We start from the raw sequence: 129,932 nt of genomic DNA, 5'->3' as shown, positions 1-129,932 counted from the left end.
GCGGAGACCCCATGGAGGCACCCTCCCAAGGCGCCTGCCCAGAGCCCTCAGACTGCCCCCCCACCCGTTGTCTCCCCCCACCCCTCCTTTCGCCACTTTCCTGGGGTTCTGGCTGCTGAATCTGCAGAACCCAAGGACACTCCATGAGAGCCCCCCAGGAAGTTCCCGAGGCCGGGAAGTGCAGTGAAAAGGCCCGCTTTGGGGCTGACCTGTGAGCTGTCCCGCAGGAGGCCCCATTGAGTGCTCTGGCTGTGCACTGCCCCCCCCCCCCCCCCCAATCTCATCTCCAGCAGCTTCCACTTCCTTCAAGTCGGGGCTTAGCTCCCGCACTGCCATCCTCAGGCCTTTCATAAACATGCCTCATTAATAACAAATACAGAAAAAGCCTGAGGAGCCTCAGTTCAAGTGCCTTCGAGTTAGTTTCCACATTAAAACGCTTCCCCAGTTACTTCTGATCCATGCCCCCACACCCAGGATTTTGGTGTATTTGTTATAAATGGGGTTAATGACTTCCTGGCATGTCAGTGGCACCTTGGCCTGTGGGTTTCTGGGAGGCAGGGGCTGTGGAGGGTAGGGCTTCAACACATAACTCTGGGGTGTGGCGCTCAACAAGCATTCAGTGCTCATCGAAACCCAGGGTCACATTGCCTTCCGGGAGTTAGAAGGAGGCTTCTTATGGGCAGTCTGCTCTCCGCACTCTTAACCTGCAGAGGAGGAAGCTGAGAATCCCAGGTTCAGTGACTTGTCGGTGGGGATGTATCCATGCCCACGGGTTATGTATAAACCTTATCTCTTGGGAGGCCTGATCTTCAAAGGCCTCCAACTGTCTTCAACTGAGAGTAATGATAAACTGGTATTTTTGGAACACTTGCTACATAAAACAATGCTTTTGGCTCCTATCAGTAATTGTAATTCAAGTTCAGGCAACAAGGATCAGGAAAAGGGGGTTGATGCTCTGAAAATTAATAAAGGAAACCTCAATTAAAGTTGGAATTGCAGCGCTTGTAGGGGGAGCTCTCATGCTCTACCACTCATCCTCAATTACCCCAAATAGGAAAAGACAAACCTTGCCTCTCCAATAGGAAGATGTTTTCTATTTGACTACCCTACCAGGAGGAAGATTTTCTCTTGGCCTGGCAACAGCCCAGCCAATGAGAGACTGTCACAACTCAGCCAATGAAAAGCTGAACTCCCAGTTTCCTCCAATGGACTCTGCTTGTAACAGGCCCTCCCAACTCCCACTTCCCTCTTTAAAAAGAATGATCCCCTTCTTTGTTCTCCAGACTTGCCTATGGTTTTGCCAGTAGACCTAATATTCGGAAGTGCAATTCTTTGCCGGTAAAATAACTATTTTTCTAGGTCAACAATGCCATACCTCCACTGATCCTGGCCATCAAGGCTGACAGCTAAGGTGTGCTTGATCAGCAGAGGCTTCGGCTGGAAAAAGAGGTTTCCTGAGAGAATTAAAAACGCTAAACGCATTTTCATAGCTTGTTCTTGATCTCATCATGCAGAGCAGAAGTCAGGCTACCTGATGAGGAATGCAGACCAAAACCCCTCGGTCACACTGCCTTATAACACTCATGCCAACAAACCTGGCTTATCGTGTTCCTTTATAAAGCGAAACAGTGCCAAGTGGAGTGGGAAATAGTTAAACACACCTCTTTTTAGAGACGACAAGAAAAATGGAAACACCTGCTTCATAAAAATGTCTGCCTTCTTTCTAAAGAGAGAAACAAGAAGTTATCACTGACTCAGGTTCGTCTGTTTATCCAGCATCTTAACGAAGCAGGGGAATGAGTGAACAAACATTTACTTCGGACCTGTTACTTCGATGGCTTCACTGTATAATCACAGTCGAGAGAGAAGGGAATTTACACCCATTTTACAGATGAGGCAGCGGAGGATCTGAGGGGGGCGGTGAGTCCCACAGCTGGTAGGACTCAGGATGAGGGCAGCACCTGGGCCCTCTTCTTTGTGCTCTTCTAGGGGCATTGGCAACGCTGTATTATTTATACTGACCTGGGCGCGTTCTGTCCCACCCCCGAGCCTGTGCGTCACTGGTGAGCAAGAACTCTCTACGACTTGTCTATCCAGCAACTAAATGATACTGGGCCCATAGCAGATTGTCAATGCGTGTTGAATGAATGAACGAAGAAACAAACTCGATGGAAAGCAACAGAAGAGAGGGAAGACATCATTTGATTGGAATTTACAAATTCTAGGTTCTAATCCGAGCTGTGCCATTTTCCTAGCTAGTCCACTAATTCTTCTGGCCCTTAGCTTTCTCACCTGTAACATCACAGGATGGCGATGGTTGTTATTAACCTCCACCGTTCCCATAGAGATGCAATAAAAGCTCCCCTGCAGTCGCTGAGGTGTTGGAAGCCAATAATGACCTATGTCATGTGGAATGGGGCTCCTGGAAGGGGAGAAGGAGAGAACCCCAGGTAGCTATTCTTTGCATCAGGGCAGAGACAGAACCCCGTGCACCCCGCGCCCCCCCCCCCACCCCACACACACACACAACACCACACACACAGAGGGCCCTCAGATGCCCAGGTCCTGACAGAGCAGAGCCACAGAAGGTAACTGGTGTCTCTTCCGGCTACTCCACACACACCCGTCGGCCAGTGTGAGCAAAAATGTGTGCTGTGCAACTATAGGCAACGTAACAGGTCCCCCAATACGAAGCCTCTTCCTCTGGCCGTGGTTTTCACGTTTTCAGACGATGCTGGGGGCGGCCGCTGGCTCTCAGCTGGAGGCACATTCGAATCCCAGTTTGCGTCGGAGAGTACAGAATCAAGGCCTCACCCCAAGATGCCAATGTCATGGTTTAGGAGGGACCTCTTTTAAGAAGAACTCCAGGTAACTCTCATGTACAGACAATTAGATGCTACTGAGTTAGGATGTAGGGTTTTCAACCTGGGCACATGGTAGGAGGCTTAGCATTGTTCCTGCTCTCTGTCCCCTACATGGCCAACGACAGCTCCCCTGGCTTATTTTGTTCCTTTATAAAGCGAACAACAATGTGACACCAAAAACTGTGTCTCTGGGAGGCACAGCTGCTCCCTGCTGAGAACCACTGGATCTGATCATAAAGGATGGGAGGCCATGATGACATTTGATGGGTAGTCACGGGACCTGCAGCACCTGGGGGCTTGTTAGAACTGCAGGCCCGCACCCCCTTCCCCACCCCAAGTGGGTGCTCGTGTTCACAGGATGCCTGTCATTCACGGGCACGCTGGAGAGCGCTGCCCAGCCGCCGGTGTTTGCTTTCCCTGGAAACACTTACCAACTGAGTTAGGTGATTAAATAGCCCTTTACCATCTGCTCCAAGACTGTATGAGATCAGAGCCACCAGGTGTCAAGGCGGGAGGCACCTGGAAGTCAACTGTGCCTCCCAGGCCTGGACCCCGGGGCGGTCTGGTCCCTTGCAGGAGAGCTCATGAGGGCAGGTGGCAGGGAGGGCAGGTGAGAGGTACCTGGGGTGGGGACACCCGAATGAGGGGCCTGAATGACTGTCCTAACCAGGAAGCTGGGCGAGGGAGTCGCTGCTATCACAGGCACAAGCTGTTCCTCCTGCCCTCGTGGACACCTTGAAATGACAGTCCTGCTGAGCCAGAGCTTCCTGGTGTCTGAGCAAGGGCCTGCCCCCCGATGGGGCAAAGGCGAGCAGGAAGCCTGGGCGGGACGGAACTGGCTTGGCCGTGCCACCAGGGCAGCGCATGTGGGCACACCCTCTGCAGGGTTGGTAGGGAATGGAGAGCAGCCCTGCCATCTGGCATCCCACTCTGTCTCCTGGGAGAACCAGGTCTGGGGTTGCCTCTGACCTTGTCGGGACATCTGTGCAGGTGAGGGCTGGCTGGACCAGATGTCAAGGTCAACTCTAAAGGGGAGGGGAGGCCGCAGAAGGGCAGTCTGTGTGTGTGTGTGTGTGTATGTGGTGGGAGACTATTATGGAAATGGGCCATGGTGATGGGAGGGAGCCCTGTGATATTTATCAAAACTAGCACCCCCCTCTCCATCATCCTCTCCGTATCCCTGCCTGTTGCCCCTCCTCCCTCGCACCGAGCCGCGCCTGGCATTAATTTAGACATCTTGTTCACTGTTATCTGGAGTGTAGCCCTGTCTTGATAGACTAGGTTCCATGAGGGCAGGGTCTCTGACTAGTTCACAGCGGGATCCCAGGGCCTCGGCAGGCCCTGGCTCACGGCCAGCACTCTCTAAATATTTGTCCAATGCCTGGATAAACGAATGAGCAAATAGCTAAGCTCCAGGGTGTTTTATTTGAAGGGTGTGCTCTTGAGAGGGAGAGCCCTCCAGGTCCCTTTAAAATATTTTATTTTACTGATTTCAGAGAGGAAGGGAGAGGGAGAGAGAGAGAAACGTCAATGATGAGAATCATTGATCGGCTGCCTCCTGCATGCCTCACACTGGGGATCGAGCCTGCAACCCGGGCATGTGCCCTGATCTCCTGGTTCATAGGTGAAGGCTCAACCACTGAGCTACGCACGTTGAGTTAGTTTTAAAGGGCGTGAGAAACAAAGGCCTTATTGATCAAGGAAGCGAGGCTGACCATCAGGAGCCATGAAGAAACCACCAGGCCACGCTATGTATAACCCAGGCCCACGGTCTTCTTCCTCCTGGAGGGTTAGGTAAGTTTAAGGTGCTGGTCATGCTAGGCACATGGACGGTGGGTGGGAGGGGAGCCTGGCAGGGGCAGGGAGGCCTGGTGATCCCTGGGGAGGGTACAGCAGCTCTCCACGAATGAAACCAACGTGCGCTTGCCAAGTGCACGGCCCAGAAGCGGATCTCAACACACACCCCTAGCATTTTCCTGTCCGGAGTGTGAACATGTTTTAAAGAGACTGTAAAAAGCTTAGACAAATATAGACAAGCAGCCATTCATTCTGATCCAGAAAAGAGTTACCGTCCACCGTCTGTATCCAGGGGCACCACATCTGCCAATTCAACTAACTGCCGATAAAAAAATCCCAAAACCATTCCAGGAAGCTGATCGCTAAGCAATACAGTGGACCAACTTTTAACGTAACATTCACATTGCATTAGGTTTGTAAGTAACCTAGAGGAGATTTACAGCATAGGGAGGGTATTAGTCCATCCTATATAATAAAAGCCTAATATGCTAAGTGTCCGGTTGTCCGTTCAACCAATCAAAGTATAATCCTATATAACAACAGGGTAATATGCAAATTGACCCTAATGGCGGAACGACCGGTCGCTATGACACGCACTGACCAAAAGGGGGCAGACACTCAACACAGGAGCTGCCCCCTGGTGGTCAGTGCACCCCCACAGGGGGAGCTCCGCTCAGCCACAAGCCGAGCGCATGAACTTTCGTGTACCAGGCCTCAAGTTTTATATAAGGGACGTCCCTGGACTTTGGTATCTGAGGCAGATGCTGGGACTAAGGCCCTGTGGATGCCGGAGGATGACTGCAGTGTCATTCTCCCCGAGCCAGACACAGTGCGGGATTCTGCTGGAGCTGAGGGGACCACACCTACTGCCTGCTTCCTAGCTGGTGACACCGTCAGGCTGGGATTCAGGCTGAGCTAATCAACATCATCAGGGGGGATGCTGAGTTTTCATCCATCTCAGAAGGACCTGGAGGGTTGCCATGGGGAGGGGAGGCTGGGCTGGGGCCTGAAGGGTGAGAGGCAGTAACCAGGTAGGGCGTTTACTGAAGGTGGGGTGCGGGAGAGGGTGTAACCTAGACCTTGTTACTTAATGGGGGGCCATGGCCCAGCATCATCACTGGGGGCTTGTCAGAAAGGCCCTGCCCCAGACCTACAGAATCCGAATGCACATCCTGTGGTGATTAATTTGTGTGTTAAAGCAGAAGAAGCCCAACCTAGGGGAGAGAGAGAGAGAGAGAGAGAGAGAGAGGGAGAGAGACATTGCAATTGCTCTAGGTCCATCCCCCTTTCTCCTGAGTGAAGTCAGCAAGGCTGGAATGTAGGTTTCCTGACACGGGGTCAGTGTTTTATCTCTTTCCCTCTGCTGCAGAGACCTCCACGTTTCAAGCGGTTGAAATGCAACCCATAAACAGGATATTGACTCAGAGACTCTCAGCAGAGAACAGGGCTCTCCTTTCAGTGTTTGGCTTCTGGGTCGTGGCTGGGGATTTGTACTTGAATGTTTCCTGCTCACACACGCAGAGTTCAGCTCCCAATTAAAACACTAATGCTCTTGCCCTGGCCAGCGTGGCTCCGTTGGTTGGGTGTAGCCCCAGGCACCAAAAGGTTGCTGGTTAGATCCCGGGTCAGGGTGCATGATGGGGTTTCCGGGCTCAATCCCCAGTAGGGGGAGTGCAGGAGGCAGCAGATGCATGTTTCACTCTCACATCGATGTTTCTCTCTCTAAAATATCAATAGAAATATTAAAACAAAACAAACATTAATGCTCTTAAGGCAGAGCAAACGTGAAACCCCAAGTGAAAAGGCGAAAGGAAATGAAGCACAGCCCATACAACACACGATGCATAGGAAAAGGAAACCTCACCAGCAAGCAGGTGCCTCTGAAACGAGCAAGCTCTTCACAAACCACATTCCTATCGGCCAGGTGACCCGTCTCGCCCCCTGCTGTGCGGGGTGTGAACTTGGACATCACCACAGGACAAGAATCCAAGCTCACTGAGCTCGCAGACCCTGTGTTCCCTAGGACCCAGGGATGCTCTCTGCTCCAGCCATCTAAGGAAGTTGCCAGGAAGGTCCAAGGAAAAAGCGAAAGTACAGAGATAACATCTGAGTGTTTCCTCACCTTATCACTATTCCACGGATCCAAACACCACCTGGCTGCTGGGATGGCTGCGGGGGATGGGGCTCGGCTCTCCGGCACCTCGGAGCTAGGAGCTAGGACAAGCTGTCCTCCCTTCAGCCCTTCAGCAGCGCTCCGAACTGGCTGGGGGTTGGAACTGGCTGGTGGGAACTGGTGCTGGAGGAATCTGCTGCCTCCCCGCTTCACACACTCAGGCCACATCCACGGAGCAGGGCAGACCCAGCCAGCCCAGAGCAGCCGGTACCGCCGGCATGAGTGTGGTAGATTGGAGATTGTTGTGCACCAGTTAGTACATGATTTGCCGGCGGGTCCTGACTCCAGGGACGGCTGGAATGCAGGATCCTGAGACTGAGAGGCAGGCGTGTCCCGGGAGAGGTGGATTTGGGCCACACTGGCTGGCCCTGGGCCTGGATTGGGATTTCTCTCTGCAGGGAGCCATGGAAGGGTGCAGCTTGCGGGGAGGGGGGCACCGCTCCCAGAGAAGGTGGGTTCCAGGTGGGAGAGGCAAAGGGCAAGAAAACCAACGGAGAGTCCAGGAGGCGCACCTGTAGAGCTACCCTGGTGAGGGGGGAGCCGAGCCCTCCAGGAAGTGGAACCGAAAGGATTAAGGAGCAGGTCAGTGTGGGGAGGGGAGGGGAGGGTTAGGGTGACTCAGGTTCCTGCCCGGCCGTGGGTGGGTGGGGTGCCACCCATCGTGACAGAGAATGAGAACCTAACAGGAGGCGGGCTGAGGAACAGAAAGAAAATAATGGGCAGCGTTTTAAAATTCACTTTTTACAGGATTTCCTGGTTATAAAAATATAATAGACGGGTGGGGTAAAGGTAGGCTTATAGTTGGTATGGAAAATAATACTTAATAAATAATGATACAAGAATAAACCCTGTGTTTTGTGTACTTAAAACTGTAAGCTTATTTTTGCCTGACCCTGTATTTAGGAAATACAGAACTTTTAAAGGAATATTTAAACTCACCTGTAATTCTGTTAGAGAGAGCGGCTTCGGCTTCTTGGTGCTTTGCTCTCCGGCTTCAGTCTCTCTTTCCGTACGTGTGGGCCTGTGTATGTTTGTGCGGGCATATATATGTGTATGTGTGTGAGAGTGCATGTGTGTGTGTGCATGTATGTATGCGTGTGATGTATGTATGTGTGGGCCTGTGTATGTTTGTGTGGGCATGTATATGTGTATGTGTGTGAGAGTGCATGTGTGTGTGTGCATGTATGTATGTGTGGGCCTGTGTATGTTTGTGTGGGCATGTATATGTGTATGTGTGTGAGAGTGCATGTGTGTGTGCATGTATGTATGTGTGGGCCTGTGTATGTGTGTGGGCATGTATATGTGTATGTGTGTGAGAGTGCATGTGTGTGTGGGCGTGTGTATGTGTGTGGGCATCTATGTATAGAGGTGTGTGTGTGTATAGAGGCATGTGTGTATGTAGGCATGTGTGTGGATATGTGTACATGTGGGTAGGTGTATGTGTATATGTGAGTATGGGTATGTGTATGTGTGTAGGTGTGTATATGTGGGTGTGCATTTAAAATTGTTGATCTCACTGCAAAGAGTTTGTTAATTTTCCTCTTGAAATAATATAATATAATCATTCCCTGATCTTTCAATTATTAAACCATATTTTACACGGCTGTCGAGGACTCTGCCCTGTGGGTGCCTGGATGATGATCACTCTGCTTCCTTCCTGTGGGACAGTTAGATCCTTTCTTCCCACCTTGAACAGCATGGCAATGAATATGTTCAATAACCCTTTATGTTTCAATAAAAAGGTTTTAAAATATTCAAATAACCTGAGACATTTCTGTAGTAAAAAACCCCCCAAACAATGAACCCTTAAACTGATGTTGAAATACACGGGATAAAAATCAAAGGCCGAACTTCCGGTATGAACACGGAGCGCAGCAACTTCCTCCTTCTTCTCTTGGAAATCACAGAAGAGAAACAAGGAAAACAAAACAAAACAAAACAAATGAATCTCAAGCCGTGAAGCCTGTACTTTTAGTGAAACTAGGAGGGAGAGGTAAGGTGTAGGCTGCCCGACTGCAGAAACTGCCAGCAGCGGCTGAGAGGAGGGCAGAGACCAAGGCCAGCAAGGGGCCTAGGGGCCTCCGGCGCCCATCTCAGGAGGCACCAGAACACACTGTTTCCTGAGCAGGGGCTCCTCCTGCAGTCCGCCCGGCTCCCTCTCCCAGCAAGCGGGAGGGGAGGAGGGTGAGAGGGCCCGGAGAGAGGGCTGTGAAATGATGCACACACATGTTCCCAATTCCCAGAACACAGTCCTCGCGCTCGGCAGCAGAGAACAGGAAGTATTACTGTGAAACCTGGGAGGTCGGGTGGAGCCTACTCCTTGCTCCATCGGAAACTGCCTGCAAATAGCTGGCCCACAATTCCACAGGGAGGGAGACAGGGACTGGAAAAAGGATCTCAAGCAGGATTGCAGAGTAAATGCTCTTTAAAAAATGCGGGAAAGAGTAGCAAAACTTACCATTGAATGAAGGCATCGGAGAAAGGTCCTCAGAGAGCAAAAGAAAAACATGCATTTCATCACAACTTTAAAACACACACATCAAATGGAACTGCCCTTTGACCCAGGGATCCCACTTCTAGGCATATTTCCCAAGAAGCCAGAAACACCGATCAGAAAGAACACACGCGCCCCTTTGTTCATAGCAGCGCAACTTAGAATAGCCAAGATCTGAAACGGCCCAAGTGCCCATCAATAGAAAATGGATAAAGAAGTTGTGGTACATTTACACCGTGGAACACTATGCACCTGTAAAAAAGAAGGATCTCTTACCCTTTGAGGCAGCATGGAGGGACCTGGAGAGCATTATGCTAAGTGAAATAAGCCAGTCAGAGAGAGAGACAAGTACCACATGATCTCACTCATATGTGGAACCTAATGAACAAAATAAACTGATGGACAAAAACAGATCCAGAGACACTGAAGCATGGAACAGAGGGAAGGGGGAGGGGGAGGGACGAGATCAACCAAAGAACTTCCATGCATATATACATAGCCCATGGACACAGACAACAGTGGGGTGAAGGCCTGGGGAGGGGCTGCGAATGGAGAGAGGCGTCAATGGGGGAACAAGGGGGACATCTATCATACTTTCAACAATAAAGATAAATTAAAAAGAAAAAACCCAAAACATATTGGATCCATTTTTCAACAGAGGCCCATAATGAAGAAACACAAAAATTGGGGGAAGATAGCAAAGTAACAGGAGATGAAATTCAAGCTGACCAAACTCCAGAAAGACAGAATTAAAAAAAAAAAAAAAAAAAAAAGACAAAGTCACGAGAAGCCCTAGAGAGCATAGATACTTGTGAAAACATAGTGAGGAATACAGTAGACAGAAGTGAGGCAAGTGAAAAAAATGTATGAAAATAAAGAAATGTGCTTGAAATACTATAAAATGATAGACATAGGAGACAAGCAAAGCAGGTCTAACATATGTATAATTCAAGTCCACATAAAAAGAGGGAGGGGCTATAGCAACAGATGAGAAGATATATTGAACTTTCCTGTGCCAGGAAACTGGATCCCAAATGGTTAGCATGAGCCCTCTCTCCTAGGCTTTAAAGATAAGAAAAGCATATTTTGGGGCAGCTAGAAAAAAAAAAAGTCAAGTCACTTAAAATAAGAGGAGCAGCGTAGAGCTGATCCCAGTGTTCCCCAAAGCCATGTTTAAATCAGAAGGTAGCGATGCCATACCTACAAGATGCTAAAGAAAGGAAACCCAGACAAGGCTTTTCTATCCAGCCAAAGTTTTCCTTCTATAGAAAGGATGCAGGTAGTTTTTTTTTTTGGTTTTGTTTTTTTTCCTTTTGTTAATCCTCACTCAAGGATATTTTCCCATTGATTTTTAGAGAGAGTGGAAAGAGAGAGAAAGACAGAGAGACACATCGATGTGAGAGAACCCTCCTCCATGCACCCCTACCAGGGCCGTGGCCAGGGAAGAACCTGCAACCAAGGTGCGTGCCCTCGACTGGAATCGAACCCGGGACCCTTTGGTCTGCAGGTCACGGACACTTTATCCACTGAACTGAACTGGCTAGGGCGTGGCTGCAGGTTGTTTTAACAAACAAGGACTCAGAAACTGTCGTAAGTCCTTTTTGAGGAGACTCCTAGAAGAAAACTCTATCCAATCCAGAGGCAACTGGGGAAACTGGCAAAAATATAATGCTGAACACCGAGGAGTAAAGAAATAGTTTTAGTAGCAATGTATACCTGATGGGGCTGTTCCGAGGAGAAATGTCATCGTATACCTAATATGCATAGCTAAAGTTTGCTGTTTAATAAATGGTTAGCTTCCATCCTTATACATTTGTTACACCTAATTCCTCCAGTATCTTCCCCTGTAGCATTTTGACTGTAGCATACACCATTCTTAATTTTAAAAAGTAATTTTCCTTTCAATTTCCAATGTTAACCCTTATAAAGACAGTAGCGTAACGGTTGAGATCATGGAGCTGGTGATCAGACAAGCTGGTTTATGAACCTGGACTTTGCCTCCCACGGGGAGAGCCTGGAGACTTCATGGCACCTCTGTGACTCAGTTTCCTTCCCTGTGGGACAGCCGGGTAGACAGGCCAGGGCTGGAAATGTGTGCTGTGGATTACCTCCAAGGTTTACTAGACATCTAGCCAGCATGTTTTGCAGATTTGTATTTAAAAGGATGGAGGACTGGACAGCTTTCACGAGCTGCTGGGATGGAGTTTAACGATATGCACACACTTGGTAAAAGCTGCCTTGAAAAGCCACACAGAATGGGGGGGGAAAAGGAAATAGCACAAACTTCCCGCCAAAGTTTCACAACAGCACCACCTCGTGGTAAACACACAAAATCACACCTGCAATGCCACCCGCAACTTAATGGATGGCAAAATATAACAATCCGGCACCAAAAAAAAAAAAAAAAAAAAAAAAAAGGCGAAAACTCACATCAAATCATCTCCTTCATTATTAGAAAGCAGATTTCCTATTCGGTTTCTCCAGTAACTATTGCTTCACCTCCTAATGGTTTGAAATGTCTTTTTTTTTTTTTTTTTCTTGTCTGGGTATCGTCCAACAAAGTGTCCAGTCATTGAAAGAAACCTATTTCTCAAGGATTGGTTAGATCACAGCTTATGGACGGTGTCCATTTCCATTAATCAATTATTTCTCACTCGCCCAACTCTGTGCCTAGTCCTCCAGAGTGACCCACTCAGAGGGATCCTTCCGCTCTGGCAGGTGAGGGCCAGCACCTGGGGGAGAGAGGGTGCAGACCGAGGTGTGCTTTTGGAGGGGGAGGGAGCGGGTTTCTTGTCTAGAATTTGGAGAACACCATGTCCTTGCAGAGGGTGGTGGGAGGGGGGCACAGGTGTCCCCGTGCGGCCACATTCAGTCTCAGCATCGCGCTGACGACCCCGTCCCATCCTTAGGACACTGAATGTGCTTCCTCTCCAGTCCCGGGATGGTTCTCACACTCCTTCGTACTTTATTTTCCTCCCATTTTCAGAATACTCTACCAGGGATCCTCAAACTTTTCAAACAGGGGGCCAGTTCACTGTCCCTCAGACCGTTGGAGGGCCGGACTATAATTTAAAAAAAAACTATGAACAAATTCCTATGCACACTGCACATATCTTATTTTGAAGTAAAAAAACAAAACGGCAAAAACACCCGCATGTGGCCCGCGGGCCGTAGTTTGAGGACGCCTGCCACCTTAACGATCGAGCTTGGACCCTCCCTCCATTCAGTTTTATCTCCGCTCCTTTCTGGGAACCTACATCCAGTCGTGGAGGTTCGGGGACCATGACGCATCACCGACTGTCCCTTCAGAACCAAGACTTGAACTGGGCATTGAAAAAAAATTCCAAGCCCATCGTGTTGGAAGTATTATTTATTCAAACAAACCAGAGTCTTCTATCTCCTTTTCAATGGTTTACCCTTAAGTTGGTGGAACATACAAGTACAAAAAAATACGACCATTTTAGAAAACGCGCTTTGAAGCGCACAACTTGGACAGTGTCTGCAGAGCATCCTCCGAGACGGGGCGGACACCTCCTGACCCCAGCTCTCGGTCCTCTGCGACTTTAACTCAGCGCCGTGTACTGGAAGTGGAGGGAAATTCCAAAAGGGAGATACAAAATACTCTTAAGCATTTTAAAAAGTACAAGGTACACTTAAGAATTGAGTATGAAAGGCTGTTAGTCTGAGGTCTACACACTACAGCTTGCAAAGCGCAATTCCTGGCGGCTGCTTCAGGGCACAGGTTTGCAGCCTTCCTAAGGAAACATGCGTGTCTGCTTTGAGAGGCAGAGCACAGGGATTTTACACTTTAAGCATATTTAACTGTGCAAGTAACAGAAATGGGAGGACAGACACCATTTTAGATGACAAGGATTCAGCTTTCATTACATGACAAATCTGATTTCTTCTCTCTCTCCTCACAGGTACTAACGGCTACCCTGAGCGCGTCCGACCCCCACTGATGACAACATTGCACCTGCAATGAGGAAAGAGAGAAAAATGCCAAGCTGATAACACCAGCCACAAAGAACACAACATTCTATAAGAAACTGGAGTTGAGGGAGTTTATTTCGGGTGGTTTTCATTATAGAGACCCTTCATGGACTTGGATCCCTTTTTCTTTATCTCAAAAAGAGAAACATCGAATGTTTTCTGAACTTTCACTCAGAGGCGCTCACTTCAAAACTGCCAGGCTCCTGTGAAATTTCGCTCCGACAGATACGACGAAGGGAGCTGACACCTTAGTTCTCTTAGCGATCCCAGCCACCGGGGGCACATCCAGCCACAGAGAAACACAGCCTGTGCCTGGGGAGACCCCTGCCTTCTCAGACCCCCTCATCCGTGCCTCCATCACGAGTCAAAATAGAAACATTCCAATAGGAATGAAGAGCAGTCTGTGGGAAAACACGAATGGTAAGGAGGCTAGGTGTCAAGGTACTGGAGGGTTCAAGGCCCCCTTCCGTGATACCATGAAGATGACAGCTGGGCTCAACGGACTCGGAATCTATTTCACAGATCTGTCATTTGTAACTACACAATCACACGACCATAGTGGCAAAATACCCTCCTCGGACTGACCTGGGTGGGGTACCCAGGTGGAACCTACAAATTTAGCCTTCGCCCAGTTGGTCTTATACAAATAATTTTCCACCTGCAAAGAGAAACGCCCACACGTCATCACTGCTTCGTAGGCACCGCAAACTCCATCCAGCCGGTATCGAGGGGCCAGGCCGCCCCGGGGCCTTAAGAGACCAGGTGTCCAGAGTCACTCTCTCCTGGGCTGGGTCTGAGTTTATCAGGAACCTTTCTGTGCCTCTTGGCCCAGCCCGAGCTGACCGGCACTCATTAAGAGCAACGTTGCTGTGAAATCACACAGTACGACGTCGTTTAGAAACACTGGCCATCTGCATGTTAACACCGGATTATAAGGAACCCCGAGGAAGTTCAGGGGTAGGGGAGAAAACACTGTATTGATTGGTTGCAGCAGTATCCTCACCCATACAGGGCTGGGCAAAAGTAGGTTTATAATGGTGAGTCTGCAAAGCACAGAGTTTAGTCTTGTATTATTACTTACTAACTAGAGGTCCGGTGCATGAAAATCGTGCACTCGGGGGGTGGGAGGGGAAGGAGGTCCCTCAGCCTGGCCTGTGCCCTCTCACAGTCCAGGAGCCCACAGGGGACGTCCAACTGATGGCTTAGGCCCGCTCCCCACTGTCAGTCGGACATTCTTAGCACTGCCGTGGGAGAGGCTCCCGCCACCGCCGCTGCGCTCGCCAGCCGTGAGCCCAGCTCAGGGCTTCTGGCTGAGCAGCACTCCCCCTGTGGGAGTGCACTGACCACCAAGGGGCAGCTCCGGTGTTGAGCGTCTGCCCCCCTGGTGGTCAGTGCGCGTCCTAGCGACCGGTCATTCCACTGTTCGGTTGATTTGCATATTAGCCTTTTATTATATAGTATTGTTGTATTATTTTCCATATGAACTGTAAACCTACTTTTGCCCCCCCCCCCCCTGTATTTAGTTCCAGTAGCTAAGGGAACTAGAGGTTTGGCAGACACTCTGATGTCACCAGCAGGCCTGGCTCTGCTCTCACTTCCACACTCCACGGACGTGGCTGACGGCCATGGCAGGCTGTCTCTACCTGCCCAAGGCCAGAAGCATGTCGGCGCTCACCAGAGTCACCTGGGGATGCTCATCACCTGACCTGGGCCATGCACAGGGCAAGAGCCCACTTTTCTCACTGCCCAGGCTGACACGGGGCACGGGACCCCAGCTGGAATATTCCTGATGTTTGGGGTTGGCGGCTGTATAAAATAATTTGCATCTCCAATTGATTCAGCAACTTTAAGGGTAAGAGACATCTGTGGGTTCCTGGAATTAAAGCTACTTTTTTAAAAGAGCCAATTCCGCTTATTTTGTTCCATGCTTCTGATTATTTTTAAATTTTCCTTCCCGCTCCCAGCATGTCTTCTCCCCCTTTGCTGTTTAATTGGTAAACAGTCATGAGTTTGAATGTGACATTCTCACGACCCAGCAGAAACGTGCACAGTAAGGTCTGTTGCGTGCAGTTCTCTTGGCACTAAACCTCTAGTATCTTTCTTGGCAAAACTGTAATTTTACATTTTATGGTGTTTAGTGTGTTTTTTTTTCCTAAAAAAACAATAAAGATTCTCTTCCTGGCAAGTCTTCATTCTGAACAATTCTGTCATCAATTGTGATAAGTCTGTGCAAGCGAAAACACACTTCTATCCCAGGCGATGGTCTGGTTTCCCTTAATGAGTCTATGAAACTGGATTATTGTTGTTGATGAAGCCGGCTGTGGGGCGGCGATTTATTCCCAGTGACATCAAGTGGCACCAGGCCAGAACTGAGAAGAGAACCAGGCTTGGCAGCTCCCCGACGTGGGGGCCCGGACAGGGGAAATTAACACATTTTCATTCTCCCAGGGATCCTATTAAATAATGAAACACTCCCTCCTCACCTCCTAAATGAGATCATGTAATCACAACTGCTTTGCAAAATCTATGACCCGAAGCTCCACGCAGTGAGGGATGCATCGCTGGGAGGTCCTTTCATAATTTTGATCCACAGTTAACCCCACACTGATCTCCAACCGGAACCTCTGCATTTCCCGGTGAATCAGGTAAAATCCTTCCTGATGTTGGGGAGCGGACTATGTTCAGGAAGCCTGTGCTGTCACACACAGGGGCCTTTCACGCTGCGCACGTGTTTCAGGTTCAGAAGGAATACAGAACAGCATGAGAAATGCCGGGTGACCCCGAGCTCTCACTTGGGGTGCTTTCCAATTCCCCAGGAAAGAAGGGGCCTGTTCCATTTCCTAAACAGCTTTGGTTGCTGAAGACAGGATTTCATTTCAGGCTTCCAAATACTTCATCAGGATTATAAGGATTGTTCCCATAGAACAGTGGTTCTCAATCTTTCTAATGCCGCGACCCTTTAATGCAGTTCCTCATGTTGTGGTGACCCCCAACCATAAAATAATTTTCTTTGCTACTTCATAACTGTAATTTTTCTACGGTTATGAATCGTAATGTAAATATCTGTGTTTTCCGATGGTCTTAGGCCAGTGGTCGGCAAACTGCGGCTCGCGAGCCACATGTGGCTCTTTGGCCCCTTGAGTGTGGCTCTTCCACAAAATACCACAGGCCTGGGCGAGTCTATTTTGAAGAAGTGGCGTTAGAAGAAGTTTTTTAAAAAATTGGGCTCTCAAAAGAAATTTCAATCGTTGTACTGTTATATTTGGCTCTGTTGACTAATGAGTTTGCCGACCACTGTCTTAGGCGATCCTGCTAGCGACCCACAGGTTGAGAACTGCTGCTGTAGAGCCTAAGACCATCGGAAAACACAGATATTTACATTACGATTCATTAACAGTAGCAAAATTACAGTTATGAAGTAGCAACGAAAATAATTTTATGGTTGGGGGTCACCACAACATGAGGAACGGTATTAAAGGGTCGCGGCATTGGAAAGGTTGAGAACCCCTGCCGTAGAAGCGTCCATTGCCCATCAGAGAGCTGACAAGGGTTTGACAACAGCCTGATGCTAAGCTGCAGCTTTCAGGAAAGAACCACCTCCCAGCACTTCTCACGGTGTGTCACCGGCTCAGAATGACACCCTCAAACGGTTGCTACTTCCTCTCCTGCTCAAAACAAGCTCCTTGAAGGTTTCCTGAGCCAAGTCTCAATTTACGTAACTGGAGGAGGTGGGAGCCGCTAACGGGGTTTTGACTCAGGGTCCAATTTTCAGCAGCAAGCTATGCCAAGAAAATGTCCCGCATCCATGGGTCTGTTTCATTCTTGGTGCTAAATTAGGCTTTTGTAATTTAAGTATTCCCATTAAAATGTCACATCCAATGACACAGGAGATGAAAAGGTAGAGAAACTTGAGACGAAATACAGAGAATTATAGCACACTTCCTCCAAACACCCCAGCATGAAATCGAATTGGCTCTTATCATGTACGTGTCTGCTAATGGGCTGCAATAGAAACATTCTGAGCTCAGACACCTGACCAGGGAAATGGCACGGAGGACACCTGCCCCGAAGACGTAGGAAGCAAAACTAACCAGGTCACACCTGCAACTCTCTTATTTCAGGGGGTCAGGCTTTTCGAAGCAAGGGGGAGGTGCCATCGAGGGGTGCTGCCTTCCCTTCTAGGCAAAGTGGCCTACAAAACAGCTGCCAGTGAGAAGGCCAATAAGGGAAGGAGAGGATTAGGCCTCCGGAGATTTCTAACTCTGAGATAGATCTTCCATATACTAACGAGCTGAGACCAGACGTGATGGCGAGAATCTGATAAGTTTCATCCCACCACCCCATCCCGAGAGGGCTCAATCCTGCCGTGCTTGAACTGTAGCTAGAATAACACAGAAAGGTCATGTTTTTCTGCACAAGCACCTGCGAGAGCTGGTCTGTGAGGTCACCAGGACACGTAGTGCGCGGCCTCCCATCCCTTTGGCACTGGCATTTATTTCTAAATAGGGAGGCGACCTGGGGACCCAGTGAGCGGAGCAGGTGGCCGACAGCCCACAGGTAGCCTACGTGGGACACAAACCACACTCCAGCCAGAGGAGGTCCTCCACCGTTAGCCCTTCCAGTGGGATTTTATTACACATCCAACTCACCGCAATGGCAACGCAGAGTGAACATTGAACTTGGCACACAGACAAGGGAGAAGGGACGCTGGCTTGGAGCCCTTCTCCCAGGTACATCAGATCATATAAGGCTGATTATATCGAGTTACAGGTTTTTGCTTTTCTTTGGCAAAGGCCTCAAATGATAGCAAGAGGGGATTTCCCCAGATAAAGATACCCCTGCACCCCAACGGGGCGCCAAAGACGGAACGCGCCCCAGGGAAGAGGCATGTGGGTCACCCGCTCAACCGGTTGGTTTAAGCGGATGCAGGCGGGTGTGCTTGAGTCCAAGGGGTTCTGCACATGGAGACGCGTGGTTTCAAAGCACAGGAATAGCTACAAGGTCCCTCCAAGTCCTTGGCATGTCTTGCGTCCTCCTTCCCCCGAGAGCCGGTCAGAAGTGCAGGCATTTAGCCGCTTCCTGCTTCTCTCAAGGGTCACCATCAACCTACCTTCGTAGAAGATTTGGGAAAAGGAACCACTAAGCCAGTGACATAGACTTTGTTTCTGTCACTGAAACGCCGCTTACTGGCTTTAAGATGAGCATAGGAGACAAAGCCCAGCGTGGTGGCGGGAGCTCCCGATGCGTGTGCGGTTCGGAGCCAGCCTCCTGCACCCCCACCTGGGCTAGGACCCCGGGCAGAGTCACGGTGGAGGTAGCGTTTGTCTTTTACCTCCACGCCAACAATACTATGGAGGCATTGAGTACAAAAAGCAGGCTTCCTCCTCACTCCATCGCGATGGGCAAAGGCCTTCCATCTGCAGAGAGGGTGGTGAGGACCCCTGGGTGCCGATCTCCATTCAGGGCCCAGAAAGGCCCAGAAAACTGCTGCTGTCTCCGACTCAGAAGGGCAGACGGTTCTATCATCAGGCCCCAGGCTGCCATCGTATCGGGAGCCTTCTTGGACCCCTCGGGCCCTGGTGGACGCCCGGTGCAGAACTCCCTTAAGTGCAATGGATGAAAAGCTTCTGGGAGCTGAGGAAAGAGAGAGACTATATGCACTCCCTTCTGCAGAGATGGGAGCGGAGCGAGGCGCGCTAGCCACGGCTTGCTTTTATTTCGAGGCACATCAAGACGGTGTGGTATGCCAGTCACATAGAGTCTGAAGCCCAGTTCACTCTGTTTTGGTTTAGAATGAGGTGGTTTTTTATTATCATTTTCCTCGGAAGAAGGACGCGAAGAAATCAAAAGAATCAAAATACAGTGAATCTGGAAGGCATCTGGGAGCAGAAGAGAGATTTAAGAGGAATGGACATGGGGAGCACCCTGGCCTGGCGCCCCCTGCCTGCTGCACCTGGGACTTAATTCTCTTAGTAGCTGCGTTCAAGGCTGCTGGAGTTCAGGCTTTGCTCTTCATTTCCAGCGATGCCGGACCAGGGAGGACTCATCGTTGACAGCCTCGGGGTCCCGGGGCGCGTGCCGACACCGGTACGGGAGGAGCAGCAGGATGATTAAGGTAAGAAGGATGATTCCACACACACTCATGAGCGTGTAGGAGACGATCCACAAAATGGGCTCGTTCAAAGGCAGGGTGGGGACACAGTTGCTGGCTATGTCGTCTGTTGAGAAAGGCCCAGAAATTTCAGACACCGGGGTACCTGCAATTTCTGAGGAGACAGAAGGGGGAAATGCACAGCTATGAGATGAGCAGTCCATAGCTAACACACGACAAAAGAGATACCCCCCCCACGCTTTATCAAGCCACAGCCTCATGGCACCAGGTCCAACGGCTCAGGCTCTGGGCGAGCCCTGGGGGAGTCTCGGTGGCAGTTCGGCGGGTCCATCCCTCGGGACTGAAATGACAGCGTGTTTCAAGGCTCATGTGGGCACACAGGGAGGCACCAGGCACTCCCCGGAGGGCAGGTGAGAGCATCGGTCCGTGCCTGGCAGGCCGAGCTGGGTAGGTTGGTTGGGAGAAAGGAAGAGAGCAGCAGTATCCACAGCCAAAAGCTCAGCTGAACCCGCCTGCATTCTGGGGACCTCCCCGGTGGAGTCACCTGGGCCCACGCTCTGGAGGGTCCTAATTCTACAATGTGACAGCTTTACTTTCAGTTTCCAGAGGAATCTCTACACTGTTTTTTCATAATGGCTGCACCATAGGACGCAGCAATCCCACTTCTGAGTAGCTCTCCAAAGAAAAGAAAAACACTAATGCGAGAAGACATATGCACCCGTGTTCATTCGGCATTCCTTATGACAGCCAAGGCATGGAAGACACCTGGGTGTCCACAAATGAATTGACCAAGACGTGGTACATATGCACAATGGAATATTACTCAGCCATAAAAAACAAACAGACGAAAAAACATAATCTTGCCATTCATGACAACATGGGTGGGCCCAAAGAGTATTATGCTAAGTGACATCAGTCAGACAGAGAAAGACAAATACTGTATGGTTTCACTTACATGTGGAATCTAAAAAAAACCCAGAAAATGAAACAAAACAAAAACCAAGCCAAACCCAAAAGCCTCCAAACAGACTGAAAAAAAAACACCAGAGATCAAAATGGTGCTTGCCAGAGGGGATGAGGGCAGAGGGATGGGTGAAAAGGTGAAGGGGGATATAGTTAGTGAATATTGTGATGTTTGCATAGTGACAGGATCGCTAGACTTAATGTGCTGATCGTATTTTAAGGTATGTAGATGTCAAATCACTGTGTTGTACACCTAAAGCTAATATAATATTGTATGTCAACTATACTTAAAGAACAAAGTACTTAAAAGAGTATATTCAACAACCACAAAACCTCTACAATGGGTAGTGTCCTTGCACCAGCCTGACCCACACTCTTCATGGAGTCCATGACCACCTGGGTCGGACTGGCCCAGGTGCTCCTTCTCCACCCCACGCTGGTCCTATGTTACATGTACAGTGTACAGAACACCCAGAATCGAGAGTGGTAAATGAGTGCACCATCGAATTCATGACGAGTGGCGAACAAAGAGAAAGCCAGCTAAAACCGATCCCGCGGCTTCTGCTGGCCGACACTTAGACGAGGCTCTCACCCGGGAGGCAGTTGCAAATGTCTTTTCACCGCAGGTCATCTGTCTTTTAAAACATGTATTTGCTTTATAAATAGAGATGCTTTAACACATGCAATTATGAGGGTGGAACATACTCAGTGCAAAAACCCTAATCCAGGGAGGCATAAAGAACTTAAAATGACCTGAAATCACTTCTGTTTCCAGACAAAACGGAGTAGGAGGGACCAGATGTACCCTCCCACCTGAAATAACTCAGAAACTGGACAAAGTATATGGAAAGAAAATTCTGGAGATCTTGGAAGTTGGGTGAGGAGCGACCGTAAGTCCTGAGAGGCGGGCAACAGATGAAGCGAGGACAGTCGTTCAGCGTACTGATGACGCGGGAACGTTTCCGGGTGGCGGCGCAGGGAACAGAGACACGGGCAGAAGCCAGCAGAGCACCCCGCGCTGGGGAGACAGGTGGACGAACCTGGCAGAGTTTGTAGGGAGAGTCAAGGACAGAGGGCAGCTGTGCAGAAGGAAATTCCATACTCCCCAGGGGCCCCCTGGAGCCTTCATCTGGGGGCTGACCAAAAAAAAGGAGTGACATCCTGTGCAAGAACCACTGGAGAGGAATGGAAGCAGTAGTGCTTGGGGCTCACATAGGGCTGAGAATAGTGCCTATTGCCAACTGTTTCCTGTTCACTCTCTTTCCCAGAGAGAAAGAGAAAGAACAAACCCAGCTCACAGGGTGTCCCCGAGAGCACGAAGAGTCTTTTGTCTGTCACAGGAAAAATTAACCATAGATTAAACACTGCTCTCATCCCATCTCATGATGCTCAAAGGCAAGGCACGACAGGATCAACTCTTTTTAAGTAACTTAACCGATCAAGAACAAATCTCAGGCCCTAACCATTTTGGCTCAGTGGATAGAGCATCGGCCTGCGAACTGAAAGGTCCCAGGTTCGATTCTGGTCAAGGGCACTTGCCCGAAGTTGTGGGCTCAATCCCCAGTGGGGGGCTTGCAGGAGGCAGCTGATCAATGATTCTCTCTCATCATTGATGTTTCTATCTTTCTCTCCCTCTCCCTTCTTCTCTGAAATCAATAAAAATATATTTAAAAAAAGAACAAATCTCAGGAATATTTGTCAAGATACAAAAGTATTGAGCACTGTTTTGGGTTCCTGAGCCCAATTCCAATGTGCGGAGGGAGTGGTTCCAAAACCAGCAAACAATTCTTGCACCCTCGCTGGGTGCTCAAGGATTCAACTCAATACTGACACTAGCTATTTTTAGAAAAGACCTAAATCAAACTTCTAGAGATAAAAACTGCAATATGCAAGATGAAAAATACACCGCACAGTATTAATAGCAGATTATACACTGTAGAAAACAAGACTAGCGAACTTGAAAATATAATAGAAGTAATCCAAAATGAAATATTAAGGAGCAAAACATATAGAGAAGCTCAGTAACATGTGGGACTACTTAGAGGGGCTGATATCCATGCAATTAGACTACCCAAATGAAAGAAGGGGGTGAGGAGAAAAAATATTTGAAGATCTAACATAATTTTTCTAAATTTGATGGAAACTATAAACCACAGATCCAAGTGGCTCAAAGAATCCAAAGCACAAGAAACATGAAGTAGACTACACCAGTGAATCCCTGAAAACCAGTGATAAAGAGAAAATCTTAAAAGCAGAGAGAGAAAAACGAAATATTTTATACAAAGAGACAAAAAGGATTAAAGAAGATTTCATGTCAGAAATAATGCAAGCTATAAGACATGGGGTGGAGGTGGTGGTGGTGGTGGTGGTGGGGGGACGCACTGCCAACCTAAATTTTATACCAAGCAAAAATATCTTTCAAAAGTAAAGATAAAGACATTTTCAGACACACATAAGCCGAAAGAATTCATCACAAGAAGATGCGCACACACATATACACTGGAATATTATCCAGCCTTAAAAAAAAAAGGAAACCTTGTCATTTATGACAACATGAATGGACCTAGATGATACTATGCTAAGAGAAATAAGCCAGACACAGAAAGGCAAATGCTGGGAGATCTCACTTATATGTGGAATCTAAAATAGTCGAACTAAGCAGCCAAGAGTAGACTGGTGGCTGCCAGGGGCTGGAGGGAGGGGGGAATGGGGAGATGTGGGCCAAAGGGTATATAGTTTCAGGTATGTAAGATGAATAAGACCTAGAGATGTAATGTACAATGTGGTGATTGTAGTTAACAATATTATATTGTATACTTGAAATTTGCTAAGAGGGTAGATCTTCAATATTCTACCAACACCACCGCCAAAAAAGAAAGAAAATGGTAACTGTGTGAGGGGATGAATATGTTCGTTAGTTTGATTGTGGTGATCATTCTACAATGCATGTGTATACCAAAACATTGAGTTGTACCTCTTAAATATATATAACTTTTATTTTTCACTTATACCTCAATAAAGCTGAAAAAAAATCATCACAGCCGACCTGCCCTATAAAATACACTAAAGGAAGCTCTTCAAGCAGAAGATCAATGATATCAGGCGGAAACCTAGACCTACACAAGGAAACGATGAACACCAGAAATGAGAACTATGGAGGCCATGCGAACACCTGCATGCTTAACTGCAAACAGGTAAGAAGGTAACTGATTTAAAGCAAGAACAACGACAATATACTGGGTGGGTTAACATACGCATAAGTGAACTGTAGGACAGTGACAGCACAGGGGGCAGCGGGGAGAAGTGGAGGTATACAGTTGTGGGTTCTTCTACTGTATGAAGTGGCAGACTTCGATAAAGGTGTACACTATAAACCCTAAGGCGACCACTAAAGTAACACAACAAAGAGTAACAGCTAATTAACTAGCTGAGGAGATAAAAAAGGAACAGAAATAATCCAAAAGAAGGCAGGATATGAGGAAAACAGGTGGAAAAAGAACAGGTGAGACAGATAACACAAATAACAACATGGTTGACTTAAACACAACCACACCGATCATCACATTCAATACAGTCTACACCGGGGGCTGGCACACTTTCTCTGCAAGGACCACATAGAAAACACGGTAAGCTTTTTGGGCCACAAACGATTTCTATCATATACTCTTTCTGATCCTTTTTACATAAGCCCTTTAAAGATGTAGAAACTATTCTTGGTTCAAAAACAGGCTACATGCCAGATTTGGCTGGCACGCTGTTGTCTGCCAATCTGTGGTCTAAACACCCCAACGAGAAAGCAGAGGTTGTCAAATGAGATAAAAAGCAATATTTAATTTCATGACTATATGCTGCCTACCAGTAACCCATTTTAAACGTAAATACTCAGCTATATTAAAAGATAAAGGATGGAAAAAGATGTATCACACTAATGCTAATCAAAAGAAACCCAGAGTTTATAATAAGGCTAAACAGAGTAGATTCAGAGCAAAGAGTATGGCTGGGGATGAGGATGGTAATTTCATAACAATAAAATGTTCAATCGTAAACAGGACATAACAATACGAAATGTTTATGTACCTAATAAGAGTTTCAAAATACATGGAAAAAGAATGATGAAACTGCAAGGAGAAATGAACAAATCCACAAAAATAGAGATTTCAACATCCCTTTCTCAATAATAGATAGAGCAAGTGGACAGAAATAAGTAAGGACACAGCCTACCTTACCAGCACTACCAACCAGCTTGACCTAATTGACAATTTATAGAATACTCCACCCACACAGCTGACTATTCATTGTTTTCAAGAGCAGATGAAATATTTAACAAGATGGGCCCTATTACAGTCTATAAAACAAGTTTTAATAACCATAAAAAGGCTTGGTTTATTCTATGTTCTCTGACCACAGTTAGAATTAAGTTAGAAGTCAATAACAGAAAAGATACCTGGAAAATCCATCATTACCTGGAAACTAAATAACCCTTTTCTGAAACTAGAAGAATTCTATAAGGAAGCACAGGAGGAAAAGTCCTTGAGTTAGGCAGAACATGTCTTAGTTATAATACCAGAAAGTACCCACCGTAAAGGAAAAAAAGAATGAGTTTTACTTTATCCAAATTAAGACCTTCTCTTTGAAAGATGATATTAAGCGACAGAAAAGACTGGGGAAAAAATACTTGCAAGTTACATTTCTTATAAAGGATTTGAATTCCGAACATACAGAACTCTGAAAACGCAATAATGAGAAGGCGAAGAATTCAATATAAAAATGGGCAAGAAAATCTGAAAAGACACTTCAGCCAAGATGTGTGAGTGGCATATACCCACGTGAAGAGATGCTCCAGGTTATTAAGTCATCGGGGAAATGCAAATTCAAACCACAGTGAGGTACCACCAAGTAGCTATTAAAATGGAAAAGGCTGACCAGCCCTGGCCGGTGTGGCTCAGCTGGTTGGGGCATTGTCCTCCTTGGGTGAGGATTTGAAATGTTTTATAATTAATTTTATAGAAAAGACTGAGCCCTGTCCAGCATGGCTTAGTGGTTAGAGGTTGGCCTACACACAGAGGGTGTCAAGTCTGATTCCCGGTCAAGATCAGGTACTGGGGGTGCAGGTTCCATCCCTGGCCCCAGTTGGGGCACATGCAGGAGGCAACCAGTCGATGTCTCTCTCTCACATGTCTCTCTCTCTCTCTCTCTCTGTCTCTCTGTCTCTCTCTCTCTCTCCCTCCTCCCTGCCATTCTCTCTAAAACTCAATGGAAAAAATATCCTTGCGTGAGATTAACAACAACAAAAGACCGACCATCGCAAATGTTGGTGGAATGTAGAGGAACTGGAACGTGACTATGAAAAACAGTTTGGCAGTTTTTTTGGGAAATGAAACATATTTCTGTCATATGAACTAGCCATGCCACACTATGGATTTACCCAGGAAGAATGAAAATATATGTCCGAGGACTTCTACACTAATGGAGAACAGTGTGGTGATTGCATAAATGGTGATGGAAGAGATGAAATAAAATTAAACAATAAATAAATAAACAAAAACGAGAATGGACAGATCTTTTTCGCCATGGCATGCAGAAGAAAGTGAACAGTTTCCGAAGACGGGTTACTCAGTCCCGAGGTGGTTTCCGAGGAGGGTCTGGACCTGCAGCACAGACGTCTGGACCCAGGGCCACTTGCTCCGTGGGCACGTGAAAGCCACTGCTGCCGGGGCTCAGGGGTCCCCCCTATGAAAGGAGGAAGCAGGGCTGCCCAGTCTCTGCCCTGGGGGCCCTGTGGCTTTGACATCTTTTTCTTTTCTTCTTTTTTTAAAAAAAATATATTTTATTGATTTTTTTACAGAGAGGAAGGGAGAGGGAAAGAGAGTTAGAAACATCGATGAAAGAGAAACATCCATCAGCCGCCTCCTGCACATCCCCTACTGGGGATGTGTCTGCAACCAAGGTACATGCCCTTGACCGGAATCGAACCTGGGACCCTTCAGTCCACAGGCCGATGCTCTATCCACTGAGCCAAACCAGTTAGGGCTCTTTTTTTTTTTTAAGATATATTTTTTATTGATTTCAGAGAGGAAGGGAGAGAGAGAGAGAAGAGAGATAAAAACATCAATGATGAGAGAGAATCATTGATCGGCTGCCTCCTGCACGCCCCCTACTGGGGAAGCCCACAGCCTTGGCATGTGCCCTGACTGGGAATCGAACTGTGACCTCCTGGTTCATAGGTCAATGCACAACCACCGAGCCCCACCAGCTGGCCTTGACATCGTTTGATGGGATTCTAAGTAGAAGGCAGAGCACAGCTCCGCAGCTCTGTTCTTAACAGCGAATGTTCCTATTTTTACACATGAACATGGACCAGATGATCCACTTTCAACCTGCAGCAAAGAAAACTCAGTGAGGACTGCCAAACCCACGATGCCTCCGTGTACAAGCTGCCATCCGCACAGCGCCGGGGGCTGCACGTCTCCAGCTATAAAAAGAGCTGGGTGGCATTTCAGAAGCTGTGGACACATGAAGAGAGTTGTCAGTTTGAACGCTATTATTTTCCTGGATGCAGGACGCTTGGCCCCGGAGACACGGGCCGTTGACAGGGCCCGTCTCCAGGATCTGTTCCAGGGACGTGAGACCATCGGCTGAAGATCCAGGCGGGCCAGCTCCATGCACACCCTGACTGCCGCCTCGTCTACGGGCTCTGGTCTGAGGCTGGAAGAGTGCCTCTCGGGAGGGGTGTGGAGAGGGGGCCGGTTGAGAAGAGGCAGGGCAGCGTAACAGAAGCATCTGGGGCCCTTTTCCCAAAATGCCCACCACCCTCCCACCAACCGGCGCCCTGAGATGCCCTGGCTGAGACAGGAGGTGAGGACGTGGGCCACGTGCGTCTATAAAGCTCCCCAGGAGGTGAGCTCTCTCACTCGCTGGCCTCGTTCCCACCCTGTCCCAACCCTTACAGGGAAGCCCAGTCCTAGGAGCTAAGTGTCTGTCAGACACAAATGAGATGACAACCCAAAGACACGGGGAGAGAAGGGCCGCTCCCAAAGGGTTTTGGCTCCGTCGTGTGCTGGTTGGCACAAAGGTGGCACTTCCTCCAACGATCACACACAGAAATGAGGATCAAATATAATTCCCAACTTTTAAATACGTAGCTGAGCTCAGACATAGGCCCCAGGGCTAGGGATCACAAAGCCCAGGTGTGTGTGTGTGTGTGTGTGTGTGTGTGTGTGTGTGTGTGTGTGGTGGGGATTACAAGGCCCAGGTGTGTGTGTGTGTGTGTGTGTGTGTGTGTGTGTGTGTGTTGGGGATTACAAAGCCCAGGGGTGTGTGTGTGTGTGTGTGTGTGTGTGTGTGTGTGTGTGTGTGTGGTGGGGATTACAAAGCCCAGGTGTGTGTGTGTGTGTGTGTGTGTGTGTGGTGGGGATTACAAGGCCCAGGGGTGTGTGTGTGTGTGTGTGTGTGTGTGTGTGTGTGTGTGTGTGTGGTGGGGATTACAAAGCCCAGGTGTGTGTGTGTGTGTGTGGGGGCGGTTGGGATTACAAAGCCCAGGTGTGTGTGTGTGTGTGGGGGGGGCGGTTAGGATTACAAAGCCCAGGTGTGTGTGTGTGGGGGGGTGGGGGGGGGGGGAGTGGCAGAAGACTTGACCCCAGCATCAAGGAGATGGACCCTAGAGCCGAGATGCCAGTGACATCCTGGTCCACTGGTGGAAGGAGCTGGAAAACTACCCACATGGAAGTCTAACTGTCCAAGGTGTGAGGAGGCAGGGCGGGCGGGGGGTGGGGGGGAAGGAGGACAAGGAAGAATCTCCCAGGACAAATGGAGCCTCCAAACGCAACCTCAAGCTTCCGGCCTTGGTGCAGAAACCCTGAAGTTTTCATGATCTGAGGACACTCAGCAGAACAGATGCAACATGGCTTTTTTCATGAAAAGTGTGTTTATTGATTTTAGAGAGAGGAGAGAGAGGAAGAGAGAACTATCGATGAGAGAGAAACACCACCAACTGGCTGCCTTTGGCATGCTCCCCAACAGGGATGGAGTCACAACCCGGGCCTGTGCCCTGACCGGGAATGGAACCAATAACCTCCTGGTGCACGGGATGATGCCCAACCAACTGAGCCACACCAGCCAGGGCCGACACTGCTTTTTAGCGACACTTTTACAACCCAAAGTGCACTGAACTCTCCCAGAGGGTGAGGGCGGGGGTGGGCACTCCCACTAAATAAGCCCCCAGCAAAACATTGCAGACCAAGTGAGAAAATACCCACCAAGAGAGAACAGTCCACAGACACAGAAGGAGGAATTAACCCCCATCGATGACAGAAAACACAACAGTCTGCGTGAGACGATGCAGTAGCTGTGTTTAAAGTGATTAGAAACTCACTAACTTACCAATAAAAATTTTTTTTAACTAAACAAGCGAATTCAAAAGTTCAGGAAGGAAAGAAAATTAAGAAAGACTAGGAAGGAAGTTTTGAAAAGAAAATAACAAAAAGAATCTAATACTATAAGACACATCAATGGAACAGAATTAAAAAAATCCATAAATAAATATATGTGTCCTAAATATTGACTGGAATTTAATATGAAATCATAGTGGGATTTCAAATTAATAAAGAAAAGGTGGGTTATTCAATGTTATAGGTACAATTGGGTAGTCATCTTCGGAGAAAATAGTTTACGTACATTCTATGCCAAAGTAAATCAAACATGAAAGTCCTTGAATAAATCACAAAAAATTTTAGTGAGAAAGACCATTTAACACGTGACATGAAACCTAAGAGCCTTAAAGCAAACAACTGATATACTTAAATACATAAAAATAAATATTTTCTATTAAAATTCATTATAAGTTCAAAAATAACTTACCATTGAGATATGAATTCAAGTTTTTTTTTTTCTCCAGACAAATGACTAATTTCTTAACTACATAGAGAGCTCCTACAGATAAATACAGAAAAACTACCACCACCAACAAAAATATACTAAGAACCTAACAGGAAAAAATAAATGGGAAAAAGATATGAGTGGATAGTTCACAGAAAAGGAAAAACAAATGCCCTTAGAAAATAAACTCAACCTCATGCATATAAAGTAGAACAAATTAAAGTCACACTGAGATCATGTTCTACGCCTATCAGATTGGCACAGTTTCCTGGCATGTGATGATCCCACGCTGGTGAGGCTGCCTGGAGGAACAGGCCACCAGGTCCACGCCAGAGAACGGGCAGAGCCGGATACAGAGAAGCATCCCCTCTACCGCAGCCATGCAACAACTTCCATCAAAGTCATCAATCAAAGTCACAGGTGAGTCCCCTTTAACCCAGCAAGTCCACTTCCAACACTCTCACCGAGAGGCATACTCCCGGGTGTTAGCAGACATATATACATGGTATCCATTGTTTCTAACAACCAGAGATTGGAAACGACCTACATGTCTACGAATAACGATTGGTGAAATAGATTAAAGAACATCCACATTCCAGTACAGTGGTTCTCAACCTTTCTAATGTCGCCACCCACAGGTTGAGAACCGCTGCTGTAGAGCCTAAGACCATCGGAAAACACAGATATTTACATTACGATTCATTAACAGTAGCAAAATTACAGTTATGAAGAAGCAACGAAAATAATTTTATGGTTGGGGGTCACCACAACATGAGGAACTGTATTAAAGGGTCGCGGCATTAGAAAGGTTGAGAACCACTGTACTAGAATGTGGATGTTTCCTAAGATCATAAGGAGCAGTTAGGGGTGATCAGGCAGGCAGGGGCGATCATAAGGCTGAAAAAAATAATCATGAGGGCGGCCTTTATGGACTCATAGGATTGTCCCTGAGCGGGGCACTATATGATTCATTGTAGCTTTTGAATATTCCCTAGCCAACCTTTCAAATTAAATTAAAAATGATAATGGAGATAAAGGGGATAGAAGCCACAACAAAATATAGAACACTACAAAAATTGAGTTAGTAGGTTTGAAAAAGTGCAAAATAGTATGTCTAGAATGAAAAATATAGTCGATGCAACTGAAAACTCACTGAATAGGTTAAACAGACTGAACATGGCTGAAGAAAAAATGGCCAATACACATATTTAAATTTTCCATAATTAAATATTGAGAGGAATCAGAGGGGAAACTATATATTCAGTAAATGATGTTGAGAAAATTGAATATCCTTATAAGAATTAGATTCCTATTTCACATTTTAGAAGAAAAATTTTAGAAAGTATATAGTATCTTTAAAAACAACAACTCTATTTTCTTAGATTAAGGAAGAATTTCTTAAATAAGAGCAGAGTAAAACCATAAGAAAGATTAGTAAATTTTATTTCACTAAATTTAAGAAAAAATGTAAATAAAAGACACCAAAAACAAGAAAGAAAAAAAAAGCCAGAGAGATCAGAAGAGATTCACCATGCACATAGCCCAGAAAAATTAATCTCAAATATAGAAAGAATTTATATGTCAATAAAAAAGTAGAAACCCATGCAAAGCTGTTAATAGAAAAATCCACCATCTGAGAAAAAGCTCAAACATTCCATAAACATATCAAAAGGTAAGTCATCTCAGATGTAATCAATTAAAATATGATACTATTTCACACAGATTGGCAAAAAGCAAAACAACTACGATAATACTTTGACAGAATGGAAATTCTGGTGGCCCAGCTACTTTGAAGACCAATTTGACGGTAGCCAGTAATGCTGACGACCAGCACACCAAATCATTTAGAAATTCCATTTCCAGATCTCATCTGCGTGCACAAGAGGATCACCAAAGTATTGTTTATATTCGCAAATGTTAGAAAACACCAGATGTAAATCAAGGCGGCACTGGGTAAGTGATCTGGGTATACTCACACAATGGAATACTATACAGCAGTCAGAATGAACGACCTAGTACTTGTAGGAATGTGGGCAACCTAGGAAAAGTAATGGTGAACAGTAACGCAAGTTGACAAAGGATATCCACCATACAACAGCAGTCGTGTAAATTAAGAAACACCAAGAAACCCAAATGACCAACTTGTGTTTTGTTGTAAACACTATTTATAGGTATACTAGAGGCCCGGTGCATGAAATTTGTGCACAGGGCGGGGGAGGTGTCCCTCAGCCCAGCCTGTACCCTCTCCAATCTGGGAACCCTTGGGGGATGTCTGACTGCCTCTCACAATCTGGGACCACTGACTCCTAATCATTCGCCTGCCTGCCTGCCTGATCGCCTCTAACCACCTCTGCCTGCCTGATTGCCCCTAACCACCTCTGCCTGCCTGCCTGACCACCCCTAACTGCTCCCCTGCTGGCCTGATCGCCCCTAGTCGCCTCTGCTTCGCCCCACATCCGGGACCCAGGACTCCCTCCTCTGGCCAGTCATAGGCATCTGGGACCCGGGCTTCCCTCCCTCTGGCCGGCCGCAGACACCCAGGACCCGGGCCGGCTTCACCCAGGCCGGCCGCAGCTGCAGGCGCCCGGGACCGTGGGGTGGGCAGCTTGTCCCTCTCCCAGGCCGCAGCTGCAGGCGCAACCACTGGCACCTGGGACCGTGGGATGGGTGGCTTGTCCCTCCCCCGGGCTGCAGGCCCAGCCACTGGTGCCCGGGACCGCAGAGGGGGGCGGCTTGTCCCTCTCCTGGGCCGCAGCCTGGCTGGTCTCCATTCCTCTCTCGAGAGCTCATTTGTGCCTGGCTGGTCCCTCTCTCCCCAGTGTTGAGTGTCTGTTCCGGCATGAGGGCATGAGGGTGTGATGAGCATTTGCATATTAGCTCTTTACTATATAGGAGGTTGATGGCCAGCTTCTAGGATGACCTTCAATGACTCCACTTCCTGGTATTTACTCTTGTGTATTCCCCTCCCCCATCTACCAAAAGGATAGGGCAGAAGTGACACCGTATCACTTCCAAGATTAGTTTACAGAATGCAGGTGGCTTCTGTCTCGGATGCTCTGACGCACATTGTCTCTGGGCTCACTTGTTCTGGGCTGACCAGGAACCCATCGTGGGGACATTCAGATAGGCCTGTAGCAAGATCCACATGGCACGGAATGGAGGGGCCCTGGCAAGCACATGACCCAGCTTGGAGGGGACCCTCCAGCCTTCAGATGCTGCAGCCTTAGGGGAGACCCTGGACCAGAACCGCCGAGCCAAGTCCCCCACTCCTTGATTCCCAACCCCTGACACAGGCTCGTTAGGTGCCGCTACACTGGGGGGCAAGTTGTTGCATAGCGATCGCTAACAGTCCAGGGTACGATGCAGTGCCATTATACACATGCAGTGATTATGAGAATATACACCAGCTTCAGGATAAAGGGTGACTCTGGGAGCGCAGTGCGGTGGGGCTTTCGCTATACTTATTTTTTTTATTTCTATAACAAATTTTTGAAGATGACAAAAGGATAGCATTTGTTATATCTGGGTGTTCAGTAAGTACACGATTTCCTGTAATTTCAAGCATTTTCTTTGTTGCTTAAAACATGTGATAGCCCTGGCCGGTATAGCTCAAATGGTTGAGTGTCGTCCTGTGCACCGAAAGGTCAACGGTTCGATTCCCGGTCAGGGCACATGCCCCAGTTATGGGTTCAATCCCCACTTGGGGCATGTATGGGAGTCAACAGATTAATGTTTCTCTCATCGATGTTTCTCTTTCTCCCTTCCTTTCGCTCTCAAATCAATAAAAACATATTAGAGTAAATAAATAAGAAGTAAGATTTAAAAAACGTTATAAACAAACACTTTGAAACAGAACAAAAGGCAGCACTTCATTCCGGGTATTGTGGTGCCACAGACCAGGTCTGGCTGCTCACTGCAGCCCCGAGGGGAGCCATCACTTTAATGGCTAAGCGATTTGCACTAAAGAGGAGACTCATCGGTGCGCATTCCCACCGCTGCTAAAATCGAAGGGCTAAGTGCCCACACCTTAAATATATTTTCAACAAACAGCAGAAACAAACGTCAATAAAAACACCTCACCAGGAATTCCTGCTGGAACGCAGGAAACGCCTCCGCCTAGAGGGGCTTCGTGTTAACAGTTCCCACGGCACTTCCCGTGGAGCAGGCGGGAATGGCGGTCTCCGCAGCATCCACTCAAGTGGACGATGTGACGGCTGTTGCCATAGCAGCCCCGATCTACTTCGGTGGTGTTTAACCAGGGAACAGGAATTGGGGGGAAACTGCTTTGGCTCTTAGATTCCCTGGTTTTACAGAAGCAAAACGCCCACAGTTGGGCGACACGGTGTTTCAGGTTGTGGGGCCCCAGGGAACGCGGGGAGAGAGGACCCCCCCTCAGTGGAAAGCCAAGAGTTAGTGCCCATCTGCAAGGGTCACCTTTGCTCATGACCAAGATTCAGAAATGACAAGTCTCCAGCCCCCGAGTCTGGTCACAAGTACAAGTCGAAGAACTCTGCGCTGACATTGAAGGAGGTACATCACAGCCCCGCCCATTCGTTCATGGATTGGGTGATTTTATTTATGTAGAATGGGAACGGGCCTGAGAATTACAGATGCACTTTTCCCTCCTCCTGTTTCTCTTCTGTTCTCCACATTCCTTTACTTTGTGGGAATGGCAGTGCGCAGGAACAAGAATATGAAGCATCACGTGCCTACTTTAGTTCCCAGGACTCCCATTTTGAGACCATGACGTAAGCAGCAAGAAATAATAGCTGGAATCTCTCCCTCCTGAACAAATCAGCCGTGACTGGATTTCCTGCACACCCTCCTCTCCGTGACTCTCCCCCGAACTCTCATTAATTTTATTTTTAATTTTTGTGTTTTTAAAATATTTTTTATGACATTTTTTAGAAACATCAATGATGAGAGAGAATCATTGATCAGCTGCCTCCTGCACACCCACTACTGGGGATCGAGCTCACAACCCGGGCATGTGCCCTGATTGGGAATTGAACTGTGACCTCCTGCTTCATAGGTCGATATTCAACCACTGAGCCACACCAGCCAGACAAATGCTGGTTAATTGTAGATCAGAGTGAAGGTCTGGTTGGTTAGCGTTCCTGCCTGTCCTGCAACTACTGTGTCTCAAGTTTAAGGCTTTCTTTCATCAAATTCCTGTTTCCTTTCCTCCGCTACATGGGGATCGTGTATTTCACGATCACCCTGGTTTTCTTCTGTTCCACCTCCTGTCATTAGTTCTTTGTTCTACCTCACGTTTGCTTAGTTGTTCTATCCCTGAGCACTTCATTCTGTTCCTGACCCTGACCGATGCCCCAGACGTTTCCAGTCCTCTGACACCCTATTAGAGACACGTGACCTGGCACACACTTCCTGGGGCACGTGCTTCCTGAACTCCATCTATGACTTGCCTTTTCCTTACTAGCTCGGCTGTTAGTCGGGAGTACCCGTGTGCAGTGGGGACACTCCATCCCAAGCCCACTGTCAACTCTGAAGACATTTTCAAGTTTAAGGGGTGTCACCATCCTATCCACTTGACTGTGCTCTTGTGGTTTCGCCGTAGATCTGGCTAAGCCACAAGCCAGGCTTCGCAGAACAATGCTACTCTGTCACCGTCATGCCGTCTCACAAAGGACTTCTGTCAGAAACATGGGCTCCTTGGTCTCATTATTTTGGGCTTTTGAGAAATAGCAGTGACAAGCATTTATTTCTCATTTTACAGGATTTCTCTGAGGAAAAAATATACATAGTTTATGAATTTTCTTTTCCAGTCCTTTCACTTTCACTGTGGAACACTGATGTTCTGCCCCCAGGTCCCTTGGAGTATTTTTATTCCTGGGATGAGGTGCCCATGCAGGTTTAATATGAGAGGGAACAGTAATGCCAACACTTCCTAGCCTTTTCCATGTGCCAAGTACGGCACTGGAAGTCTTACGTGGGTGAACTCGCTTTTCCCTCTCAGCAAACCCCAGTACGTTTTACCAATAAGAATTTGATCACGGCCCTTACTGGTTTGGCTCAGTGGATAGAGCGTCGGCCTGCGGACTGAAAGGTCCCAGATTTGATTCCGGTCAAGGGCATGTACCTTGGTTGTGGGCACATCCCCAGTAGGAGGTGTGCACGAGGCAGCTGATTGATGTTTCTCTCTCATCGATGTTTCTAACTCTCTATCCCTCTCCCTTCCTCTCTGTAAAAAATCAATAAAATATATTAAAAAAAAAAGACTTCAATCACGGATTACAGGCATGAGTGGATCAATTCAACACAACTGACTTGTCAAGCAGGGCTCCCAAGTGAGTGAACTGACATAAGTTCCGGAGGCAGGTCTCCCTGTCCGACGCCAGCATCGCTCACCTGCACAGGGGCTTGCCGCGAAGCCCACCCTCTTCCGAGCTCTGTCGAAGATCACGTAGAAGCCCTCCATCACGGTAGCACCAATCACCAGCGCGTTCGTGGACGGTGAAATGCCAAATCGGTAGCACTCATAATTCAGGCCAGCCCTCATCATGGGCTGAATGTAAAGCTGGTGTTTAAGAGAAAAGAGGAAACAAGCAAGAAGAAGCACAAATCAGGCAACATCACACAACTGTCATGGTCACAGGGTGCTCAGAACTCTCCCAGATGCTATGGGCGCTACAGATCTAGTTGAAATGTGGTGGTGATAAGCATGGTGGTGATAAACATTAGTGAGAGTGACAGGAACATGTGCACCACCTGTTCAGTGACAACCATAAGCAGACTTCCATCCACCTATCTATTTAGTCATCCATTCATCAAGTCACCCATCCATCTAGCCACCCATCCATCTGTTTGCCCATCCATCCATCCATCCATCCATCCATCCATCCACCTATTCACCCATCCATCTGTCCTTCCATCCATTCAACCATCTTCCCACCAGTTATTTTTTGAGCCTAGATACTGCCCTTGGTACCAGCAATACAAGGACGAATAACACAGGGTTCCTGTCCCAGCCAAGCTTCCCATCTAAGGGGGAGACAGATAAGTAAATATTGAGTCAGAAGTGTTCCAACAGGTCCCTTCTATTGATAATGTTGACCTGCTGGTTCTCTCCTCGTCACAACTCTCTTCACTTCATCCCTAAGAGAGGGTCCTCTCTTCCTCCTCCTAACTCACTGGCTACTCCCTTGCTGGCATCTGTACTGGATCTGCTTCACCTTCCTCACCTGTCAGTATCCGAGAACTGCAGAGCTCTGGCTTCCTCTCTCTCTTTCCTCCCAGGTGCTCATGCAGCCCCATGGCCCTCAGCACACCCCCTGTGCTCTACGCCGAGACTCCCAAATCTTTACGTCCAGCCCAGATCTTTGCTGCCATTGCCACACGCTCTGTCCACCTGCCCACCCACTCATCATCAGTTGGCATCTCAAATGTAACATTAAGAAAATAACACTGAACTTTGGCTATTGCCCCGATCTGCTCATCTCAAGGCTCTCTGTCTCAGTTAAATCCGCGACACAGCCTTTACTCGGGTGCCAGAGCATCAGGTCAGTATCTCTTACCTCCCATCGAAACCGCACACAGCGCCTGCAGCCTTCCTTTGAAACAGAACCTGAATCTGACCACCTCTCCCATCTCCATCACCACCACCCTGGTCCAGGCCATCGGTGGCCTCTTCTCTCCTGATCTACTACAAAGGTCCCTAACTGGCTCCAGGATGCCATTTTTCCAAAGTGGTGGTGTCTTCTAAGAAAGAGTCAGGATGCACAGGTAGGATGATTTCCTCAGTGCAAGAGGCAAAAAACCATCACAATCAGACAGAAGACACGGCATCAAAGGATAAGAAGTTCTGACATGTGTGAAGCCCATGTCCCGAGGTCCCCAGGAGGCAAGAGTTACTAGGAACATGAGTTAAATCTTAAAACAATCAGTGAGCAAATCAATATCATATTAGTAACAATTCCCCTGTGTTTTTTTTTTAATGGAAAAGTATTAAAATGTAGGCAGTTAAGAGAGAATGGCTTGGTATGACATGACAAATATTTTTTTGGGGAAAAAAACAATAAAGCACAAAATAAGTGAGAAGGATTTTGCCCTAAAGGATGAAAGCACTAAGGAAAACTTGGAGGGACAAGTCAATACTCAGATAGGCAGTCTGGGGCCTTCTGGGAACGTGAGAGGTAGGGATTTTGGAGGGACGAGCAAAGACTGAAAGGAGACCAGTGGGAGGGGCTTCCGTATGATGACTGATGGAGGTGGAGGAGGAGGCAGACTGGGCTGAGCGTGGGACTTTTGGAAGGGTAGGCACAAGAACAGTATTTAAAATCCCAACAGGAAAGGAAGTCAGAAGTTGTGCTGGCGAAAACATAAGTGATCACACTGACCCTGAGGAAGGTTAACGCCACTGTACTTAACCTGCAGGGCAGATGGGAGGGAGAGGGGCTGCAAGGCCGAGGGGGGAGCAAGGACACGGTGGTGGCAGTGCCTGGAGTCACCAACTGCTGGGCACTGAGCAGCTGCTGTGTCCAGGGAGCTGTTCCGGCAGGTAGAACCCTGCACTGATTGGTCTGTCTGTCTGCAAACCCTTCTTCAAGGACAGGCATCATTCTCCTCCTCCCCGTGTGCCTGGCACCTAGGCACCTGGTATACGCCAGGCATAGAGGAAGACCTCAATAAGTGCGTGTCAAATGAATGAGTGGGGCTAAGCTTTGATCGGTGTTAAATTAAGAAAAGGGTGGGGGGGGGTGGCTTAGCTGTTACAGAAACAGAAACACACACACACACACACACACACACACACACACACACCCCTACCTTTGAGTAAACTAATTCCATAATGAAACCCAAATAATTATGAAGGATGATGCAACTGATGATACTGATGCGAACAGAATTTGTATCTTGTACTCTGGCCCTTCTGTTGGGTCCCAGTCGACTCCCAATAAAAATTCCAGACTGTAAATTTGTCACATGTCGGGAAAGCTGTGGTATTTCTGGATCTCAGAAGAAACTGTCTGCCTTAAGCTGAGTACAAACGGGCGAACCAGTGGCATCAGGACTGAAACTATTTACACTTACAGGGTTATGTGAAAAAAAAAAAAATCAGAACTTGTCTGAGAGCTGGAAATAGATTTTTTAACAGGCCAAAGAGAATTCAGCTCGTGTGTTTTTGGAAAATGGTGTTGGCGACAAACCAGACTCCCCTGCTCCAGCAACCACTCGCCCAGCTCTGCCTGCTGGTGCCCGAAGGTCCCAGGTAGGGACCCCAGGCAAATACCTCAGCAACAAGGAGCCTGTGATTGCCCTGAATGTTAGGAAAGGGGTGGGGCAGGCAGAGCTGAGGTATTAGATGACCCCAGTGTGTCCTTGAGGGGTCTGACCAGCATATGGAGCGTGCGTGGTTCACAATTGCCCATCCACGTCCTTCCCAACAGGCAACGGAAAGCAAACATGGTGAGGTTGAATAAAAACTCAAACAATGGGGAATGTTGATTTTTAAAAATCGAAAATGTGAACATGTCAAAGTCAACCCCCCAAAACATCCACAGTCTCATAAGTGAGAATAAGACTGGATTCTTACCCAGAGATATGCACATGGATGCCACCTCCCCAAACCGCCTCCCTGTGTCCCCACGCTCGCCCCGTGCTTGATCCTAAGAGCACTGACAATCCCCCGTGAACTTTCAGCTTTGACGGCTATTACCTGACCGGGATGTAATAGGTTTTTCCCTGATTGCCTGCTTTTTTCCTCCTGCTTCTCGTGAGTCCCTGACTCTGCCAACCACCCACATGCCATTTATTTGCCAGAACACGTCCACCTGTGTCCTCAAGCTAGGCTTTAACTTCAGTTACAAGCCACGCTGATGAAATAATGTCCACATTTGGCTGGTTGGCAGACCAAAATATAATCATAAAGAGTACATTATTTTAAAGATGCTGAAAACATATTCCAACATCACTCTTTGCAGTGCCGTGCATCCAAGGTCATGGCCGTCTTCTGAAAACGCCACTGCAAGTACTACCATTTCTCCTTTATAGTTAAAGAGGTAGACGCAGACAGGGCGAGTGAGTCAAGGGCAGTGTCCTCTGCCGGGCTGTACTTCAGTCTTTTCCCAAACAAGTGCCCATTTCTGGAATGCCACCCCCTTCCCTTATGTAAAGTTGAAAATGGAGAAAAGGCAGTATTATCACTTACTTGTTTCTTCTGAAATTATTCCTCCTTTCCTACCTCCTAGCCACACTCCTTTATCCCAAATTCACCAGCTTATATGTCATAGACACAGGGCTTAGCCATTTAACAGTTACAGGGCCCTGCATGGCAGTGTTGTGGAAGGAAGGGTGGTCTTTAAAACTCATGGTTCTCATCTTCAAGGAAATAATTGAGAAAGAATAGAAGTGTGTGTGTTTTTTCAGAAAACAGAAGTCAAAGGAAAAAAGGCAACGGCATAAAATACACCCTAAAGACATGGCCCCATGCCAGATGAGTAGCCTGGAAAACTCGCATTATGGGCTTGAAGGGCAAGCTCACAAATGGGTTATTCTGCTCAGCAGAGGTTCAACAAAAGATGGGTTGTTTGAGTCGGGTCTTCGAGGATGGGAAGAAATTAGATACACAGATGGAGTGGGGACCGGAGGGCATTTCAGGCGGGGCGTGGCGAGGGGTGGGGAGTGGTGAAAGCAAAGGTTAGGAGACGGAGCAGGCACAGTGACCAATCAGTGGAGGATCAAGGGTGTAGCAGGAAATAGGTGGGAGAGCAAGGAAGGGCCAGGCAAGGAGGTCCTGGAGAGCCACTCCAGGGAAAGAGACCATCAGCATTTAAACAGTGGCACTGAAAGCTGTGGTTTAGGAAGGCTGACCTGGAATAGCTGTAAAGAGAAACAAAGTGGTGACATGGATGCCTGGAGGGCACTCTGGAGGTTCCTGAAGTGATGGAAGGGGGTGTGAGGGACATAGTGAGAGCTATGGGGAGAGGCGAGAACATGACTAAGGAGGACAGAAGTTAGTCTATTTAATTAGATGCTTGGCATAAAGAAGGAATCAATGATTTATTGCATATGGGGGAAATGATGTCTTAATCTCTGAGAATCCAGTTTTATTCTTTATCCTATCTAATAAAAGAGTAATGTGCAAATTGACTGGCACTCCAACACACAAGATGGCTGCCCCTATGTGGTCAAAGATGGTTGCCCCCATGTGGACACAAGATGGCCACCACAAGATGGCCAGCATGGGAGGGCAGTTGGGAGGGACCAGGCCTGCAAGGGAGGGCAGTTGTGGGTGATCTGGCCAGCAAGGGAGGGCAGTTGGGGGGACCCAGGCCTGCAGGGGAGAGCAGTTTGGGGGGACCAGGCCTGCAGGGGAGGGCAGTTGTGGGGGACCAGGCCTGTAGGGGAGGGCAGTTACGGGTGACCAGGCCTGCAGGGGAAGGCAGTTAGAGGCAATCAGGCTGGCAGGGGAGCAGTTAGGCATTGATCAGGCTGGCAGGGGAGTGGTTAGGGGGTGATCAGGCAGAAGCAGTTAGGGGCAATCAGGAAGGCAGGCAGGCGAGCAGTTGGGAGCCAGCAGTCCTGGATTGTGAGAGGGATGTCCGACTGCCCGTTTAGGCCCGATCCCACCAGGATTGGGCCTAAACGGGCAGTCGGACATCCCTCGAGGGGTCCCAGATTGGAGAGGGTGCAGGCTGTGCTGAGGGACACCCCACCCTCTGTGCATGAATTTCGTGCACCAGGCCTCTAGTTTATACATAAGTAGGAAAAACCCATCTATTGGTATTATTGTAGATGTTGCAAAAATGTCCTCAATTCTTGACCTTTCCTTGTAGCCACCCCCTTGTGATGTGACTTTGCATAGCCTCCCATTGGGAGGTGGTGTCTACTTCTCCACCCGGGAGTCTGGGCTGGCCTTGGCCTTGTGTGGGCAGCTGTGTGCAGGAGATGGTGGCTAGTTCTGGGCCTAGACTTCAGGAGTCCCTGAGTTTCTTCTCTCTCAGAAGAAGAAACCACTGCATGAGTCACCGCTGGATGGTGAGCCAACAAACAACCCTATCACTCCACTGACCTAGCCACCAGAGTAAATGAGGCCATCCCAGACCCCAGACCAAGACCATCCTAGACCAAGGCCCACCTAGACCAAGGCCAACTTAGACCAAGACCATCCTAGACCAAGGCCAACTTAGACCAAGACCATCCTAGACCAAGACCATCCTAGACCAAGACCATCCTAGACTAAGGCCAACCTAGACCAAGGCCATCCTAGACTAATACCATCCTAGACCAAGGCCAACTTAGACCAAGACCATCCTAGACCAAGGCCAACTTAGACCAAGACCATCCTAGACCAAGGCCAACTTAGACCAAGACCATCCTAGACTAAGGCTAACCTAGACCAAGACCATCCTAGATTAGGCCAACTTATACCAAGACCATCCTAGACCAAGGCCAACTTAGACCAAGACCATCCTAGACCAAGACCATCCTAGACCAAGGCCAACTTAGACCAAGACCATCCTAGACTAAGGCCAACCTAGACCAAGACCATCCTAGACCAAGGCCCACCTAGACCAAGGCCAACTTAGACCAAGACCATCCTAGACCAAGGCCAACCTAGACCAAGACCATCCTAGACCAAGGCCAACTTAGACCAAGACCATCCTAGACCAAGACCATCCTAGACTAAGGCCAACCTAGGCCAAGACCATCCTAAACTAAGGCCAACCTAGACTTAGACCATCCTAAACTAAGGCCAACCTAGACCAAGACCATCCTAGACTAAGGCCAACCTAGACCCAGCCAACACCAGCTGACAAGACACAGGGGAGCAAGCCCAGGAAATCAGCAGACCCACCCAGGCTCCTGAGCAGGAATTAATGCTCACTGATAAAGCTGCTCCTATTCGTGGTTGTTTGTTACTCGGCACCACTGTATATCTATACCTGTGTTAGGTATCAATTATTGGATAATATGCACGAAGGGCTTTACTTTTGCATGCTACACGTCGAAGAGAGGAAAGCACAAATCCAAGCTCATACCTGAGGCAGGATAGTGATGCGGAAGGATCTGCTGGAGTTCTCGTCTCTCAGGTAGATGGAGATTTTCGGGAAGTAAGACCAAGGTGTTTCGGAATTCGCCCAGCATGCCAGCTGGGATCCAGTCCAGAAACCATCCGAGAATTCTGGAATCTAGACAAAACACGATAACGTGAGAACTAATGACTAGTCTGGCGCGTCAACAGGAAACAGCTCCCAGCTCTTCTTGTCACCTCGCCAGATGCCCAGTGGGATAAACAGTGTTTAATTTGGACAGCGCAGTGGAGCCATCAGTCCTCTGGAGGGTAACGGTGCTGACAAATAACAATTATTGAAACACTGAGGCTTGTGGAGCACTCGCCGGCATTAGGCACCTTTATAAGCGCTTTGCAGTCATAATTACTTTAATCCTCAAACACCGCCATCAGTGCGGTAACATTACCCCCTCTACTTCACAGATGAGGAAACCAAAGCACCGAGAGGTGAAGTGGCTTGCCCAAGGTAACACGGTAATTGGCAATGACCCTTTAAAAGAGAGACCTGATCCTAACTGTGGCCCTCAGGACCTTTCAGGCATCACCTCTCCTTTGAATTCCCCGCACCCAGCAAGCTTCCTCCAGGTGCAGAGCCCCTTGTGAGCTCTCTGGTCTTCTGGAACATCTTTCTCCTTTCCAGATCTCAGCTCAGATGATGCCTCCTCCAGGAAGCCCTCCCTGACTCCCCCACATAATGCTGGTCCTCCACCAGGTATCCCCCTGTAGCAGTTAGTTTGACATTTACTGTGATTGGTTCACTTCTGTTTCCTGCACTAGGATCTGAGCCCTTTAAGGACAGAGGCTTGCATCCCCTTATGGTCCTAACACCCAGCCCATCAGAGAGATTCAGGACAGATTGTGGGAAAAATGAATGGGCTGGAACACAGAACGTCCACCTGTGCCTCTCGTCAGGGGACTGGAAGGACAGTCACCCAAGCATGTCTACTAGTTGCTGAATTTTCAGTGAGTTACAAGTTCCCGGCATGCCATCTCGCCAGGACCAGCGAAGGCACCAGAGCAGGCCTGCCGGCTCCTCTGCTACCACGCATGCCCCTTCCAGCACAGAGCCCTGCTCGGGCGACGGCTGGGGGAGTATGTGGTGGGGACAGAGCTAGGAGAGTACTGACGGGGAGGAAGGCGGGTGTTTGTCCCTGAAGTAGGAACACCTGGGCTGAGTTGAGGGACGAAAGGGCGTTGGTGAGGTATGGGGGGTGGGAGGGAGAGAGGGAGGAGGGCAGAGCATGAGACCTGCCCCATTTGGGATGCGGACGACAGCCACGGAGGCTGGAGCAGAGGACAGAAAGACGAATGAGCTGGGCACGGAGAGAACCAGGGCACCACGGTGCATTTATCAGAAACCGTTTCTCAGAGGCCTGGGCTCCGCGGCACACCGGTGTCACTGCAGCATTCCAGTGGGACATGCAGGTCACTTGTTGCCGGAGTCCAGCCTCCAAGGGGGCGAGACGCTGAATTCCAGAGTCACGGACAGGAGGGTGGGACGCGGTGATGTGGCCGTTGACAGACCACTTAGGACAGTATAGGGAGGAGAGGGACCCACCCAGAGAAATGGGCAGAAGAGAGACCCCCAAGAGGGCGGCCCAAGGCTGGGAAGAGGTGCCAGGAGGAGGGCGTGATGGAAGCCAAGGCAGCTAAGCACGCTGCTGTGGAGAACACGTGGGGCAGGTACAGAGGACACCGTGGCGGGACAGGATGAACGCGGGGTGTGTCCTGTGCTACACAACCGCACACACAGGTGCCAGCCCTCCCTCCCGGGTGACAGAGGGAGAAAATATCCTGTGTCTCTCCATCCATGGCAGGCTGCCCCCTGGACTGCCCAGGAGTGACCTGCAAGATCTCTGACGCTGGCTTTAATGCAGTTTCTCCTTTGATAAAAGCGAAGTCGATTGGAAATGGGCATCCTAGGGACGGACCTCTTGCCAGATGATGAGGTGGGGCAGTCATTTTGCCGGAAAGGGTGGCTCGCCTGGCTCATGGCCCATAGCTCTGACGTCAGCACTAAGAGCAGGTCCAGCCACAGATGGAGAATGAGGATCAGAGAGGCCAAGTACCTGGCCTGAGGGCCCAGCTCAGAACTCGATGCGGGACCATCTGCCTCCAAAGGAGTCTGGGAAGCTTCCAGGGGCTAAGCCATGTGGGCGGGGGGTGAGGGGGTGGGGGTGGGGTGGGAGTCAGGCCTCAGGTCACAGAGCTCTAACGTCAGAAGTCACCTGGAAGCGGGTCCTCTGCTTGTGCGTTTTAGAGTTGCAGAAACACGTGGCCTGAGATGCACGGTGTCATACTGGGAGGAGCGGAGCCCAGGTCTCTGCCACACACAAGTCCCACTGGGCTCATTTCAAAATACAGACCTACCCACCATCCTATCTAATAAAAGACTAATATGCAAATTGACCATCACACACAAGATGGCCGCCCCCATGTGGTCAAACATGGCTGCCCCCATGTGGACATAAGATGGCCACCATAAGATGGCCAGCAGGGGAGGGCGGTTGTGGGCGATTAGGCCAGCAGGGGAGGGCAGTTAGGGGTGACTGGGCTGGCAGGGGAGGGCAGTTGGGGGGGGGGGACCAGGCCTGCAGGGGAGGGCAGTTGGGGGCAACCAGGACTGCAGGGGAAGGCAGTTGGAGGGGACCAGGCCTGAAGGGGAGCACAGTTGGGGGCAACCAGGCCTGCAGGGGAGGGTAGTTAGGGGCAACCAGGCTGGCAAGGGAGGGAAGTTAGGGATGACCAGGCCAGCAGGAGAGGGCAGTTGGGGGAGACCAGGCCTGCAGGGGAGGACAGTTAGAGGAGACCAGGCTGGCGGGGGAGGGCAGTTAGGGGCAATCGGGCCAGCAGGGGAGCACTGAGGCGTCAATCAGGCTGGCAGGGGAGTGGTTAGGGGGTGATCAGGCTGGCAGGCAGAAGCGGTTAGGGGCAATCAGGCAGGCAGGCAGGTGAGCAGTTGGGATTCAGCAGTCCTGGATTGTGAGGGCAGTCGGACATCCCTCTAGGGGTCCCAGATTGGAGAGGGTGTAGGCTGGGCTGAGGGACACACTCCCCCCACCCTCCCCATCCCATGTACAAATTTCGTGCACTGGGCCTCTAGTTCATTTCTAAAATCCCAAGGTGATAGTCCACGCAGGAGCCAGAGCCCAATGTTGGTACTATGTTTGCTCTCTGAGGCCAGCCTTTCCCTGACCTGAAAGAAGACCAGGCCGGGAGCGGCTCCGAGGGCCCGGCGGATAGAGAACAAACACGCCTTTGGTGCGCACACAAAGGCCCACAGAGCAGCGCACACCCTCCCGAGACAAACAGTCTTCCCAGGTTGCTCCTCCTGACGCAGGCTCCGGGGTCACAGGATCCGTGGCGACAAGGCAAACACATTATGTAATTTTCTCCCTCCACCTCGTGGTTTTCTTACAAAGCCAGTCACTGCCCAACCCGTGACCCAATGACCTCGGCGTGCCAACACCTGCCAGCCACAGCCTGGCGCTCTCACGGCCCGCAGAGGTTCTGCTGGCGGTCAGTCACATGCCCAGGCTCCGGGCACTTCCTTGGCCCTCGGGGAAGCATTCATAGCTCAGAGCATTACACCTGACGAGGCTCGTGTGGACTCTGCTGCGGACATTTTCACTGAGGGAAATGGGCAGATGGCTCCGTAATTCGAGCATCGAGCCTCGTCTGATTTGCCGCCAGCATTCTGAATGTCAGGCTCTAAAACTTCAGGCCGTTTCTTGTCTGATTCAGCGGATATTAGACGGCTCTGGCTGCCGCCTTGATGACCTTTTAGTTCCAAAAGGGCCTCCACGTTCTTGCTTTTTTATTTCCCCTCTGCATCCTTTTTGTTTGCCTGCTGCTCTTCCCATGGCAGTTTTATATGTCTGTCTATTTGTCTATCTATCATTAATCCTTACACAAGGAAATTTTTCCCATTGATTATTAGGGAGAGTGAAAGGGAGGGAGGGGGCGAGAGAGAGAGAAACATCAATGTCAGAGAGACACATCGATTGGTTGCCTCCCGCATGCGCCCCAACTGGAGCCGGGAATGAACTTGCAACCCAGGTATGTGCCCTTGACCGGGAGTTCCATTCAGTGCACAGGTCAGTGCTCTACCACTGAGCCACACCGGCCAGGGCCCCATGGCACAGACTTTTGAAGTTTCCATTCAGGATAACCACAAGCCCTCTCTCTCTTCCCAGGTTCCCACCATCACCTGTAATAAAGCAACTGCTCTGCCTTTTCCGATCAATCGTCCTTTGAACTCGGCCTTCCCAGCGGAGCAAGAAATCAGCCGAGTTAGTAGCAGGATAACGACTCTGCGGGAAACACTCATTTCTGCTGCCTTTGCCAGGGGGGCCCTGCGTGGACAGATCTCATGATAAAAACACCCAAGCAGCTGGGAGGAATGTGTGTCTTGCATTCACACAGTAGCAACACTGCAGTGTGGACACTGGATAGCAGCTCCTCTTTCCCGAGCACCTGGGCGCAGGCACTTGACCCCAGACCTCAGAACAATCCCACTGAGAATGTGGGGACCCTCCCGGGGCCCAAGACCCTTCCCCAGGTACTCTGCTCATCCGTGCCAAGAACCAGACTAACTTCAATTCCATCTGATCCCAAAGTTGTGTCCTTCCCAATCGATGCCAGCTGGTCCACTCCGATGCCCCAAACTGGAAAATTGGGGTCACCCTGGGAATACCATCAGCCAGGTCCCCAAAAGGCACTTGTCTCTGACCATGATTTCAGTTGTGTTACTGAACGTGACCACACTGTAATTATTATATCGGCCCACTGGTCCTTGTCACCTGTGGATCACATTCTTTTACAACAGAATTAAAATCCCAACACAGCCCTAACCAGTTTGGCTCAGTGGATAGAGCATCGGCCTGTGGACTGAAGGGTCCCAGGTTCAATTCCGGTCAAGGGCATGTACCTTGGTTGTGGGCACATCCCCAGTAGGGGGGTGTACAGGAGGCAGCTGATCGATGTTTCCCTCTCATCGATGTTTCTAACTCTCTATCCCTCTCCCTTCCTCTCTGTAAAAAATCAATGAAATATATTTTAAAAAAAACATCCCAACACAGCTTGAATGAGGCCTGAAAGGAGTATGATTTTTGGTTTATTTCTTTAGTTTTAAAGGCTACAAACATATTCCTGGTTTACTATTTATTTTAATGTAGTATATTGCCAATTTTTATTCTTAGATTAAAAAACTGTATCGCACCAACTACACCATCATTTCAAATACAAAACGCTGCACCTTCAGATCCCAGTTCTCTCGGGTTAAAATGAAACAGTGACTTGCCAGTTAACATCAAATAACAAGATTGTGAAATTAATGAGTAATAGTTAAAAAACACACAGCCCTTAACCCCTCAGAGGGAGGCCATCAGAATAGAGGGTAACACTGCCCAGCACGTGGCCATGACCTGGTGTTCTCCGAGGTTCATCCGCGCCCCGAGACTCACCAGAGACGCGCGGGCCACGCCGTCGACCACCGCATCAAACACCTTCAGGGGCAGGCGCAGCAGAGTGGTGCCGCTGTCCACGATGGCCTTGTCCGCGTTATACTAAAAGGGGGGAAGGAGAGGGCGAGAAGGCGCATGAGTGACACCGCACCAGCCCGCCATCACTGGGCATCCGTTGTGTACAAGTTTGGGCAGCCACGGCACCTCCTTGGTGGTTACAATGAATTTTATATTCTCAGAACCTGGAAACCCGGGATCTTTTAGCTCAACGTTCTCACTTCACAGATGAAGAAACCGAGGCCAGAAAAGGGGAGCGACGTGACCAAGATCAACAGCCCTCCCAATGCAGAGTCTGTCCCTCATGCAGAGGTGCCCAAATGCCCTTGCCCAGGAGCCTCCGGGGCAACCAGAAAAGACCCCCTTGTCCTCAGAGGGTGCAATGGCACATTAAATGCCATTTGCACAACGCACACAAGCCAACCCTCCCTGATGCTGCCCAGGGAAAGAGAGAACCAGAGCCACCTTCCGTCAGGGCATCACACGCCCACACACAGTTTGCATTTTATTTCAGGCCCTTGGATTCTGCCACCGGATTCCTTCATGGCGAACAAGTGCCCTCTGACCTTAAACACAGAGCTGTGGACGCAGCAGTCTCAGTGGGACGGACCACCATCCATCCCGTCTCCGCGGGTTTCTCAGAGGCGTGTGGGTGCATGGGCCTTTGTGGGGGACTGCGACGGGGCGTACGGAAGGATGGGAGGCCAAGGTTGGAGGCATGAGGGAGGGATATAATGAAATGCTGGGGGTTTTCATAAACCATTCCGAGGATATCATAGCAGACGAAGGCTCCCTCGAGTCATCATAATCATGATGCCATCATGTGCCACTAATACACCAACACGCAGTGAGCGGGGTGAGCAGGTTAGCAATGGCTCTGGCCTCACAGCCCTGCACACCTGCATCCTTGTAGCATAGCCAGCCATTCCCATCCTTAGAGCGTAACTTTTCTTTGAGTGAGAATTATACAGGGGGTTGGGGGATGGTTAACTCTGAAGGAAAGATAAAGCTGATGCTTTATTTTTGGTTTCGTTCGGCTTATTTTTGTCCCCGTCTGTCCCTAACACCGATGAAACCTGCATAATGCAGCCTCTTCAGCAGAGTTCAGGGACCACCAGGCCCATAGGAATGGCGAAGGTGTAGTTCCAGGTACTTCTCCTCACTCACCATGTGGTGCTAATTTTTTCCTATTGAGCCAAGTGATGGTAAAAAAAACATTATTTATTTATTTTTTTTTAGAGAGAGGTCAATTTAAACTTGTCATACAACTAAAGGCCCTGTAACTTTTAATGTCATGAATCTTTGATTTATCTTGTAGTGTAATGTACCTTCTGATTTTCCACACTCAGGTCCCAGCCGCCATATTTAGGTGCCTCAGGCACACACAGTCAGGTAGGCACAAAGAGCTCACAGGATAGGTACCTCTCTGCAGTCCAGATTAAGGCTCTGGCCTCCGACTTCCAATTTCAGAATTTCGATCTGATAATACCACTCCTCCTTAATCGGGGTATACCAGATGTCTCCTTTGTACAAACTTGGTTCAATCCCTCCCAGGACCTAGGAAGGAAAACAGTAACAGGGATGAGAGAGAACACACACGGGCATACAGCACGTGACACAAAGCAGTGTGCCCTTGTAAGTCAGACCCGCATTGGAATCGTACTTTCGCTTGAGTCTGATGTTACAAAACAAATGTACATGCTTGAAAAGTGAACAGGGACCTTGGGGGCCAGGTAGCCACAGGTCAGACAATACTCTGCCCCGGTGTGATCAGGATGCTTTGGGGTTTCCCTCACCGACAGGAAACACACATAACTCCAGCTTTACCGTACCAGACTGTGCCCCCCAAAAATGCAGTGAAGTAGTTAACCACCCAGCCTGACAGTGGCTTAGCCCTCAGAACAGAGGATGCCCTCCTACCCCACCCAGTGCATGGAAGCAGAACACAAGGGAGCTTCCTTAATCAAACTTCATTTTGCAAAACTACATAAGCTTGCTCCACAAATCAGAGGCCCCTTCTCCCCCGAAGAGGGGGTGACCAGGTGTTAAAAGCAGCTGCACTGCCCTAGCGGGTTTGGCTCAGTGGATAGAGCATCGGACTGTGGACTGAAGGGTCCCGGTTTGATTCTGGATAAGGCCATATGCCCGGGTTGCGGGCTCCATCCCCAGTAGGGGACGTGTAGGAGGCAGCCGATCAATGATTCTCTCTCATCATTGATGCTTCTATCTCTCTCTCTGCCTCTCCCTTCCTCTCTGAAATAAATAAAAATATATTTTAAAAGGAAAGAGCAGTTGCACTGATAGCAAATGCAAGTGGCTGAGCCTGCTTCTGACAGCTGGAGAGCAAAGGCGTGGCAGCACCCACCCTGAGGAAGGCGGCCTCCTGTGCATTCACCTGTCACCTCCTGCTGGAGACGTCGGGGTGCAGGCTCCATCAAGGGGACACTCAGGGCTGATGGCCTTGAATGATTCTGTTTCACTAACACTTTCGCTGTGTGTGTGTGTGTGTGTGTGTGTGTGTGTGTGTGTGTGTGTTGGGGAGGGGAGATATACAGGTGCTCGTCTCCCCAAACGTATGAAATCACAGGCACCGCCTTTGTGTCCCCTCCCCAGAGTGAGGCCCACCTGCAAACCCCCCCCTGTTTCTCACCTGCCCCTCCCCCACCCATCAGAACCAGTTACCTCCCAAAGGAAAACTTTACAAAAGCTTTAATGGAATTTGGGGGAGCTACGAGAATCTTCTTCTGGATGGCAGGACGATTAGGAAAGATAAAAATAATAGCTAATTTTATTCATTTTTAGAAAGGTTCTATAATAAGGATTATCAAACTCTCCCAAGACCTATGTACGCCTACATGTCTAGTATTTCTATCAGGTCTTTAATAAAATAAAATAAAATAAAAAAGAGCCCCAGTGGTTTGTGAGTTTCTTTCGCCTCTTGAAGACGGAAAGATACCCACAAGACTACCTCCGTTGGTACCAGATCCGGCCACCGGCAACCCCGCCCCACACATCTGCATGGAGAAGACGTTGGGGATCCCGGCTTGCGTCACGAGGGAATCGAAGAACGTCTCCAGAGAACTCGATGGCTGCGGAGGGAGGACAGGGACAAGGCTTCAGACTCACAGGCCAGGCGAGGAATGACCCAGGGTCCACACCACTGCATGTTTCTATTTAACGTTTTTCACAGCTAAACAATAAACAAGCTTAGGACCAAGTACCTTCAACAATAACTCACAACCCTCCACCAGGACTTCCTACTACGTGGGAGTTTTCCTGTCGGGTGTAGGAGTGAGAGTGTTCCCGGAAGCTATTGGGAGCTGCTGTCCCATTTATCATCACGACAGCCCGGCGAGGCGGCGTGGGAAGCTGGGGAAGTGGCTTTCCACGGTAGCGGGTGGATTCTCACTGCAGACATTTCGGAGGAAGGAGAGAGCAGGGTCTCCCGGGCCGGAGGCTGTCTGCACCTCTTTCAGCCACAGTTGTCTGTCCATCATGCAAATTAGAGATGCCGGACCCAGCGGACAATTTGTCTCAGATCCCAGACGGTTCAGCTGTCTACTGAACTCCGGTGAGCGGGGATTTAGCAGAAAAGGAGCAATGCTCTGCTCCTCAAGTTGAAAAGCTGGATCGTTTGTTCCCCACCGCCGAATTTCACTCTACGCCTCCCTGACACGCAGCCATCCACGCCGAGGACGCCCCCATTTCTCCAGGACTCAAAGGAGAGAGGGACGGTCTACCGACAGCTCTGAGTTGGGGGTGGACCACGGGTGCTGGGGTCACAAAGGAAGGTCATAGGCTTGCGTTTAGATTTTGGCTTTGACCGCTGGGAGGTAGGAGAGCTAGTCACTATGAGGGTTCGTTTTTGGTGGAAACTTAACTGCAGTAGCATGGATGCTATAGGCATATGCCAACAACCCGTGGTTAACAGAAGGCACGGTCATTTATTATCTGTAAGATAATACAAATTATCATCTACAATTCTGGAGGGAGGAGGGAGAGAGCCCCACTGGCAAACATATACATCTTCCCATTTGTTGAGTTCATTTGCACTGTCTCCCACTCAGCTCCCGTGGAATCTGGTGAGCCTGGGACGACGCCTCTGTCTTTGTCGCAGGACTTTGTGTTCGGGTCAGTGAGACGAAGGCGCCTCTGGACAGGGGTGGGACCGGTGCTGACCCAGGCGGGTGTGGACACGGGTGGGGCTGGTGCTGACCCAGGGGTGTTCTTCGGTCGTCCATCTCCCTGAGAGGCGGCAAGGTGACCACTGCGCAGGACTGAATCCTGGCTCCACCTGCTTAACCCTGGGACTTGCCCCTTGGTTTCCTTATCTGTAAAATGGGATGATAATGGGCTCCGAGAGCGGTTCTCAGCTTAAATGGGCGTTATCTCATAAAGGGCTGGGCGCAGAGCCTGGCACAGTCAGGGATCGGTTAGGATTCCGTCAGGTCACCATCAGTAGGGCTGTGCCCAGCGTCCCTGTAGAGGTTTCAAAGCACACGGTCCCACGACCAAGAGAACCTGATTGAGGGGTGTGTTTGGACCTGGGCATCTGCAGGAGGGGAGCCCCCGTGGGTGGCTCCTCAGTGGGAAGCATCTGGGGTCCACCAGGGACCGCCACACACCATGGCCACCACTCACCGTTCATCAACCCACTTCAGAAACGCTTGGGGCCACCACCCAACCGCCCTGCCTGTCCCTGCTCCCTACACATTCTCTCACTGACTCCTCAGCGCCAAGAGTGTGGGGCCAATGGCTGCTAATCCTGGAATTTCACAGACGAAGAGATAAAAGGTCATGCGGAACGTCTGGAAACCCCCAAGTTGTTGATTCCCAAGGGAAGTTTTCCACGTTACTCATTCCAGATCGTTTAGCGTCTTCCAAATAATCAGCATGACAACGGTCACACCCACATCTTTCACTCTGAAAGTCACATGAAGACGAAATGTTTGGCCTGGGGTCACATGGTTGGTGAAAATATATTAAGAAATGAAAGTTACGCAAATCTCATACTAAGCTTGGCCTACTGTACCGAGAAAAGAGGGGGGTCCGGAACCGGGCTGGACCCCATAGACAGTGAAACAAGGCAGCTGGGGCTCTGACTGCCCTGGGCGAGGCGGGACCTCTGATCCTCAGTGTACACATTTCAAAAGTGGGGTGACTTGACCTTACACAGCCAGCCTCTCGGGGAGCTCGTGAGAACTGACATCTTTGATGTTCTCAGCCTCGTGTCTCAGGGGGCTGGTTTTTCTCCTTGAGAAACCACAGGGCTGGAGATTCCCCCCGCCCCCGGCTTGCGGCACCCCCTACATACCTCCCCTCCCCCAGCCCTGCACCATCTGCTAGTAAACTTGAGCTGGAACAAATGTCCTTATGAGGCGAGAGAGCAGGCCTTCCCTCGGGGACCCTCAGGGACCCCTGGGGCGCTGTGGTCACCGGCCTGCGGCTCCTGCGGCTCCTGCCGGGCGCCTTGGTTTCCCACTTAGCTCTGCTCAAAGCCTGACCCTGAGCGAGGAGGTGTGGTGCCCGGGGACGGGCCGGAGGGTGACCTCCTTCTGCTTTGCTCGGGTGTCTGCAGACCTGCCCAGGGGTGCTCAGTGTCCCAGGCGCCTGCCCCGGGCAGCCCTTCCCTGTGGAAACGCCCCGGCCTCGGCCAGCCGCCTCCCTCTCCCGCCCGCCAGCAGCGCTTCCTGCACGGCAAACACTGGAGACCCTGCAGCCTGCCCTTCCTGCTTGTGAGGTGCTGATGCCGCCGAGAGCAAGGTTCCCCCCTCTTCCTCAGCGTGGGACTCCTTCCAGTGGCCGGTGGTCCCCAGGCAGGCTCTCCAGGTGCCCCGGCTCCGGCTGCAGGTGTCCCTCAGAGGCCCTCTCAGCCTGCCGGGGCCACCCCCCTGCCGAGGTCCCCGTGTCTCCTCTAGGGTCCATCTGCATACGAGTGTATGGATGTAATAAACGTGTTTTCTCTGAACCCTACGCTACTAAAAACTCCTACACAAAATCACAGAGTGATCCAGGTTCTCAGTATTTCCAAACTATACGAGTAAAACAGATAAAAACAACAGACGAACAGTAAGTAATGGTTCCAGGTTATCTTGCAGGAAGGTTCCAAAATTGTGCCATGTCCCTTTAATTTTAAAAATGCCTAGACCAGGTGTCCTCAAACTACGGCCCGCGGGCCACATGTGGGTGTTTTTGCTGTTTTGTTTTTTTACTTCAAAATAAGGTATGTGCAGTGTGCATAGGAATTTGTTCATAGTTTTTTTAAAACTATAGTCCGGCCCTCCTACGGTCTGAGGGACAGTGAACTGGCCCCTGTTTAAAAAGTTTGAGGACCCCTGGCTTAGACATTTCATAAACTGTGTGACCAGCGGTCTGTTCGGCCCTGTGATTCTGTCTGATGATCTCCGACGGCCTGGACCCGTTCACCGGCCCCTCGGACGAGGGGTTTGCGGAACCTGCTCCCATCGCTCCATTCCCTTTGGCCCCTGAGGGTTCTCACCTTGGCCAGGGCCGCGTAGGCGAGCCCAAGGATCCCGTTCCACTGAATCCCAGGCAGGAAGAAACTCTCCGACGCGAAGATGGTGGCGACGTTGACGAGGAAGGAAGTGTTGAAGCCCTTTGTGATGGTGACCAGGTCCTCCCCCACGGAGCCCGTCCAGCTGCCTTGCGTGTACTTCACGGTGACATCAAAGCCCTTGGGACGGTAAGTGCTGGACCTGGAGGGAGAAGAGCAGGGCCTGGGTGTCCGTGTCCCACAGGGCGGCCGGCCGCGGTGGCAGACAGCTGTCCCAAACCCAGTCAGCTGCAAGCAGTTCCCACCAGTGCGCATCGGACACGGTCACATCTCCCACCACACGGATCGCCACTACCGTGTGGGTGGCAGCGTGTGGCAGGAAATACTGGGTTAACACGTGGTCCCTCTGCATACAGCTCTCGTGCCCCCGTAAAGGCCCACAGGTCCGCTGCTTCACTTGACTGTGTCGGCCTGTGAAGGCACAACTGAGTGTGGGCACCTGCCTGGCCGTCTGGCGAGGTGGGGACCCTGCACTGGGCTTGGTGACACAGGGAGGGGCGAGCAGCGCCACCAGCTGGTGCCAGCAGCAGCCGAGGGCTCAGGTTCACACGACCAGTGTAATGAGTAAAGACGAAGCCGTTCCCGCCAACGCCACAGGCCTTCCCCCTCAGGCCCCACACTACCCCTGATGCCCCAGGTTCCTTCAGGGCTCCCCCTTAGTGCCCCAAAGTTGATTATACTCACAGCAGAATGAGGGGGATAAAGCAATGGCATGCTTGACACAAATCACTGGACACCACCTCCCACCCCATATGCATAGAGCCCTAAGCGTAGGTTACTCAGACACAGTAACAGAACAAGACAAGATCATGGGCAGGACAAATGACACAGAGACAGACAAGAGGCAACTGAACACAGAAAACACCAGTGACGAGAGCCATCCAGGGAATAGAGCTACAGCAAGCATGTCAAACTCAAGGCTAACCCGGGCCAAACAAACAAGGTTTAGGTTTATGGGGGCCGCAAAAAAACAAAAGCTTCCGTTTTCATAGAAACGCAGGTTTACTTCGATAGAGACATGCTGAACACAAAGGGCTGAAACAAATGAGTCATCGTTAACATAAAATAATAGAACATTTTAATAATAATTAGTATTTTTTCTTGAACATTGACTTACCAGACACTGAATAACGGCACAAGTTAATAAGCGTAACGCAAATAAACCTATTTTTCTTGTTCTCCGAAAGCGAAATATTTCCTGTTGCGCACACCAAACCAGTCAGTCCAAGACTAATGACGTGGCATCGGCTGCTAAAATACTCGCTGCTGGTATTAGTGGAGAGACATGGTGCGCCTGCGCGTAAGGCGCGTGAGGGAAATGAACGCAACACGATGATAGGAATCAGTCATTAGCGAACATTGTAGTTCGTTATTAATAATTATGTATAACAGGATATTGTAAAAGTTAAGTTACAAAATTTGTATTAAAACGTTTCTTCCATACCGTTGTATTGGCTGGGCGGCAAAAATATTCGTTGTGGGCCGCACGCGCCCCTGGTCCGTGAGTTTGACATGCTTGCTCTAGAGTGTTCTTGTTGGCCTCCAGTTTTCATTCCCCCCTCTGTCCTAATATCAAGTCTCTAACCATTAACGTTAACACGCCTTTGTGTTGGAATTACATGAATTAGTGCACTCCTCTTTGGAGTCGGGAAGCAAAGTTAGTCAGAGATGACAAGACCTTCTTTTTTTCTGGTACATCAGAGAGGTTTTAGAATAATGGTCTTTGAGTCAGTAAATTGCACTTCTGAGAGTCTGACCCTAAGGGAACACCCGGGAAGCAGACAGAGGTTTATGTACAAAGACACTCACTATGTTTTATTGAGAACAGCAAACAACTGGAAACCACCCAAAGGCCCACATAAAGGAACTGTTTAGTAAATTATCGTACATCCACATGATGGAATATTACACAGCACTAAAAAACAGTCTTTACATTGAGAAATTTTCAATGACCAAAAAAATTAAGGCAAAAAAATGTATATATGTGGGAGAATCTTCTTCAAGACAATTACATGAAGGTATCAACAGTGACTCACCTCAGCACGGTGGGGTTTTGTGGGGGAAATGCTTGTTCTTGTGGTTAGGCCCTTTACACGTGTAACTTTTATATGTAGGAGAACATGTAACTTTTTAAAATGTGTTTTTTATTGATTTCAGAGAGAGGAAAGGAGAATGAGATAGAAACCTCAAGGATGAGGGAGAATCATCAATCAGCTGCCTCCTGCATGCACCCTACTGGGGATCGAGCCCACAACCGGGGCATGTGCCCTGACCAGGAATCAGTCCCAGGTGACCTCCTGGTTCATGGGTTGACACTCAACCACTGACCACCCCAGCCGGGCAAGAGAACACATAACTTTTATAATTAGGGGAATATATAGCTTAAAGAAATCTTCACGTGAGGGTATGCTTATTGATTTTAGAGAGAGTGAAAGGGAGGGAGGGAGAGGGAGAGGGAAAGGGGGAGAGAGAGAAACATTGATAAGCTGTCTTCCATACATGCCTCGACCAGGGATCAAACCGGCAACCTAGGTATGTGCTCTGAGTAGGCATCAAACCTGCAACCTTTCAGTATATGGGACAAAGTTCCAATTCACTGAGCCACACTGGCCAAGACTATAACTTCCATATATATATATAACTTTTTATAATTAGGGGAAAAGTATTTACAACTTTTATCATTAGGGGATATATATATCTTTTATAATTATGGGGAAAAGTTATTTTAAAAATGTCAAGGCAGACAAATTTTGGAAAGACTTAATTCGTTCTAACTTTGTAATGGAATCTAGAATATGAAGAATGTATAACTTTAATATTTAGTCTGTTAGCTCACATCCTTAAAGTGAGAGCAGCATGAAGTGCACAGTCCTGACAAGGGCGGGTACAGAGGAAACTCGAGAGTGGGGGGCGCTGAGACTCTCCAGAAATGACTTAGGGAATGTGTAGAGTCTGGTCAGGGAAAGGTGGGCGCCTGAGGATTGGTGAAGTGCCAATCTCTAGTGCCAACAGAAATTCAGGTGTGCTTGGCAGACAGCCGGGGCTGCATTCATTTACACTGAACAGAATAAAAACAGTGAATTATTCAGTCCCTTTTGACAATCTGGGGTCATCCCTCAAGTTAAAAAATACACAGTTGCTAACAGAAGATGCTAATTATTTTGAAATGCTCGGAGGATGTGATCTAGCACAGGGTCGGCACCCCCTTTCTGTAAAGGGCCAGAAAAATAAATGTTTAAGCTCTTGTGGGTCACATGACCTCTGTTTCAGCTACTCAGCTCCGCAGGGTTAATGAGCAAGCAGCCTCTGACAACACATGAGCCAATGTGCCTGGCTGTGTTCCAATAAAACTTTATTTACAAAGCAGACAGGAGGTCCCATGTAGACTGTGGGCCCTAGTTTTGCCAGCTCCTGATCTGGAAGATCAGCTATCTCCCCCAAACAGTGGGAAAGCACCATCACTTCCTTTTGAGAAATGGTTTTATTTTCACTGCGTCCAGGCTACAGAAAACATTAGAATCTGCTCACGGTAGCGCCAAGAGCCCGAACATCTACTGAGTATGTCTTCTACAGTTTTCCCACCAGGCTACCAGTCCCCTCGTGGGGGGAACCATCGGGATAGTTTGTCGTCATTTGCAGAGAGATAAGAGGCCTTTGGAGCTACACTGCTTGGGTTCAAATACCAGTGCAGCCACTTATCAGCTGTGTGACCCTAGGTCAAGTTTTAACCTCTCCATGCCTCAGTTTCCTCAACTCAAAATGGGGAGAATATAGCACCATACCTCATGGGGTTAATTTTGAGGATTAAAGAGTGAATATGTAAAGCATTTGGGACAAAACCCTGGAACATAGCAGGTATACAACGAAAATAGCTGCTGCTATTATAATTATCTAATCACTTTCTACCTTTACTCAATGTATGAATTATTACAAAATGTAAGCTTTTTTTCCCCCTAGAAAATCTTCTGTAGAGCTACTCTTACTGAGTATCCCAAACTGTCTCATTCTAAGGTCCAGCCACCCCCACTGGAAGGAGAGTGTGTGGGGAAGGCTTGGTTAAGGTGGCCAGGAAAATGGAGGAGCCTTTCAGGTTTATAGACGGTACAGTTGTCGATAGCTGGTTTGGCTCAGTGGATAGAGCACTGACCTGCAGATTGAAGGGTCTCAGGTTCTATTCCGGTCAAGGGCACGTGCCTGGGGTACAGGCCCGACCCCCAGTGGAGGGTGTGCAGGAAGCAGCCAATCAATGATTCTCCCTCATCATTGATGTTTCTATCACTCTCTCCCTCTCCCTTCGTCTCTGAAATCAATAAAAAATATATACATTTTTAAAAAAGGTACAGTTATGTTTCAGACCAGCACTGCCCAAGAGATCTTGCTGTGAGAAATAGTCTCTGTGGATGCCGTCCCATTCGGCAGCCGTGGGGGGCTACGGAGCACTTAAAAAGTGATGATGGTGGGACTGAACGCTGACCAATTACTTAACATTAATTAACGAGCCACGCGTGGCTAATGGCTGCCCTTGTGGAAAGCACAGCTCCAAAGGGAGAAAGCACTCCTCAACCATATCCCCTGGGACCCGCAAGCCCAACCAAAGGCCCGGAGACGAACCGTAAGCAGCTCTGCGGGTTATCAGCGCGCGGTTTCCAGCACTAAATTAAAAAACAGGTGCGTTCCTCCCTCTTCACGGTCTAACGTCCTACCTCTTGGCGCTGAAAAGCCTTGGCTCTCAACGGCTCTGCACATTAATTAGCCAAATTGAGAGGGAGCCCAGATCGGCTTCTCCTCGGTAGCATCCCTCGGCGTGCCCAGAAACAGCAATCAATCAAGGATTCGGGGAGCCAGGAAAAAGTCCACACACCGCAATCCAATCGCTTTGAACCAAATTCAGGAGACGATCTCCTCTGCTGAGGGTGCTCAGGGGACTTGGGATTGGAAAGTGAAATCAATGGGACTGAGGAGGAGAGAGCCCAGCACGTGTTACTATTGCAAAAGAAACCAGGACTGTTTCAGGAGACATGGGAGAGAAGGAGGAGGGCAGAACTCCAGGGCTCTCCTGAGTCATGCCACCCCGGAGGGTCCTACAGGACTCTGCCCACTCCTTCCTGGGGCGTCTCTGCACATTTCACACTTACCTTCGGGGTGGCTGGCCTGACCCTGGGAGGATCCCCCTGACTCTTCCACGGTCCTGGAAGTGACCGGAACAGTGGGCCGCAGACGGCCCAAGGGCTCTCGGTTAGCCGGCCTGACCTGGTGGTTCATCAACATTCTCAACAATGGCACATGCGAGGTGGCTCCAATAGGGCCAGTCCCCCCTGGACACCCAAACAACGGGGCAGGCTCAATACATTATCTAAAAAGTCAGGCACTTTTAGATAATGGGTGGCTCAGGGGTTGAGCATCCACCCATGAACCGAGAGGTCACCGGTTCAATTCCCAGTCAGGGCACATGCATAGGTTGCAGACTCGATCCTCAGTAGGGGGCATACAGGAGGCAGCTGATTGAGGATTCTCTCTGATCATTGATGTCTGTCTGTCTGTCTGTCTGTCTCTCTCTCTCTCTCCTCTCTCTCTCTCTCTCTTCCCCTTTCTCTAAAATCAATAAAAGCATATTTTTTGGGGAAAAAAAGAATCAGGCAAAAATGTCTGTCACTGTCACATGGACAGAGGAGGCATTTGGTTTGGGGGGTCCAGCTCAGCCTCCTTCAGGTCACCAGGTACTTCTCGCATATTCTAACTCCACCGACAGGCCCCTGTCGAGGAAAGAAATTGCTCCCGTGCCACGCTGATCTGCGGGCTCCACCCCAGGTGGAGTGTGGGAGGAAAGGAAATGCTAATAGAAATATACTTAATTTCCTGAATAGATTAGTAGGTCAGAAATGATGAGTCTATTGAATCTCTCATCAAGCCAACTGGCTGGAGGCTGTTTGATTGGCTAGAAAAGAAGCACATCTTGAAAAGCACACCGCCTTCCCTTTGCTGCAGAGTAGTTCTCGGGACACTCGCCGCCCTGGGCAGCCGGCGTCTGATGGGAACGAGCCACACCAATGACTCACGGCAGCCTGACGGCTCATCTCATAAATCAAAGAGACCTTGTCAAAGAGCCCCAAGCCCAGTCCCCAATTACTGGGGAAATGCTTCAGGAAGTACGAAACCTCAATACCCAGTGTCTGGGGGACTTGAATCGGAGGCCGACAAACCCAGCCGAGCCTCATTATAACCGAGGGAGATCAGAGGGCCAAGCAAGCAGAGGCATCACGGCGCAGGCGCTGCACTCGGAACAGAAGCCTCTCGAAGAGCTGGGGAAGGCAGCGAGAACCTTCTCCTGGCCTCCACCGAGTGCAGCGGGGGAAAACGTGCCTCAGGCCAATGCCATCGTCCCCTGAAAGCGTCCGACAAATGCATCACACGTCCTTCACACAGAGGCCGAGTTACGTTCATCGTCCGTAGCTTCACAATAATTAATCTGTGCTCCTATAAGTCTATGAAAGCCTGGGAGACGGAGGGCAGGAGAGGGAGGAAGGCAAGGTGAAGCTCAGCGTGGGGCCGCTGGCGACAAGACGTGCCTGCAGGTCAGCGATGAGCCGCCTTGGTCTGGCTCAGCTAAGAGGAAGCCGTGGCCTTGTTGAAGAATGTTCTCTTTACAGGAAAGGTGGGCTCAGGGACAGAGGCCAAAATGTGAGTAAGGTCCTAAGGTACTAAGAAAATCTCAGGCCCTCGCCAGTTTAGCGCAGTGGACAGAGTGTTGGGTCGGCCTATGGACTGAAGGGTCCTGGGTTCGATTCCCGTCAAGTGCATGGACCTCGGTTGCAGGCTACTTCCTGGCCCGAGTCCTGGTCGGGGCTTCTGCAGGAGGCAACCAATAGATGTGTTTCTCTCACATCAATATTTCTCTCTCTTTCCTTCTCTCTTCCACTCTCTCAATGGAAAAATACCCTCGGGTGAGGATTTAAAAAAACGGAAAGGAAAATCTCACTAATACTTGCAAGCAAGTAAATCCAGCTGAGGTTTGAATGACAGAAGTGCCCATGGGACGAATGCACAACGCAGTTTCTGGGGGGCATCACCAAGACTGCGCAGACGAGGAAAATCCCGCCATCTCCCCAGGCTGCTCTGGAGCCCGGGTCTATCTCAGCCAGCTTCCTACCAGCCTGCTCTGGGCACCGGGTGCCCGCGGGGAGCTCACAGCCTCCCCTGCAGCATGCGTCTCCAACTGCTGTCGACCCGGAGTGTTTACGTATTGAGGTCCTGATTCCTTCGCTATAAATGACCCCCTTCTCTCCCCAGTGTAACACCAGGGCAATCAGAACTGCGTCTGTAGGGAGGTTACATACGACACCTCTGCCTTGCTTTCAGGGCACCACAAAGGAACTCCGTAAAAACTACGGGGCAACACAAAGGCAAGGTTCCCAGCAGCCCAGGCCCCGCGCAGTCTCCCGCTCACCTCCGGGGCCTCTCCCGGCCAGTTCACCTCCACGTTAGGACCAGAGAGGCCACAGCAAACACCCAGGACCATGAGCGCTCTGCACTCGGGTGTAACTACAAAGATGCTGACTTGCACCTTTCTAAAGTGAATCATGAGCGTGTACAGTGACGATTGGAATGTCCTATGGATTCCCCTGGAATGAACACAGATGCATTCATACATACACTACACACATACACTACACACACCCACACACACACACACACACACACACACACACACACACACTCTCACAAACATATACACATACACACAACTATATACTAGGACTTACATATATCTTCCTTAAGATGAAACAGACTTTTGGCTGTTTTACTCCAGGGTACTTTGAAGTACTGGTGTGGGACCCCCAAGCCTGGCCAGACCCATCACTCACCTCTGGGTGTCGAAGTAGGAGTCTATGTAAGGATGCGGGGCGCCGGCCACGGCGAAGTTGCTGCTCCCGGTGTCAACGAGAATCTGCAGCTTTGGTTTTTACAGGGAAGAGAGAGAGGCCATCAGGTTACTTGAAAGAGACCATACTCTTGAATGATTCTCCTAAAAATTAACTACTAATCATTTATTACTTGGAAAGACTGGTATCGATTAGACAATTTTTAGAAAGCTGCTATAAAACTGACATGTGAACACAGCCCACGAAGAAACTTGCAGCAGGGAGGGGAAACGGTTTTGCGTCTGATCCACAGCAAGCCTTACAGAGAACAGATTCCGTGAAATAGCGGGGCTGTCCTTCCCAAGCCACTGGCATGAACAAGGCAGACCCTTCTCACCCCGGGCTGTTGGCCAGGTCTGTCACCCACCGGGCTGGGCTCACCAACTCCCGCCTTTCCCATCTCACTTGGGAATCCTGATCCAACAGGGCCTCCCTCATTCCCGCTGCTAGCACCTGGGAACTCTGGTCACAGGTCTCATTTTTTGTTTTAATGAGGTTTAATTTACGTATAATACAAATGCAAGACCTTCGATTTTCCACTGATGCGTTCAGACATGGTGTCCCCCGCAAACCAAGATACAGACATTTCTACTCTTTCCAAAAGGTCCCTGTATGCCCCTTCCCAGTCAATCCCTCCTGTTCTGCAATTCCGATCACTTCCTATGTCATTTAGAATTTTGAGGGAGGCCTCAACACTGGGCATAATTGACAAAATCTTTGGCCATTGGTGACTGACTCAGCGTCCAACCCCTCTCTCCCCCAGGGAGGTGAGGCTGAAAGTTCCAATCCTCTAATCCCACGTAGTTCTCCATCCTCCGGGGCTTTCCAAAGGCTCCGGAAGGTACCTGGGTGTGGCTAAAAGGGCTTGTTAGGAATAACAAAAGGCACCTTTATCACTCTAGTCACTTGGGACCTTGCAAGGGTTTCAGGAGCTCTGCCCGGAACTGGGATGAAGACCAAGTATATGTTTCTTCTTACACATCACAATATCACAGGTGATCCGTGAGCGAACAGCAAGGGCCCGACCTGATCCGCCATCGGAATGAAACTCGCCCAGCACCAAGGCCACTGTCCCAACAGCGCACACCCGGTCCGAGCCACGTGAGCTAATGCAGAGTGTCCCCCCAAATGTATGCTCACTTTAACAGCTGATAGCTCAGTTCTGAGGGTGAAATGCATTTTAGTTAACACTGGCTTTGAGAAGACTGAAAGGCTAATTCCAATGTAACCCTGATGTTTGGGCGCGGGGGATGGGGGGGGTCCCCCCAAAATCTGGATCTTTGCCAGTAACCTAATGTACATCCCTGATGACCTATAATTAAGTCACTGCCCCTTTCTCCACAATCTTGTCTTGCAAGACCTGTTGCCTAAATGCTCACATTTTTACAGAGGCCATAAACCAGGAACAACACACAACCCCCGAGGGGGTTATCAGCACTGGCGCCAGGCCAGGCCCTCTCTCAAGGCCCCCATCCCAACCCACAGGGCTTTTTGCAAAGCCCACGAAAGGTCCGGAAGGCCCCATCCATATTTGGGGGACAAAGAAACCAAAGGGGATAAAAGAAGGGCTTCCACCATACTGGTTGGCTCAGACTCTGGAGGCGACTCCTCGGAGACCGCCGGCGTGATAAAGCTGTGTGACTCCATTTCTCTAAGCGTCGCTTGGGTTTCTTCAGTCTTCTACAACACCTTTATAATGATTCCATGTGTGTGTACCCGTTTTGGGGGGACACCCTATATATGTAGCTCCCAGGGCCCCGAGTCTGCATCGCTGTCTCCAAGGCCTGGGTTTACATGTTTCCTGGAGGCCAGGTGAGCTTTTCAAGTTGCCCGGGTGGAAGCAGCAGAGAGGTGGGGGAGGAGGGGAATGAAACCAGAATCCCTTCGTGAGGCCAACCGGGGAACTTCAGGCCTTTCAGAGAAGGGAGTGCAGTGAGGATTTCTCCTTCTCGGTCATTAGAAGACCCAGATAACAAAATATGGATTCCGGAACCAACATCCCTCCTCTCCGAGCCGGTGGTCGGTGAGGAAAGCGAGCCGTTTCTCCAACAGTTCCCTGAGTCCTGCTGGCAGCCACGCAGCGACAGCCCGGCAGGACTCTGGTTCCCAGGCTGGCATTCCACATCCCCGCCCCCAGCGCCTGCGCACGGGCGTGGCCAAAGTGGACACAAGACTATTGTCCTTGGCACAATGGCCCCAGTGACGGGGACTGTCTTGGCAGACATCGCGCCCTTCTTTCCTGGGTGTGGAATTCCACCCACAGCCTCTGCATCATGTCAGAACCACGTCCTTCACACACCACCCCCGTCCTCACGATCCTGCCTCGCTGCACACTGTCCCCGCCTCACAGAGGCAGGGGCCACAGACACGGAGAAAGCTCCCCAAACACAGGCTGCGTTACGTCACACGGGCGACTCGAGCTGCCCGGGCATTCTGTCCAGCCTTCCCGGCAGCTCAGCAGAAGCCGGCTTTCAAAAAAATCCAGAGCCACGGCTCGGCAATGTTGGTCACGGCCTCGGCCGTTCCTACAGTGTGATTCGAGGAGACAGATCACCCCGATAATTGAGGCAGCCACCCTATCAGGCGAGGGATGGACATCCAGGGAGCAGTAAACATGCGGGGGCATGGGGGGGGGGCGGTTAGGGGGGAGGTTGCTTCTAGTAATGCTTCTGAGCAGTAAACCCGCCAACCCCTGCTCCTGCTCGATGACGCTGGGAACGGACATTTCTCAGGTGGATTTCTCCCCAGGGCCAGGGCAAGTAGTGTCAACTGAAAAGGAAGAGAAAAAAAGAGTGCCACTTGCCCTATAATTGTGCGCCATCCACTGTAAAGGGTTGGAACGCTGAGGCTCGGGGTGCAGGTTTCGTCTGGACACCACACCCCACTCCACAGGCCAGCAACGTCGCCTGCTGCTTCCGTTATCCCGGGAATTCCCCAAACCATTTCCTGCCTCCTCAGGTTCAATGTCACACACATGACAATCTCACCCCGAACACACCAGTCAGCCCCAGAAGGGACACCGAGAATACACGCGGCCTCAGATTCGCGGAATGTTTTGTGCTTTCGAAGCACAACTACCAGTATGCCTGAGAAGCGCCTGCGGAAGATTTCTCCACGCCCCGCAAGGAGGAACGCAGAGATGCAGTATTTGTTGTGTGTTGAGTGACCAGGGAAAGGGCTTGGAGATGAAACTTGAAAAGGGGAAGCAGCAGAGATGGGGAGACGTGTCCTGGCCCCTGCAGGTAGGAACCCGGCAGAGAGGAATGAGGTGCCCCCGGCCTTTCCCTAAAACCTGCCTGTGATCCCACTGGCAGGACCCAGAAATGCTCAGAACTAAGGGCAGGAGCTGACGGCAAATTGTGGGTCCACTTCTCAAAACCTCAGCGAAACCCCAAACACACTGCCTCCAGCTCCTGCCTCTCCTCCCCTTCCCAGCCGGGCATCAGTGGGTCTCTCCTGTCTCAGTTCTCTATCCCCCCACAACCTGCTGAGACGGGGCTTCTGCCTCACTGTCCGGTGCCAGCCAAGGTCACACTGACCTCTGCGCACTAACCCCATCTCCACCTCCTCCAGCCTTCAAGCACCACCGGCCACTACTGACCAGCCCCCCCTGGAAGCTTTGAAAACCCCCTCTTCCCGGTTTCCCCGCCACCCCCTCCTCAGCCGCTGTGGCATATGTCTTCCTCATCTAACCACGCTCTTGGGAACACCTTCCATGTCGTTCCTAAGGATTCTCAGTCCCCAGACCCTGCTGCATTGTTTCACACTGCAGTCCCACCGTCTTCTCCAGATACGCCCCCCTCCGTGAGAGTGGGCCCCGGCACAGCTCATCACTTCCTCTCCAGCACCTTGGACAGTGCCCAGGGCTTAGTAGGTGCTCAATAAAGAGTTGAATGAATGAAGGAGACTAAGGGATAAGACAGCCTTTTACTGAGTGGAGACTAAGTAGCAGAAATACATACTCTGGGAAAAAGGAATGTGCTTGTACATTTACGGCACAAATCTGCATGGCACACCTACCAATCACACACAAAATATTGAGAGGGCAAAAGATCTTAAACCATCTATTCCCAAGACAGGAGATAAGATCTGTGAAAATTCTATTACCCACCCCCAACAAAGACTTTCTCCTTCGACAGTATTCTCAGTCCTACCAAAACTGCACAATAAGATTTTACAATCATGAAACAAGAGCCACCATTACATCCATGTTACAGGTGGGTGGGAACTGGACACGTTTAGAACACGGTCGGTTTTTTCTTCCATGTTGAGAGTGCTGCCTTCATGCTCATGTGGCTCTTCACTCAGCTGAGCAGTGACGGGCCACAGGGCCTGCCTGGGTCAAGGGCCACTCCACCACTCAGAGCAGGTGTCCGGGCAGGTTCTTCTCCTGCCCGTGTCTGCTCCCTCATTGAGGAGAGGGGTGATCGACCCTCTCACGGGGTGCTTGTGAGGAGTAAACACAGTCACATGAGTTAACTGCAGGCTCTCAGCCAGTGAGCGGTAAATGCTAGTGTTGATTATAAGCCCAGTTTCAGCAGGATGGGGGGAAGACTGAGATCGGTCATTGGTGGCCATTGAGGCAAACTCCACGACACCCCAAGGAACTCTGGCCAGGGACTGGCTCCAGAGGGACTGGAATCCAACAGATCCTCAGGAAGAGTCCTTTAGGAACAGTGTTGGGGACAGTCTGGATGTTATCACCACGCCTGCCTTGCTCTGCCTGGACAAAGCTCACTCGTTTTTAAAATGAAGTATTTTGTAGGGCTTTGTTTTCCTCACTAGAGGCCTGGTGCACAAAATTTGTGCACAGGTAGGGTCCTTGGCCTGGCCAGCAATCAGGGCTGATCAGGTTTCCTACCTCCCCGCCTCCTCCTTCCCTTGCCACTGGTGGCTGGTGCGTCACCACCACGAGTCCCCCAGCCCCCTGCCTCCTCCTTCCCTCGCTCCCTCAGCACCCCGCTGCCACTGCTGGTAGCCCGCCACGTTCCACACCACCCCCTGGTGGTCAGAGCACATCATAGCGAGTGATCAAACTCCCGGTCTCCTGGTGGAACTCCCAAGGGGACACTTTGCATATTAGCCTTTTATATATATAGATTTTGTTTCGATGCATTTTGTCACCTTTTGTGATGACATTTATTGCCTTTAAATTCCTCCAATTTGCCTTTGTTTTCTCTCAGTGAGCTCCTGCATTGCTTGAGGACAAAGTCCTTTCTCTTTTTCTCTTTCTGACGATCCCCAGAGCGAAGACAAGAGGGACCCACTAATCCCCGTCCCTAAGATGAGAAGAGGTGGGAGCTCCCAGTGGGGGTGGAGGAGAGGCAGATGAAGAGGCCAAGCCTGCCAAGAAGCCGGAAGAAGCCGGAGAGGGTTCACCAGGCCAAATTCCTACTCCATGTGTGCCAACATGTTATTTACATTTTCTAGAATTGGCTAGGATGGACTACCCTAACTAATGTCCCCGCTGCTCTATACATAAAGCTCTTAATTTTCCAAGGATAGCCAACGAGAAGACAGGGGAGGTGACTGAAGGTGCCCACCGCGTGCCCTGGCAGCCTGCTCTGGCTGCGGGAGCAAGCCCCTCCAGCGTCCAGGGCCGGTCGAAGTGAGGGTCACGGAGTGAACATTCCGGGGAACAGCTCTCACCCCCAAACACACAGCAGCTGAAGGACCAGGACCTCCATGTCCTCGCTCCTCTGGTGGACAGCTTTGAGTGTGCCCACGCCGCTTCCCCGAAGTCCCCCAGCAGGACGGGCCCAGGTGCCCACGGCTCCTCCTTTCTGCCTCAGCTCTCTCCTCCACGCCTGCCTCAAGGGCAGAGAGAGATGAGGAACGGACGAGCCATGCACACCTCGCCTTATGACCCCAAAGACCAAATATCCTGTAACTCAGACCCTCAACAAAGCAACACCAGAGTGGTCGGGAGGCTAAGATCACCCAGGGGCTAGGAACCAGCTACCACACCGCACGCCTGCCACCGGCTGCCACCTGCACGCGGGCTGCATGCCTCCCACGGCCCCTTCCCCCCTCCTGGTGATGCATGGGGCAATAACCACGCAGAAAGCCACGTGCTAATTGCCGCAATGGGTAAAATGCTGCATTCAAGGGAAGAGCTGGTTATGGATCCAGTTAGCGATAAGCACCCTGAGACTTCTCGGATATCACTGTCTCTTTTTCAGCAGGTTAATAGGAAAATTAGCAGATAATTTAAATGATGGCTCATTTAACACAACGGTTCCTAATTACATTAGCCGCCCATCTGCCGGCGTCTGCTGCCAGCGCCCCCACGCAGCGTCCTTTCCGGCCCAGCCACGCGGGCCGTTTGCCCACCGTGACTCCACGGCATTGTCGGCGCCCATCTCGTTCATCAGGTCCTTTCAGCGCTTCAGCTCTAGAAACGAGTCCCATTTACTTCCGCACATCTTGTTAAAAGAAAGCAAAAATAATTGCCACGCGCCATTTCTCCACAATCTAAATTGAAATGAAGGTTGTTTCTATAAAGAAGGTGGCGGGGGCCGGGGGGGGAACCATTTCCAAAAGGGCTCCACTTAACACAACCAGATGTTGAGGAACTTCGCTGGGAAGAGCTGGGTTGGACCGCGTACTCAGGCTCTGCACGTGTGTGCGCACCTACATGCCTGTGCTTCTGCCATTGCACTTGGGGCCCGACTAGAAAAACACCTGTCCAGAGTCCTGCGGACTCCTCGGCTCCTTGGCCAACCACAGCTGCCAAGTGCATGGTGGGGAGCGGAGGGCCAGGCCCAGCTGCCTGCTTCCAGGCGTGGTCCCAGCTTTCCAAGGAATGCTTGGCGCTTGGCCGGGTAAGGCGGGCTGCGGAGGTTGAGGTTGGGAGAGCAGGATCTGGGGTGTGGGAGGGTTGGTGTGGGGTCCCCGTTGGAAGAGCCTCAGAGTCATGCCCAGATCAGAATCCTTCTGGACACGGGAGCTGCCACCGCCTCTGTTGCCGAAACCTGTTCCCGGGGTGGTGGGGCGGTGACTGGAGGGAGGGGTGCTCCCCGGGTTCTGAAACTTTCCAAAGCACCCCTCCCTGGTAGGAAGCGGAGAGAGGGTAAGGTGGGGAGATGTTATCACGCACCCATAGCTGGCGGAGACGGCCCGTTCCTACCTGGGTGCTGCTTTAAGTCCATTTCCCACCTGTGGCCCCAGGAGGCACCCTGCACTGTCTCCGAAGCAGATCAGCATGGAACAGGCCAGCTTAGGGTCTGCCACACCCGGACCTGAGGCCGGGCTTCGCCTCTGTTGGCTGTGGGACCTCAGGGACGTTGCACACCCTCTCTGAGCCTCAGTGTCCTCACACGGCATAAGAGTGATGCACACCTGGCGGGTGTGTCCAGCGGTCCTTCCTGGGCACAGCGGCTGGTCCTGCAGCAGGTGAGGCCGCGACGGACGTGACCATGTGCTGAAACAGCGGAAATGACCCGTGGTGGGCAGTGCCCGCCCTCGACAGGAAGCTCTAATCCCAGAATCGCCCATTCTGTTCACCTTGCCTGCCTTTTCTCCCCAGCCTGGTCAGCGGCCACCCTCTCGCCTGGCTGCCCAAGCTCCTCCATTCCCTTTCCCTCAACAGCCTCCACCTCCATGGATCTGCATGTCCTGTCCCTTCTACCTCTGGAACCTCCCTGCGGCTGCCCACCTTCCCCTCTCCCTCGCTGCGCCTTGGGTCACCCAGTGGCTCCGTGCTGTGGGCTCTGAGCACAGCGCTGGGCACACAGTAAGTGCTCAGGGAAAGCTGCTGAATGAGTGAATGGATGGATGAATGAATGGAGCCCGGACGCCACAGAGGCATCCTGTCCCAAGAGACTTAGTTTGAGCTCTCCGGCCCGGCTTTCTCAGGGTCCAATGCCCGCCCGGGATTCTGGTGAGTCTGCGTCTTCCCATCCCAGCGCGTCCTGGGCTTTGAGGACGTGTTTGAACAGTAGCGGAGCGACATCATCGCAGCATTCCGGGGAAGGAAGAGAAAACCGCCCTTGAACCCACCGCCTCCATGAAGCTGTCCGGGCGTCCAGGTCCCGGTCTCATCCTGACATGTGAGACCTGACCCCCGGCTTCCTCACTTAACATTCCAAGGCTCCAGCTGTCCCTTCGGGCTGTTGAGACTCGGAAAAGACACCCACACACAAGTCCCAGGGGTGTGAACACGCATCCAGGGCGGCCCCTGGGCCAGAGACCGGCAGAACCAGGGCCAGAACCGGGCACCGATGCACCACTCGGAGCTCACGGAGCAGCTCGTGAGGAGGCGTCTGGCCTGCCTCGGTGGCTGCAGGTGGGGGAGTTATCCTCGGGGGTCCCAACACCCGGTGCCTGGCGCTCTGCCTCTTGGACGGAGCAGCCAAGCAGGGGCTCAGAGGGGAGCTGCCGTGAGCAGCCTCGCGTGGGCCAAGCCTCTGGAAGTCAGAGCGGGAAGCGGGGAAGTGCGTGTTTGCTGGCAAGAGGATCCTCCAGGACAGGCGGCTGGCTGCTCCCGTCTCGGCCGGTCCTCCCCTCCCTGTAGGCGAACTCGGGACAGGGCTGGGAAGCAGAGATGAGCAGGGGGCACCCTCTCCCTGGAGCAGGTCGGGGGCGCCTGGGCATCCCTGCCTGGGCCGCGGGCGTCTCCCTCAGCCTCTGGGGTTACACGGTGTACCTGCTGGCAGGATGCCTCCCCATGGATGGAGGAATGAAGGCGGATGTTTAAATAGTCACGAGCGAGAGTCCCCAGGCTGGGCCTCACTCACTGACGCCAGGAAACGCAAGGATTCTTTTCCCACGTTCACGGAAAGCCGCTCCTCAGAAAGCGCCAGCCAAAGGGACTAAAGCGGGTTCGTCCCCATATTCTGGTGATTACAGGGGGAAGGGGACACGCAGGGAGACCTCTATTAACAGAGGGCAAGCTGGTCTTTTCTTCCCCAAAGAGACAACTAAAAACACCCCCCAAACCCTTGCCACCTTTTCAGGGATTTTAGAAAACGGCATTTCAGCTAAAAAAATCAGCTCTTTCTGCGCATTTCCCAAAGGAGTGGAAACAGACTCTCCTCCAAGGTGCAACGCCTTAACCGCAGGCTATTTCTGCGGTCCCTTTGGCTTGAGTTGGGCCTGGCAACAGGAAAGGTTTTAGGTCCGAACTTCCACTTAAACGCGTGGGGTTAACTTCATCTTATTTCCCAACATTCAATAGTGTTAGCGTCCAGTCCATGTTTAAAAAAGAAAGAAACAAGGAAGGGAACGCGTACACACTTGCAGCAGCGGGCTCGATTTTCAAGTTGCCATTCCAGTCAAACCTCAGGCCTCGAATGCCTCCCAGCTCCAACACCTTGCTTCTCAGCCGGTAACCAGTCACGCCCATACCTGCATGACCAGTCAGTGTCTCTCAGGGGACAGACAAAGGAGAGAATGCACAGGTGTGGGTCCGTTTACCGCTAATCCTTGTGTTGTTGACATCTCCGGAAATTGTGCTGTGAATATTTTCATGTTTTTTTTTTTCTCTCGGAGGTCTGGAACGGATTCATTCAATTTACATGATTTCTAATGGGAAAAACGATCTGGTTGGTTTCAAACAAATTGCTTCTCGAACAGCCTTGGGAACGAATTATGTTGGGAAACCCCGGGCCCACGCCCCACTATTTGCTTCCTCCTCACTATTATTCCAGGGATTAAGATTTCTTTTCATTGTGGTCAAAGACACGAAACATACCATTTGCCATCGGAACCAGTTTTTTTTTGTTTGTTTTTTAAATATATTTTATTGTTTTTTTTTTTACAGAGAGGAAGGGAGAGGAATAGAGAGCCAGAAACATCGATGAGAAACATCGACCAGCTGCCTCCTGCACGCCCCCTACTGGGGATGTGCCAGCAACCAAGGTACATGCCCTTGACTGGAATCGAACCTGGGACCTTTCAGTCCGCAGGCCGATGCTCTATCCACTGAGCCAAACCGGTTTCGGCCGGAACCAGTTTTGAGTGTACAGTTAAGTGGTGCTACGTCTAGCAGGCACATTGTTGTGCAGCCGCCGCCACCATCCACCAGCGGAACTCCTTTCTCCTGTAAAACTGAAACCTGTCCCGTGAAACAAGCCCCATTCCCTCCGCCCCAGTGCCTGGCACCCACCCAGTCTGCTTTCTGACTCTGTGAACTTGACTTCTCTATGGCCCCTAATGAGTGACTAGCGTATCTGGCTGAGCTTAATGTCCTCAAGGTTCGTCCATGCAGGAGCAGGTGTCAGAATGCCCTCCCTTTTGAAGGTTGAATAACAATCCATTATATGTAGAGGCCACCTTTAAAAATCCATTCTTCCATCCATGGACACTGGCTCGCTCAGTTTGGATGTGGTGAATAAAGCTGCTTGAACACAGGTGGACAAATACCTCTTCAAAATCCTGTTTCAAGGCTTTGGGGGGACCCCCTCCCCCCCATAAATATTGAGTGAGCAGCTACCACGTCCTTGGGCCCCGGGGATGAAGATAAGGTGTCCCTGACAGAATCCACCACCTAGTGATCAGATAAAAGACCAGCTCCTCCCGCATAAGGTTTTCCGTCTGTTGAACTGACTGAAGGCCTGGTGGGGCCTAAAGCGCAGGTAACTAGAGGTAGTTAGTTCATTGAGGTTTACCCATGATTTAAACGTTTAATTTTCCAGCCCTTTCCCTCAACACACTTAAAAAAAATAACTACCGTGTTTATGATATTCGGTAGGCAGTATCGCTAATTTTAAAACTGTGTAAAACGAGAACCGGAAAAGCACGTTTCCCAATAGGGCGATGGCCTGCCCATCGCACACTCCGTTACTCTGCGCTGTGCGTACAGATGGCTACGTAATGGCTGCGCTGTATTTAAAACTCACCCACCAAGGGGACCTGCCAGGTTAGCCTCTCAGAGTTCATTCTTTAAAAATATGCCTATGCTACTGACCAACAGGAAGGGCTCTGAAAGCAGAAACGATTACTTCAGTCCCAAGGTCAAAGGCACAAACATCACCCTCCCAGCTCCCCTGATGCCTGCACCTGCGCGTGTGGACGGAAGTGATGGGTAAGCCATGGTTCCTCGTGTGCGGCTCCGTGTGGAGGGCTGTGGCCCGCTGCCCCACGGGCACCCTCTGAAAATCTACAACGTCACCCCATCTCCTGCTCTGTGCCTGCTGGTCCGGCCAGCCCACACGCTTGGCCTTGGACCCCGGAAAGGCCACCGGCTTCCGTTTTGCCGCCCTGTGCGAATTCCAGGGCAGCCACTTAAGAAACAGGCTATTTCTATGTGGTTTGTAAAAGGCTTTGGTATTTCTTCCCTGTTAAACCCACGAGAAAAAAAAGCAAGTATTTTAAAAGGCATATAGCAATTACAGACATAATCTCTGCCGAGACGTTTTAAAGCCCTTCCAAGTACGTTCCTTTCAGAAACGACCTTAAATCTCCACGTTCCTATGGCGTCCAGCTATTTGAAAGAACGCCAGCCCAGAGGAGAAGTCACAGATGCATCTTTCTTTTGCATCCAGGCCAGTGAAATACAGTGTTTTCCTAACTGGAGTATAGAACAGTCACAGGGAAATCTTCCAGAACATTCTAGTGATAAGATACACTAAGACTAGGCAAAAAAAAATTAAAAAAAAATTGACATCTTAATCTTGGCAAAGTCTTCCTACCCCTTCCCATCACGCACCTTATTATACTGTTCATACATGTCATCTCGACATTAACCAGGCATGACACGCACAGCAAATATGGGTTGCAGCCACAACTGCCTGTGGGGCACAAAGACCTGTGAAAATAATTCTTAGTAAAAATTGTATGACATGATTTCACAGTCCCTAAAACACTGAGAGCAATATAAAAGCCAACATGGGGCAAAGATGGGGTTTGCAGGAAGATTTTGTAGTCTTCCAATACACCCGCCCCATCCAATCAGAGCCTCTACCTAAAGAGACCCAACTGAAGTCTTAAAACAATCAAGTTGTAGTCACTGACAGTAATTCTTTTTTTTTTAAAAAATATACTTTTTATTGATTTCAGAGAGGAAGGGAGAGGGAGAGAGAGATGGAAACATGGATGAGAGAGAATCATTGATCAGCTGCCTCCTGCACGCCCCCTACTGGGGACCAACCCCACAACCCGGGCATGTGCCCTTGACCGGGAATCGAACTGTAACCTCCTGCTTCATAGGTTGACGCTCAACCATTGAGCCACGCTGGCGAGGCCACTGACGATGGTTCGAAACGACGCTGGGCTTGCTAGTGTGGGAAGTACTGATCACTCTTGGAAGCTGCCCACATTAACTCAAATGCTCTCCTCCACGGCCAACACCAATTTCCCTCAGAAGCGAGTGGGAGCGCAGACCTTGGGAAAAAACGCCGCCCTCAATTTCCTGAAGTCTGATTCCTAGGAAGGGTCTCTCGGCCTCACTACAGGGCGTTACCAGGCGCCCACCTTGCACACGCCACACGTCTGGTTCCGGACACCGTGCAGACGTGCGCAGGCTGCTCAGTCTGAGTGGCCTCTCCTGGAGGGGCCGCCGGGGAGGGAGATCAATGAAGTGCCCAGATGGCAAGGAGACGGGAAGAGGCACAGCCGAAAGCCTGGTGTGCTTAAGAGCCGGTTTCACACAAAACATCTCAATCCTCTCTGTTTCAAGAGCTCAGAAAGGCCGGCAGCTAGATGGTCTGGGCCCCCGGAGCAGCAGCCATAAAAGAAGCCATCATTTTCTGGGTCACCTGAATGTCACGATTTCGCCCCAAGTGGATGTGCCTTGACTTGTGGAAAACAAGCTTAACTCCATTAAACGCTTCTCCTCCGTCTGCCTTCGGCGCGATAAGAGCAGGTGCTCAGTGGTTCTGCTAGAGTCACACGCATTTACTGAAGAACAAAAGGCTTAATAAGACAAATAGGTTTTATGATCCAGAAAATAAGCCCGGGGGGGATGTCAGAGCCTAGGCTCAACTCTGTCCCAGGGGCCCCCTCCCCTCATTCCTGCCAACGTAAAACGGTCCGGCAGGGATCATGGCCCGGAGGGGTGGGGGACCTAGGCCGCCCGCCCCCTGGAACCAAGTGGGGGCAGGGGCAGAGGTGGAAGGGCATGCCGATCAGGGGCTGGGACGCCAGCAGGCTGTGTTAGCTTGCTCAGGGCGACAGGACAAAATACCACAGACCTGGGCGGCGTCCAGAACAGAAATTCCTTTCGCACAGTCTGAGGGCTGAAGTAGAAATGCCAGCAGGTCATTTTCCCCTGGGGCCCCTGCTGCCTCTCCACGTGGCCATCCCTCTGTGCATGCACACACCTGGCGCCTCTCTCTCTCTCTCTCTCTCTCTCTGTCTCGCTCTCTCTCTCTCTTCTCTCTCTCCCCCTCTGTCATCTGTTCTTAAGGGGCACCAGTCACATAGGATGAGGGCCATCCCTGCAGCCGCAGTCACATTAAGGTGCTGGCGGTTAGGAGCTCAACTTACGATTGCGGGGGAGGGGGACACAATTCAGCCCATAGAGGGGGTGGGCCAGCACACCCAGGGATGAGGCCCCGAGCCCCTGCAGGTCACACGGCTGCAATCCAACCCCACGGGCCTGCGAACACTTCGGAGATGGCGGTGAAGGCCGACTGGACCGTGACCTTGGATCTCTGTTCCCCTGACCTTCTGCAGCTCAGTATATTCACTACAAACCAACTACGTAAACCGTGGCCTGAAATAAAGATCTAGACGGACTCATAAACTAAACCAAGTTATAGTCTCATTGTTGTCATCACCATCTGTGGTAGGCAGAGCCCAGCAGGAGAGGGCTGTCACCCCAGTGTTCCCAGGAGGAGGTGTGATGGAGGGCTGCCCCGGGGCTGTGGGCAGGGGTAGGGGTAGGGATGGGCACAGGTGTGATGGAGGGCTGCCCCCGGGGGCTGTGGGCAGGGGTAGGGGTAGGGATGGGCACAGGTGTGATGGAGGGCTGCCCCCGGGGGCAGTGGGCAGTGGGCAGGGGCAGGGATGGGCACAGGTGTGATGGAGGGCTGCCCCCGGGGCAGTGGGCAGGGGCAGGGGTGGGCACAGGTGTGATGGAGGGCTGCCCCCGGGGGCTGTGGGCAGGGGTAGGGATGGGCACAGGCTAAGCCACTCAGAGCCCCCACAGCAGCCATTGGCACTCTCCCATCCCAGCATGAAGGGGTAGGCTGGAGGCAGAGCTGGGAGGGGACCGGCTGTTAACCCAAAGGTAGGGCTTGTACACCTTCTCTTTGTCCTCATGGGCTGACCCAAAGCCAGGAGAAAAGGGAGCCGAGTGGCCCAGTTCCGGGGGTTTGCCACCCTGACATGGGACAGAGGGCCCCCACTCATTGAGTGCCCTGGGTGTGCCCTTCCATCCAGCACCCAGGTCTCATGCCTCCTGCTAGGCCCCGGGCAGGGTCCTGCTGCCACCCGCAGAGCATCCTCACCCCTGCTCCTCACTGACCTCCTCCTCCCCCTCCCCCTCTGGCTCTCACTGGAAGGCGGTGGAGAAGAGGGCAGGGATGGCGCAGGAGGCGGAGGGGGCTCAGCAGCCAACCCGCCTCCCAGGACACAGGCGGAAAAAGATGGGCAGACTCCAAGCTGCACCTCGACATCCGAGGTTGCTCCTGTCAAAGGTGGGCGATGCCACAACTCCAGGTGGGGAATTCATACCTGCTGATTGGGCAGAGGGCACACTAGGCCGCGCATAGGCAGTGCACAGCGAGCATGCTGGGAGTCGGCACTGATGGGTTAGATCAGCTTTCTGTTGTCCACGTCTGTTCTGGGACCGCTCTGGTCGGGGAGCTTAGAGGCGGTAGCCAGGTGTCCTCCCAAGGCCGTGGCAGGGCCAGACACGCGCATGGCCACGTGAAGGGCTATGTGCCGAGCATCTGTGCTTATCCAAGATCTGGCTTGGGTACCAGGACACTGGCTCTGCTCGGCAATGGGCTGTTTCTCCTGAACCCAGTGGTCGGCAAACCGCGGCTCGCGAGCCACATGCCTCAATCAGATTGAGGACGTTTTTAGCAAAGGCCAGCTTAGGAGTACCCTAATTAAGTTAATAACAATGTACCTACCTATACCGTTTAAGTTTAAAAAAATGTGGCTCTCAAAAGAAATTTCAATCGTTGTACTGTTGATATTTGGCTCTGTGGACTAATGAGTTTGCCGACCACTGTCCTGAACCAAACCAGGCCTACCCTTCCTTATAAAGGCTCCTAAATTCTCACAGACGAGTGATTCTGAAATTTTTAGGATAAACTACGCCATCAAGAAAAATATTTTCCAGTACTCAACCCCATGCGTGTGCACATCTGTAACTTACGTGCCAGCAGGCGGCTTAGTGCGGTGGTTCAGAGCACACCGTGGAGGAACACCCACCCGTTTTCAAACCCTGCTCTGCCCTCAGGAGCTGTGTCGCCTCACAATGGAACCATCTGGGCCTCAGTTTCCTCACCTGTAAAATGGGACAGCGAACGGTAAATCCCCGATCTACCCTAGCTCTCATGAACTAACCAGAAGGTACTACTTCTCACTGTTTGTTTTTTTTCTTAAAGAACTGAAATTGTTTGGAAGATTTTTACACAGGTCATAAGTTTAGTGTCCGGATTGAAGGTTCAAAGTGTTTTTGCAGGCAGCAAACCTCTATCACCTCTGGTAGTAGACAATCCAGTAATGATGGAAACATTTAAACATCCTATATAACAAAAGCCTAATATGCAAATTGTCTCCTCGACGGGGAGAGTTCAACCACTCGCTATGACGTGCGCTGACCACCAGGGGGTGGCGCGGAACATGGCGGGCATCGGCAATGCAGCACTGGTAGCGGGCAGCAGTGGAGGCGCTGCCAGTCCCAATGGGTCCCGATGAGAGTGGGACTGCGGCGGGATGGTGGAGCAGGTGAGCAGGTGGTGCCAGGCCAAGGCGAGTGTGAGCGGGGACTTGATCACCCCACAGAAGGCGACCAGCGGCGCTGGTGGAGCCAGGTGGGGGGCCTGGCCCCGACTGATCGCCCCACAGACAGTAACCAGCTGTGGTGGCAGGAACCCGGCCCCAATCGATCGTCCCACAGGTGGGATGGTGGAGCAGGTGAGGGGGCAGTGCTAGGTCAAGGTGGGGCTGCAGGGCTACAAGGCTGGGAGCGCAAGCTGGAGCCCGATCCCCACAGGCCACCCCGAGGGACCCCACCCGTGCATGAATTTGTGCACCAGGCCTCTAGTATCTTTATAAGACTCTCCACAGCTGGATTTTCCTTTGAAAAGCAGTTTCTAACTCGGTGTTAAAAGATCACCTCAAAGGGACCCATTTTAATTGTGTTTATTATTTTTTTCAGTGTCTACTCAGTCGCATACCTCTGCCAGCCCATTGTGGTCCCCGTAAAGTCAGCCCTTCTGGGGCTGCGGCTTTCTAGGCAATAAACACATGCACCTCGTCCTTAAAAAGCACAGCACACCAAGAAAGCGCTGAAGTCTGCAGATGGTCCAACAGGCTGGGGGCAAAGGACCGTGCTCGCTGAGCCATACAGTCACCCCCACTCTGGAGACCTTTGTCCTGGACAGTCTCCCAAGCAAGGCGCCTGGTGAGCATGTCCGCTCTCCTAGGTGAACAGACACATTAACCCACTCTCTTCTCCACCTGCTCTCCTCCCCCGAGGCTCTCTAAGATGGTCCTCACTCATTCCAGCTCCATCATGCTCCATGGTCTATGTCCTACATCCCACCAGTCAGTTCCTTTTCTTTTTTTTTAAAGTACTCTTTTTTAAAAAAATATTTTTTATTGATTTCAGAGAGGAAGGGAGAGGGAGAGAGATAAACATCAATGATGAGAGAGAATCATTGATCAGCTGCCTCCTGCATGCCTCCTACTGGCGATCAAGCCCACAACCCAGTCATATGCCCTCGACTGGAATCGAACCCGGGACCCTGCAATCTGCAGGCCAATGGTCTATCCACTGAGCCAACTGGCTAGGGCCAATCAGTCCTTTTTTGACGAACACTGTTACAATCACTTGCTATTACAGTGCAAGTATTGTCATAGTGAACTGACTTGTGAATTGCTTTTCATAGTTTTTCCCAACCTAACTTTTTGTTAGAAGTGGATTTCTGAGTCGAAGGATAAATGCGTATGGAAATTGGCTAGCCATTTCCAAACTTCTCTCCACAGGGCTCGCGTGATGAGATAGCATTTTAATAGAACTTTCCCTTGTCCTACAACTGACTTCAAACAAGCTCTGTAAATTGTTCTTCTCCATCCTTGAATGAAATCGCAGGCAAAGCTTGCATTTTTCCAATAGCTTTGTGGTAATACACTTATTTTTAGGTATGACAAGTCCAGTCCTATGCAACATCAATGCTGCTATCTGGCATCCAATGTCATGGGCTTGTCTTGGACTGAGAGACCTTCTGAAGAGAAGGGGAGGCATGGTGGGGATTCATTTCTATGTCCCCACCTTGCTCATGACGATGCCTGATTCCTTTAGGACAGAAGGCGGAGCAGGGGAGGATCGTCCTTAAGTTCACGGATGGTTCTGTGTATGGCTGATGTCTACTTGCTCAACCTTCCTTTTGTAGGGTATGCAGTGGGCTCCTCAGAGCCACCATCTCCCCCTCCCCATACCCACCAGGGATGCCCCCACCTGCACTCCCTCCTTCATCTCTATCGAGCACCTGACAGTCTAACCCTGAGGACAGCAATTGTTTTCAGTAGAGAGCCAGGGAGTGGATGGGGGAGGCTATGGCAATGTGGCATCTGTCTCAGCTACTCAACTCTGACATTGTGGTGGGGAAGCAGCACAGACCACGTGGAGAGAAGTCAGTATGCCCACGTCCCTATAAACTCTATTTACAAAAGCAGGCAGATCTGACCCACGGGCCTTAGTTTGCCGACGCCCCGTCTAGCCCATACAAACCCCTCTGGTGGTCCTCTCATCTGGGGGTCCTTTTGTGGTGGCCAAGTTTAGATCCCTGTGACAGGATCCACACCTTGCCCACAGGAAATGAGGGCCTTGTCCATAACAGCAGAAAAGACAATAATAGAAGACTTTCAGACGTGTCCTCTTCTCCGGGGATTTCCAGGAGAGGAAAAAGATGGCAAATTGCCTTAAACTAATTTTTTAAATTATTAAGCTTTTTTTTTTTTTTTTCTCCCTTCTCAGGTTATGATGATGCATCATTTGGAATGTTTTTAGAAGGAAGTAAACAGGAAACTATAGATTTAGGGTGGATCAAACAAGCGGAGGTTTGTTTTTCTCCAAATCAAGACGTCTCTAGAGATTGTTGGGACTGGATCAACATCTCAAGGAAAATCAGAGGCAGACCACCCTGGTTTCCCCTGACTTCTCGCTCAAGGTCAGAAGTTGGCTGTCCCTGTTGAAGGCCTTGAATTTTTATCAAAGGCAGGAGGCAGGAGAAATGATCATTTCAGCCTTAGCCTCCACTTTTATCAGGAAAACGTAAGCTTTCCCTGAGATCCCCCGGGGGACCTCCATGTAGGTCCTTGTCCAGAGCTGTGTCCTTGTCACAAAGGAGGCCACGGTGAAAGCTTCGGGTCAGAGAGAAGGCCGAGTGTTGGGAAGGTGCTTGGGTTTCATCACCCAACTGAAAACATCTGCCACAGGTCAGGTACCAGCACCGTTATCACTGCCATGTTTCAAAAGTTAGACTTGAATATAAATAGTGAAAATAAACTGTATACTCTGCCTACAGGGTACAGCCCCGGAGCTTCCAATCGGCTCTTTAAATGCTTCTCTTTTAAATAGACAGTCAAAAGTGTTGGCGAGGATGCAGAGAAAAAGGAACCCTCGTGCACTGCTGGTGGGAATGCAGACTGGTGCAGCCACTGTGGAGAACAGTATGGAGTTTCCTCAAAAAACTGAAAATGGAACTCCCATTTGACCTAGTAATCCCACTTCTGGGAATATATCCGAAGAAACTAGAAACACCAATCAGAAAGGATATATGCACCCCTATGTTCATAGCAGCACAATTTACAATAGCTAAGATTTGGAAACAGCCTAGGTGCCCATCAGCAGATGAGTGGATTAAAAAACTATGGTACATCTACACAATGGAATACTATGCTGCCATAAAAAAGAAGGAATTCTCATCATTTGCAGCAACCTGGATGGAATTGGAGAACATTATGTTAAGTGAAATAAGCCAGTCAATGAAAGAAAAATACCACATGATCTCACTCATTTTTGGATAATAAAGAACATTATAAACTGATGAACAAAAAGATAGATACAGAAACAGTAAAGCATCAAACAGACTGTCAAATTACAGGGGGAAGGTTAGGGAGAGGTGGGGGAGATAAGAGATCAACCGAAGGACTTGTATGCATGCATATAAGCATAACCAAAGGACGCAAAACTCTGGGGGGTGAGGGCATGTATGGGTCTGGGGTGGGGGGGACAATGGTAAGATATGTACACATATAATACCTTAATAAAAAATTTAAAAATAAATAAATAAATAAAGTAAAATAAAATAAAATAAAAAAAATAGACAGTCAATACTTGCCAGGTATTTGAGGAAAGCCTCTAGTGTGAGACAGAAACCATGACAAACACCCCAAGGAAAGGAACTCAGAGACACGAGAGAAAAGGCAGGAAGCAGAAAGAAAACTGCCAAAAAAAAAAATCATAATTTCCTCAGAGCAATAGAAGATACACAACTCTGAAATAATAGGGAGCAACAACAAAAGACATTCTGAGGGGAACAAAGTGCTGTTAAAAAGTAAAGATGGCAGAAATGAATAGTCAGAGTCAAATTAAAGGCAAAGAAATGCAGAATAGGAGAAACCGAAGTAGAAGTCCCAACCAATGGATAATCGAAGGTCCAAACAGAGAGAACAGACATTTTACTAGAAAATTCCTCAGAACTCAATGTCATGAGCTTCTAAACTGAAAAGACTCAGCAACTGCCACAATAAAATCTATAATAATAAAAGCGTAATATGCTAATTAGACCAGACATCCTTCCGGATGAAGCCAGGGCTGCAAGGGAAGCCCGGGTCCCGGGTGCCAGAGGGAAGCTGGTGCTGGCAGCAGGGGAAGGAAGGCCTACTCTTGCACAAATTATGTGCACTGGGCTTCTAGTAATAATAATAATAAAATAAAAATAAAAACATAGAAGGCCATCCTAAGATAGTCTCATGAAATTTTGGAATACCACATATACAATATCTCCTACATCTCAGTATCTCATATACAGTTAGCATACAAAGAATCAAAAATCCCAATTTCATTGGGCTTCTCAACAGCATTGATGTAGAAGATAATGTGAAAACGGTGTCAGGACTCTGAGAGATGCGTGGAGACGCTGTGTGGCCAGGGAAGCCAGGATGGCTGGGCTCTGTATCTCCGGTCACTCACAGGTGGGGGCTGAGGTGGGGCAGCCCCCAGGAATCACAGGAAGTGGGACGGAGCGCCCCCTGCAGCACGGGCCCTGCTAGGCACCGGGCACCTAGAAGAGTGCTGGTGAAGCTGGGCGGGAACAGGAGGCCGAGTTAAGGTGTCGCAGGTCTCTGTCTCCCCTGAGGCCGGAACACAAATATTGGGATTTTCTCTGGCCAGCCTCACGGGTCAGAAACCCAGCACAATGAGGTATGTGTTGAGAGAGACGAGAGAGGAGCAGCCCCAAGGGAGTTGTCAGCTGGACGTGGAGGAGAGGCGAGGACCGTCCTTGGGTACACAGGGACCCCACCTTCTGTAAACAGCCCAGCGCGCAGCCTCTCGTTTGGGCGGAGTGAGCAGGAAGGTGGGCAAGTGGAAGTTGATTGCCCGTGTCCCTCATGGTTAACATCCTAAATGCACTACTTGCTTTACTGATCGAAGGACGACGAAAAATATTTCATATATATTTTTGAAATGTGTATGGACTTAAGAATTGATGTTATATAAAACATCCACAAGCTGTTCGGTAATCGATCCTTATGCATATAAAACATACGGGAGCCACGCTTCGGTAAACGCAGTAGGGCTCCAGTGAACTTGTGGGATCAGGAACTTGGGAGGATCAGGTGACTACCTGGAGGATCAGGTGACTACCTGGAGGATTAGTAGGCAGCGGGCACTAGCCATTCAGAAGTCCAAGGTTCAGGGCACTCCGCCATCACGGGAGGTTCTGTGGTTGTTTTTAACCTCAAACAATCTCCTCCCACCCCAACCATGTGGTCTTGCTCGGTGCCTACATGTCACATCTTTCTCTTCTAGAAAAGAGTTCCAAGTGCACGTGGCCACGAGAGGCCCACCAGACTGGCACAGAGGCGTGGGGAGCCGAGCCTAGGTCGCTTTAGGAAGGTTCTACGGAGAGCTTTAAAACGGTTTGCGGTTCCTCGGTTGCAATGATGTTCTCAAAAGCACTCCGTGGTAGAAGGTATTCGTGTTTTTTTTATTCCTCGAATGTTAGCCTCTCTTCTGCTCTCACAGCCCAAACTATGCCTCCTCAGAAAGGTCTTCAGCGACCCTCTCTAAAGCAGTCTTGTTTGTTTAAATCCATAGCATGACCAGCTTGTATGGTCTTCATAGCCTTTGTCTAGAATTCTGTTTACCGTCTCACAGTCTGCCTTGTTCCGCAGAAGCAAGGAACACCTTTGTCTAGTTGACTGCTGCCTCCCAGAGCTTAGAATGGGACCTGGGTTCAGTCGGTGCTTCAAAAATACGCCGAGGAAATGAAAGCATGCTCATTCACTGAGTCTGGTTCAAAATTCTTCCTTCTCACCCTAGCTGGTTTGGCTCAGTGGACAGAGCATCAGCCTGCAGACTGAAAGGTCCCAGGCTTGATTCCAGTCCAGGGTTCATGCCCGGGTTTCGGGCTCCATCTCCAGTAGGAGGTGTGCAGGAGGCAGCTGATCAATGATTCTCATCATTGATGTTTCTCTCTCTCTCTCCCTTCCTCTCTAAATTCAATAAAATTATATATTAAAAAATTATTCCTTCTCTTTAATACCCTATCACTCCAGTTAGAGATGATTTTTAACACTCCTGATGTGCCTGGCTGTATCCGGCAAGAAGCACATCATGCTAGGACAAGACCAGACTGCAAAAATGGGGGCGGGGGTCAACAGGTGTCAGCTGCCCCTCACCAGCATGCTTCTGACAGACACCTTCCCCTCCCTGCTCTGGGCAGCTGCTCCCAGGTCAGCTGAGTTGGTGGGTTGACTTACCAGGATTTCTCACCCTTGGCACTGTTGATAGGGAGTTGTGTTATATAGAACACTAGAGGCCCGGTGCACAAATTCGTGCACAGTTGGGGTCCCTCAGCCTGGCCAGCGATGGGGGCCAACCGGAGCTGGCCGGCCGGAGGGAGGGACTGCGGGAGGTTGGCCGGCCAGGGGGAGGGACTGCGGAAGGTTGGCCGGCCGCGGGAGGTTGGCTGTGGGAGCGCACTGACCACCAGGGGGCAGCTCCTGAGTTGAGCATCTGCCCCCTGGTGGTTAGTGCATGTCATAGTGACCAGTCATTCAGCTGACTGGTTGTACTGGTCGCTTAGGCTTTTATATAGAGAGAAGGCTTTTATATATATAGATAAGAAAAGACCAGACTGCAGAGATGAGGGCAGGTAGTTGTGTTACTGGCAAGATGATGAGACCTTGGGTCTTGTCTTCTTGAAGGAAAGATTTCAATCAAGAGACAAAGTGCAGGCAAGCAGCAAGAATTTATTGGCCGCAGCAAAAAACACACTCAGGACAGTGAAACAAGGAAGGGAATAGAAGAAGCAACAGGAGAGCCTGGGCTGGGCTGCTTTGGCTCACTGGGAAGTCCGAGAAAAGGGGGCCTTGGAGAGAGGTTCAGGGGGTTAGCGGGGATGAGCTGCTGCTGCCCATTGCTCCTCCGCTTGCAAGTCTCATGGGGCCCCTTAGAAGTTAGGGGACACATGCCTGTGGGAAAGGAGAGGGGGAAGGAATGGCACAGGCATGCTCCCCTGGGGGAGAGTGCACACTGGGTCCTGTGTCCTCTCTCTTGTAGGTGGGAATCTGAGGGGAGGTCTCATGGGAGGCTTTCAATAGTGTATTCATCAGCTTCCCAGGGTCCTGGTTTCCACTGATTGGCCAGTGCCAGGGCAGGGAGGTCCTTAGTCAATGCACCTGGTCCTGAGGCAGCCACAGGATCACTGGTCTGGTTTTGCTGCTCTTCTGGGCCTGGAGCTGACATACAACCGAGGCCTAGACATCGTCCTATCTAACTGCCTATAACGTGTGTGTGTGTGTGTGTGTGTGTGTGTGTGTGTGTGTCTGTATGCACGCGCAAGTGTAGGATGCTGAGCAGCATCCCTGGCCTCTATCCACTAGATGCCAAGGTGTGTGTGTGTGTGTGTGTGTGTGTGTGTGTGTGTGTGTGTGTGTGTGTATAACGCTGAGCAGCATCCCTGGCCTCTATCCACTAGATGCCAATGGCACCACCCAAGTTATAACAACCAAAACTGTCTCCAGAGAGTGCCAAGTCCCCTGGAGGGCACACTTTCCTGGGTTGAGAACCACTGAGTTAGACCACTGGCCAGCCCTGGGGGAAAGCTCTAGCCCCAGGCCCCCTCGAGAGGGCTGGGAAGCCCAGAACCCAAGCCCACCACAGTTCCTGCTGGCTTTAGCAAAACTAACCCTGTCCCGCTGAGGGGAGGAGGCCCCAACAAAGTTGTTCCCGGCACCATTCGTAACAACTTCTCATTTGTCCTGCCCCTCATCCAGCAAACACTTCTGAGAGCCCCAAGCGCTCTGCTAAGGCACCAATCCACAAACAGCGACACATCGGCAACGAGGTGTCCTAACCCCCAGCAAGGGAACAGGGATAGGAGGAAGCCCCAGAATCGTTGAGACCCGTGCAGAAGAGAGATGGGATGTCTGCGGAATCCAATCGCTGAAGAAGCGGTGCTTGTATCTGCAGGTCTTTCTTTCCTTTTTGCTTCCCTAGGAATTCATGTTTATTGAATTACAAATTATTGCTCGGGAGACTAGAGATTGGAAAGGCTGCCATCAGCACAGAGACTGAACGGCCCGGCTTCCGAGCGCTTCCCCGGAACAAAACTCACTCCAGGTTCCACCTGCCAACTCGAGGGAGCTTCGGGAGCACAGTCTGCGTGAGGTAGAGATTTTCCAACGGGCAGAGGAGACAGTTAACCAAACAGCCGCGTTTAAGAGGATAAGAAACACACCCATTTCACACAGAAAACCAGGAGCCGGGGAGCACCTGGCGCCGTTCACAGCCTCCAAATCGTGTCCGAGGGCTGGGCCGGGCGGCTTAAGGGGAGCACAGTAAAATGCAGACTCTTGGGCCCCGGGGCAGCCGGTCTCCCCCAGGAAGTCTGGATGGGGTCGCAGGAATCTGAATTCCTAACCAGCTCGAGAAGGCTCTGCCACTGTGGTTGGCTGAGCGCCAACACCATCCACCTCCCCTCGCCCCGGCACTGAGCAGGTTCTGCACCTGAACAGAACCCAGGCTTAGCTGAGCTGCGTTACAGCGGACACAAATCAGCGCCACGGAAAGCGCTCACCAATAACATGCACCGTGACGGTGGCGTGTTCGAGCTTGCAGCATCTCAGCTCCTCTGGTCCACGCGTCTGACTTACAGGAGAGGAAACCGAGGCTCTGAGCGGCTGAACTGGTGCTCCACCCCCAGCACCTGGCAAGCAGCAGACCCGGGATCAGCACCCTGAACACCCAGTCCCCAGATGACGGCACAAACCACACAGGCGCTTGTCCAACTGGGAAAAGCCTACGAATCGCCCCAGGAGCAGCTGACGTGGTGGGTAGGGCTCCGGGGGCCCCGCCGAGGCTTCTGGCATCCTCGCCCACCTTCTCAGCAAGCAGCTTCTGTTCCAGCGACCGGTCCCCACCTGGCCAAGGGCCCGGCCAGATTATCCTGCCCTCTCTGCTCTCAGGAAGAGGTTTCCGCTCACTACCTCCCACCTTCCCTCCCCAGGGCACCACCTTCTGCAGGGGCTGCCCATGGGCTGGCACCGGGCCGGGGTTTGCATGGGTGGGAGGTGGAAGTGCTTCCCTGTCCGCTGCTAATAAGGCCATTTATCGGCTGGCTTGGGAGAGGCTGGAGATGTGTGGTGGGAGCAGCAAGCTGTCCCTAGGAGACCAGGTATAAATCTCCCACTCTGTTTAGTATGAAACGGAAGTGGGCTTCCCACCGCCCTGTACGGCTCCCGGGAACGATGGAGCTGGCCCTGGGCACCGGGCCTCACTCTCCAGACAGCCCCCATCCTCCTCCTACAGTGGCATCCCGAGACCGAGTACTTCCGGCCACAGGTATGTGATGTGCCGTACAATGAACATGTGCAAACATCCGCCCCGGGACCTGAGCTGCAGAGCAAGCACTAGCTCAACACCGGACCGACGAGTGCTGTGCCCTTAATGTGGCCATTTCAGCACTGGAGAGTATTTTCCCCTCTTTGCGAATTCCAAGAGCAAAACAGCAACCCTTTTTTATTGAGGAGCAATGGGCAAAACCTCAAATGGTCCATCTGGGCCAGGGGAGGGCGAAGGGGAGCCAAGTGACAGGCAGGCCGACTGTGCATCACACACAAATTCCCCGCAGCCCGGGACACCAGCCCGCAATGCGGGACTCACCCCCTCTCTCACAAACTCGCCCCCATAAATGTGGATGCGCAAAGGCACAGGGGCCACGGTGGACCAGCCTCACAGGTGTGCGGGGTCTCCCAGGTGGTATCGGTTGTCACGAGCGTACCATGAGCCCCAGCGCCAACATCAAGTCCAGCTGGACAAGCAGAACAGCGTGTGTGAGGAGGAAGCTGCGGCAGATGGCCTTGGAGCAGAGGCCCATTGTTAGCAGTAAAAGGAGCCCTTAGGTGGAAGGGACGGCTCCTTGCTCACTGTCACCCAGGACTCGGCACCTACTCCTGCTGCGCTCTTCGTGGGGCTGGGGCAAGAGTCAGCAGCCACCAGCCCCGCCCTCAGCCCAGGGGGACGCTGAATCCAGGGCCCAAGGGTTGGACCTGCTCCATCCAGTGTCTGGGATATAAAGTAAATCCCAGGGCACGCTGCCAGGTGCCACGGGCAAGGGAAACGCCCCTCTGAGGGCCCCTCCTGTGGTCCTGCCCAACGGGGCACCACCACGAGGAGCGATCGCTGCCACGACAGCGGGCCTCGCTTTCCCTTCTGGTTTTCAGTTAGAAGGATGGGCAATCGTTCCGGGGGGAACAGGAAGCCCAGAGGCGGCGAAGCCCAGCTTCCTGCAGCAAAGGAAGCCAGACAGAAGTCAAGAAAGCGCCGGGGATGGTGGGAGGATGAACTTGAGGAGAAAGGTGTGTCTTTCATATCAAATGTATCTGATTTGAACGGGGGTGACAGATGCCTCCCAGTCTTCCAACCATGGAATACGAGCTTCCGAGCCTTTCTTCATCTGTGTGGTTGGAAACATGAGAACCTGTTTGTCACAGGCATGTAAATGCCAGGGGCCTGGTAGAGTGGGCTTTTCCCACATTACAGCGTAACTCCAGCAACTCCAGGATTAGTGCGATAAGATGGGAAATTCTTTAACATTATAAGCAGTTACTTTCTAGTGAGGAAACGGACACAGAAATACAGGAAAGGATCTAAAATCTGCCTTTCCAGCGTGGCTCCGTGGTTGAGCGTTAACCTATGAACCAGGAGGTCACAGTTTGATTCCTGGTTTTGGGCTCAGTCCCCAGTGTGGGGTGTGCAGGAGGCAGCGGATCAATGATTCTCTCTCATCATTGATGTTTCTATCTCCCTCTCTCTTCCTCTCTGAAAGCAATAAAAACATATATTTTTTAAAAAAATCTAAAATCAGCCCTCGTTCTGCCACCTGACTGTCCCCCAGGGCACGATCTTGTCACAGGCTCCACGTGATGGCAATGCTACTACCTTCAATAAAAACAATATGTGAATTCCAAGTCAAAGTTATTGGCAATTAAGAGACGGATTAGAAAGAAAAAAAATCCATGAACAATAAACTCAGAACAAACTTGTGTGTTACACTGTGTCTCCCCAAAAAGACAGGTTGGAGTTCTAAACCCTGGTACCTGTCTTTACAGATGTTATCAAGCTAAGACAACGTCAGAATGGATCGGGTGGGCCCCAGCATAGTGACTGACACACACACACACACACACACACACACACACACACACACACCCGGCAGGGAGAGTGTCATGTGAGGATGGAGGCGGAGATCGGAGTCATGCAGTGAAGAGCCAAGGAAAGCCAGGCCGCAGGAGCCCGGGGAGGGAGCAGGCCCTGCCCACACCCTGATTTTGAACTTCTGGCCTCGGGACCTGTGAGAAAACACATTTCTATTAAGTCACCTAGTTTGTGATAATTTATTGCAGCAGCCTCAGGAAAAGAGAAACTCAAAAGATCATTAACTAATGAGAAAAGGAGAACACGGGGAGGCTGATCACCTGCCTGTGACCTTGTGTGCAATGCTACCAGCGTCACGGCCCCCAGGACACTTCCCACTACGCCCACATCCCACAGCAAAGGAAGCCAGACAGAAGTCAAGAAAGCGCAGGGTATGGTGGGAGGATGAACCTGAGGAGAAAGGTGTGTCTGAGGGTGGTTGGTTATTTATTTAAAAAAATGTTTGTATTGACTTCAGAGAGGAAGGAAGAGGGAGAGAAAGAGACAGAAACGTCAGTGATGAGAGAGAATCATCAACCGGCTGCCTCCTGCACGCCCCACGCTGGGGATCCAGCCCACAATCCAGGCATGTGCCCTGACTGGGACTCGAACCGTGACCTCCTGGTTCATAGGTCGATGCTCAACCACTGAGCCATGCCAGCTGGGCGAGGTGGTTATTTAGAAAGTCCACATGCACAGCAGGAGCAGTGGTGCGGGGCTCGGACTGTGGACCGGGCAGACCCGGTTGCTGCTCCCCCGGCTCTGCCACTCGCCAGTGTGGCCTTGGACAAAGTAGTTGACCTCCCCAGCTGACAAGGAAGTCACACAACTGCACATCCTTCAAGGGCTGTTGCGAGGATTAGATGAGGCGCCTTGTGCAGAACACCCAGCATGGTGCCCAGCACGCAATCCACCTGAAATAGAGGTTGGCAGTCCATGGGAGGGTGGCTTCTGACTGTGCCTCCCCGGCGATTGCGCCGATGTCTTGCGTGGGCCTTTGCAGTCCTTCCTAGCAGGGCCATCGATGCTGAATTCTGTCTCCAGCTCAGAAGCCGCCGAGACCCTAGCTCTGACTTTCTTGTTCTTTTAACCCCGGTAATCTTTTCTTTTTCCTTCAATTGTTTACCTTCTCGGTTTGTCCTATCCCATCTCTTCTTGCTGGCCACCGCCTTCCTGTTTCTCAGCCTCGCTGGCAGCGAGCTTAATGCCATCTGGGGACACTAGATGGCTTCCTCCTCAATGGCACAGGCTTGGTTCGTATTTTCAGTTCAAATCCTTCCCCAAAAATTGCATACTAAGTAATAATCAAGCCAATGCACCATGATTAAAATGCGAGTCCCCCAAAATAATCTGGCTTCTTTTCTTATACATTCAGATGTTTAACTACGAAAATCATTGTGCTGCCTGTTTTACCCATATTAGCGGAGATGACAGGAATCTTTCAACAGAAACCCCTGAAGACTTTTCAAAGCCATTACCAGGTATAGCGATGCAGACCTTTAGCACCTTCCGGTGGATTTACTGTGTTAGCATGAAAGTCCTTTTTTTTATCATAGAAATTGCTGTAATTATAATCACTTTAGGACACCATTATTATCATTAATAAGACCACACTGCCCGGTTCAAGCAGAGGCGGGTTCTCTACCGTCAGAAGTCACATAATGGTCACAAACACCCCGCTCTCATCTCCATGCCAACGCGGGCCTGCGCTCCCGGGGCTGCTGGGCAGATCCCTGTGACGCCTTGAAGAGTGTCAGGCAGAAGAAGGAGCCCCGGTTCCTGATTAAAGCGTTCAGGGAACCAGCCCATGTCCAACAGCTGGTTTTTCTGGGGGTGCGGGGGGAGCTCTTGTTCCTGTTGAATCTTCTCTCCCATTCCAACTATTCACTATGCCCAGAAGGAAGAGGAAGAGATGGGGGAGTGGGAGAGTCCAGGTTTGGTTGCATGTTAAGTCCCTAACACCTTGGGGGGGCGGGCGGGGGGTACGGTCCAGGGATCTTTGAAGCCAAAATGCAGAGAAAAGAAGCCATGAGGCAGGAAGGCAAGGCAGCAGGTGCTGCCTGGTGGTTCCGAACTTGGGTTCTGGAATCCGGCTCCTGGTTCCATTTCTGCTTCTCCTGCTTCCTTGTCCTGTTGCCCTGGGCAAGTCATTCAGCCTCTCCAAGCCCCAGTCTTCCCACCCCCTCAACAGGGATGAGAACCGTGAGGTGGTTCTGAGGCTCCCCTGGGACGGACGGACGGACACACACACACACACACACACCACGGCACCGTGCTGGCCGGAGGGGAGCCCTTCACACCGTCTATGACTATTACTTAATTCTCCAAAAACTCTTGGCTGTTTACCGCTTGAATTTACAATTCCATTTTTCTCTCCACCTAAGCAAGTTTTAGGCTTCAGAGAACCCGCAGGGAATATAAATCATGAGTCTTGGCCACGAAGAGAGCAGGAAGGCTCACTCCGGGTTCAGAAGTCACCCCACGGCTGGCTGCGGCCCGGCTAACCTGCTGCGAACACCTGCTGGGGGTCAGGCACCGCAGGGGAGACTGGGAAAAAGCAATCCTGATGCACTTGTCACTACCACCGGAGAGTTCACAGGAGGCATTTGCAAAGATCACACACACAGATCTGCTATAAAGCAGCTTATTACTAAATCAGGCCAGGAAAGAGGCACAGAATATTTCATTTCCTGTCAAATGTAAAAGTTACATGTAGATTGTTAAAAACAGCCTTCCCTGGAAACATGCTAACGTTTCTCTGAGAAATAACCTTGAATAAACTTCTTCCTTGGCCTAGGTGAAGATATGATGAGCATTAGGTACTCAATACATTCCTGTAACTTAAACTTTCTCATTTTAAAGCAAACATTATTGATTAATGAAGACAAGCTATTATTTATGGAATATTTTTTATTTGTTTTTGGGAGCCCAAGAGAAATATTTTTATCTTATTTTTTAATATATTTTTTTTTATTGATTTCACAGAGTTAGGGAGAGGGAGAGAGAGATAGAAACATCAATCGATGAGAGAGAAGCATTGATCGGCTGCCTCTTGCATAACCCACTTTGGGGATCGAACCCACAACCTGGGCATGTGCCCTGACCGGGAATCAAACTGTGACCAATTCGATGCTCAACCACTGAGCCACGCCAGCCAGGTGAGAAATACTTTTTAGTTCTTCCTTAGGCTTTTCCCTTCCCCTCTTCTCTGGAGGGAGACGGGCATCAGGACCCATTTACCCCCCGAAATCTGCTTGACTTCAGTAGAGAGAATTCCCACCTACTCGAAAATAAACACCAGTTCTTCATCAAGCCACGCCTTTTCTAAATGGAGAGGCTTTTAGGGCCTGCTCCCCAAGGCTGTCCTTCGGCCACACAGACGTCCATCCTCAATACCGCGTGAGATCTTGTGAGACAGAAACATACGAGGCTCTCACCACCCGGCACATGTTTTCACGTGGATCTCACCAGCACCAGCGTCTTGTGGTCCCTTAAGCCTCCTCAGCTGACTCCCTCCCACTCCCTGAACGGCATCCCTCCAGCCTCCAGCCTCCAGCCTCCAGCCTCCAGCCACCAGCCACCCTGGAGACGGCAGAGACAACACTCAAATGAGAGGAACTAGCATCCAAGTTTTGAGCAGAATCCATTTTTGAAGGTTTTTTAAAAGACGAGTTAAACAAGTATGGAAGTTATTCAGTAGTTTCTTTTTTAAAAAAGCATTAGCATGGCATGCCGTTTCTCTTCAGAAAGTCTTGAATAATTTAATTAGAATTACACCAAAGTCATGAGCCTGTTCTATTTATGGAGGAATCACCGCTGAATTAAAACCCAAATGACAATGTTAGAAGTAAATATAAAAGTATCTTCAGACAATGTATCCTACTGATAAGAAACATCTGACTTCAAATCACACTTGGATTAGGAAGGAAGAGGAGGGCCCAATCGATTCCTGGGATGTTGTTTTTCTTAAGATGACCGAGCCTGGGGACATTTATTTCTTGCTCCAAAAAGTGCTGATAAATGAAAACCCTTCTGCGAAGGAGAAAAAGAAAGCTGTTTGATGTTACTCTGTTACCTTGGTCTCCCGAAAGCCTGGCTCAGCCGGTCTGTTTCCCCAGCAGCTGTGCCGCATTAACACTTCGCACCGCGTGTGCAGAGGGGCTGGGCGGCTGAAGGAGCCCCGGGAGCAGAGGAGCCGCCTCGGGGAGAGGGAAGCGGCGCGGAGGGGACGCGGCTCGCCCGGCAGACAGCTCGGCCCCCGGACCGGGCAGCTTCCCGCGGGGCGCACGCACAACCCCCGCTCCGAGCACCCCGCGCCGCCGGAGCCGGCCACCTGCCGCCTTAGCAGAGAGACGCGCGGGGAGGGTGGGGTGTAAAGAGTAACACAAAGTGCTTCCCCCAACAACAGCTTCGCGCCCGAGGCCCCCGCACCGTCTCCGGGCGGGAAGGGGGCGTAGCCGCCAGAAGGAATTTCCTCAGATGGAAGTTACAGGTCTCCCCTCGCTGCCCCGCCAAACGGAGCGGGGAAGGAACAAGTTCGGAAACACGTGCACACGCCCCTGGCTGCGCCCCGGCAGGGCTGCACCCGCTCCCGAGGGCGCGCGACCCGCTCTGGCCCCGAGGAGCCCTCTGCGCCCCCCGCCCCCCACCCCTCCACCACAGCCTGCCTTGGGGTCACGAGCCCCCCAGATCCCACGGCTACAGCCTGAGGACTGCAGGGTTGGCGCGGATGTCGGTCCGGGGGGACGGGCGAGCGCCCACCGACCTACCTTCTGCGGGGGGGTCCCGATCAGCACCTCCAGGTAGTAGCCGCGGCCAGAGTCCCCCTGCAGGTTGTCCACCATGGCCAAGAAGTTGGCCGCGCCCCCGGCCGGCTCCAGGGCGAAGGCGAGGCCGTCGGCGCGGGGCACGGCGGGGGGCCCGGGCCCGGGGGTAGGCGCAACCCCGCGGCCGGTGGCTGCGGCCACGCGGAGGGGCAGGGTGAACGGCGCCGCGGCCAGCGCCGGGGCGGCGCGCAGCAGCCACTGGGCCAGCAGCGGCAGCAGCAGCGCCCGGGCCAGCGCGCCCATGCCGGCGGCGGGGCCCGGGGGACGCGCCCGACCCGGCCCGTCCTGTCCCGTCCGGCGACTCTGCGTGCGGTTCGACTGGGCGCTGCGCGGGGCTGCGGGGAAGGGCTGGGCGCGCCCCGGGCCGGCGGCGGCGGCGGCGGCGGATGGGAGGAGGGCCGGGGGAGGAGGCTGGGGAGGAGGAGGAGGAGGCGCCGAGCCGCCAAGTTGAGCAAGTTGGTCGCCGCTGCCCCCTCTGGCGGGCGGTGGCTGCCCCGCAAGCGCCGGGCCCTCCCGCGCGGCCAAGGTCGCAGCGCGGCGCGGGGGTCCGCTGAGGTCCGCCGGCCGGCCCTGCCCGCACTCGCCGGGCTCGGGCCGCGCCTCTTCCCCGGGGAAACTCGTGTCCCGAACTTCCTCGGAACGCGCCCCGGCGGCCCCGGCCAACGGATGTGACGAGGCTCATCTGATACCAGGGGGAAAGTTTCGGGAACCCTTAAAGGGGAAGCGAGGGCCCGAGTTGAACCCCCGGCCCCGCGCGCGAGGGCGCCCCGCCGGTGTCCTCGGGCCCCGCAGGGGCGGGGCTGCAGGGGTGACCCGGATCCGGGAGGAGAGCGGGGAGTCGGGAAGGAGCCGTGAGCATTGCGGAGTCAGCGAGTCTGCGCCTCCCCTCGCCAAGCGCATTAGGGCCGCCCTCCAGCCCACCGAGGTCTGGCCGCTCCCCGGGGCATCTCCCGTGCGCCGACCCCAGCCCCCGGTCCCCATCCCTGCCCACTCCCCTCCCTCCGCCCACTGCGGCCTCAGCGAGGTTGAAGGGGTCGGATCGAGGTCTGGGGGGAGGCCGGCGAGGACGCGAGAGCTGGGGAGACTTCTCCATGGAAATCCTGGGGCCCCGGGATGGGGGGAAGGGCCTGGCTGCTCTCGCTGCAGCCAGAGCCTCGGTCCTCCCTGGCGCCCACCGTTTCCCGCTGGGGGAGGGGGTGCCCGAAACTGGCCTTGACCCTGGACTTCTCCGCCCCATGCTCCTCAGCGATGCAGATTTGATGCTGCCGGGAGCCGCCTGCTCACCGCCTGCAGGACGCCCTGAGTCCACCTGGCAAGTTGCTGACACCATCCCACCATCCAAACCCGGGGCCGCCGAGTCCCTCTGCACCCCCACCACCCCACACCCGCCCCCACACCCGCCCCCAGCCGCTCTAGGCGGCGGATTCTCTCATTCACACTTGCTTGGCTGTGGGGAGACCGCAGAAATATGTTTAGTAATTCAAGCAATGAGGGTTATTTGATTTTAGCAACTAAACGCAGGGAGGACAATTACACAGCCTAAGTCCATCGATTTCTACAAGGAGTAGAAAAATCTTTCTACCTCCAACAGCGGGATTGTGTTAGGTGTTTTAAAGGAAAACAAAGTCCATCCTCACACACTTGGGGTGGTTGGCGCCCTCCTTCCCTCCTCGCTGCAATTTCCAGCGACTTCTACTCAAGATTTGACTTTTATCCCCGTCTTCTCAATGTTAGAATCAGCTGTGGCTCTTCCAGGGAGCTTTCACGGTATTGCTTTTTAGATGACTTTAACTCTACACCCCGTTTTCCCCAAACTACATCCCCAACTTGAACAAACGCCCAGGCGCACCAAGAGAGGCCTAGTTTGGGTCCCCGGATAAAAACCGAAATTGCGATTCTCCATCAATCTGCATACTTATTCCGAGCGATTACATTCATATATTCTCATTTCACAATCAAGGTTGTGGAGGAGGTGTCATTTTTAAAAAGTGGTTATACGCCTCCGTGTCCAGTCTTGGGGGGCGTTGAAAGGCCACTCAGACAGCTCTCAGGAGAAGGGAACCTTACAGAAGCTCGTGGAATGCATTAAGGACATGGACACAGGGGCTACGCGATGGGTACGTTCAACAGCGGAGACATTTGCTCTCTCTAATTAAAAACCACAAGGGAAATTTTAAGAAATCAAGTCTAATTAAGGTTTGTCCTTCATGAAACTCCTGGCTCCATCTAGTGTGTGCGTGAGCTTTTAATCTGCAGAGGGCTAGTTCGGTTTGCAGATACGCTGGTGCCTTAGAGACCTAGCGTCTGCAGCCGCAATGGATGGCAGAGCTGTCTCCTCAGAAAATGCTGCGGCAGGAGTGACGGCCCCCACGCCCGGCCCCTTGGTGGACTCTTAGCCTTCTGGATCCCCCGGTGCTGGCGGGGTTTGGGGAACAATGATTTTCTCTCCAGGTGTTTTAATGGCAGTCACATGTGGCCGTCCTCCTGTGGGGTCGCGGGAAACAAATCAGTTTCACTAAAGAGAGATGTTGACAGGAAGCCAGGAAGGCTGGTCAACAACCTTAATTGCTCTAACCACTCACCCTTTAGTTGAGACATTGTTAGCTGAAGCAGCCTCCACCTTGGTTTGTCCCATGTAAGTTTCTGTTATTTCCTGCCTAAGGGCTACATGTAAGTTTCTGTTTATCTTGCCTAAGATGTTTTTCCCCAAAACCTCAATAAAAGGGATGGCAGGGCCATTAGCAGTGAGTAGTTCTCCCGCTAGAGTTGGACTACCGCCTGGCCCCCCATTTCGCCAAATTGTATTTCTTCAAGTCTCCTTTCATTTCTGTGTGGCCCTTCTCCAGAACTCGAACCCTGAACCAGAACCCTGGACCACGCGGGACGTGGAAAGGGATTCCTACATGGGGTAACATGGGTTTTCCTTCCTGTCATTCTGGAAGCACTTCTCCAAGAAGGAAGCTCCCTCCTATAGTATTGGGGAGCCATGCAGGGAGAGGGAGGAGACGTGAACCCTCATTCCCTGATAACACCCCCCCCAACACACATCTTCAACTGGCCTATTCCCCCTCACTGCTCCTATAGGTTTCCCCTCCCCTCTCCTCCTCCCCCACTTTCTTCCTCCCGCCCGCCCCTCCAGCCTTTGTGCCCACCTACACTGGCAGCCACCACTTCCTTGGTCCACGCAGGGAAACCAGAGCCTGGAGTGAGGTGGGCCCTCCCTCTTTGCAAAGAGCCAGTGTGGTCACTAAGCACATCCCCAAAGGTGAGAAAGGGTCCCCCCTCCGGCCCATGGAACTAACCGGGCGTTTCTCCCAGAAACCGGAGGTGCTTGGCCAGAGAGACTCTTCTCACTGCTGGTTGGTGTTCACTGGCTCTGGCTACTGTGACCAAAAGCTTTGGCTGCCGTCCTAACCGGTTTGGCTCAGTGGGTAGAGCATCAGCCTGCAGACTGAAGGGTCCCAGGTTCGATTCCGGTCAAGGGCATGTACCTTGGTTGTAGGCACATCCCCAGTGGGGAGTGTGCAGGAGGCAGCTGATTGATGTTTCTCTCTCATCGATGTTTCTAACTCTCTATCCCTCTCCCTTCCTCTCTGTAAAAAAGTCAATAAAATATATTAAAAAAAAAAAAAAAAGCTTCGGCTCCCTGTTGCACCAGCCCTCCTCACACTTTGGGTTCTCAGAGCCCCTTAATACTCTCAAGAACTGAGTACCCCAAAGAGCTGTTGTTTATGGGGATGGCATCTATCAATAGTTACCAAATTAGGAAATAAAACGGAGAAATTTTAACAATATGTAACCACTCATTTAATAATAAACCCATTGCACAGCAACATGAGTAACATTTTAATTAGAACTATACTTTAAAAACTAGTGAGAAGAATGACTTTTTTTATAGTTTTTTGCAAACCTCTATCTGGCGTTCGTAGAAGGCAGCTAGATTCTCCTATGTCCTGCATTCAGTCTGTTAAGAAACTTGTGGAAAATTCTACCCAACATGCAGGAGAGACTGAGCATGGAAGATGGAAGTAACATTTTAGTATTATCATAAAAACTAGTGGCCCAGTGCATGAAATTCGTGCACAGATGGGGTCCTTAGGCCGGGCTTGTGATCAGGGCCAATTGGGGCCAGGCCAATTGGGGTGGGCTGTTTGGGGCCCAAAGGCCCTGGTGAGGTCGGGAGAGGTGGCGACAATCACTGGGCCAGGTGCGGAAGGAACGGATCCCAGACACCGATACCACCCTTGGTGCCCCGCCACCCTGGGGTTCCCTGCATCCCCCCACTCCTCCTTCCCTCACCACCGCCAGGGGGAGGGATGGGGCCTGCTGGCTGGGGGAGGGAGTGCAGGAGGTTTGCCGGCTGGGGGGAGGGGTCGAGGGAGATTGGCCCTTGGCCCCCCTGGGAAAGGGGCTGCACCCACCCCCAGTTTCCTGTCCCAGCCCAGGGCCCAGCCCGATGGGGCGATGGGGGCCTGTGGGACCGGGAGAAAGACCGCAGGAGGTTGGCCGGCTGCAGTGCGCATCATAGCAACTGGTGGTTCTGGTCATTTCAGTGGTTCCAGTTGCTTGGCTTTTATAGATAGATAGATAGATAGATAGATAGATAGATAGATAGATAGATAGTTTGAACTGCTCTGGCCGATGTGGCTCAGTTGGTTGAGCATAGTCTCATGAGGTCATCGATTCGATGCCAGGTCAGGACACATGCTAGGGTTGTGGGCTATCCCCAGTAGGGGCATAGGGGCATACAGCCAATGGATGTTTCTCTCTCATGGATGTTTCTATCGCTTTCTCTCTCTCCCTTCATCTCTCTGAAATCAATAAGAACATATTTAAAAAAAAATAGTTTGAACTAAAAACCCCCTTGGAAATCTGCTGTTTTGTACTATCTTTCTTTGGTTTCTTGCGTGTTAAGTCATTGACAACATATGACTATTCCTGTGTCTCAGACACTGTGTTAACAATGAAGAGAAAAATGCAAAACGAGAGCTGAGCCTTAAGTTTGCAGGTGATGGAACCAAAGTTTTGCCATAGCCCCCACTGCCTCCAAAAACCCTGTGCTTTTTGGGATATTGACATTTAAGCCAGTTATTAGGAAACAAAAGACTCAGCCCTGGCCTGTGGTTCAGTTGGTTGGAGTGTGGTCCCATACACCAAAAGGTAGTGGGTTCCATTCCCCATTGCACATACCCAGGTTGTGGGTTCAAAACATTGATGTTTCTCTCCCTCTCTCTCTCTCTCTCTCTCTAAAATAAAAATCAATAACAAATCAGTTTTAAAAATAAGATAAGTGAAAGATGAAACAAGATATACACTGAGTGGCCAGATTATTATGATCTCTGAACGCATAATAATTTGGCCACTCAGTGTATATCCTATATAATAAAAGGCTAATATGCAAATTGTCCCCTCGACCAGGAGTTTGACCAGCAGGCAGGCAGGCCAACCACCCATGTTCCCTCCCCCTGGCCAGGCTGGCCAGACCCACCCATGCATGAATTCATGCACCAGGCCTCTAATACACACACACACACACACACACACACACACACACACGCACACGCACACACACACACAGAGTGGCCAGATTATTATGCAGAGATCATAATAATCTGGCCACTCAGTGTGTGTGTGTGTGTGTGTGTGTGTGTGTGTGTGTGTATATATATATATATATGAAAGAAAGACTCTTGACCCTCCCCCTTTCCTGCCCCAGAGGTTCAGGTAGAAAAACCTGCTTCAGGAAGGGAACCTTAGCATAATCACCTCGGCACTGGACTTGACAGGAAGACTACAAGCAGAGCCGTGGCCCACCCCACGCCCGTGTCCCATGGTTTCTGGGTTGCCCGGCAGGAATTTTCCTGCCACGTGTGCTCTGCTCTTCCCCAACCACCTGTAAACCCCTCGTTTCACTTCTGAAACCTAAGACCCTGCTCCCTCCCACCATTTCTCCTTTGTCCAAAAAGTCATCTCTACGCACTGTGGCCTCCATGCCTTTAGAGTTTTCATGCTGATGTGAATTCCTCATGCGCAACAGGCCAGGAGACCCTACCGACGGCACCCCCGTATCCATATTGCTCCGGTAACAGACCTGGCCACTGGGGATGTATATTGGGATTTGGGGGTGCTGATCTGCATGTCGTCCTTCCTGTTTACCCCATTCCAGAGCTTGGTACTGTTATAGGCAGTTAGACAGAGATGAGCAGAGCAAGTACGATGGGCCGAGGGCAGAAAGCCTGGGTGCGGGTGCTTAACAAGGGGGGAAACTGGGAAACAAGGACCTCGCCCAGGGTGGCCTTTCCTCCCCTCGCACATTTACATGGGTTAGACCCCTGACCTTTCCTCCCGAAAGATAGCATCCAGGACTCAGTTGTATGTCAGCTCCAGGCCCAGAAAAGCAGCAAAACCAGACCAGCGACACCATGGCTGCCCAGGACCAGCTGCACTGACGAAGGACCCCCTGCCCTGGTGCCGACCAATCAGTGGAGACCTCACCCTGGCGGAGCACATCTGGGAAACTGATGAATATTGTAGTGAAACCCTCCCCTGAGACCTGCCCTAAGATTTCCACCTGCAAGAGAGAGAGAAATACCCTCAATACAAAGGACCCATTGAGCACTCTCCCTCAGGGGAGCACGCCTGTGCCATTCCCTCCCCCTTTCTTCCCTCCAAGGGGCCCCATGAGCCTTGGCACCAGGGGAGCGATGGGCAGCAGCAGCTGGTCCCAGGCTAACCCCCTGCGCCTGTCCCTGAGGACCCTTTTTCTCTGGCTTCCCAGTGAGCCAAAGCAGCCAGCCCCAGCTCTCCTGCTGCTGCTACGCCCTTCCTTGTTGCACCGTCCTGAGCGTGGTATTGCTGTGGCCAATGAATTCTTGCTGCTTTGCTGCACGTCGTCTCTGGATGGAAACATTTCCTTCAAGAAGACGAGACCTGAGGTCCCGCTGCCTCACTGGTAACAGTTCCAACGTCCTCTCCTCCCGCTGTGACCTCGCTCTCCTGCCTTCCCCGCCGCTCCCCTGGGGAAGATATGGGTGAGGAGGCTGGGAGACACGGGTGAGGAGCCCAAGGAACAAGCGATGCCTCTTCCCGTATCTCGTATTCCTCTGGAGTTCACAGTTCTCTTTCACATCGTCATGATTAATCAATATTAATGGCAATGCAGGCAGTGGCGAGACCAGAAGTGGGTCGCTGGCCGCAGACCCATTCCTCTGGCTGCACAGGCGTCTTCCGCAAAGTGCTGGACGTGTGCTGGTCACCGTCCGAAAGTCTCCAGCGCTTCCCTTCCCCGCTGGAAGTCTGCAGGAGGCCCGATTCGGGCGCGTGCCTGCAGAAGCATCTGCTGTGAGGGGGGCCATTTGAGGACGGAGCCATCCTTTGTGTGGATTTGCCTGTTTGTCGGAGGAGGAAGAAGCAAAAGAGTGAATGAAGGAGGGAGGGAATGAAGGAGAAAAACCAGGAAGAAAAAGCTGGAGAAAACGCAAGCCAGAAGGCACTGGGGACAGGAGGAAGCTGCATCGTCACCACCCCTCCCAGGACACCCCGGGCTCAGTGGGGTTTCAGAACTCCTGTGGGGCCCAGTTCCATCAGGTCAGCTTCATCCCCCGGAGAGAGAAGCAGCATGCCCCGAAACCACCTCCCATCAAGCTCGGGGCACAGAGCCTGCCCGAGCTCAGGGGGCAGCTGAGTCGCCCTGGTGGGGCATCCTGTTGGGGGTCAGGGTAGGGGAAAGCAAGGGACCTCAAGAGACAGATAATCAGGTAGGGTCCTTGCTGTGTATAAAGCAGCCAGCATGGCCCTTGACCTCCGATTGTCCCCAGGGCTGCCGGCTATGGGGTGAGGGACAGTCTCTGGTCTGGCAAGGCCCTCAGCAGGGACCCAGGGGGTGAGGGCAGCGAGGGCAGCACTGCAGTGCCCTTCAAGTGCCATAAAATAAAGAAGGCGGGGGAGGGCCCCAGGCAGCAATGGAGGGCCCACGCATGCCCAGCCCCTGCTGTGTGCGAGCTTCTCTGGCCTTCCCCTTGACCCTCAGAGACACCCCCCAAATCCCACCAGCAGAGAGAGGCTGGGAGTGTGAGTGGACAAGCCTGGAGCAGATATGGGAAAACTCATCAAAAACCCCAGGAATTCTACACAGTGACCTTCGGCCTTTGCCTGCAGACTGAAGGGCCCATGGCCAGCCACCTGGCTCAAAAGTGCAGCCAGCCCCTGTGAGCTGCTTCTTAGCCAGCCCTCCTGCCCCCCATCCTCTGCCCCATCCCCAGAGCAAGCATGTCTGCTGATCCCTCCCCCCTCCCCCATTCCATTCTCTACTCTCTCCCAAAGGCTCCCACCAGGCTGGTTGCAGAGAGAGCCACACTAGCTACCAAATCCATTAATCTTAGCTTTGACCGATACATCTGTGCAGACAATGAGAGGTCCCCAGACACGGGGCCACAAGATGTGAACCTAACATATCATTCCAGTATGCGTTCCCTGAGGAAAATTTCAGGAGCTATTAAAGGAAGGAAATGAGAGCTTTTGCTGTTAAAATATGAGCACTTGGGGCTCAAAAAAAGATGTCTTGGAGATGAAACATAATTTTTGAGAATAAAAGAGAAACAGTAGAGGCAGTAGATGGTGGGACAGAGCTGAGCTCTGGCGCGATGAGTTGAGCCCAGTGCAGTTCAAGAAAGTGTGGCCACCCCAGAGCAAAAAGGCAAACAGGTGGGACTACAAGGGACTATTTATGAAGAAGGGGAATCAAGAGGTCCTTTTTGTTTTCATGCCACAGGTTCCAGGAAGGGAGAACGGAAATGGTGGCGGTGAAGCAGTGATCAAAGAAACAAGATGTTTTCCTTGAGCTGAAGTCAAAAATGCTCCCCACCCAGCTGGCATGGCTCAGTGGTTGAGCATCGACCCATGAACCAGGAGGTCACTGGTTCGATTCCCAGTCAGGGCACATGCCCCGGTTGTGGGCTCGATCCCCAGTGTGGGGCGTGCAGGAGGCAGCCGATCAATGACTCTCTTTCATCATTAATGTTTCTATCTCTCTCCCCCTCTCCCTTCCTCTCTAAAATCAAAAAAAACATATTTTTAAAAAATGCTCCCCCAATGCTGGGTGGAATGATTTTAAAAGGCACTTAGGGATTCCAAGGATAAAGAGGGAAAAAAAATTAAATGTGAGTCCATCTGGGGGTGTCCCTAGAAGAAGACACAGAGTCAGCAGAACAGTGGGGCCACATTAAAACCTCATCTTTCCTATGGAACAGAGAGAGGAAAGTGTGGTGTACAGAAGCGTGCCATTTCTCATGAAGACCTGACTCATGAAATACTCCAACCAAGGAGTATTGGAAAAGGGAATCAGGAGGAATTCAAGGAAAGGAAGGTGCCCTTTGTAACACAGAGACCAATCTATACTAATAAAAGGGTAATATGCTAATTAGACCGGATCGACCAGACATCTTCCGGACATACGAATTCCTTCCGGACAAAGCCACGGTGGTGGGGGCCAAGGCAGAGGTGGTTAGCGGCAATCAGGCCAGCAGGGGAGCAATCAGGCCAGCAGGGGAGCAAGCAGTTAGGGGCACAATCAGGCTGACAGGGGAGGGCAGTTAGGCGGCGATCATGTTGGCAGGCAGAGGCGGTTAGGGGCAATCAGGCAGGCAGGCAGGTGAGTGGTTAGGAGCCAGCAGTCCCTGATTGTGAGAGGGATGTCTGACTGCCAGTTTAGGACCAATCCCTATGGGCCTAAACCGGCAGTCAGACATCCGCCGAGAGGTCCCGGATTGGAGAGGGTGCAGGCCTCCCTCTAGTGATATGAATAAAACTCAGAATTGAATTTGAACAGCTGTTGATAATGTGACTGAGAGACTTCATACAATTTTTTAAAAAGATTGCTTAAAAATATTTTTGAAAAATACATTTTATTGATTTTTAGAGAGAGAGAGGGATAGAAAGATGGAAACATCAATAAGAGAGAATCATCGATCGGCTGCCTCCTACATAACCCCCACTGGGGATCATGCCTGCAACTCAGGCATGTGCCCTGACCAGGAGGTAATCGAACCTGCGATCTCTTGGTTCCTGGGTCAATGCTCAGCTGCTGAGCCACCCCGGCCGAGCTAAGAAAAGATTCTTGAAACAGGAGGTGTGATGTAAAAAAACAAGCCCACAGACCCATGGGGAACCAAACTTCCAGATTATTTCACCAAGTTCAGGCGGGAGGGGTGGGAATGAGGGGAAGGGGTCGGCCTGGGGGAGGGTGGCTGCGTCAGCATGATGGAGTGGGAGAGTTCGGGGAAGGGTAATTTGGAGAGGGAGGGGAGACACCCCCATCCCATCACAAGGACTGAATCCTGATCCAGGATTCACCTCCTGTTCTGCCTCTTCACATGGCCGCAGCCTCCTCGTCTGTAAAATGGGAGATAAAGTGCATTTCATTGGATATTGTGAAATTAACTCATAACATATGCCAGTCACCTCACGGAGAGCTGGCACATTTTAAGTGCTTAATAGTTACTAGCTATTACTTTAATAAATAATAATTATTATTATTGATGGTGAAAGGAAAATATAGGTTCAACCATATTTAGTTTTGTTTTTAATTTAAAAGGCCGAGGACTTCAGTTAGGCCATTATAGAAACTTACCAGAAACCCTTTCAACGTTCCACGCTGGGTTTGACATATTGGCCTTCCCTGCCTGGTGACAAACCCGTGTCCCCTGGGGTCCTGTGGAGTGAGAGACTTTCTTGAGGACCCGGATGGGGGGAGGCGGGCGGGGGTGCCTGTGCTGGAGCGAGCGGTGCAGGTGCAGCCTGGCTGACCACGGTTGGGTGGAGTTGGGTTTGGAGGCCGGAGTTTGCTTGCTTTTTCTATTGGGTTTGGGCGTCTCCCCTTCAGGTGGGTGGGGGCCAAGTCCAAGCCAACAAGAAAGAACCTGGCAAGGAACGTCACCGGTGCCCGTCTGTGTACTCAGCGGGATGGCAACGGTCAGTTTCCGACCGCAGGCCTGGGATGTGACTCACAAGCCAGCACCTCACGCAGGGGCCCCCCTCAGTCAGCCACGCACCCGCAAAGGGCCTTCCTCCCAGCGTGAGGAGAGCAAGTCCTGAGTGGCCCCTCCCACAGGCCCGGGTACCAGCTGCTTGCCTCTGGGCAGTCCTCCCTTAGGGGTCCCTAGGGCCAGAGGGGGTTTTGGAGGGGGCAGGGCAGACCCACCAATGTCAGGAGTGGACTTAGGGGCTTCCTGGGGGGCTGGGAGAGGAGGACCTCTGGTAGAAATTTATCTTCTGGGGAAGGATGTTTAAAGCCGGACAGTTATGATGATAACTCTTATCAGGGTTCCTATTTACCAGCCGCCATATGCCAGGCTCTTACACACTGTATCTCATTTAATCCTTGACCACAGCGGGCAGTGGGCATGATCATCCCAGTTTACACGAGAGGCACCAGACACCCCTCAAAGTTGAGGCACTTGCCCATAGTAGGGGAAGGAGAGACTGGACCCAGCGCTGGAGTAGCTGATCTGCCACGTAACCTCAGGGTGGTTTGGAGGGCAATGGATTTATTTAGGGTTTTCCTTGATCAATATCCTTAGATTGCTTTCTTTTATTTGGTTTTGAGAGAAAACGATCCAGTGGATCCATAGTCTGTAAGGGTTCAGAACAGCAATGCCCCGCCCCTGAGGAATGGAAGCATCCTTGCCTTCGCGGCTGGAAGGCTGGCGCGGTCTGTGCAGGTGGCGACGGGTGGTGCCCTTGCCTTGCGCTCTGCGTGGGAACGCGATGGCCACGGTGCTTTTATTTTTCTAACTCTCTGTGCTAACCTTGGGCTGGCCACTTTGTACTGGAAGCTCAAGGCTAAATAAATAAGCTCATATCCTTGACTCCCTGTTGTCACCACACTGGACATTGAACTTGATGGGGTCCCTTGATGGAAACCAAGTGTGAACCCTGGGGATGAGCCTTCACAACCCGGGAAGGACAACCAAGGGTATGAAAGAGTCTTTGGCTCTGAGCCCCAGGATGGAGTGGTGAGTTTTCATTTCCATCTGACCTGAGTCCTCACCAGCATTTGCTCCAGGGCTGACCATTCCCCTTCATTCTCTCCACCCCCACCCCCACCCCGATTTCTCCCGCTCACTCTCCTAGATTTCCTCTATCCTCTGGCATTCTGGTTCTCCCCTCCTCAGCCCCTTAAGTTGGAGGTACCAGGTGCAGTCCTTGGTCCCCTCCTGTGCCCTGTGAGGTCTCACCCAGAACCATGGCTTGAAATATTGTGTCAGTTTAGAGTTGCAGCTCAGCCCCTCCTCAACTCCCAGCCCTTCAACTCCAGCCTCTGCCTCCTGGACAGTCCACTGGGGTGTCTAATAGACATCCCAAGTTCAACAGGACCCACTGGAACTTCTGCTCCCCTCACCCTCTCCCTGCCAGTCTCCTCCACTCATCCTTCCAGTTGTTCAGACCATGAATTCAAGAGAACATGGACATTTATTGCCCTCACACCCCACACCCAACCACCAGGAATCAGACGGCTCTACCTTCTAATTTACCAGAAACTGACCACCCATTTCTCATTCATCTGCCACCACCTGGTCCGACCTGCCATCGCCCACCTGCCCTGGCCTCCTAGCGGGTCGCCTCACTTCCTGCGAGCTTTGCTCAGAGGCTACCCCTGTCTATTGGCAATCACACCAGCCCCTTGCTCCCCACCCTGCCCAGGTGCTCCCTGACGCCCCTCTACTATTTCATCTTCTAACCAAACTCACTCCCTCCCTCCCTCCCTTCCTCTTTTCTTCCCTTCTTTATTTCTCTTTCTTTCCCTCCACAGTGCTTATCACTTCATAACAAATCATATAAATGAATCAGACAAATGACTCACGCATCCTGGTCACTGTTCTGTCTCCCTGCATAGCTCCCTCCCACGGCCACACCAACTCCAGGTGGGCAGCAGCTGTACCTGTTTTCTTACCACATCCCAGATGCCTTGACAGAGCTTCACACTCTAGGTACTCTGTGCATATTTGTGAAGGAAGGAAGGAATCGCAGAGGCCCCACGATTGCTCCCAGGGCCCCGCTTCTTCTTCCCTAGAGCCCAGCACGTCCTCCAGGCCGGGAAGCCCTTAAACGTTCTCTTGGCGGCTGTGGTTCCTGCCACTGCGCATGCTCTGGGGTCTACGCGGCCCTCGGCCACTCTAGAGCCCAGCGCTGTGGCTCTGGGGAGGGGGAGGCTGCACTGCTTCCAAGGTGGGTTCAGGCCCCACAGGTGTGGTGGGCAGCTCTTCGTCTCCTGCCGGCAGGGGCAGGGACACGCCGGGCAGTGAGAAGTCTGTCTGTGAGGGAAGGCTGGAGGGACAAGCTGAGGACGCGGAAATCTTGTTTGTGTCTGCAGATGTCCACAAGAAAACCCTAGTAAGTCAAGCTTTCATGAGCAATAGTGGTATAGGTTCTAAGTCATTCTCCGGTCAGTGGACACGAAGACTTGTAAGTTTTGGCAAAGGTCAATGATACGAGTTGTCATCATTTTGTCAGTAAGACGTAGGAGGTTATGGAAGTCCCCTTTGACACGCTCCTCTAAAGCCAGGACACAGGGCTGCTGGACACTTTTCTGAGGCAGGATTCTTCTAAGGCCATTTGTTTCCCATATTCTATGTGGATTCCCTACTTGGCACCTTTGTGCTAAAATGCCTTGGACAAAAGTCGTGTTCTTTGGAGTTAATGTGAGCAGACCAGTTACTGCTGCCCCTCCCTCCCCCGGTCCTGCCCTGGCCCCACAGCCCGGGCTCCGGGTCTGGCTGCTGGAAGGAGCTGGGCCTTTCGGACAGCAGCTGGGACAGGCTCCATCCTGCCTGCTGTTCGAGAAGCACTACCCAGTCCCAGTGCCCGACCAGCCCAGTCCGAAGCCTCCTCTGCCTCCTCCATGTCACATGCACATGCACACACATACCACAGACACACACCACACACACACCACACATACATGCATAACACACACCACACCACAGCATACACATGCATAAATAACACACATATGCACACCATGGATACATACCACACACACCTACATAATACACATGCCACAGACACACACCACACACAGGTGTATAACACACACACACCACACACTGCAGCACACACACGATGTGCATAACACACAAACACTACGCCATACACATACCATACACACCACACACACGTGCATGACACACACCACAGTGCACACACACACCACACACACACCACACACACATCACACTATAGACACACAACACACCCCACAGACACTCACACACAGAGGAGCAGACGATCTGTGGACGATTGTAAGCCGTCAGCCACTTGGCATCTGCTCTCAGTGAGCTGGTGCGGGTCCCACCTGGCCCTGCCCAGCATTGGACGTGGGGCCTGCGTCTCTGGAATGAATACAAAGCAATTCTCCCAAAAGTGTCTGCAGAGGTGGGCTAAGACCCTCTCTGGGCACTTGGACTCTTGGTTTGGAACACGGGAGTGGGGAGGGTTGCTATTCTCATGGGTGGGGACGGTAACCTACAAGTTGTGCCATTTGTCCTTCAGAGGGGGTTCAGTCCCTACCCCCACTGATATGTCATTCCCAAACACCCCTTTCCACAATAGCAGCCCTACCCTGAACGCGCATGAGATGACTTGTGTGCTGGGAAAATGAACCGTGTTTTTTACCCAAGATGAATCTACTCACCAGAGGAGTTTATATACTTTGAACCACACTTTACCTGCAAATATTCTCTCCCGTCCCAATTGCTTAATTGACGCAGATTCCGAAGAGCCACCAGCCTGGCTGTGGTCGCCCAGCAACGGCACCTTCTCTGTAGCCGGTCCAGTTGGTTTCCAGGGCAGAAGGGATCAGCAAGGCCTTTTGTTTCCTTTCAGTTTTATTTTGGATTGGTTTCAGGGGTACAGCCTGATGGTTAGACAATTATATCCTTTATATAGTACACCCCTCGGTATTCAGCCCTTCTTGTCTGCAGTCCACCTTCGGAGCTGCAGACAGGGCTAGCAATCGCTCACGTGACACTGGGCTGGTTTCTGAGCAGGTGCATCTTGGGAAATTCCATTTGTGGCAAATGCTCACCCACCCCAGGGCCCCTCCTTTCACGAGCATCATTGGCATACAGGTGGTCGATCGAAAACTATGCTATGGCTGCAGTATCAGATCAGTTTGAGTAAGTCCAGTTTCTGATGGATTCTTCCTCCCCTTGAAGCAAACTCTTTTCCTGGCTAGAATATTTGGGGGAGGGGAGGCGTTAATGAAAGGATTTTCTTATGTTTCCAGTCTTTGTTTTCAAGAAACTGCAGAGAGGGGGGATTTCCAGGCAAGTGGGTAAATTCCCAGAAGCAAGTGGCCCAGGCGTGTGAATCCGAAGAAGAAAGTTGAGTGAAACCCTATTCCACTTGTCTGACTAAGCTGCTTGTTTTCTTTCCTCCCCAAACAGTGACACACCCAGTTCCTCCCTGACAGGTGTGCACAGGGCCCCCAGCGCCCCCGGAGCCTGCAGGAGCCCGGCTTCCAGACCCTGCCCAGGGTGGAGCCCACTGGGGCCCAACAGCCTCTGGGCACCATTCCGGGCAGGCCCACGGGAATGAGGACCCTCGGCCGGCCTGTCCACACCCAGCTCCCGGAGGCCTCATCTGCTCCCGGCCACGGGGAGGTGCCAGTTTCGTGGTGCTGATTAGATTCACGATCCATTGGTCTTTTGCGGTGAGAAGCTTTAGCCTCCCTGCTCAGCCGACCACTGGGGAGAAGGAGGAGCTTTCCGTAGACAGCCCCCTGGGGAGCCCGGGCTGCCCTCATCCCCAGGAATACGTCCAAAAGCCATCGGCTCCTGGGGCACGTGTCCGCTGTCCCGGCAACCCTCTCAGGTGTCACCTGCTTCACCATCCTCTCCTGGCGGGCGCTCTAGGATGGAAAGGTGACACTCCAGCCAGCAGAGTCGGATCCTCAGTGTCAAAACCCACCGTGAGAAGGATGACGAGTTTGGGCAGCTGTGGTCTCAAAGATCAGGAAGGAAGGCGGGCAAGTCCCTGGTGTCAGGACGTTGACCTACCGACTGGCCAGTGCACCTGAGGCAGGGCAGGCGTCTCAGGACCAGTCTGGTTCCCGACCTCCTTTGGACCCAGGGCTCCTGATGTTTCTGTCCTCTGCCCAAGGGAGGCCCCCTGCTCACCAGAGTTTAGTCTTTTGAGAAAGGATAAGGGTATCCATTAGGGGTCAGGAGGGCCCCCCTTCCACCTACGGAACCTCTGTGCACTCTGTCCCCCTTCTTTCTTTCCCACCTTCTTCCCCCTCATGCTTATCATCCAGCCCCCCGTCCCACCCACACCTCTTTCCGCAGCTTCCAGTGTGTCACCTCCCTCTGTCTGTGGCACTCAGGACGGGCACGTTGCTGCCTCTGGGCTTGCACCACCAATGACCACAGCAACAGCTGACGTGAATGGCTTTTCCGAGTTCCGGGGAGGTCGCAGCTCCATAAGGTCCTTGCTCCTCCCAGCAGCCACGTGAAAATGGGAAGACCCTGGATCACTTTTCTAAAGATGCATTTATTAGGTTATAATAAACATTTTTGCATGTTTTTAAAAAAGATTTTGTTGTTGTTGTTGATCAATAGACAATAAAGCTTTTAGGGGTTTATATAATCTACACCACGTCTTCACTGTCACAAAGCCTAGGAGGAGAATCTTAATATATAAAGAGTTAATATGCAAATTAGGCTAGGACTCCATAACGGGACGACTGGACAGGAGGAGGTTGCGTGCCCAGGTGAGGCCCAGAGCGGAGACGGAGACAGAGACAGGGGAGCTTGCCCAAGCTGGTGCGGCAGCTCCAGTGGCCCAGAGCAGACACAGGCAGGGGGGCAGGGGGGCTTGGGGCGGAAGTCAGGTTCTGGTCCCAGCCGCCCACGGCGCTGGTCTGGCCTGACTCCCATGGCAGCCCACGGGGTGCCTCCTCACACAGCGGGAGGCAGGGCACCTCCTTGCGCAATTTCAATCACGTGCTGGGCCTCTAGTGTGGATATAATAACACGAATTACCGTATTTTCCGGCGTATAAGACGACTTTTTAACCCAGGAAAATCTTCTATATGCCCAGTCGTCTTATACGCCAGAAAATACGGTATTCTCATCTTCCCTCTACTGCAGGGCAAGAATAAATACCTTGCATTTTTAAAGTGCTTTATATTTTTTAAACAACATATTTAATTCACAATATAATTGGATCATCTCAGCAATGCTGTGAGGGCGGGGGAGCAAGAATTATTATCTCTAGTTGACTTGTTGAGAAACTGAGGCTTCTGAACACTAAGTGATGTGTTTGGAGTCTCAAACACTCGCAGATAGCAGAGCTAGAATTCCATTTTAGAGTTTCTGACTTTTTCTAGTGAGGACCTCAATGCTTTCCTACAATTGTGGTTTCTGGTGTAGAAACTAGTACAAGACAGACAGCAACTGCCCTGCACACGGGTCCCCTCTCCGGCCTCCACACGCGGCCATTCTAGGAGGCTCCGCCCACTGCCCACCTCTGACGGCCTAAGACCCTGTCCGCTACAGCACACACCTCTCACTAGCATTTCACACTCTTTCCGCCAGTTTGTGCCACGGAAGCTAATACATAGGCACCGTCTCCGGTGGCTCCACTGTCCCTGGCGTGGCGCTGGGGGTGGAGCTGCTGCCCCTAATGTGGCAGAAGAGGCCGGGCTGGGCTGGCCTCCTGGCCTGGGAAAAGGGGGCTTTCTGGACACCTTTCCTGAAGAATGAATGAGAGCAGCCACGTGAGTTGGTGATTTAAGAAAATCATCGTCACCCCTCTCCTATTTGAAGCACTGGTATCGAACTGACCTCAATCATATGGCCCTTTTTACTCGACAGTGACCACACGTGATGTCTTGTCCACCCCAGTGCCTCAGAGCCCCTCTCCCACCACCAGAGGGCCCCGGGGTGGACTTGGCCATGGTAGGCTCAGCAGACGTGGAGCCCGGGTGAGCCCCGAAACCCACGTGGGGGCCTGTGGCCAGGGCCCTGTGCTCAGGAGCCCAGGAGGAGTAGCTCAGGTAGGAACTAAGGTGAAGACAGGGCCGATGCTGTAGATCAGGGACTCTGTGCTCAGGAAGGAATGAGGGGAAAAAGGGAAAACGAGGAGGAGACTTCAGCAAGGGTCCCGCCAGGACCAGCTTCTGACGGGGGTCATCGTGTTGGTCTGGTGCTTGCTCAGTGAGGAGGCCTGCTTTATTCCCAGGCCACTGAGCTCACTTGGAAATTTTAGGGAAAACCAGACCAACCAGTTTGGCCACTGGACATACCTTCTTCTTGTCGGTGCTTCTCTCACTGAGGCTGAAACCTGCAGGTCACCTCCACTGGGCTGGCCCCGCCCCGGCCCGCCCCGCCCAGCAGGAGTCCTCCTGCTCCACAACACACACCTGCTGGGTCCCAGCTGCCTTCGCGTCTTCCATCTCCAAACTGCGCTCACGAGGACTGAAAACCCCTCGATTGTCCTCCCTGTTCATTTTCCGCATAACGACCGGTCCCACCATCCCATTTGTGCAGGAAGAATCACCCCCTTCATCGGCTGCCTTGTCGATGGGGTTTGCTGACTCACACACTGATTCCCGGACTTAGTTTTCACAAAGGGCACAGCCTTGCAAGTCAAACATCCTGGTGCCACCACTTCCTGCCTGAGGGACTTTGGGTTCAGCTTCTCACCCTCTCTGGACCTCCTCTGTGAATCCGGGCCAACGGTAAACGTGGGGAACCGGGCCTGGCACGTGGGCTCCCCCACGGGACCTCAGCCCCTCTCCCCCCACATTAGCCCAAGACTAAGAACACCTGAAAAATTCACAGTTTATTCTGTGAACTGTTTAAAAATGTCAACACGGCTGCTGTGTCATTGTGAACAAAGGGACATTCAGAAAACCTTTGCTCTTCGGCTGCCTGCAAACCCGGTGGGTCAGTGCCAGATCGTGCCGGTGGTTGAAGGGAAGGAGGGAACCTGGATGTTTAATGAAACGTCTGCTTGGCTTCTTCTCTAGCCGTCCACACGGGAGCTCATGAGCAGTGCCGGGGGGTGAGGCCAGGAGACAGGGGCGGGGGGGGGGGGGGGGTGTGAGGCCAGGAGACCCGGAGGCTGGAGGCTCCAGGCCTGACTTCCGCACCCACGGCCGAAAGCCCTTTGGACAAGTGTGGCCCGTGGCCCGTTTATGCTGACCCCTGAAAGACCTTTGGCCCTGTGCTCTGAAGTCAGATGATGGAGGGAGCATAGTTAGGACTGTGATCTCGTGAACAATGGTGGGGTGCACCACACCCCTCGTGGCCCCAGGCAGTTACCACACCTCTCAGCTTCCCTGACTGACACAGGAGCACTTGCCTCCACCTCTGAGTGCTTTATCTCACCTGCCAGGCTTGCTTCTAAGTCAGGCCATGGGAGCTGACTTGTCAAAAACCAGGCAAAGCCTTCTGGCCAATCACACCTTCGTGATCTCGAGGGTGCTCACACTAGGGCAGCGAGTGGCTGTCCCTGCAGTGCGTTCCGGGTGAAGGTGATGGCAGGGACACGGGGCTGCGGATCCAGGGCAGGTCAGGACAGGTGAGGGTGCCAGGGAGGCAGGCCTGCCTCTGGGGGAGCCCTGCCCTCACCCTGCAGGAGCCCATGGCACCCTCGTGCTCCAGCTGCTGTTGCTGCCGCCTCAGCTAGGACACCTTCGAGACAGCGAAGCCCAGGTTTGGCCAAGGGGCCCTGGTGTGTCCAAGGTACTGGGGGGAGGCACAGGGTTACTCCACAGATGGTTCCACAGCCTGAGGCTCCATTCCCAGCCAGTGGGTCCTTCTTTATCTAGAATCTAGTGGCCCGGTGCATAAAATTCGTGCACGGGGTTGGGGGGGGTGTCCCTCAGCCTGGCCTGCACCCTCTCCAATTTGGGACCCCTCGGGGGATGTCCAACTGCCAGTTTAGGCCCAATCCCACAGGAATTGAGCCTAAACCGGCAGTCGGACATCCCTCTCACAATTCGGGACTGCTGGCTCCTAACTGCTCACCTGCCTGCCTACCTGATTGCCCCTAATCACTCTGCCTGCCAGCCTGATCAACCCCAACTGCCCCCCCTTCCAGTCTGATCACCCCAAACTGCCTATCCCCACCAGCCTGATCACCCCCACCTGCTCCCCCCAACCAGCCTGATCACCCCCAACTGTACCCCCCACCAGCCCACTCACCCCCAACTGCCCTCCCCTGCCAGCCTGATAACCCCCCCCCCCCCGTCCGCTGTCCTGGTCACCCCCAACTGCCCTCCCCTGCTGGCCTGATCGCCCCTAACCACCTCTGCCTTGGCCCTACCACCATGGCTCTGTCTGGAAGGTCTCCCGGTCTAATTAGCATATTACCCTTTTATTAGTATAGATCAGTGGTCGGCAAACTCATTAGTCAACAGAGCCAAATATCAACAGTATAACGATTGAAATTTGAGAGCCAAATTTTTAAAACTTAAACTTCTTCTAACGCCACTTCTTCAAAACAGACTCGCTCAGGCCGTGGTATTTTGTGGAAGAGCCACACTCAAGGGGCCAAAGAGCCGCATGTGGCTTGCGAGCCACAGTTTGCCGACCACTGGTATAGATTAAGCTTCTTGCTTTTTTTTGGTTGTTGTTAATCCTCACCTGAGGATATTTTTACATTGATTTTTAGAGAGAGTGGAAAAGAAAGGGAGAGACAGAGAGAGAGAAACATCGATTGGTTGCCTCCCGCACGCTCCCTGACCAGGGCTGAGGATCAAGGATCACGCTTGCCTGGTCTAGACAGGTTTCGGAGCGAGATCTATTTGGAGGGAACAGACTGTGGTGGAAAGCATTTGCACACAACCGAGCCAAGCCCCGGCCTTTCTCCCCAGGTGACAGGACTCACCTGGGTCACGTTGCCGCCTACCTCTTGACCTGTCGTCCCTGGCTCGCTCCTTCCGCCCAGGGGCCGGAGGTTGTGCTGGACGGCCCGCCTTTCGGGTGCGAGGCAGTGCTTATTGTCACGGCTCACTGCTCTCTCTCTTTCCCGTCCCTCTTAGTTTTCAGAGAGGCCTGGGATCCCAATTCCTCTTCTCTTTCCTCCAAATGACGACCTAGCCACCATCCTCCCTGGTTTGTTTGTCCACATCCAGCACCAGTGCTTCCGCCGTCACGGTGCCCGGGGCTGACAGCCAGCTATTCGTGAGCCAGGTGGGCATTTATAAGCAAATAAACACACAAATATCCACAAAGCAGCAGCACGAAACCCCAGGACACGGAGACTGTGCCTCCCCGATGCTCTGTCTGCAATTAGCTGTCGACCTTGGGCCTCCGATGCTCCGAGAAACCCTCCTTGTCCCAAATGGACAGTCTTCCCCCAACCCCATCATTTGCCCCGCAGCTCTCAGAACCAGCAAGGAGAGAGGCTGCCTTGGCGTCTCTGGAAGGACGATGTGGGAGAACCTGGAACACAGTGGCCCCTGGACACAGGTGTGATGGTTTAAAGGAGCCAGAAAAGTCTCCCCCTGGGAGCCCTGCTTCCGAGTTTCAAGGACAAATGGAAGAGAGTGGGTTCTGGAAGGCCCTGGGAACAGACACGTCTGGAGATTGTCTCCTGACTCCTTCCCATTAGCAGAGGGCGAGCTGACTGCTCCTTGACCACCGTGGGCCCTGAGGGGCGAGATGCAGGCGAGTCCACCGCAAGGTGGAAAGAGCTCCGTGTGGTGGAGCCCACGGATGGATCTGGAGTCAAGGCCGCAGCAGGAAGCCTGCTTTGGCTGGCTGCCTGCTGTGTGGCCTTGGGCAAGTTTCTGAACTTGAGCCTCAGTCTTGTCATCTGTAAAATGGATCTAATAATAATATCCACCTACAGGTGGTATACCGTTCACATACACGAGGCACTTAGAACAGTGCCAGGCCCAACACATTTTGTGAAATGAGACTATGAAGCCGGCAGCTGGCGGGGGGCAGCGTGGGGCGGAGAGGCAGCTGCCCAGGAAGCTGGGCGACAAGAGGTGGGCGTGTGGGGGCGGAGCGCCTTGCAAGGTAACCACTACTGCCTCCCCCCCCCCCCCCCACCTCCCGTGCTTGTTTTCTGCCTATCCTCTCCACCGGCCAGGATGGGAACATCACGGCAGACTCACCCGCCATTCCCTTTCCTGCCAAAACGCCTCTTCCAGGCCGTGAGCAAGAGAGTGGCTGGCACGGGCGAAGCCAAAGCCCAGTTGGCAAGAGGGCTGCTTGGAGAGTGCTCAGCGCGTGGGCGCTGCGGTTCTCGGCGCGTCCCGTCACCTCCTCGGCCCGCTGAGCCTGGCTGAGCCACGTTCCGCTGCCTGGAGGCCGGCGCCAGATGGACAGAAATGATCCCAGACTTCCTCCTGAACCAACTTCAAAATACAAAGAGGAAAAAGCCCGTTGTCCCTTTTCAGTGGTGAAGTTTCAGACGCAGAGACGATTTTGAATTTCTTCCCCCTTCCCACCGCCCCCATAGGAGGTTTGGAGATGGAGGGACTGAGAAGACACTGGAATTTGTTGCGGAATTTCTCACCCCAACACCCATACCCTTCCCTGTCCTCTTCACTGCCCATAACTCAAGAAGCAGGTTTTTACTGAAGAGAGAGTGTGGCAAGCGCATAGACACACAGAATTGATTTGGAGAAGGGGTCGCAGGGCCTGGGGAGACGTGGGGTGGGGGGGTGGGGGGAGCCACTCTATGGGCGTGGTCTCAAGTTCCCACTGAGGGCCTCTGAGCTCAGTCTCATTGGGGAGTGGGGAGGGGTGACCACCCCCAAACCCCATTTCCCACTCTCAGGGGTCACCCCAGGGCATGCCCCCCACCCCCTGATGTCCCAGGTGTACTATTGCTCCCACTGGGCCCAGCCAGCAGGCTCCCTGAGACTCCCCACCTTCCAGCTGCGGAGAAGTCCTGGGCAAGAGGCGAGGGTGTGCAGGCCTGGCCGGTGCCTCAGCTCCTCCCCTGGGCAGCTGGCTGGCAGCCACGGCCAGGAAAAGGCGGCCGAGAGGACGCGAGGTGACACGTGGAAAGTGTCTGGCACAACATCCGAAAGGGACGCCCTGTGCACGGTTGGGCGTGTGAGCTGGAGCTCAGGGAGGGGAGGCTGAGCTGTACACGCGGGAAACGAGGGCAGATGAGGTAAGGGGTGTCATGGAAGCCTGAGAAGTGACCTGAGGACAGAAGAGTCATCTGCGAGGCCCGGGACCTTGTCAGGCCTGGTGTCAGCGCAGCAGCGAGGAACACCCGACTGGAGGGGAGGAGAGGCTCCGGCTCCGAAGGTGTTGGTGCTGATGGAGGAGACAGTGAGGCAGGAGCGGGGCTGGGCCTGCTGGGAGGCTGGGGTGCAGGGCTGGCCCCACTGTGTGCCCGGAAGCTCGGTCTGTCCCCACGTTCTGTGCGTATTCCATCCCAGGCCTCACCACCACCTTCTGCGTCACCTGCTTTTTTTTTTTTTTTTTTAAATAAATATATTTCTTTATTGGTTTCAGAGAGGAAGGGAGAAGGAGAGAAAGATAGAAACATCAATGATGAGAGAGAATCATTGATTGGCTGCCTCCTGCACACCCCCCACTGGGGATTGAGCCCGCAACCCAGGCTGGAATCAAACCTGGGACCCTTCAGTCCGCAGGTTGACGCTCTATCCACTGAGCCAAGCCGGCCAGGGCATGCATCACCTGCTTTTATCATATTCACAGAAACGGTTGTGGGAAGTGCCACGTCGAAAGGTATATGACTGCCCATGTTCCGATGGGTAGGGGGCAGGGAGGGGACCTGAGCCCAGCATCATGGGCTCTGGCGTCTGGTTTCTCCTTGTGACCACACTGCCGTAGGAGGGACAGAGGATAAGGGACAGGAGTTCGTTCTCGAGGTGGCGTTTCTCTTTGGAGAAACTTGGGCCGTGGAAGTCCACCTTACAATTCTAAGCTCTTGTCCAGAATGACACCCAGCAAGATAGTCTTCTGTCACTGTCATTTCTGCGAGGGGCTGGTTACTACAGCACGGCTGATGCCGCTGGGACAGAGCGCGGTGGAAAGGCAAGAGCAGGCTTCGGCACAAGATTCTCAAAATCATTCGGGCAGGTTGGAACACCTAAGTCTCCAGTCCCCTGAAAGTTCCAGAATCTGATAGCCATTCTTTGCCTGGCCTTGTGGGGTTTTCTTATATACACACAGCTTAGTATTGAGCCAGACTCATGGGGACCCCTATACAGATTTTTGGAGCCCCTTCCGTCAAGTTCTGCGTCACACACTCTCATTGTCTTAGCACCAAAACTCCAATCTCGATCTTCTTCGTTTAGCAAGATCACTTGCTCTGCGTGGGCTCGCCTCCCCTCTGCCACGATCCGGAAAGGGCCGTAAGGCAGAAAACTGGGGACATTGCAGGGCCCCCCTCATTCCTCCTCTCTCAGATTCCTCAGGCCTGCGTGTCTGATGTCCAGCATCTGCAAGCAGGTGTTTCACTCACTGTGTCCAGTTTGATAGTGATTCATGGTGGGAGGGCTAGCCTGGTACCACTTACCCCCTTCGAGAGTTCAGGAGGCGGAGATGGGGGTTTTAAATCTGTGCACCCCCAGCCCTTACAGAGAGATAAGCCTCATGGCTGATGCCTGTGGCAGGTGAATAATGGCCCCACCCAAGGATGCCCACATCTCAGTCCTCAGAACCTGTGACTAGGTTGCCTGATACGGCACAAGGGACTTTGCCGATGAGATGAAATTAAGGATGTTGAGTTGGGGGGATTTGTTGGGTTTAAGAAGGAGGCAGGAGTGACACAGCAGAAAGAGGTGACGTGGGGATGAAACCAGAGGTTAGAGTGGTGAACCTTGAAGACGGAAGAGGTCATGAGCCAAGGAATGCGGCAGCCACCAGGTCCTGGACAAAGCAAGGAAACAGATCCTCCCTGAAGGTTCTGGAAGGAATGCAGCCCTGCCAACCCCTTGGCTTTAGACTTCTGACTTCCAGAACTGTGAGAGAATAAACGTGTGTTGGTTTAAATCTCAGTTTGTGGTAATTTGTTACAGCAGTCCCCAGGAAACTAATAGAGTGCCTTATAAACATTTGTTCAACAGGCTAAGTAGAAGAGTCTTAAGGACAGTGAGGGAGCTCGATATTAATGTGTTGGTGATAATTATCTATCAATTCTTTAAAATCTTTTAAAATATGTTTTTATTGATTTAGAGAGAGAGGAAGGAAAAGGGTCGAACCAGCAACCTCTCAGTGCATGGGATGATGCTTAACCAACTTTACAATTTTTAACAAGTTAGATATGGAACAAAAGGAGAACTCTTCAAAAGATGAAGAGCTGAAAAGAGGAAGGAAAAAGGCCCAGAATGTAAACTGGGGGGAGGGAGGGGGCCTGGGCAAAGCTGTCTCATCCTCATGACACATGATGAAGGGGAGGGGATACTTATGAGCTCATTCTGTAGATATGAGAGTCAGATGGTCCTGTATCTGCTAACATCTGTCTCCCCAATCTTAGCTCAGCTCCTCGGCCTCCGAAGGTCTGGCCCTTTAATGCAGAAGTCCTAGAGTAATGGACAATATAGCAGGAATGGAAACGATCGTCTGATAGACTCTATCTCATGGATAAATTGAAGCGACTTATAAAGTTTACACTGAGATGGGATTCAAACCTAGGTCTTTCTGACCCTAAAGCTCAGGGCCTGAATCACCCTGCAGTGTGGCCTCGCCCACAGGAGCATCTTGGGGGCATTGCCACCGCTGTACCTGATTGGCCACTGATCAAACCGGCGAGTCTTTGCCTTAATCCCTGAGTCCTTACATTAATTCTCTTCAGGAATAAACTACTTGCCAGTTTTACTTACCAACTTGCCCCTCTCGGAAGTAAAACCCAGCTCTGTCAATATGAAAAGAACTATTTTATTCAGATCAGTAAGCCTGGGCTCCCTCCAAAACCCCTCCTTTGGTAAGCACTCCTCTCTAAGGTGCTAACATCCTCAACCCAGGCAGTGAGCAGACGGAAACGGGCCTTAGGGCTCTTTTCAGCCTCCCCTCTTTCTGCCAAGAATGGCTGGTGGTTTATTGCTACCAGCCATGCAGAAGGCTCCTTCCTTCCTTCCTTCCTTCCTTCCTTCCTTCCTTCCTTCCTTCCTTCCTTCCTTCCTTCCTTCCTTCCTTCCTTCCTTATATATTGTCCTTGATTTCAGAGAGGAAGAGAGAGGGGAAGAGAGATAGAAACATCAACGGTGAGAGAGAATAATTGATCGACTGCCTCCTGCATGCCCCCTACTGGGGATCGAGCCTGCAACCCTGGGCATGTGCTCTTGACCTTAATTGAACCTGGGACCCTTCAGTCTGCAGGCCAACACTCTATCCACTGAGCCAAACCGGCTAGGACAGTGGTCGGCAAACTCATTAGTCAACAGAGCCAAATATCAGCAGTACAACGATTGAAATTTCTTTTGAGAGCCAAATTTTTTAAACTTAAACTTTTTCTAACGCCACTTCTTCAAAATAGACTCACCCAGGCAGTGGTATTTTGTGGAAGAGCCATACTCAAGGGGCCAAAGAGCCGCATGTGGCTCGCGAGCCGCAGTTTGCTGACCACAGGGCTAGGACAAGGCTTGCCCCTTTATGGGGTCATTGCTCCAAGCTCTCACTTCTGGGCTGCGTGTGGTGGGGGCTATTCTGCCCAGAATTGGCACCTGCCCCCTCATGCTGCTTCATTTAAGACTCAGTCCCTGAGCTAGAAATGAGTCTGCCTTTGTCCACACATGCCCCATTCCCCAGGCTCGGTGTGATTGTCAATAGCTCTACTCGTTCGAGGACAAGTAATTCAAGACTCACACTGCGGTTGCCATTTGACAGTAATTATATAATCACATCTGTGCACACCGCGTGCGTTTCAGCGGGAAGTGAGAAATACCAGCTTGCTGACGCTGGGGACTGGAACCAGGGCTGAGGTGCTTGTGTTTCTTCCCATCCCCAAGAAACGGGTGTCAGGCCAGATGTTCGGCAATTACGGAATATTATGCATGAGATTCAAACTGCCACTTGGAAACTCTGGGGGAGACCTTCTGGTACGCTGGAAGCTGATCTCTCCCGGCATGACTGAAAATACGAGAGGGAGAGAGCAGGGCGTGGGTACCTACTGATTAAGCCGCACAGACCAAATTAGTGCTCGAGACGGCACTGACTTCATAAAGCTCGTCATGTGCTTGGCTGTGGAGGGCCATTTTAATACTCCTGTGTGCTTGACTTTTAAATGTCTCACTGAAGATTTTATTAAGGGCATCTTATGGGCACACACACTAATTTAGGGCTTGCTCTAGAGACCGGATGCTGGTCAGGTGCTAGGGTGTATTGCTGGCTAGAGGGAAGCGCAAGCAGCTATTCCTAAGATGATAGTTTTCGCTCGATGTATGCTAATTTCATGTTAGCATTTAAAATCGATTCTTGCTTTTGACGTGGCATTAAATATTGGATAGCCTCCCTTTCCTCCAAAGGACAGAAAAGCTAATGGGAAAGGGCTTATGTGGACACCGGATGGGCTCCTCCCCAAACTGACGTAAAATCATGGTTGGCGGTACATGTGCTCCTTGAAAGATTTATATTCAAAAATTTAAAACAGCAAGAGGCTTGCCTTAACAAGTAACTCATATATTTTTTCTTTATCCATTTGGACGGCTACCTGGGCACTTGTGGAAGAGCATCTGTGCTGGGCTGTGGTTCCCTCTGGTCCTTCTGTGCGGAGAACATTGTTACAGTCACCGTCATCTTGCACACCATCACTGTAACCACCATCTTGAACACCATCATCTTGCACACCATCACTGTCACCACCATCTTTTTTTAAAAAATATGTTTTTATTGATTTCAGAGAGGAAGGGAGAAGGAGAGATGGAAACATCAATGATGAGAGAGAATCATTGATCGGCTGCTTCCTGCACACCCCCAACTGGGGATCGAGCCCACAACGTGGGCATGTGACCTTGACTGGAATTGAACCCGGGACCCTTAAGTCCACAGGCCGATGCTCTATCCACTGAGCCAAACCATCCAGGGCTGTCACTACCATCCTGAACACCATCGCTGTCACCACCATCGCTGTCACCACCATCCTGAACACCATCGCTGTCACTACCATCTTGAACACCATCGCTGTCACCACCATCGCTGTCACCACCATCTTGAACACCATCGCTGTCACCACCATCCTGAACACCATCGCTGTCACCGTCATCTTGAATACCATCACTGTCACCACCATCTTGAACACCATCAATGTCACCACCATCTTGAACACCATCGCTGTCACCACCATCTTGAACACCATCGCTGTCACTGTTATCTTAAACCTCATGCACCAACACAAACACACATAGCATTGGGTCAATCCCACTAATTTTCATAACCGTGTACACATTTTTGCATACCTCCTCTTATTTTGTTGTTATTAATTAATGTGTTCACTTTTTTTGGTTTTCACCCCCACTTCCAGTTACACCTTGTCCACAGGCAATTATCTATAACAGTGGTCGGCAAACTGCGGCTCACAAGCCACATGCGGCTCTTTGGCCCCTTGAGTGTGGCTCTTCCACAAAGTACCATGGCCTGGGCGAGTCTATTTTGAAGAAGTGGTGTTAGAAGAAGTTTAAGTTTAAAAAATTTGGCTCTCAGAAGAAATTTCAATCATTGTACTGTTGATATTTGGCTCTGTTGACTAATGAGTTTGCTGACCACTGATCTATAATAATAAAAGTATAATATGCTAATTAGACCTGACGTCCTTCCAGATGACCTTCCGTACGAAGCTGGGGCTGCGAGGGAAGCCCGGGTCCCTGGTGCCAGAGGGAAGCCGGTGCCGGCAGCTGGGGGAAAGGAAGGCCTACTCTTGCACGAATTTCGTGCATCGGGCTTCTAGTACTATAGTAATGTGTTTAATGTGTGTCTTTTAACTTGAAGGTTATCTTTGTGAAAGGTGTACTCTTGTTCTATGGGTACGTATTTTAATTCTATGTGAACGATGAAGGATGTGGTCTCCTGAGCCAGACAGCCTGATCTTTGTATTTCTCACCAAAACCAGAGAAAAAAACAACAGGAATTAGTTTAGCTGATTAACACTTGTTAACCTGGCCCCTCATTATCTCTCACCAGCTGATGCATGGGCCATCCTGGGGTCAGTTGCTCAGACCCCAGCGGCCACATAAGTGACCTCTCCAGGCAAAGAACAACTTAATGACATTCCCTGAGTAGGACCTTTGTGGTTAGAAGTCTGAGTCTAATGAGGAGATAGAGGACACAGTGGGCAAAACGGAAGTTTAATGTAAAGAACTCCTGGTGATGGCAGCAGAATAACTATGACATAAGGGAACACCAGGGAAGGACTGACTCGGGAGTTCGGATCTCATGGAGAAAGTGAGGTTCGTCCACTGGACGGCCAGGCCGAAGCTGGTGTGGAGCTGCTGGGCAGGCCACAGAGCACTCCCAGGGGTGCAGCGGATGTGGGTGCCACAGAAGCCTTCGAGCCTGAGCACAAGGTTGCAGGAGAAAGCTGCAGAAAGCTCGTCACCAGGCCGAGGCTGCAAGATCTCAGAGGGATGTGCTGTGTCTGGCCCCAGCTCCCTTGATGTCCCGGCACCTACACCTGGACCCCTTCTATGCTGGAAATAGCAGGAAGCCTTTTCCTTCTGGCGTCCCTCCAGCGCCCTCTACTGAGAAAGCTTAATACGGTGCTTGCTTTAAAGGAGACCAGCTTAGAGGAATTCTGTGGGTGCTCACAGAGCAAGACACAGAGCAGGTGTGTTCCCTTTAAAAAGGCCTTTCCAAGTTAGAGGCAGACAAGCGCTGATTTGAGGTCAGTGAGAAGAGCTATTTGGGAACCTCTGATTCAGGCAGAAGCCCAAATCCTGTTGTGATTTGAAGACAAAGGCCAGGGGCGTTGATGGGAAAGGGAAGACATCCCAGAAGGAAGGCATTGCTGTGGGTGCAGATGACATAACACAGTGATGCTCACTCTCAATCATGTTTCTAACTTTCCGTCCAGGCGTCACCATACCTGCTTTCTGGTCATCCGTGCAGACAGGTCTTTGGGAGACAAGGTTGCTCAGTCAAAGGCTGTCTTGCCTGTTCTAACATTCCGAGGTTTGTGAAGTAAGACGTGCCGGGCAGATCCTCTGGGATGGCAGTTCTGGCTCCAATTTCACGTGGCTCTGTTTTTATTATTGCTTACAGGTGTGTTCATTGCTGAGTGGCAACACATGGATGCTATCCATGCCACCCTCCACTCACCACAGAAAATGGCCCCAGGCTAAGTCCTGGGGCGATCACCCACCTGTATCGCACACCCAGCCCTTCTGGAAATTGCTAGACCCTGTCCGATATTTATAGAGCACCTAGGATGTGCCAGAGATGTTCTGGGTGCTGAGGGGGCACAGGAGTGAAGGTGGGCAAGGGTCTTGTACTCATGGGGCTCACATGCTGGAGAGGGGATTTGATTAATAAATGAATATACAAGAACATATCAGGTAATACTCAGTGCCGTGTTGAATAAGATAGGTTGGCAATTGGTCAAGGAAGTGCTCTCTGAGGGGTGACATTGAACCTGAGGTCTGAAAGTCGGAAAGGGAGGAAAGGTTTCCCAGGTGCAGGAGCTCAGCCTGAAATGCTAACGCACATCTTTAACGGTCTAAACATTCATCATTCCACGGACACGTCCCACTATACAGATAAAAGAGCATTATAGGTGGGTTGATAGCTGAACTTATTCCTTCACATATATTTGTATTTTATTATTTACTTATTTATTTTAAAAATATAGTTTTATTGATTTCAGAGAGAGGGAGAGGGAGAAGGAGAGGGAGAGGGAGAGATAGAAACATCAATGATGGGAGAGAATCATGGATTGGCTGCCTCCTGCACGCCCCCCACTGGGGAACGAGCCCAAAACCCGGGCATGTGCCCTTGACCATAATCAAACCTGGAACCCTTCAGTCCACAGGCCGACGCTCTATCCACTGAGCCAAACCAGCTAGGGCTGTATTTTATTTTGAGGTGCATGTTTAAAAAGCAACAATTCTTAACTCACTTGGCTGTATTTCCTTGGGGAGTCTCAGATTTTTCCGGGTAAAATTTTTCAGTGGCTCCACGGCGGGTCTGCTCACACAGGGTGCTCTGTGGGGCGCCCCATCCCCCCTCTCAGAGACAGACATTCGCTCCTCTCCGCCCTGCTGTGGTGAGCATCTCTGAGGTAACCCGTGCCGCGTGCTCCTTCCACAGAAGTCTCCATTAAGCCTTTCCTCCCGAGAGGAGTGCGCCGTGATCAGAACGCCCTCACCTCTCCTGCCATGTCTCCCAGCACATCTCGTGGCCGGTCAATTACCACCTCTCAGCCAGCGTCACCAGAACATGGGCTGCTGCGTGTCTGTGCCAGTGATTAGGGGTGACAGATTGCGTGTGTATCTGAGCACCAGGCGTGTCCGGGACAGGGAGGTAATTTTCTACTGGGCGCCTTTGGCCTGAGCCACGGGCAGCGGGAAGAGGTACCCGGGTCAGGCAGAGTGTGTACTCCTCTGTGTAGGCTCCAGGCTGAGGCCAAATAAAGCAAAATGAGCTCTTTTTCCCCCTTCTGTGTGTGTGTGATCCAGCGGCCTCACTTTAGTTTCTGCCCAGTGGACTTACTTGTTCACACACACACACACACACACACACACACACCCCAACAAATGAATGGATAAACAAAATGTGGTTCACACACAGTGGAATATTGTTCAGCCTTAAAGAGGAAGAAGCCCGGCAGAGTGGCTCAGTGGTTGAGTGTTGATCTGTGAACCAGAAGGTCACGGTTTGATTCCCGTCAGGTCAGGGCATATGCCCGGGTTTCAGGCTCGATCCCTGGTGTGAGGCATGCAGGAGGCAGCCAATCAATGATTCTCTCTCATCATGGATGTTTCTCTCTCTCTCTCCTTCTTCCTTTCTCTCTGAAATGAATAATGTTTTTTAAAAAGGAAGGGGATTCTGAAACACGCTACAACAGGGATGAACCTTGAAGGCATAATGCTGAGTGAAGTAAGCCAGTGGAGAATTGACGAACACTGTGTGATTCCACTGATCTGAGGAATCGGTAGGAGTCAAGTTCACGGAGACAGAAAGGAGAACAAACGGAGGCGCCAGGGGCTGGGGACGATGGGGAGTCATTGTTTAGAGGGTATAGAGTTCGGGAGGATGGAAAGTTCTGGTGGTGGCTGCACTACAGAGTGCATGCTCTCAACACCTCTGAGCTCTGTACTTCGTTAAGATGATACATGTTATGTTATGTGTGTTTACCACAGTCAAAATAAAATCAAAAGGACATGTGTCCCAAGGCTGCGGACTGCTGGTTTCAGCAGAAGGAAGAGCGAAGGAGGAGCTCATATTTACCCCCAAAGCTGACGCTTCACGGGGACAACCCAGGCTCTCGGGGTAGCGCCTTGTCTAGGGAACAAGGACCACCTCTTTCTCAGAGACCGCAGCCGGCTGTTCTCACACAGGCCTTTCTTCCCGTCCTGACGTGGTCTGAGCACAGCCTCGGGCTGGGGCGTGGCCATGGCCTGTCCAAGGACCTCTTTTCAATTTGCACCAAGTCCTGAACTATCTCAGCCACTTCTATCATTTCAGTCCTACCCCATCCCGATAACTCCCCAAGCTGCACTGATTTTCTGGGTCTTTCTCCCGAGCGTCTGCAGCATGAGCCACCCTGGCCCATGAGTCAACTCCACTTGGTTGTTCCATGGATTTCTCAGCTCAGCAGTATTCCAGATGCGAATGGATTCCTTGCCCCTACACCTGTTTTACCTCCTGGAATTTCTCTCTCAGGAGAATGGTAACATCTTCCATCACGTTGCCCAAGCCAGAAACCTGGGTGTTTTCTGGCCTCTTTCTGCCCCCACTTCCCACGTTCAATCCTTCGCCTCCATGTGTTGTTTCTAGAGGTATCGTTGCGTCCATCCAGCTCTCTCCATTTCCTAGGAACCCCCTCTTCCACCGTCTTGGAAAGAACCTTCTCAATGCACTCCACACTACAGCCAGAGCTGTCTATCAAAAATGCAAATATGGTCATGTCTCGATTTGCTTAAACCCTTCAGTGCTCCCCCTACCCTTGTCCATGCTGTAGGACACCTTTCTCTCCGGCTCGCCTCTTACCTCTGGAACTCTTAGCCCCATCGTGGCGGACTGCTCACCACCCACGGGCACGGTGCCCATTGCTGCTCTCATCCTTGTTTTCTCCCTCCCCTTGTCTCTAACCCTGAGCGGAGCCTTTGTCCTTAGGTGTCTGCTCTGCCCCTGCCCGGGCAACCTGCTCCTCCCTCCGCTCCCATCCTTTGTTGACCCAGCCAACTCTTGTCATCCTTCCAGCAGGACTGACTTCACCCTGTCTCAGAAATGTCCCCAGCCCCACACGTCATGCTCCCTGCTGACCTTTTGTAACACGGGCATGCCCTTTACCCATGCCTCCTTACACCGAATCCCTCTCTAACCTGTCAGCTCTGATCTGTCTCCCTGTTTGGTTCACTGCTCTGTAGAGCAGCCCGTCAGAGGGGTTTAATGAGCATTTGTTCAATGAATGAATGAACGGGGGTTGTGAGAGTTAAATGGGATACGGCACAGGGCCCACACCCAGAGCATCCCCAAATAGGCAGATAGTTTAACTACTTTAGACTCCTCATGTAAGCAGGATCATACTGTATTTGTCCTTCTGTCTGGCTTAATTCACTCAGCATAATATCCCCCAGGTTACTCATTCTGTATTACATACTTAAAAATTTGCTAAGAGGGCAGAACTTATGTTGTGTTCTTACCACACACAAATAAAGAAGGCAGGAGGAAACTTTAGGAGGTGATGGATGTGTTTATGGCTGAGCCTTTGTCCTTAGGTGTCTGCTCTGCCCCTGCCCAGGCAACCTGCTCCCATTGATGATCATGATGGGATCGAGGGTGTATACTTAACCTCCAGACTCATCAAGTAGTATGCATTAAATACAGGCAGCTTTTTCTAAGTCAATTTTACTTCAATCAACTGTGGTTGTTTTTTTTGTTTGTTTGTTTGTTTGTTTTGTTTTGTTTTTTTATAAAACAAGTAGATGGTGTTATTCCTATTAGAACAAAGATGCTAAGCCTGAGTGTGTGGAGGTCACTGCCACCCATGCAGGGCCTCAGAGGGCACAGGAAGGTCACAGAGGGCTGTGCCTGTGAGGGCTGCTACTCCGGGAAGAGTCAGGGCACGCAGCAGCTCAGCTGCCCTAAAGAAATGGTTCAAGTCGTAGCTGGATGCAGCTTCCTGTCCCTCATGGGAAATGTCACCTTGTTTTACATCAAAGTGTGTGCGAGCCACTGCTCCCAGCGTGAGCCCTGGGAAGGGGCGGGGTTGTCAGAGAAGACACCCGTCTCGGTGACCTTTTCACCTTCATATGGTGCTGGGCCTGTGGGAGGCTGGAGGTGGGGAGGAGGAGGAATGCAGAAATTCACTTTTAGGGAATTTAAAGACATACCGAAGCATTTTTAGGACAGTGTTTAAAGACGTCTCACACTTCCGTTTCTTGTAGAAATAACCCTCTCTGATCTTGGACAGATTGCTTATATTCACCCTGCGTTCTCTCTTCTGTAAAGTGGAGCAATTGCTCTGCGTCTCAGAAGGGCGCACTGCAGACTGAAAGGAATGAGAGGAGACACTGATTTGTGCTGGGCACATTGCTGTGTCCTGTTCACTGCACACCCGCCGGCCCTGGGGTGTGGAGCCCCTGGGGGCACGGAGTCCCAGGTGGGGCACAGGAGCACCTGCTGGTGGGAGCCCTGGGCCGGTTACCTGGCTCGCCTGCTCTTGTGGGAATAGGGGGTGTTCCAGGGAGGGGGTGACTCTGCTCTCCTCTCCTTTCTGTCCTCTGTGAGCTCAGTTTGCTTCCTTCTATTTCTAAGCACAGTGAGCAAGTTATTTTATTTCCATGAGTTTACTCTCCACCCGGATTGTCATATTTATAATAAATTACAGCTCGTGTCTGTGTGTGTCAGCAGCGAGAGGAAGGGCGGGCACGGGAAAGGAAGACTGCTGACGTGCTGTTCAGCAGTGTCTGCTGGCTGAGCTGAGGAGAGAGCTGCTTCTGCGACAGGGCTTCTTTGATTGACGGGTGTCAGTGAAGTCAGCTATAATGATGATATGCAGATTTTAGTAACAATGCATTCATTAGTCTAGCCAGGAAGCCCGAATTGATAGCTAATAAATGTTATGTCAATGATTCTGGAAAAAAGATTTTATTCTGGAGATTCCTTTTCCTCTGGGGGAAAAGAAAAGAGATGTTCAATAATCCTGTTTCTACTTACTTCCTGAAAATGATCATCCTTTAGGTTGACCTCAGAATTACAAATGTGGCTGCACATTTCTCCTCTTTTCTGAAGTATGTGACTCTGTAATGTGTTTCTGCTACACTTGCCGACGTGTTGGGACCAGGGACGTGACTTCGTAGCAAGGCGGCCTGGAGCGTGGGGAAGAACAGGTGGGCCATGGGCCATCTTCATCGTGTGAATTAGCTGATCGATTAGACAGCACATTTGTTGCATCCACATGCACAGGACCAATGCATTCCCGATGGCTTTTTCCCCAACTTGCATTTGTAAACAGTGACTTGTTATAAAGTAGTGAGCCCCATCTTCTAAGCCAAGGCGAGCTTGCGGCCATAATGGATATTTGAAGTAACACTGTTTTCTGTGGGCGCAGCAGCCCTGATCACGATCCATCCCCTCT

At 51.2% G+C, this 129,932-nt stretch overlaps 1 protein-coding gene across 2 annotated transcripts; it reads right to left on the bottom strand.

Moving 5' to 3' along the window:
* Positions 1 to 17,925: 17,925 nt before the first annotated feature.
* Positions 17,926 to 94,825, bottom strand: BACE2 (beta-secretase 2). Of its 2 annotated transcripts, XM_008145782.3 has the most exons (9): positions 94,140 to 94,825; positions 62,262 to 62,350; positions 54,325 to 54,541; positions 50,786 to 50,914; positions 49,248 to 49,382; positions 47,769 to 47,870; positions 42,272 to 42,421; positions 35,640 to 35,808; positions 17,926 to 19,587 (listed from the first exon to the last, which is right to left on the bottom strand). In XM_008145782.3, the coding sequence occupies exons 1-9, from the start codon at positions 94,437 to 94,439 to the stop codon at positions 19,334 to 19,336; spliced, it is 1,545 nt and encodes a 514-aa protein (XP_008144004.2). In that variant the 5' UTR covers positions 94,440 to 94,825; the 3' UTR covers positions 17,926 to 19,333. The 2 variants fall into 2 exon arrangements, with proteins under 2 accessions (XP_008144004.2, XP_054569531.1); XM_054713556.1 differs by lacking the exon at positions 35,640 to 35,808 and having other exon boundaries at positions 19,468 to 19,587.
* Between the last annotated feature and the right edge of the window lie 35,107 nt (positions 94,826 to 129,932).

The sequence above is a fragment of the Eptesicus fuscus genome, chromosome 3 (genome assembly GCF_027574615.1).
Source record: "Eptesicus fuscus isolate TK198812 chromosome 3, DD_ASM_mEF_20220401, whole genome shotgun sequence".
Classification (NCBI taxonomy): domain Eukaryota; kingdom Metazoa; phylum Chordata; class Mammalia; order Chiroptera; family Vespertilionidae; genus Eptesicus; species Eptesicus fuscus.
This window is presented reverse-complemented; position numbering and strand designations above follow the sequence as displayed.

What these genes read in the sequence shown, in the direction of transcription:
- BACE2 (XM_008145782.3), bottom strand. Translation starts at nt 94,439, where the DNA reads ATGGGCGCGCTGGCCCGGGCGCTGCTGCTGCCGCTGCTGGCCCAGTGG. An exon ending in CCTACGCGGCCCTGGCCAAG is followed by an intron (nt 50,915 to 54,324) that starts GTGAGAACCCTC and finishes CTCCCTCCGCAG; the next exon opens with CCATCGAGTTCTCTGGAGAC. An exon ending in GCATCACTATCCTGCCTCAG is followed by an intron (nt 35,809 to 42,271) that starts GTATGAGCTTGG and finishes CTTAAACACCAG; the next exon opens with CTTTACATTCAGCCCATGAT.